This window comes from Lacerta agilis, chromosome 9, assembly GCF_009819535.1.
Source record: "Lacerta agilis isolate rLacAgi1 chromosome 9, rLacAgi1.pri, whole genome shotgun sequence".
Taxonomy (NCBI): Eukaryota; Metazoa; Chordata; class Lepidosauria; order Squamata; family Lacertidae; genus Lacerta; species Lacerta agilis.
This window is the reverse complement of record NC_046320.1, coordinates 21484652-21628830: the sequence shown is the minus strand read 5'-3', so window position 1 is coordinate 21628830 and position 144179 is coordinate 21484652. Positions and strand designations below refer to the sequence as shown.

At 43.0% G+C, this 144179-nt stretch overlaps 2 protein-coding genes across 3 annotated transcripts; both read left to right on the top strand.

Annotated features, from left to right (window-relative positions):
- Positions 1–8559: 8559 nt before the first annotated feature.
- LOC117053199 (ferritin heavy chain A-like) lies at positions 8560–16376 on the top strand. Its single transcript, XM_033160776.1, has 3 exons — positions 8560–8609; positions 8807–8872; positions 15884–16376. The coding sequence occupies exons 1-3, from the start codon at positions 8560–8562 to the stop codon at positions 16374–16376; spliced, it is 609 nt and encodes a 202-aa protein (XP_033016667.1).
- A 29199-nt stretch (positions 16377–45575) lies between these two features.
- On the top strand, positions 45576–122246 carry KIT (KIT proto-oncogene, receptor tyrosine kinase). Of its 2 annotated transcripts, XM_033160416.1 has the most exons (21): positions 45576–45836; positions 74173–74421; positions 82420–82698; positions 83209–83345; positions 86903–87062; positions 90835–91024; positions 92953–93068; positions 103857–103971; positions 109013–109203; positions 109383–109489; positions 109591–109717; positions 110934–111038; positions 111981–112091; positions 113795–113936; positions 114800–114888; positions 115212–115339; positions 116343–116465; positions 118737–118848; positions 118977–119076; positions 120464–120569; positions 121771–122246. In XM_033160416.1, the coding sequence occupies exons 1-21, from the start codon at positions 45773–45775 to the stop codon at positions 121894–121896; spliced, it is 2877 nt and encodes a 958-aa protein (XP_033016307.1). In that variant the 5' UTR covers positions 45576–45772; the 3' UTR covers positions 121897–122246. The 2 variants fall into 2 exon arrangements, with proteins under 2 accessions (XP_033016307.1, XP_033016308.1); XM_033160417.1 differs by lacking the exon at positions 74173–74421 and having other exon boundaries at positions 45577–45836.
- Positions 122247–144179: the final 21933 nt, after the last annotated feature.

The window sequence follows — 144179 nt, the reverse complement described above, 5'->3', positions numbered from 1 at the left end:
TTCCTGCTGATTAAAAACCATGGACATTGGTACAAACTCTTAAATGCATCTGAGAAACGGAGGGAGATATTTTTGAATGGAGTCCAGAATTTATAAACTGCACAGCCTCTTAATTCTTGACACTTGGAATTAAAAATTAAATAGCAAAAGTTTAAGCAAGCAAGCTCTTCTTGTTTAACTAAGGCTTTGCATCTTTTTTAAATTGGCTTTTCTCTCTAGCATTGTTGGAGACTCCATGTGCATTAGCTTATTTGCTTTACAGCTTGTGGCTTTAGTGGTTTAGGCCTGTATTATAAGATCATTGCCCTTTACAGGAAAGGGAAAGGTGTGGAATGAGAAAGATCAGTTTAATACAAATAATACCACCTAACAAAAGCCCCAACGATTTAGTGTTTGTGTGCAAAAAAAGACGAGGGCCTCACAATTTCAAAATACACACTAAACCATCTCAATAGCATTTTTTTTCTTCCCCGGAGAAGGCTAGATACGTGGTATCAATATTGATTTGTTGTGCTTATCTATAGTGTGCCTTTATGTAGCTGTCAGCAAACACTGAACTGCAGAAATTATACTTTTCATGTCAAGTTTCTGGTTTTAACTCGTCTCCAGCCCACAAACCACCCAATAAATTGACACAAGTCTATCCGACAAACCAATCACAGCTGCAAGGAAGAACAGGGCAGAATTAGCAACACTTGTCAAATAAAATAAATATTTATGGTCTCCCTGCCTCACGTCTCTTACCCACATGTTACTTGGCCCCGTGTGATGGAAATGTTTTTCTTGGAATGGATAAACTGCTAGAGGAACTTAGTGGGATGACATATATACACACAACACATCCTTTCAACACAGTTCCCACAGTCTACTCACAGAGGGGTCCTGTTGTGGCAATGGCTATTCATGTAGCAGGTCCAACTCTGGCCATACACAGAGGTTTCCTTGCACACGCCTGGGCAGGGCTTTTTATCAGCTGGAATTCAGTCCCGGCACCTCTCGGGCGGGCACCACTGCCATTACTGTATAAGAGAACGAGGGAGATGTTTATGGTGAGTTCCAGCACCTCTTTTTCTAGAAAAATAGCACTGGGATGGGGAACCTGATGCCCTTCAGATGTTGTTGGACTCCAACTCCCATCATCATCATAATTATTTATTGATTTATATACTGCCCTATACCCAGGGGTCTCAGGGCGGTTCACAGAATAAAATCAAGATATAAAACCACAAAATACATAATAAAAATGAAAACAACAACCCAATAGCCCCCAGCACTTTTTAAATGGGCATAGGATGTACATCAGATCAACCTAAGGCCTGGTTAAAAAGGAATGTTTTTACCTGGCGCCTAAAGGTGTATAATGAAGGAACCAGGCAAACTTCCCTTGGGGAGAGCATTTCACAGACGGGGAGCCACTGCAAAAAAAGGCCTGTTCTCATGTTGCCACCCTCCGGACCCATCGAGGAGGAGGCACACGAAGGAGGGCCTCAGAAGTTGATCTCAGGGTCCAGGTAGGTTCATATGGAAAGAGGCGGTCCTGGAGGTATCATGGTTCTCCACCCATTGGCCCTCCTGGCTTGGGCTGATGGGAAGTGGAGTCCATCATTATCACAGAGCCACAGGTTCCTCACTCCAGCTTTAGTATTTATTTTATTTTATTATGTATTTATTTATTAAATTTGTATAGCCCTGGTGGGAGCACATTGCAGATATTAATATATAGTCCGTGGCAAATCTGGCATTGTAAAATTTCTGTGGTGCCCCCTATTCCCTTGATGCCCTAAGCATGTGCTCATTCTGCTCCATGCAGTTAATCTAGCCCTGCCTAGAGGTGCCAGAGCAGAGGCTGGGCAGCCACCCATCAGCATGGTGATAGTTTCATCCCTATATGTGCCCATTCAGTCACCTCAATCTATGAAACTGGTTTTGGCTCTGTTACAGATGCCAAAGAATACTTGTTCACACTTGTAACATATCAGAATTTTTGTGTAGCAGCACCTAAACTTTGGAACTCCCTGCCTATTGACGTCAGGCAGGAGAATTTGCTGTCCTCTTTTTTTTTTTTTGGTGCCCACATTAAACACCACTGTTCATTTTAACCATCTCTTGAATGCTTTTATATACTTGTTCTTGACTGTTTCTCGCCTGAGAATTTTAATGTTTTATTTTATTTTATTTTTGAAACCACTTATGGGTGAAGAGGAGAACGCAAAATATGGTCTGAAGCTCAACATCAAAAAACTAAGATCATGGCCACTGGTCCCATCACCTCCTGGCAAACAGAAGAGGAAGAAATGGAGGCAGTGAGAGATTTTACTTTCTTGGGCTCCATGATCACTGCAGATGGTGACAGCAGTCACGAAATTAAAAGACGCCTGCTTCTTGGGAGGAAAGCAATGACAAACCTAGACAGCATCTTAAAAAGCAGAGACATCACCTTGCCGACAAAGGTCTGTATAGTTAAAGCTATGGTTTTCCCAGTAGTAATGTACGGAAGTGAGAGCTGGACCATAAAGAAGGTTGATCGCCGTAGAATTGATGCTTTTGAATTATGGTGCTGGAGGAGACTCTTGAGAGTCCCATGGACTGCAACAAGATCAAACCTATCCATTCTGAAAGAAATCAGCCCTGAGTGCTCACTGGAAGGACAGATCCTGAAGTTGAGGCTCCAATACTTTGGCCACCACTGAGAAGAGAAGACTCCCTGGAAAAGACCCTGATGTTGGGAAAGATGGGGGGAACAAGGAGAAGGGGGCGACAGAGGATGAGATGGTTGGACAGTGTTCTCGGAGCTACCAACATGAGTATGAGCAAACTGCGGGAGGCAGTGGAAGACAGAAGTGCCTGGTGTGCTCTGGTCCATGGGGTCACAAAGAGTCGGACACGACTGAACGACTGAACAACAACAACATGGGTGAAGTTTTTTTTTAATACCCTCAATCAGTGTATGCAATATGTGAAACAAAATACATAAATAAAATCCTATGGTGGGCAGCAGGTTAGACGAGGTGTCCTCTAAGGCCCTTTCCAACCTTATGATCCTATATTCTTGTGCTGCTCCATTCAAGAAGGCTTGCTCAGAAAAAAAATGTCACCAGAGGATTGTGCCTGATATAAATCAAGGTTTCCCTTAAGAACAACATGCCAGCGCAATCCTACAGAAATCTATCACAAATGATACTACTAATTCCAAGAATAAGATTAAATGAACATTAGTTGGGCCATTTCAAGCAGAAATAACCTCACCTGACCTTGGCATTCACCTTGTGAATGATCATCCCATGTGATTATGCCCAACTGCAGAGCAATCCACATTTTCATATAAGTTCCTCTGGGATGCCAGTTTGAATAATTAGACTTGACATTTCACTGACCAGCAAAAGAGAGGTATTTTATTTCCTAAAGGAAACCACAAGGATAACAATATCTTTATACCAATCTGTGCACTGCCATCAAAATCATCTAATTTGTTTTTTGGGGTTTTTTTATCATGCATTTGCAATGTCGTTTGGCCATCAGGCATATCCTTTTTCACTAATAATAATAATAATAATAATATTTATTATTTGTACCCCGCCCATCTGGCTGGATTTCCCCAGCCACTCTGGGCGGCTTCCAACAAAAATCAGATACAAAAATATTACAGGTATTTTTGCCTTCAGGTATTTTCTGAATGTCAGGTAGTTGTTTATCTCCTTGACCTGTGATGGGAGGGCGTTCCACAGGGCGGGCGCCACTACCGAGAAGGCCCTCTGCCTGGTTCCCTGTAGCTTTGCTTCTCGCAGTGAGGGAACCGCCAGAAGGCCCTCGGCACTGGATCTCAGTGTCCGGGCTGAATGATGGGGGTGGAGACGCTCCTTCAGGTATACAGGACCGAGGCTGTTTAGGGCTTTACTAAAGGTGAAGTACAAGGGAACCCTCAGAATTGGCATTTGCCTTTTAATACTTTTTTTTAAAAAAGTAAATAATAACATGCTGATTACGTAGATTCCTCCCCCATGTTTTTGGCCAGTATTTTATCCCTTGAAACATCTAAGTCTTAGATGCTAAGGTGCTCTCTCACTTTCCTTTCTTTGTTCATGGTTCAAATGTAACTGTGGAGTGGGGGCACCCGTTTTGAAACTGAAGAAAGGTAATTGCTGCTGTTCTGAAAGTTCATCTGCAACGTCCTGCAACCACACGTCGAGCTTTTAGCAGTAAGAGTTGACGAGAACTGATAAATGTGCAGAATATGTGAGTGGAAAGAATAAAAGTTATGATAGCCCCATGCTATTAGGATTCAGCCCATCATGAATGTGCACACATTGTAAAAATGAAGGCGGTGTATTTTTCGCGAATAAACCAAAAGCCCTAAGTAGAAGCAGCCTGCTCTGGAGATATTTGGATCCCTTTGGATCCAACCCAGGCAATGCGTGATGTCAGTTCAGACTTCCAAATAAAGTCAAATCCACTATCCAAGCCAATGAGCTGGGTTCTGAAACATTTTATAGCACTCTAGGTGTATATGCACTGAACAGTTCTAGAGGACGATGAATTGTGCCTTCTGATTCATCGCTCCACATAGGCAACATTTAATTCTGAAATTAAATGTTACACATGTCCAAACCAGGGGCAGACTGTGCAATAGGCGAATGAAGCCATTTGCTTCAGGCGATAGATCCAACCGCCACCGTTGGGCTGCTGTCAGACCCACCAAGGCTTTGCCTGGACCACAAACACAGCCCCGCCGTCCCTCACTGATGTGTCAGGCAGCAGTGCAGACATGACAGAGGGGGCAAGGTGGGGCCCCAGATCTGTAGGGGGGTCGTGGGGGCAAAGGCAGCGCTGGGGTGTTCTGCCTATAGTGGCAAAACATCTTGGGCCAGCCCTGGTCCAAATTATATGCATGCAAATTATTTATTTATTTATTTATTATACCCCGCCCACCTGGCCGGGCCTCCCCGGCCACTCTGGGCAGCTCCCAACAGAATATTAAATACACGATAAAACATCAAACATTTAAAACTTTCCTAAACAGGGCTGCCTTCAGATGTCTTCTAAAAGTCAGATAGTTGTTGGTTTCCTTGACATCTGATGGGAGGACGTTCCACAGGGTGGGCACCACTACCGAGAAGGCCCTCTGCCTGGTTCCCTGTAACTTCACTTCTCACAGTGAGGGAACTGCCAGAAGGCCCTCAGAGCTGGACCTCAGTATCTGGGCTGAATGATGAAGGTGGAGGCACTCCTTCAGGTACACTGGGCAGAGGCCGTTTAGGGCTTTAAAGGTCAGCACCAACACTTTGAATTGTGCTCGGAAAGGCACTGGTAAAGAGATGATAAGGCCAATGAACATGAGCCTGCTTCCTTGCCATCTGTGTTCAGTGAACACAGTTAAAATGCATATAGTTGTCTTCTCTGCTATGGATTAGGATGAGACATTAGGTTTCCTGGAACTTTCCTTCAATGCAGAACACTGATTGAATAAGAAATGGTTTCTTTGAGCGATAATATTGAACAGCGTAAGATCATTTTGCAACTGATGAAAGAGATGAAGTATAAGTTCTCACACGGAGGCATCTTCATTAGTGTCTTATATTCTGAAGCAATGTTTTGAAGTGCTGGAGTATTGAGCCCTGTTAATGCATTGTTACTTGTGAGTAGGGTTCAATACTCCTGTTGAAGGTGGAGCGGGGTTGTGCTTTCGGCCGCAACTCCTTCCTGCAACAGCCACATGTTGCTTTTGCGTTCAAGATAATTGAGAATTTGATACTGTGCCTATTGCAAGAATTTGGGCACTACAGTCTTTTGATTATTTACCTACTTGGAAATGTGTGGACCAGTTGTTTGTAAAAATATCCAAGCAGTGGACAAAATATCTAATTACATAACATAAATACATACATAACATGTACATTTAAAATATTAAAAATGCTAAACAATATGTATAATTCCTTCATATAACTGTATTAGCTGCAAACAAAACTATTAATAGTTCAGTTGACAAATCTCCTTTGCTTCAGCATGCAACATGTATTGGGCTGGTTCTAAGTAAATGGGTATTTTTAAAACATCTGCAGCTGCATATACACTATACCGTACATTTAAAGCACATCATCTCCATTCCAAAGAATCCTGAGAACTGTAGCTTGTTAAGGGTGCTGGGAATTGTAGCTCTGTGAGTGGCAAACTACAGTTGCCAGGATTCTTTGGGTGGGGTGTTCGTTAAATGTATGGTGTGCACACACATCCCCCCAAAAAGTGGGAAAGATGACAGTTGGAGCTGTACCATCTTAAGGCACCAAAACACAGCTGTCAGCAGACTCAGAAAGAACACTTATATTTGTTCTCCAAAACACAGCCAGCCATTATCAACAGAATTTGTAACAGTTGTAACATGTTGGTAATACCTAAAAAGGACATGAAAAACTAGGCGCACCCGACCATCTGCTGTGGTCATCATGACCAAAATCCTTTTATACAAACGGAGATTTGGACGTTCAACTGCATATTCTACCTGCTGACACAGATAAGTTATCTTAGATAACCGTAACATTTTATACATGCGTTTAATCTGCCCCTCTAGAATAATTCCCACAATATACTGAAACAAACAAGCAAGCCAACCAGCCAATAAAAGGCCAGCATTAATGCACTTGAATTCCTACAGCTTTCAGTTGTGTGATTCTAAGTTCCCACCGTGAAACCTGTGCATAAAAGCTTTGTCCCTCACCAGCAACCATGTTTGCTTCCTGAACTCATTGTTCTTCACATTTCTTTATTCTTGAAGTTGCTTATTTCCCCTGATCTTAGGGCATGGGTGTGTGATGTACAGTGTCTTGAAACTGGATTCCACTAAAGGCCCTTCTGCTGTGCAAGATGGCAGCTGTTTTCTTTCTTTCTTTTTTAAGAAAGAAAATCTTTGAATGAGCTTCTCAGTCTCTTCCAGCACGCAGCCATCAAACGGAAAGTTCTTAGCCTGTCTATATGAAAGGGTGCTTGTATATTGAGCGTTGTTGCCTGCAGTTCTGTCCTTCACAGATGGGCCACTGGGAAATTGGTGAAACTGCCCCTGGAAACCAAGAAAATAGGGGCATTTAGCCAGGAATTTTTGTTTTCTCTCAATACACACAGCTGTAACATCGCTAGGTTGTTACTTCCTTCAGAACCCATACACTTACTGTCTTTGTTGGCTTTTTAGACGCAGGCCTCATTCAAAGTACAATCCACCCTTTCTTTCTTTCTGCAAAAGCAAAAGAAACCTGCCATCAGTTTTTCATGGAAACTCTGAAGATGCTTTCAGAGAAGCTTTTTAATTAAAAGTATGAATTAAGCAGACATATGTTATTGTCTAATCTGACTGACTGTAAGGGCTCTTAACAATGTGTTGTTTTTCAAGTTTGGATACCTGAGCTCTTTTGAATTGGAAAAGCAAGAGGCTGAAGGTGCTGTAAACTTGTTGGGAACTTGTTGAGGGGTGTGGTAGAAGCTTCTACAGAACGACAAATCCCATTTGTTGTAATGTGACAATCAGACAGGCATACCTCTCACAAGGACATGAAGGGGGGGACGGGGCGCACACAGAGAATCTTCCACTCCTCACCAAAATGTCAAATGATGACTCCCAAAAATGACACTCAGAGGTGTCAACATGCCATTTCTTCTCCCGCGGACTGTCTCACCAGAGTGGTGCATGCTCTGGTTATCTCCCGCTTGGACTACTGCAATGCGCTCTACGTGGGGCTACCTTTGAAGGTGACCCGGCAACTGCAATTAATCCAGAATGCGGCAGCTAGACTGGTGACTGGGAGTGGCTGCCGGGACCACATAACACTGGTCCTGAGAGATCTACATTGGCTCCCAGTACGTTTCCGAGCACAATTCAAAGTGTTGGTGCTGACCTTTAAAGCCCTAAATGGCCTCGGTCCTGTATACCTGAAGGAGCATCTCCACCCCCATCATACAGCCCGGACACTGAGATCCAGCGCCGAGGGCCTTCTGGCGGTTCCCTCAATGCGAGAAGCAAAGCTACAGGGAACCAGGCAGAGGGCCTTCTCGGTAGTGGCACCCGCCCTGTGGAACACCCTCCCATCAGAGGTCAAGGGAATAAACAACTACCTGACATTCAGAAAATATCTGAAGGGAAGCTTTTAATGTGTGATATTTTAATGTATTTGATTTTTATTGGAAGCCGCCCAGAGTGGGGGAAATCCAGCCAGATGGGCGGGGTACAAATAATAATAATAATAATAATAATAATAATAATAATAATAATAATAATAATAATAATAATTGTTGTTGTTGTTGTTGTTGTTGTTGTTGTTGTTGTTGTTGTTGTTGTTGTTGTTGTTATGGCTGCTCTTTCACTGAAGCCAATGAGAAGATCAGGAGGAGGAAGTTTGCAAACTGCTAACCAAGCTTGGCTTGCAGCTGGTTCTGAATGCGGAAGACAGTATATGCAGATTGGCTTTTCTCCAACTGGTACCTTCCAGATGTTTTGGACCACAACTCCTATCAGCTTCAGCCAGGTTGGCCCAAGGTCAGGATGATGGGAATTATAGTCCAAAATATCCGGAAGGCAGCATGTCGGGGAAGACTGATATAAATCGTATTTTCTTCAAATGTACATTGTGGTGCGTCACTGGCCTGAATTTTCCTATACCAGTGCTTCCCAAACTTTTGAGACAGAAGGGTGGTTTCTTTTTTTGGGGGGGGGGTATTTGCTGCTTCATGTGACATTGTGACAATATAATGTAGCCAGCCTGGATATTATTTACCTTATTCTACTCAAGGACATGTGGAAGGAACCTTAGTTGTGGTTCCTTCTCAGGCACCAGGATGTTTTCAGCATCCAAGACATTGCTTTCCTTAAGTTGCTTTCCAGAGTTCTCCAAAGGTCAACACGCATGAAGACAATAAAACTGTCAATTAATTTGCAGCAAGCAGACTGAGTTATTTAAGGCAAGAGATTTTGTGCTGTTTGTCGAAGATAGCCACATGCTCAGACAGAATGATGTTGTATGCAACCAAAAATATTGTTCAAAAAGGGAATATTGTAAAATAGTATGAAGGGAAGTATATAAGAGATTAATGACTATCTTGCAGTTTTATTATTATGGGGCATTTTGGATTCTGCTATTGGATGCATGTAAACCTAACAGGAAGACACCTTGCAAGAACGCTGCAATCCTAATCCTAGTGATCTGGTAGTAAATCCCACTAAATTCAATAAGATTTCCGGCTGAGCAGACACTTTTAGGATTGTGCTGTTCTGATTTTCAGAGAAGGTGATGTACTGCTAGTGGAATCAGCTTTGGGCCAGGAATCGCTGCATTGGGATGTTGCCCAGACATGGCCCAAAGGGTTTGGTGGCTGCTAGGACAATTTCCCCTCTTGAGAGTCCCATGGACTGCAAAAAGATCAAACTTATCCATCCTTAAAGAAATCAGCCCTGAGTGCTCACTGGAAGGACAGATCCTGAAGTTGAGGCTCCAATACTTTGGCCACCTCATGTGAAGAGAAGACTCCATGGAAAAGACCCTGATGTTGGGAAAGATGGAGAGCACAAGGAGAAGGGGACGACAGAGGATGAGATGGTTGGACAGTGTTCTCGAAGCGACTAGCATGAGTTTGGCTAAACTGCGGGAGGCAGTGAAAGATAGGCATGCCTGGAGTGCTCTGGTCCATGGGGTCACGAAGAGTCAGACACGACTGAACAACTGAACAACAGCAACAAAGGACGATTTCCCAGAGTGCAAAAGAGACTACAGAGAAATGGGAAATTCACGCACAGATCTGCTTCAACTCAAAGCTTTTCTCTGGCTCACAAGGCCAGATTGCAGCAGTACCTAACTCTTTACTATCGTTCTTTGATTCTTCCCTACCTAAAACACTACCAGTTCTAAACAAGAGATGTACCATAGTGATGACAGGCCTTGCGCTGAACTGGGCAATAAACAAGAAGTCCTTGTTTGACAGGAAGCACTATTTCTATGCAGAGATATGCTGTGAATGGGAATTTGTCGTACATTCTGTGCATAGGGAAAAAACAGAATGAAATGGTAACCAGAAATGGGAAGACCAAGCAGATTTTCAAGGGATTGATAATGACTAAAGCACAATGTGAACTAAGAGAGTCACAGTTAAAAAAAACCAGTCCCTTTGCCGCAAAGTTACACAAACGCGCTGCATATAGAAAACTAGCATGTCAGAAATCTAGATTAGAACTTGGGCAGCCCAAAATGTTTTATCATGTGATGAGTTGTATGGTGAATTAGGCTGAAATCAGCTATATTAGCTGCCATTTGGTTATGCCATGTCATTAAATGTTGCAGGAAAAGTGCCTGAATATTGAGACAGTCATTTTTCGTAGAAATATTTATTCCACGCCAACCTCACTTGATGTGAAAGTTGAATCTTTGTCTTCTTTCATTTATTTGTGGGTTTAATATTTGATTTCATTATTTGATGTGTTTAAGAGGTGAATAATAATAATAATATGGGTTTTGCTGTTTTGTTTTTAATTATTTACTTGTTTTTATCCTGTATTTTATTCTGTGAACCACTCTGAGTTCTTACGACGAAGGGCAGTATAAAAATCTAATAAATAATAATAATTTTATTAGATGAGGTGTGTAGATCAGCAAGAATAGGCCCGTCATAAAGCAAAGCAAAGAGAAATCATTTGTTCTATTTATTCATAGTTAAAATTCAAATCAAAATCTTCACAATGTTGTATATATTTTATACATTAAGTTGCTGTGCATCTTTGCATGCAGGATTTGGGGAAAGCCAGTAAGCCTTGACAGACAGCACAATGAGCATTTAAGACAGATTGCTCTTCCCACATGAAGATTTGCTAAGGAGTCTTTTCAATGTGCTTAATCCTATTTACAACCCCTAATTGGAGTAATCTGTTTGTTAAAAACACCAAAGTCTTCAGTCTTCAGGCAGGCTCATCAGTTTCAGAGGAAATAAAAGCGCTATTTGTTTTTATCATCCATCAAACTCAATCCCAAAAGAACATCATAACGATGTCAATTCTAATGATGGTCTATTTCATCTTGAATTAGAATACAGTGGTACCTCTGGTTACGTACTTAATTCATTCCGGAGGTCCGTTCTTAACCTGAAATCGTTCTTAACCTGAAGCACCACTTTTGCTAATGGGGCCTCCCACTGCTGCCGCACCGCCGCTGCCCGATTTCTGTTCTCATCCTGAAGCAAAGTTCTTAACCTGAGGTACTATTTCTGGGTTAGCTGAGTCTGTAACCTGAAGGGTCTGTAACCTGAGGTATAAAACTAGCCTGTGCTTGGCAAAACTACAATGGCAGACTCTGTTAAGAGACCTTGTAAACACAACCTAGCAAAGTGATTTTGAATCCTTAGTCCCTTTCTTCAGCTGGGAAAAGAGCAGATTACACACTTCTCTTGATTTTCCAATTCAGTTTCAGTGCATGGAAAGCACACATAAAACTAGTGCTTTACAAAACACATATAATTTAAATATGGACCTTTTGTGCATGCTTTCAAAAAATCTGCATGAAACAGGATGGAACAGTATAGTACACACAGCTCTAGGATAGCTCAGATGGTAGAGCATGAGGCTTTTAATCTCAGGGTTGTGGGTTCAAGCCCCATGTTGGCCAAAAGATTCCTGCACTGCAGAAGGTTGGACTAGATCAGGGGTGGCCAACTCCCTAGAGACTGCAATCTGCTCACAGAATTAAAAACTGCCAGTGATCTACCCTCGGGGTTTTTTTTTGGGTGGGGGGGTTCAGGTCAAAGTTGTTGAGCTAGTTTTAGGGAGGAGGAAAGCCATGTTTTGGGGGGTTCAGGGCAAAGATGTTGAGCTTTTTTTAGGGGGAAACAATACCATGTTTTGGGGGGTTTGGGGCAAAGTTGTTGAGCTTTTTTTGGGGGGGAGGAAAGAGCTACTAGATTCTAGTGCTCCCTTCAAACTCTACAATTATATGATTCTATGACAGATCTATGACTGAGCACCACCAAGATTGAAATGGGACAGAATCAGCTGCTCAGTCCGTCCCTATCTACATTTCAACTGGGCCAAAGTATTTTTCGGCTGCTTCTATCTATTAGAGTAGTTTCAATGTGCAGAGCATACTTAGCAATATCCTCCTTAGCAAGTCAATTTTCTCCAGCATTTCCAGAAATGATTGATTAGCATAATAACATCTCCATCTGCATCATTCTGTATGATTAAAAAAGCACATTTTGAGTCTCTCTCTCCCTCCCTCCCTCTTTGAATAAGTATATACAGGAATATGTGAGCCCTAGGGTTCCTGTAGCATCCCTGGGGTTTATTCAAAAAAGTGTGTAGAGTTTCCATTAAATTGTAGGGATTAGGCCATTTCCTTCTGTTCCTTTAGGAACCACAACTCTAAGGATTCTAGGAATATCACCTATCCCCACTTCAGACAACAGAGGAGCTGAAGAGTTTTTCAATAAGGGATATGTCTTTAAAACTACATATGTATCCTGTTATCCCATGTTACCTTTGCAAAAATCCTGTAAAGTAAGGAAGGCTGAGAGATTTACCCAAGACTATCCAGTGACTTTCAGAAGACCTGCAAAAATTTGAACCCTCAACACCACCATGTTGGCCAATCTTTCAAACAAAGAACAGCCCCTTATACCAAAAGGGTCAAGTATTATGTCACTTCTATTCTCGCTAAGATTTCTGAAGCAAATGATATATATGAACAGAAATCTCTCTCTGAAATGGTTTCATCATGGTGACAATACTAATGGTTGAGTTTCTAAAAGCAAAAATGCTAGACTATATGAATCCCAGGGAAGAAAGGGAACCACACATTGAAGTGGAAACTGAACTTGAGGTTAAGCATGAGGTTTAAGTGCATTGTTGGAAAATCTATTGTTGAACTTAAGTGCCTTGAAACAGGCTCATTGTCTCTCGATGCGTCTTGCCTGTTGCCTGGGAGCTTTGGGGTGCACAATACGTTTTTCTCCTGCTAATTCTAGGATGAGTGAGTGAGAGAGAGGGATCTGGCAATTCTCTCCATCTCTGTGAGCTCCTAAAGTGGGGGTTTTATAATTAAAATTGCAACTGAACAGCCCAGAAGGGAATGAAGTGCTCGGGATACCCTCCAATTAAACTCCTCCTAAAACAGGACTCAGCTGGTGTTATGCTTCTTCCAGGCCAGAGGTGACTTCTTAGTAGCCTTGCTGGTAAATAAAGAATGAGGCTGTACAGCATGAGTCTGATGTGCTATGTAATTGGCTGTGCACAAGTCTGCTATGATATGTAAATGTTCTCCTGACTCAGTGCTGTTTTGTATAACGAAAGGAGAAATCCTTGTGTGTCCTATTGCAGGGATTGGGACTTATTAGTCTGTGACGGGTGTCTTCTAGGTAGACTGACACAGACCAGGGCAGGACAGGCGAGAATTGCATGTGGGGTTTTCTGCCACAGGACCATGTCTCTCCATATGAGTCTGCCTGGGCTTTGAGATCTTCTGGGGAGGCTTTTCTCTCCATCCTGCCACCTTCACAGGCACATTTGGTAAGGACACAAGAAAGGGCCTTTTCAGTGGCTGCTCCCAGTTTGTGGAACTCCCTTCCACAAGAGGCTGGGCTGGTCCCTTCTCTGTTTTCCTTTCACCGGCAGAAAAAAAATTTTTTTTGTTCCAACAGCCCTTTGGTCACTAATATCCATGGTTTCTGATAGTTTGATATGTTTATAGGATGAGATGATAGTAGGTCTAATAATAAGATGTTTAAAAGAAGTTGGAAGAAAAATTAGGAACCTCTTGTTGGAAGCTCATAGTGTTAATGGTTTTAGGAGACAAAGAATTACAGCATATCATTGCAGTAGCCGGACAGTGGTATAACTGGCTGTAGAATACCTCTTGCTTCTTGGGAAAGTGTGTTTTAAGGGAAATTAACTGACTCAGTTCATGTGGTTCCTTCTTCCTCTCCCCTCCTTCTCCCATGCTTATTCCTTCATATATTTCTTGTGGTTTTGAGTTGTTTTGTGAGGACATTTGAACCAGCAAACTATGGTTTGGGCTAATTTTTGATCCTGCTTCAAAGCATGGTTTCAATTTGCAGTTAGGAGGCAAAACACTTAATTTTTGCAGTTGAAGAATGAGATAATAATGCTTTAAATAAATAAATACTGTCGTTTGCCAGTTCAAACAATACAGCAAATGATGCTTAGAGGGGAACCAGTTCATGTGAGGGTAGGTGACTGGGGACAGTGGGAGGGAGCTGTGCTTTGCCATTCCATCTGAATTAGCCTTCATTGCAAATATGAACCATGCATCTACTTTTGCTGGCAAATAAGAGGTGATATCTAATTTAAGTCATACTTAGAGTGGACCTATTGAAACCAATGGACTTACTTAACGATGAACACTGGATATCGTTCATAGAATTTATATAATAAGCAGGAAGTTATTAGAATGTATAATACCAAAAGAGTAGGCGAAATTAGTGACGGGTGAAAAGTTCAGTTTCAATTGGCTCAGAATCAGCTTTGTCATCCCTCTGGCAAAAAGCTTGTTTATTCTGATCCAATCGGAATCAAAATTTGCTCTGTTGCAGGGTTGGCAGACTGTTCAGGATATGAACAGTGTAGGTTTAGGGGCTTAGTCTGGATGATGCCCCTTCCCCCTTCCTGTTCTTGGGGTGCTTTACCCAGCAAGGTTAGAAGCTGACAAGAGGAGTTCCTGGAACACCAATACAGTAATTGTGGGTGCCATGAAGCCTGATCCCTTCTCTATTTCCCTGTGAGTCACCAATCCCCTCCCATCTAAGCACCTCCAAATCCCTACCCACCTTCCTGCAAATCTCTAAGCCTCTTCCACCCATATGTTTACCTGACTGTGAGGAAAGTTGGAGGTCTATTTCTCTTCTCTGGCTTCTGGTCCCCAAAGCAATGTAACAGAGCACATCAGACACAACCCTCCCAGGGGTACAAATGCCTGCAGCGGTTGTGAAAAAATTAAATTTCCCAGTATTAATTTGTGCCGGAAGGAGAAAGACCAAAACAGAAGTAGCCAGGTGTCAGCGAGAGGGTAGTGGATTTCGAAGGGGAAGGAGTTGTGTTCTTATTTGGCTCCGATTAAAATCTAAGACAAAGAAGAACTGGGTGCACTTCATGCTTTTCATAATTATGACTAGAAGCAGATGAGCATAAAACAAATGTACTGGTGACAAGTAATAAAAATCCCTTTATCACAGATAGGAAACAAAGTGAGCAAGTTTGGGAAGCATAATAAATGAAGACAGAAGATCTAGAAAAGATAAATAATTTCATAAGAAGAAGCACATGCTAGCCTGAGGAATATTTTTCAGCACTGAAAAATAAATATACCCACACACATATATGCATACATATGGAGCAGAGGCTCCTACAGATGTTTAGCAAAATGGAAGAAAGGAGACTTGAGGCTTTTGAGATGTGGGTTTGCAGAAAAACATATAAACTTTATTAGATGTAAAGGAAAACTAATAAAGAAATATTGGACAGGACTGGAGAGGGATGAAAGCTGCTGCAAAATGTGAAGACGTGAGGTGATCAAATAGGATAAAGGCCTCCCACCAAGAAACAGGGTGAGGGGAGGATGCCATCTCACAGGGAAGTGGGCAAATCCAGCTGCAATCCACACTTGGACAGCCCCCACCTCCATGCCACAGTCACCTTACCTTCCTGCCTTCATTTACTAGACCCTGGCAATTTTCTTGGCTACATAGCACCCATTCTGGACAGAGTCAGCTGGTGTGCCAGAACTTTTATGCTGACTGCATAGTTGTCAACCTTTCCCTTTTTTGCGGGAAATTCCCTTATTATAGCATTGGGAAACAGCAGGGAGAGTTGACAGCTATGTATATAGCAGTGGGGAACAGCAGGGAGGGTTGACAGCTATGCGGACTGTGAAGCTACCTTGAACCAGCTAGTGAATTTGGAGCTATATGCTAGCTATTTTTATCTGTCCATGTTCTACCGCTTTGACCGTAATTATGTTGCCTTGTGTCACGTGGCCAAGTTCCTGAAGGAGCAGTCCCAAGAAAAGTGGGAGCATGCAGATAAGTTCCTGAAACACCAGAACAAGAGAGGAGGGCGCATCTTGCTGAAGGACCTCAAGAAGCCAGAGAAGGATGAGTGGGGCAACAGCCTGGATGCCCTGCAGAGTGCCCTGCAGGTGGAGAAAAAGGTGAGCCAGGCCTTGCTGGATCTGCACAAGCTCGCAACAGAGAAGGGAGACCATCATCTGTGTGACTTCCTGGAGTCTGAGTACCTGAAGGAAGAGGTGAAGGTCATCAAGCAGCTGGGAGACCACCTCACAAACCTGAGGCATCTGGGGCTGCCGCAGAATGGCATTGGGGAGTACCTGTTTGAAAAGCTCACTTTGTAGAAGGAGCAGCTGAAAGCTCTCATCACTTTAGAAAAAGAGTAAAATTTGGAGTCAAGTTTGTGTAGTGTATGTTCAAGAATAAGAAAGAAAGAAAGAAAGAAAGAAAGAAAGAAAGAAAGAAAGAACCCACCTGGGTAAAGAGGCCTTTAAATTGTTTGATTTGATATTTGCTTCTCGCCTTTCCAACAATAATGTCGACCGCAAGGTGGCTCACAATAACACCATTAAAAATTAACAAATATTACAGTCACTATAATCATATCAAAAACACAGCAGCATATAAGTAAGGCAGAAAACAGACAAATTCAGCCAGCGATATACAATTAGGGTTGCCACCTGTCCTGTATAATACAGGATTGTCCTGCATTTCAGTGTAAATTGATATGCCCTGTACTGATACAGTTTTGTCCTGTATTTCAGGTCTTCTCTCTCTCCTCTCTCTCTCTCCTGTCCCCCCACCCTGCCAAGTTGGGGGTCATCTCCAAATGCATGTGTTTGAAAGGGTGTGTGAAAGGTCATATATTTAAGTTCTGGGTAGCCAAGCACAGAGAGAGCCACAAATTCATGTAAATCAGTCAGATGGGTGGGGTACATATAATATTATTACGGTAGTTGTAGTATTGTGTGTGTGTGTTTGTGTGTGTGTGTGTGTGCGTGCGTGTGCGCGTGCGCGCGCATGGGGCCATCCTGTTAGGTTGCCATGGATTGTAATGGATTGCTTTGAAGTCACTTCTGCACCGGGGGGGGGGAATCTCCCACCAACTGCCCCGCCCCTCCCTGTCCAGTATTTTGCCAGAACAAGGTGGCAATGCTAGGTCCAACGGGGGGGGGGGTGGCCTTGGGAGAAGCCTAAGAGCCTAAGAGAGGCTCTGAGAGATGCATTTGGCCTCTGGGTCTATGGTTGCCCACCCCTCTTCCAGATGCTTTCAGGCCAGGCGCTGCAAGCTAACAGCAGATTGACACAGCTTCGGTTCACTATTAACTCATAATAAAGTTTCCAGTTGTATTTAAACTGATTTTACAAAGGCAACGGCAAAAATCCCCCTTAGCTAAATAATTATGTGTCATACTTCTTGATTTTTTTTTTTTTAATGTCATGGGGTTGGTTTTTGTTGGGTGTTTTTGAACCACAGGCAGATCAGAACCTTTCGGTGTAAGTTACCATGGCAAACCACTTGCTGTTATACTATTGAACTAGATAATGAATTAACCACAGCACCATCCATATCTCTTAAACTAAGAACAGACATTGTCTGCATTATATCGTTTACTGGCTGGCCACGTAATACAACTGTGATCGGCAAGAAAATACGTTATCTTGCGTTGATAGGACATTAATATCTATTTTTATGCCGTTTCTTCGACAGAGGCCCCCTTTCTTAACGATAAGAAATAATTATCTCCCTTGAAAGTAAGTCTTTGTGTTCATGTGGAGCACATACATGTGGTTTTTCAAACAGAGTTGCCCCGTATTGAATGGTGCTTGGTGCCCCAATGAGGCCAGGGAGAGGGATATATGGTTCGGTCACAAGGGGGCACTCGGAGTTTCCTGTATCTGTTCTGGTTTAAGACAAATTCAATGAAGTTATTGCCTCAAATCCCTGCAGGGTGTGTGTGAGTTGCATGGCTCTTGCCAACCATTTCTGCTTAGGTGTGAGGTAGGTTCCCAGACAATGGCTGTGTACACATCGTACATTACAAGCACATCCCTCAAAGAATCCCAAGAACTGTAGTTTACCCCTCACAGAGCTATAATTCCCAACACCCTTAGCAAAGGAAAAGGTGACGAAGCTCCACTACCTGCAACCGTTAACTGTATATTAGCTGCTCCAGACTCTGTCCTCCTCCTCCTCCTCTGTCCAGCAAGGTTTGGGCAGCAGCAGCAGCAGCTCCAAGGCAATTCAAGGCAGTGGCAGGACCCTGGTCTCCTGGAGGGAGGTTCAATTTTGCCTCTTTGGAACCCAGTTTTCATCATGACTATAATAAAGGTTGTTCTTGTCCTGTAAACAGAGCTTTAGTTTCCCAGTACGTTTCCAAGCACAATTCAAAGTGTTGGTGCTGACCTTTAAAGCCCTAAAAGGCCTCGGTCCTGTATACCTGAAGGAGCGTCTCCACCCCCATCGTTCAGCCCGGACACTGAGATCCAGCGCCGAGGGCCTTCTGGCGGTTCCCTCACTGCGAGAAGCAAAGCTACAGGGAACCTGTGGAACACCCTTCTATCATATGTCAAGGAAATAAGCAGCTATCCTATTTTTAAAAGACATCTGAAGGCAGTCCTTGTTTAGGGAAGTTTTTAATATTTAATGCTGTATTGTTTTAACACTCGATTGGGAGCCGCCCAGAGTGGCTGGGGAAACTCAGCCAGATGGGCGGGGTACAAATAATAAAAAATTATTATTATTATTATTATTATTATTATTATTATTATTATTATTATTATTATTATTATTATTATTTTACAGAAGTCAGCCAGGAGAGGATGTCTTCCCTCCCTTCCCCTCCATGAAGAGGAGGAGGAGGAGTTTGGATTTGACATCCCGCTTTATCACTACCCTAAGGAGTCTCAAAGCAGCTAACAATCTCCTTTCCCTTCCTCCCTCACAACAAACACTCTGTGAGGTGAGTGAGGCTGAGAGACTTCAGAGAAGTGTGACTAGCCCAGTTCACCAGATTACGAGTCCACTGCTCTTAACCACTACACCACCCTGGCTCTCTCATGGAAATAGCTTTGATTTCCTGCTAAAACCTAAAGGGCATGTACATGCAGAGGAGCAGAGGGCAATTGAAAAGTTGGAAACACTTTTAATATGCATGAGGGTCTTCTGTAGAAAAAGTGCAGGAGGCTCAGAGGGATGGTCCTCATCTGACTATCAGCATGCAAATTCGAGCAACTGCTCCTCAATTTACATTTGCGCATAGGAATAAATATATGTGAATCTTTTGCATACTCTCTTCTTTAATAACAAGTAAGTGACCACTCTAACCCTATGCTTACTTTGCTTTCAAGGAAAATGTCAGAGAGAAAGCTGGATTGATATATCCCCCCCCACATTCCCTAGGAGATGTTGGAGAGCTTTCCAATCCTCAGCAGACACTAGGACTGAGACACTGTTGTAAAGTAGGTGGTGTGGGTATGTGAAGTGGCAGGCATTAAAAATGAAAATAAGAAAACCATATCCCGGTCAACTCTTTATCGTTAAATGTGCTATTGTTCGGCTGCTCATCATGAGATATAATACAAGACTGGGAGACAGAACATTAACATGCCTTTGGCGACAAAATACCTGGGTCCAGACCTGGCCTATATAATTACAGTAAAGCAAGGCTAGACGTTTGCATGGAGACTTCACTGTAGCACAAATTGCAGAACAGTTTATCTAGTGGTGGTTCTAGGCTAAATTATTTCACAGCAAAGCAAATCTGTGTTTTGCAGAGTTGTAAGGTAAAAAGGGAGAAGGGGACGACAGAAGACGAGATGGTTGGACGGTGTTCTCAAGGCTACCAACATGACCCTGACCAAACTGTGGGAGGCAGTGAAAGACAGGTGTGCCTGGCATGCTCTGGTCCATGGGGTCACGAAGAGTCGGACACGACTGAATGACTGAACAACAACAAAGGTAAAAAGGTAAAGGACCCCTGGACGGTGACTATGGGGTTGTGGCACTCATCTCACTTTCAGACCAAGGGTGCCAGCGTTTGTCCACAGAGAGCTTCCCGGGTCATGTGGCCAGCATGACTAAACCACTTCCGGTGCAACGGAACACTGTGATGGAAACCAGAGTGCACGGAAATGCTGTTTACCTTGCACCCCCAGCGGTACCTATTTATCAACTTGCACTGGCGTGCTTTCGAACTGCTAGAGTTGGCAGGAGCCGGGACAGAGCAATGGGAGCTCACCCCATCACGGGGATTTGAACCACCGACCCTCTGATTGGCAAGCCCAAGAGGCTCAATGGTTTAGATCACAGCGCCACCCGCAGTTGTATGCTAATAGAAAAGATGGAAGGCCAGGGAACCTTCTCTCCAGTTTAACTTCTTAATGCACCCTCGTTTAAAAATAGTGGGGTGACTTGAAAGAGGATTTACTGAGTATCCAAGCTCAAAGAATTTGACTGCAGACTTACTCCAGTCACGTTAAAAGTGTTCAAATGGGTAGAATACTCTTTTTTTTGTAGGACATCCCAAAGGTATGTTGAGGGACACAGAGCCTGCATCTATATCTTGACTGTGTGTGTGACTTTTTGTCTTATGATTTTCCATCCTAATACTCTCATCCCATTCTAAATTTAAATAATTAGCCTCTTTCCCTCATGTTTAGTGTTTTTGAATCAGCTTCCTTTTATCCTTATAAAATGGTTGATGCCTCTGACTCCGGCACTGGAGACATAAAATTCGAAAGAGCATTTGAAAGACTCGGTGGGCATAAATGCTTCACTTTAATCCTCCCAGGCCCTTTGGCAACCAATAATGTCACAAGGGCAAGTGGACAATGAATGCTTTTAAACTTTCTCGTTTCCACCATCTGTTTAAGCGAAGTGAGAAGCTACAAGGCTGTCCATAAATATAAGTCAGACTCGTGCAAGGAAGTTTGTAAGCAAACTCTGTCTGTAACCACAACAGATGCTCTTAAAATACTTTAGGTTGCATCTAGACAAAGGTGCACATAGGTTCTGCAGAAATCAATCAGAACAGCTGGCCATGGTTAGCACTGTAGCCTTCACCTGAATCCAGCCCATTACTTTTTTAAAACAGCATTTCCTTTTAACTGGCCTTTGATCATAGAATCATAAAGGTAAAGGTAAAGGTACCCCTGACCATTAGGTCCAGTCGCAGATGACTCTGAGATTGTGGCACTCTTCTCGCTCTATAGGCCGAGGGAGCCGGCGTTTGTCCGCAGACAGCTTCCGGGTCATGTGGCCAGCATGACTAAGTCGCTCGCTTCTGGCAAACCAGAGCAACACACGGAAACGCCTTTTACCTTCCTGCCGGAGCGGTACCTATGTATCTACTTGCACTTAGACGTGCTTTTGAACTGCTAGGTGGGCAGGAGCTGGGACCGAACAACAGGAGCTCACCCCATTGCGGGGATTTGAACTGCTGACCTTCTGATTGGCAAGCCCTAGGCTCTGTGGTTTAACCCACAGCGCCACCCGCGTCCATGCGCCATCATAGAACTGTATAATTGGAAGGGACCCCAAGAATCATCTAGTCCAACCCCCTGCAATGCAGGAATGCTGTACTGCTGACACAGCCAGCCTTCTGGTTAACAGCCAGACACACTGACCCATTTGTTGACATGAATCTTGCCCCCATCCTGTCCTGACATCTCTTCCCCGCAGCAGAAACTAGGAATGTTACCTTTGTTAAGCAGTGAAGCGCAGCACTATAAATATTTGGAAAGTAATGCTGAAAAGGTGCTGGATATTGAAAATTGCTGTTAGTGGATTCAAATGCAAAAAGGTAACATTTGGGCATTTAGAAACTCTACAAGTGTGAGAACCAACCAAACACTGCAGTGTAGATTGCTGTTGAAGATTCTAGCCGCCTCCTTCCATGCATTCTCCTAACTCTATGTTCCATGCTCATTTTCCTATGTTTCTTTGTACTTCTGCAAAACTTGGAGCCTGTTGATACCTGCCATTTGTGAGTTGTGCCGTTTTGGTTACCTAAGCAACATCACCCAGGACCTGAACATCAGAAACCCATCTTACCAGAATAAGGCAAAGGAACCCAATTTTCTGAAACCCAGAAATTCACCCCAAATAGCCAAATAAATGGTTTTATTTAGTTCCAAAGATAATAAAGATGTTAATGGAGGAGAGAAGACCACCTGATTGGCAGATTGGGCAATATCATATATTAGAAAGGGCCAGACAGAAGCCCATCACACTCACAAGATAGTGTATGCAATTCACCAGGCACAGCAAGAACACATGTTGTTGTTCAGTCGTTCAGTCGTGTCTGACTCTTCGTGACCCCATGGAGCAGAGCACGCCAGGCACCCCTATCCTCCACTGCCTCCCGCAGTTTGGCCAAACTCATGCTAGTCGTTTCGAGAACACTGTCCAACCATCTCATCCTCTGTCGTCCCCTTCTCTTTGTGCCCTCCATCTTTCCCAACATCAGGGTCTTTTCCAGGGAGTCTTCTCTTCTCATGAGGTGGCCAAAGTACTGGAGCAAGAACACATAGTGCCAACTAATTGAAGATAATAAAAGGGAATGTAAATACTTTATTTAAAAGGTGAAAAACAGATGTATAATCGCCGCCTTGAGTGACAGAGGTATTTCTGGGACTCAGATTTATGCCTGTCACCACACCTCTTTCCAGACATATTTTCTGACATGTTGATGATGCTATTTGAAATGCATTATGGGAAACTTTCGGAACTTTTAAAAATAGATGGTTTGGGTCATGGGTAGGCAACCTAAGGCCTGTGGGCCGGATGCGGCCCAATCGCCTTCTCAATCCAGCCCACAGATGGTCCGGGAACCAGCGTGTTTTTACATGAGTACAATGTGTCATTTTATTTAAAATGCATCTCTGGGTTATATGTGGGGCCTGCCTGGTGTTTTCACATGAGTAGAATCAGGGGTGTAGCAAGGGGGGGGCTTAGGGGGCGGTCCGCCCCATGTTCCATAATGGAGGGGGTGACAAATTATCAAGGAACAATTACTGCCCTACTAAGGTGGTTCATAAAAAACTTTTTTAAAAAAATGCCTGCTCCAAAGGTCTTATCTTACTATACTAGGGCTTTTATATAGCTATATATGAAATTTCATGCATATCGGTTAATATCTTGACCCTCCTCCACCAAAATAGCTGTTTACTTGGCTGTTTTCATATGCCGTGAAGGCTGAAATTTCAGTTCAGTGGAGCACTTACGGTTCCCAACCCTAACCCTGTGGAAAGCCATCTAATTAGACTTTAATTTGATTTTGAGAGGTTTTTAGGAGGTAATTTAATTATTGTTTGATTTTATACCAATGTTATGTATCTGATGTTAGCCACCCTGAGCCCGACTTTGGCCGGGGAGGGTGGGATATAAATAAAAGTTTATTATTATTATTACTTGTTATTATTTCTTTGTAAGAAAATATGAAATAATGTAAAACAATTTTTGCAGGGGGGGGAATCAATGTGGGGGGTTGACAAGATATTTTCTGCACCGGGTACCACCTGACCTTCCTACGCCTCGGGGGGGGGGGTTGACAAAAAAATTTTTGCCCCTGGGTACCAGTTTACCTTGCTACGCCCCTGAGTAGAATGTGTGCTTTTATGTAAAATGCATCTCTGGGTTATTTGTGGGGCATAGGAATTCGTTCATTATCCCCTCCCCCCCAAAAAATAGTCCGGCCCACCACATGGTCTGAGGGATGGTGGACTGGCCCACGGCTGAAAAAGGTTGCTGACCCCTGTCTGGGTGCTTCTTCTTTGCTTTGCTTAGGAGTAGAAACTTTGTTGCAGCAAATAAAACATAGCCACTGTTTTGGTTTGTTAACTTTGCTCTCTCTCTCTCTCAAACCTGACTGGTTTCGAAGCTGCAGATCCTGACGAAGTTGGGAAACCTTTTAAGTAGGGTACCCCAAGTTTTGATACTTCCTTAACAGCATCATCCATCAGTCCCACGTTTTTGTACCTTGTACGGACAGAGGAGGTAGGACAGATAGGATACCTGAGGCACAAACAGCTCCTGTGGCATGAATCACTCCTTGTTCTACTCATAGCTGTCAAGTTTCGGATTTGAAAATCACTCTCAGCTTCTACCTGGGTGTGTGCATGTGGCAAGGAACGTGGGGTTAAGGGAGAAAGACATCTAGGAGGAGCTTTTATAGTTGGCTAGCAAGAGGTGCAGTGCAGTGATAATAAAATAAGACCTCCAAGCAGTAGCAGCTGGCTCCACTGCTCTTCAACCTCCCAAACACCACTTACCAAGAGGGGAGGGGGGCAAGGCAGTGGGGCTCAGCATGGTGTGGGTGCGGCATGGTCACAGCAGCGGGATCACTGGGCTGTCTCTGCCACAGTGCCCCTGCTGCAGTCAGCCACCCACTGACTTGCCTCTCAGTAAGCAGCAGCACCATGACAAAGCAACATAGCCCCACTGTCTGCTACAGCCGCCAAGTGACATGTGACACATAGCTTCTGGGCAAAGGGTCTTCTTGGTAGTGGCACCCTAAGTTATGGAAAGCCATCCATCCCCACGGAGGTTCTCCTGGCATCTTGGTAGCCTTTCACATGGAGACCTGTGAACATTTCAATCCACTCTTTGGCACTGAAAATCTTACGGCAAATCTGTCTGCTGGAATTTGAATGTTCTTTGTATTATTCTGTGATTTATTTATTTATTTATTTATTTAAAGTGGTATTTTAAAATTGTATTCCTATTGCTCGCAAGCAGTCCAGAGAAAATTGAGCAGCATGTACACGCTGAAAATAAATCTATAGACTAAAGGACAGCACTACCTCTCCAAGTTCCTTCCTGCTAACCTTTACATTTGTAATTAGCCATATATTATAGGACATACACTTTCCAATGGGGTCTCCTCTCGAGGACATGGATCCTTTTCATGACTGCCTCTGAAAACGTCTTACAACCCAGAAAAATGGAGGGTAGGAGGCAACATTGTATAAGACCAGAAGCTGTGCACATTTGGCTTATTTTCCCTATTTATTTCACTGATGAACTGACCTTCTTCACTTGGAAGAGACCAATATTGTCTGGATCGGAGATGATCAAGTTTTCCAGCTATTTAATCCCAGCCATGGGTGACTCTGCCAAATTTTAATCAAAGGACGCAAAAAGAAAAGTAACCTGTCAAGATGTAAGGCCAAGACATAGATTTGGATCCTAAGAACAGTTAACTGACGGAAGTACTCTCATCCCTACATCTGCCTATGATCCCTGAAAAAAGGTATTTATCTTAGTATCTAAGACATAGTACACATTTCCACATATTACTCTATGGATTTTCTACACACTTCCCCAGACCATAAAGACTAAGAGGTCAAGTTGTGTGGCAAAATGTATCTATGACCCTCCAAAACCAGTGTCTGGAGAACAGTGGGCACCCCTAGCCTAGACAGCAGCACTCATCTGCAGCATGTCCTGCCATTAATTGAAAACATAATGTTCTCTCAGCTGTGCCGATGTTTATTGTGAAGTGCTGTATAGCACGGCAGTTAAGCTAAACCCGCCTGTTCTGTAATTTTTAATATGCCTCTGTAATTAATAACTGCCAGCCTCTTATCTTGTGTTGCAGTTGAGAAACATTTTGATTATAACTAACAGCAAACTGAAAAATTGGTTGTTTTGCTTATATGCTGCTACAATACCGGTGACGGCAAAATATACAACCAGGAGACTAAGGGCCTGTCTAAAAACATATATGCCGTTGGAGAGTCCTACAGTTTAAACAAGCTAGCCAGTGAAAAATGGGAAGTAGTTTGGGAATCCGTTAATTTCAGGGAATAAGGAAAACAACAACAACAACAACAACAACAACAACAACAACAACAACAACAACAACAACAAACATTTTATTTGTACCCCACCCTCCCCTGCTGGAGCCGGGCTCAGGGCGGCTAACATCACAAAACTAACACAGTATACAAAGAGCAATAGTAGTATTTTTTTTAGAATTATACTAATACTATTTGGAATACTATTTACCGGTACTTGACTATTGTTACGGAAAAGGCCTACCAAATCCTGCTTTAGCTGCAGGTATTTCCAGTCTACACTCTTGAACAACACAGCCTCCCCTCCTTTATGCTTCTTGTGTTTCGCATTTCTCATTTGTTCTTCTCAGTTGTGAGTGTTAAGCCTGTTCCTCTGCTCATTTTCTCCACAGGGCAGCCTAAAGGTGGAGAAGGCAGAGTGTCTCCACCTGCAGCCGATCAGTCTTCAAGGACACAGAGGACAAGGTGCTGATATGAGAAGCCTTCTTAAAAAGAGTTCTCAGCAGCAGTCAGATGCTGGAAACAATGCTTGTCTTTCTGGCCTGACCTTGCATCTTCTTGTTCCTATTGACCTTTGATCACCAGATTCCCAGAGCTATGTGAATTGCTGTTCGCCTGACCCTACAGCTGGACCTGACTTTGGATACGGACTCTGCCTACAGGCAAGCACACCTGTTGGTTGGCTGGCCTCCCACTCATTGTTGCTCACCATGAGATGACAACAGGCAGGGCTTAGCACCAGCTTCTCCTGGAGGGAGGAACCAGTGCAAAGCTTCACTGGTGGTCTGGAGGGTGGTGGTGGTCTGGAAAGGATCCCACTCCCACCTTGCAGGAGAAACTCCTTGTGGAGTTTGTACCCCCATCATGGGGTAGCAGGTGCTGAGGTGCCTTGGGCTGCCCCTCAGAGGTCTTGACGTTGACCATCAGCGGTTAGGATTTCAACAGCAGACTTAGGCACACAGGTCACCTGATTACAGCATCCCGGCCTCCCCACGTATTGTATTTCTGTTTTAAGTACAGTGGTACCTCTGGTTACATACTTAATTCGTTCTGGAGGTCCATTCTTAACCTGAAACTGTTCTTAACCTGAAGCACCACGTTAGCTAATGGGACCTCCCGCTGCCGCTGTGCCGCCAGAGCACGATTTCTGTTCTTATCCTGAAGCAAAGTTCTTAACCTGAAGCGTTATTTCTGGGTTAGCGGAGTATGTAACCTGAAGCGTATGTAACCCGAGGTACCACTGTATAGTAATTAGTTCCATAATGATTTGGTATGGCAATTGTTTAGCTATCCATACAAATCAGCACATTTTCTGTCCTCTTTTTGGGGGGATGATATGCTAAGTGTCCATTCTACCTGCATATGCTTCAGGAATCAATGTATCCCATAGTTGGGGAGGGTGTAAACTATTATGTTGAGTTTCCCATTTGGAATACAAGGTTTTCACGAAGCTCGGCATGAATAGCAATTTTAACATACCCTCTTCAAGTAGCTGGTGCATATCACTGAAATGCAACAGACAAACACGACCTATTTATTTTGGAGCAGAATGCCACAGGCTGACATCTTAATAGAAACTGTGAGAAAGAACAGATTAAACAAAGATTGCCCGTTACTGGCCTTTATTCATCTGTTGACAGGATCTGGGTATATTTGCATAGCCGGTATTGCCAGCTACCAATATCCAGCAGGATCCTGTTGTCATTAAGCCCTACCTGACTTATGCAAATATTCTTTCATGCTAAATAATCTCAAGGCAGCCTTACCAACCGTACTATTGTTGTGTCTCTTGTGTCTTAAAACAAAAGCGCAACGTGTGATATAAAATTATCTGGAGAGGAAGAAATTTGCAATATTGTTCAACAGATGCATAATAAGGCCTGATTTGAAAGCGGGCTGTTTTTGTCAGTGTTAAAAAGTGTCTTTCCATTTTGACCATTCGGGGATAATTTCTACAAAATGGGACAAAAGTGTTGTCCTAGTGCACTCTGAATAAGCCTTGTTGCTTTCAGGACATCTGTATGTGCTCAAATCTTGGTTACAGAATAGTGTAAAATATTTTCCCTGTCATGCTAAGCCGAGAGCAGGTTCATATACCTGCTGTCTCTCTCCCTTTATAGTGAGGAACCACTTCAAAAAACACGACTAAGTTTCATATATTTGGGGTGTACTTTTTCCTCTTCAGAAAATATTTCTGCCTCCTTGTGTTTACTGCTTTTAACTTTAAGCAGATAAGCATCTGACGTAACCTTAATTATAAGCGTGCAATATTTATGTATGGAAATGTTATACTAAAATCTCAAGGGCAAAACAAGGATTGGTTAACTACTATTATAATATGCACAATATTATTAGAATAATTATGCAAAATAGCCACTGCTTTCTCCTTTTGTCAGCTGGAGAACAAAGGCTGTGAGAGAATGGCTTTCTCACTCAGGGTTAGCCAGTGAGGCTGCAGCTAAAATGGAGGCCAGACTCAGATATGTGGGTGGAAACCCAACAAATTAGACCATAACTGATTCTCATTGGTGTTGTGACAACTACACAACTGAGTTCTAATAGCAGCGATACCCAATCCAATAAAAATGTTTTGGAGCCCAAAATAATTTATTTCATGTCATCGCAGGTGCATCATCTCAGGGTGTGGTTTGAAGGCACGTGAGACCACCACCTTGCTGAAGCTAAGCAGGGCTGAGTCTGGTCAGTGTCTGCATGAGAGTCCTCTTGGAAACTGCACATTTGCCACTTTGGGTTCCATGATGGAAGGACACTGGCATATAAACGCAAGTAAACTAGTTTCCCACATGTATAATTTGAATGAAAAATATGCCTTGACTGTGAGACCTCTTCAGCTTCCTATCCAGCTTGCAAAGGATTTCATACCTGCACTTAAAGAATGTGAGAGAAATTCAGAGGCAGTTTCGAATCATATGTGGAACTATTTACTCCATTTTTTTATTTTACTGAGGAGGGGGCATCATAGAACCACGGAATTGTAGAGCTGGAGAAGGAACAATTTCACCATCTGTTTTAAAATTTATATTACTAACCAATAATGTATTTATTATTATTTTATTGATGATTACATTTATACCCCCACTTTTCCTCCAAAGAGCTGAAGGTGGTATGCACATTTTTCCTCACAACAACCCTAAGTAGCTAAGTAACCCTGAGAGATGACTGACCTAAGATCAATTCAGTGAGCTTCATAGTCCAGTGGGGATCTGAACCCTGGTCTCCTAGGTTCCTAGACCATCACCCTAACCACTACACCACAATTTTAGGGTGGGCAAATAGCTAAGGTGAGGCATAATCAGCTAGGCCTTGGCCCCATGTTTCTGGGAACCACTGAGGATCAGGCTTCCTTTTAGACAGAGCCAATGAAATGAACTGTGGGTAGGGAAACATTAACAGATGATTTCACATCAGACATATTTTTTTGCAATGTGTTACTAGCAAGGAACAGGGGAGGCACCACTGCTAGTCCCTGTAACATGTGAGTGCTCTTTCATGATTTTTATTTATTTATTAAACCTAGTGCAATATCACATTATAAAGGGTCAATATAAAGAACCTAGGGCCCTCCGGATTAGGACTGGGCGATATATTGATATATCGTCTAAAACCGGTTTGAGGTCCATATTGTGATATCGGTTTCATAAGTTTTGACTTAGCAATATGGTGTGAATCGTGTACTATGCAAAAAAATCACAATGTGGGAAAAACCATAAAGCCAGCCAATGTTCTTATCGATTCCTGCCACCCGTTATCTCTGTTGGCTCAGCTCTCCCTTGCCTCCTGCAGAGGGAGCAAGTCACAAGAGCAGGCACCAGCAAAAATCACGATTCAGGTCAGGAAAAACCGTGAAACCAGCCCGTCCTTATTTTGGACATTGTGATATATTTAGCTGGTGATATATTGCAATGTTGAAAACCAGCTGGAGGGCCACAGGATTCCCATCCCTGGCGTACAGATTCATACCAGTTATTTGTTTTGTTTAAGCTTGTCAGTCATGGTTAGCAGTCTGCGACAAACACTCTTGCATCACAGGGAGAAATCCTTCTCAGCTGCAAGACCCCCTCAACTGAAGTTTCTGGGGAATGCAGCACGGGCATCTGAGCGCTAGGATGCAGCCTACCCTGTGAATTTGAATTGTTGCATTTGCAACCCAACAAAGAGATCATTTAAAGAAAGGGCAAGCGTATGCTTTTCTCTGTCATAGGTTATATCTACATTTTACCAGGGTTGATTATGCCACTGAGAGCCAGCCTGACCATCTGTTCCTATGAGGCCTTTGATGAACTTTTAGTTCATATGCAAATGTCCATAATTCCCAAGTGTTTGCAATTATATAAATAGAGCCCTAAGGACACGTGTCATTTGTCAGGTCTCAGGATAACATGCGTTGCTGAAATACATTTTTCTTCACCCATATGCTTATATTGCCATTTTGCAGTCATTCAGTATTGCAGAAGGTAGCCTAAAGGCAGAAAAATAATGAGACTCACTCCCATATAATATGAGGTTGGCTTTAAATTCATTAGATTTCTCCCACCACTATCTTAATTTAAAACACACACACACAAATTTTGGGACTCAAGAATTATTTACAATTATGAGATTGAGAACTCGAGGAGGGTTGGACTGGTGATCCTGCAATTTATACCTTCATTCCGTTCAGTGACGTAATCCCTGAGAGAGTTCTTTGTTTCACGATGTACGGGTGATCTGCATTGTTAGCAAACTTGACATGACTTTGTAGGCTGGCAAAGTGGGTAGGTCTCAAGGTTCAAGACAGATCATCCAGGACTGCTGGCAAATCTTACATCACTATGGCTTGCTGAAAAAATAAGTTGGGATAAAACAAAAACAAAAAACCCTTCTGGGAGGGATCAGATATCAGATATGATTTCTTGTGCAAGCTTAATCTTCAATGCAAGTTCCACATTTTAATTCCAGAAAATGTTACATGCCACCACAATCCCAGAGCAGTGAGAGATTCCAGGCACTTAGCCAGGGTTTGCGTTTCCTTTGGAAATAAAACACAATGGAGACTGTGGTGTCTTTATGATATATGGTTTATTTACACATATATACAACCTGAGCCTGATGGAGGGGTTCAAAGCATTAAACGGCCATCACAGATCAGACACCACAGACACATCAAGGGCAACAGGTCACATCCGACTCTGAATTAGGGTCTGTATCTACTAGAATATTTTCCTAAGAAAATAAGAGGATCATGTTGCCATCAAGGCACTGGGCTAGTTTTGTTAGTAACCTTTCCCTAAATTTCAGTTTTCAATAAGAATTTCGAACTTTTTTTAAAAAAAGTTGTGATTTATGATGTTTGTAAACCACTTGGAGGTTTGGACTGGAATGGACTGTATCTAGTAAGCAACCGCTGCTTTAAAAGAAAGAAATAGGCATGCCTAAGATTCAGTCATATGATCCACTGCTGAGCATCCAAAGATAATGAAAATTAGGCTATGTCTCCTTGTCTAATGTGTTCTTTGGGAGGGAGTGTTGAGGGCACAACATGAAGTTATGATCCTTTTAAGTAATCATGTTTTTGTCATGCTTCATGCTTGGTCTATTCTGCTGGTATATCACTAAAAACACAAATTATTCTCTTCACATCTGTGGGCAGCAGAAGAGGTTCCATGTAAGAAGTGCCAAGCCTCTTGTGGGCCATGCCTCTTATTTAGAAATTAAGCCACATCACAGGACATAAGTTTTTGAATGTGTGTATTGATTACACCTTTGTCTCCAAACTAAACAACACACACACAGACACAATTTAAAAGGTGAGGAACATTTGCTTCTGGTTGCATGCAGTATTCATCCCGACAAAAAGCAAGTTAACTTTTCGTTATCCAAACCACTTTTTTTTCTATCTAAATCGGAAGAGCAAAGGATTTCAAGCAACAACAACACACAAAAAAGCAATCGTTTTGTTTGAGCCAGAGCATATTTGCAATGCATGGCTCAGCCCTGAAAATGTGAAGCAATAATCTGTGCTCTTGTGCAGAGTACATCACACATCACACCCATGAGTAATCATCAGTCCCTTGAGTGTGAGATTATGGAGAGTATCTTCCAAGGTTTGGAGAAGGATGTGGAGTCAGACAGGCATTAAGCCCAAACTTTTCCTTGTATAAACTCATTGACAAATTTACAAAAGAGCAAGTTTGTTGTGGTGATTGTTCTCGCCCTGCTCAGTGTTATTATAGTCCAGCTTTGGGGTCTGTATATCAGAATCTCATGCAAACACTACATAGGTGGTGGCACTGGAGATATGGGATGCTTCGTGAGTGTTATCTGAGCCTAGAACAAACTAGTTTAAGACCCATGAAACATCAGCTAACCTCACTCACTTAAGTGGCTTTGACATTTCCCTTTTACTGCTTCAAAGCTGGAAGATGTAAAGATCATCTGTGAGGTATGTCCTCCTCTGGGAGAACAGAATGCGAAGAATGGAGAGAGTATGAGATATATTAGAGTCTCAGATCTCTCTCCCCAAGTTCCCCTATTTTTGATGGACAGTCCCAGATTTACAGAAGCTGTTCCGGTTTCTGATTTGATCCCAGAATGTCCTGCTTTTCTTTAGGATTTCCCTATTTTCATCAGAGAAATGTTGGAAAGTATGGAGTAATGCGACCTGCGAGCCAAGGAAATAAGTATCCATACAACTTTTAGAAGATATCTGAAGACAGCCCTGCTTAGGGAAGTTTTTTTTAAAATGTTTAATGTTTTATTATATTTTTATATATGTTGGAAGCTGCCCAGAGTGGCTGGGGCAACCCAGTCAGATGGGCAGTGTATTATTATTAATAATAATGGAGTAGGATGTCCCTATTTTCATTGGAGAAATGTTGGAGGGTATGGAGTCTCCTCTAGTCAGAGAACAGCATCACTCTGGTCAGCTGCTATTTTAAAAAATAAATAAATAAATAAATAAATAAATAAATAAATAAATAAATAAATAAATGTCAGAGCTGTATGATGGTTCACCACTATCACTGATACTTGTTGGAAAGTTTAGTTAAAAGCTATTTTAAACTTGAAGCAATCTACAGCAACAATTTAATGGCCGTTGCAGATCCTGCATCTCTTTTATAAATGACATCATAAAGTGGCTCTTTACAATTATTTGTTGATTTTAATTGAGATGAAGGCTAAGGTTCTAACGGGCAACAATGAGAAATTATTAAAGGTGTAGAAGTAATGAAAAGCTTGCAGCCAAAATGCTTGTTAAAAACAACAGGGTAAAACTGATTTTTTTTTTTTTTTTTGCAAAATCTGTTTACTGCAACTAATAGCTGATCCCTCTGGAAGCAAGCTTGGATCCTACTGTATTGATTCACTTAAAGGATCTGAGCATCCCCCAGGCCAGATTTTTTTTAAAAAAAACAAACAAAACTGACAAAAATGTGGTCCTTAAATTGATCTCCCTTTTAGGTTACTGCCAGGCTTTCCAAAATGCATCAGTAGAAGAATTCACTAGTTAGATAATTTATGCCTAAACCTGCTTAATACCATTCTCCCCCCCCCAGGGCATGATTTACACATCTCCAATTTCAGATGTTTGTTGTCTTATTTATTTATATGCAACTTAATCTTTAGCACATTTTCTGTAAGATTTAGAACACAATGCGTGCTCTTTTAATTTGGGTTATTGTTTCGGTGACATTTATATTTACTTCCTTGCTGTCTTACGCCGATCAGTTTAAAATGGCCTCCAGCAATTTTGCTGTTTGTTTGTATGTATGTGTTGCCATTCCTCTGTGTGCCTTTCCTTCCAAGAACTTAGTTTTTTGGGGGGTAGTTCAGGGAAATAACTCATCCCTAGCATGTTAAGCTTATATGTCCAATAATAACATTTGTATAGCATTTTCGAGTGCTCAGCACACTTGATATATGTGTTATCTAGTTGCAGTTCTTACAACAACCCTGCAGGGCAGCAAGGAACCATAATTGTTCACTGTACTGTATATACTGTTGTGTTTGATATTACAGTGACTGAAATGTTTGTTGCTGTTTAAAGCTACTGCAATGTGAATATTAGCAGCCACTTTGAGCTCAAAATTTGCTGTTGGAAAAGTTTACTAATCTCCCCTTTTTTTAAAAAAAATCATATTTATTAAGTATTTTATACACAAAAATTAAACAATCTACAAACTACAAACACACAATAACAAATACAAATACACAAATACACAAAATAAACACATATATCTATCTACATCTTATCAAATGCTCCTTCCTCACATTGTAATGGGACTTCCTCCTATCTCCTCTTCCTGTGTCCCTTGTCTAATATTCTTTAGTAACTTCTAAACTTCTTAAATTTCTAAACTTTGTTTATACTTTCTAAACATATTATATATCTAAACATATGAATCCCTTTTTCAAACATAATTGCCTAATTATTTAATCTTATCTATTTCTCTTAAACTTACACATCATCTAACTTAACTTAATCACCTAACTTTTACTCTGTAGCCTATCTTTCCTTCTAGTTATATCTGACTTTCAATCATACAATGCTTTTTAAAGTACAACTTAAATTTGGTCCATTCTTCTTCCACTGCGTCGTCCCTCTGGTCACGGAGTTTCCCGGTCATTTCTGCAAGTTCCATATAATCCATCATTTTCATCTGCCATTCTTCTACTGATGGTAATTATTCTGTCTTCCAATTCTTAGCTATCAAAATTCTAGCTGCTGTTGTGGCATACAAAAATAAGGTTCTATCACTTTTACAAATGTATTGGCCTAGGATGCCCAGTAAAAAGGCTTCTGGTTTCTTTTTAAACGTGTTTTTCAACACTTTTTTCATTTCATTATATATCTTTTCCTAGAAGTCTTTTACCTTAGGGCATGTCCACCACATATGGAAGAAGGTTCCTTCTGTTTGTTTACATTTCCAGCATTTATTACTTTTTCCATGATACATTTTTGCCAATTTCACAGGGGTTAAATACCACCTATACATCATCTTCATGATATTCTCTCTTAATAGGCTGCATGCTCAAATTTTATACCTGATTTCCACAGTTTTTCCCAATCTTCCGGAAAAGTTTACTAATCTCTGTGGCTCAGGGGTCGCATAACTTCATACCTTCTAACATTTCTCTGATGAAAATTGGGACATCCTAAGGAAAATCAGGACATTCCAGGATCAAATCAGAAACTGGGACGGCTTGTATAAATCTGGAGCTGTTCATCGAAAATAGGGACACTTGGAGGCAAACTGCTGGAAGCCATTTTAAACTGATCAGTGTAAGATAGCAAGGAAGTAAATATAAATGTCACCGAAACATCTGTAAAGCTTGCTGGGATCAGTCTAAAAAGGAAGTGCTTCCTTGGTTGGCACAATGTGAAATCAAACCACATGGGCAAAGGAACTGTTCTCCTTTGCAGACTGATTCATGGCGATGCTTCATAGTGACATTGGATGATTGGCAAGTGGCTCACTAGCTTGATTCAGGTCCCCACCCCTGCTGTAAGAGAAGTCACTACTATTATCTCACTTACAGAAGAGTCGTGAGAAGAAACTGAGGCTGAGAGATGGTGGCTTGCTTAAGGCTGCCTAGTGACGCCATGGCAGTGTCAGGATTTGAACTGGGGACTTCATGATTCAAAGTTCTCTCTCTTAGCCGGGATGCTACATCAGCTCTCAGTCAGTTATGGGTTGTAAGTATGGGTGCCAAACCTAACTTTTACAATCTATTTCCTCCCAGAACAAGAAAAGACATTGCGGCTTGTGGCGACAGATGAGAAAAGACAAAACTCTTTGGTATTAAAGAACTCTCTATGTGACAATATGACTGAAATCTTCACAAGAGATCTAGATTTCCTCAGGCTGGTGGTGAAGGAAGAGAAGCCAACTCTGTCGACAAGCTCCTTCTTAGTCTTTAATTTCCTCAGTAGTCAGGATCACATGAACCCTCAAAAGGACTGGATCGGGGATGATTATGAAATCATTATTCATCATAACGGCTTACAGAAGAACGAAGCGGGAAAGGCACTGCAGACTGAAAGTTTTTTAAAAAGGAAAACAGCATTTACTCAGTGAACAAAGAAATGTCTACCACAGTGATCATAAGCAAATGAGCAATAATTCTCCTCTGTCTCCCAAATGCCTAATATTTACTTAGAATTAAAAATATATATATAAATACAGTCATGTATTCCTTTTGCTCGCAAAGAAGTGCTGCCCTGATGATGGTATTATTGTCTTTTGATGGATAAAAACTGGCCTGTGTCAAACTCAAGACAAGGAGAAATATGAAGCCCTGGTGGGTAGAAAGTTAAAAGAGCCCTTGGCAGGCATCTCGGAGTCAGAGTGAGCAGTTCAGGCACATTAAAGGGAGGGTTTATGGGACTAACAAGCCTTTTGCTTTTGTGTCTCCATTTGGAGCAGCAGTGTTTGTGTGTGGACATCAGCGACACTGCTGTTTTCCTGGTTGGGGCTGGGCTGGGGTAGGGCAGCTGTGAGGTCAGGGCACTATCACTTAGTTGTAGTTCTTGCAGCCCATCTCGTTGTTTGGGGATGCAGATCATTGTGGCTAACTACTCTGCCACAGCTACTGCCCCTAGACCAAAATGGTCCAACGAAACCTGGGAGACCAGGGTCCAAAGTGGCCATGAAGTTCACCATCAAGGTGGGATGCAACTAATGAAGTAAATAAATAGGGCCTCAGAAGAAGAACATAGCAAATCCATGACAGGATTTTTATTTTTTATCCCATGACTGCTCAGTTTGGTATTTACCAAAGAAAATTCAAATCAGACAAAGGAACATGTCCATTATAAAAAAATTAACAGAGCACAATTATGCAGGGTGGGGAACAGCACTGGGTTTTTTGTTGTTGTTTAGTCGTTTAGTCATGTCAGACTCTTTGTGACCCCATGGACCACAGCATACCAGGCACTCCTGTCTTCCACTGCCTCCCGCAGTTTGCTCAAACTCATGCTGGTAGCTTGGAGGACACTGTCCAACCATCTCGTCCTCTGTCATCCCCTTCTCCTTGTGCCCTCCATCTTTCCCAACATTGGGGTCTTTTCCAGGGAGTCTTCTCTTCTCATGAGGTGGCCAAAGTATTGGAGCCTCAGCTTCAGAATCTGTCCTTCCAGTGAGCACTCAGGGCTGATTTCCTTCAGAATGGATAGGTTTGATCTTCTTGCAGTCCATGGGACTCTCAAGAGTCTCCTCCAGCACCATAATTCAAAAGCATCAATTCTTCGGCGATAAGCCTTCTTTATGGTCCAGCTCTCACTTCCATACATCACTACTGGGAAAACCATATCTTTAACTATACTGTATGGACCTTTGTCAGCAAGGTGACTATACGGACCTTTATCGGGCTTTCTTAAAGAACCTAATTTCTTTAGACAGCTCAGATGGAAGAAAAAGGGAAATATCCAGTGTTGATGTGTTGTGAAAGCTCAGAGTGCTTTCAGAGCCCTTTCAAAGACTAAAGAAAAAGGCCACACCTGAAAGGACAGTAGGGTTTGTTTACCATTCCCAACAATTGTCAACAGCACCTCAGGGTTGATGGTATCAAGTAGCAGCTGGTGGGTCTTCTTATCTCTTCCAAGGGATCACAAGGCACAATAATGTCTGTGGAACATTACCTAAAACTCTGACATAGCAAGAGACAATGATGTTAGCATCCAAATTTGCATGGTACCTGAATGTCTTTTGGAATGGATTTTGTAAGACCGGACTGTAGGTGTTGCTAGGATTGTTTAAAATGCCTTAGTGTGATTTTAAACTATTGAGAGTCCAATAAAAGTCTTGTTCTGGTGTCAGAGTTTCACTCAGAACTTCACTCTCAGTTGAGTTGCTCTTTTTATCGTGATTGTGGCTGTTATTATAGCACTATCATTGACAAGGAAGGAAGGAAGGAAGGAAGGAAGGACTACCCCTACTTTATTGGGGAGGGGACAGAGAGAGTGTGACCTTGCTGGTCCTCCATGACCTCTCAGCCACTGTTGACACTATTTATTTACCATGGTGTCCTTATGGAGCAACTCAAAGGGATGGGACTCGGACATATTGTTTTGCAGTGGTTCTGCAGGGTCAACGCACCAGGAAGTAGTACAAGGATATTGTTCCCCAGTGTCATAGGTTTAGGGCTCTGGGGTGCCACAAATCTGGGAGTTTGGAGGTCCATGCAGCTCTATCTGTACATTTCATCATAATCAGAAGCGGCTCTGAAGGTGCTGAATTGGTATCTGGAAGCAGTGACCAACTGGATGGGGGACAATACACTGAAGCTGAATCCTGATAAGATGGAAGTGTTGTGGATGGGTGACTGGGATTAGGTGTATGGCCTGTTCTGGTGGGGGGTGGGGAGAGTTGCACTCCCCGTGAAAGAACAGGTTCATAACCTGGGAGTATTCCTCAATTCCAGTTTGTCACTAGAGTCTCAATTGGTTTCTATGACTAGGGACACTTCTGCCCAGCTTAGGCAGATTGACCAGCTATTACTGTTTCTGGATTAGGACAGCTTGTCCTCAGTTGTCCATGCTCTGGTGACCTCCCATCTAGACTCCCGTGATGTGCTGCCTTTGAAGATGGTCCGGAAGCTGCAGGTAGTGCAGAATGTTGTTGCTAGGCTGGTAAGCGAGACAGCCCTATGGGACCATTTGTGACCACTCCTCAAAGCACCGCACTGCCTGCTAGTGAGGTACTTGGTCCTATTCAATGTGTTAACTGTAGTATAAAAAGTCCTAAATTACTTGGGACCCAAGTACCTAAAAGTGTGCCAATTCCAGTATCAACCATCATAGAAGTGCAGAGTTGAAAGGGTTCACGAGGGTCATGTAGTCCAGCCCCCTGCAATGAAGGAATCTCTTGCCCAATGTGGGGCTTGAACCCATGACCCCGGGATTAAGAGTCTCATGCTCTACCAACTCAGCTAAAGCTAACAACATGCAGGTAAGGCCTTGTTGGTGGTTCTGCCACTGGGGACTCCCCAGTTGGTGTTGACCTGTGACAAGGCCTTCTCAGTGGCAGTTCTCCATTGGTGGAATACCCTCTCTGATGAGATGGAGCTGTCCCCCTTATTACTGACTTCTGAGAGGAATTTAATAATATTCCTCTTTACCCAGGCATTTATTGGCTATTTTAAAAAAACAAACACACACACACTTTTGCTCAAAGTAGACCCACTGAATTTAATGAACCTAACTTAGTCTTGTTCATGACTTTCAATGGGTCTAAGTTTGAGTAAGAATACCACCCACAATTCCCGGTGGCTGTTAAATCATTGGATGAGAGAATATGACTATTTTAAACTGTTTTAGAATATGTTTAAAGACATTTTTATTTATATGTTTGCTGCCCCACCCTCCTTTGGGAAGAAGGGCAGGATATAAGTGGAACAACAGCAGCAGCAGCAGCAGCTTGAGTGCTAATATTTGTCAGTGGGAAGAGAACAGGTGAATTTGAGGGAAGGTGAGTGTATCATGGGGTGTTTGTGCTCCTTGCCTCGAAAAAGATGTCTCACTTCTTCCTCCTTACCACTGAGTAGGGTAACTTAGTCAGCTCAGCCCATCAGCAAACTCATAGAATGAGTCCTCATAAAATCTAAGGATTGTTGATATATCTTCTTGTATGCTGTTTTAAAATTCCATTGGGGAATATAGTATATATGAAATACACAAGCTGAACATTTAATAACTCCACAGTCAGGAAATTAAAAAAGTAATGGTTCCCACTGCTGATCCATTGCCGCTGCACACCTGATATTTACAAGCGCATAAAATATGAAAATAGACTTAGCAGTTGCTGAAGGAAGTATACTTCTGAATTTCCTGAGTTGCGCGCATCATCTAGTCTCAGGCATAACTTCGCAGTAACTGATTTTTCAGAATGGCATCTTACCATTCTGCAATGTATTTGGTTACATAACCACACAGAATGTTATTTATTTTCAAAGGAGAGAAAAATCCACTGCTGCCCGGTTTGATTGGACACAGGAATCAGAGGCACACTTATTGAAAAGAAGTGCTTTTAAGCTGCTGCTCATGATAGCTTAAAATGCCATGCAACATGGATGTCACGCTACAAAAATAGTTATCTACTCTGAACCCTGAAATCATTAGCTTGAACTGCAAATCATTATAGCTAATTAGCAAAACCAAACAACGTTAAAATAAGTGAGCCATTTTGATATATGCAATAAGCGACTCTTTGATTACTAAAGCATCCTGTAACATTCTGGCTCCTTCTAGCACACCAGAGTCTTGTTGTGGAACAGTTGCATCTCCATCCAAAATGGATGTTATCATTACCCCAGACATTTTCATTAGATTACTGTATAGAACACAAATTATAGAATGCAGAATTTACCCAGAGTCAGTGACTTTTGAAAGCTAGACATCCATAATCCCAGACCAATTTTGTTACGGAATATATAAACTGGAGTTGTCAACCAACCAGTATTCTACTTATGTGATCTGACCAATGAAACTGTGTTTTGCAGTGGCATGTTGTATTTTGAAGGACAAGAGCTACAGCGACTGTTAGCAGCCTTGGATATCTCAGAGATGCAAAAAAGGTGGGGTAGAAATATTTTAAATAAGTAAGAGCAACAGAATCCTACACAGGCTTACTCAGTAAGCCCCATTGTGTCTTCCACTTTTATCAAGGGTATTTAAGAAACAGTAGGCTCATATTGTGAGTTGTACCTCATTAGACCTCTGCAGAAGAATCCCCTCAGGAGGGACTCTTAGAAAGAATGAGTCTCACACCCAGCTATCACAGGCCTGAGCTACACAACCAAGCAAGTTTCAGTGCCCTCTCCACCACTCACCTTTCTGGTTATAGTTACTTTATTTTGATGTTTTCCCTGTACACAATGGAAAAAAAAACTCAAGGAAAGAGATCTTACAACCTGATATCATACCCTCCAACATTCCTCCGGTGAAAATAGGGACATTTCTCACACCCGACAACTGACTCTCCTTGACACACACACACCCATACACCCCATTTTTGGCCTCCTACCCAGAGCATTTCCACTACCACAAACCAATGGGACACAGTACACACCCACACACACCCCACACACCCTCCACCGTCCTGAAAACACCCTTTCATTTCGATTTTACTTCATTTTATTCTTCGGTAGATTTAAAAAAAAGAGAAGCACACACCAATAAATAAATTTTAGAAAGGGGCAAGATTAGATGTGGGCACGCAAAGCATTAAAAAACAAGAATACCTTTGGTCCTCTTCCCCTTTCTTCTTGCCCAGGGCAGGCCTGTGCTCTGCCTGTCCCTCAGACCCACAAGCTGCCCGAGTGAGGAGGCTGGCAGTGGTGGAGAGGCAACCGAGAGGCAACTGAATGCTTCAGTGCAGCTGCCACTGCTGCTGCCGCCACTCAGAACAAACACTGACTCACCCTCTTCCCTAAGCTCGGTGGCAGCAGCACTGGCGGGGGAAATAGGGACATTCTGGGATCAAATCAGAAGCCAGGACAGCTTCCATAATTCGCGGACTGTTCCTGGAAAACAGGGGCACGTGGAGGGTGTGCAATATAAGCGTGTCTGTTTCCAGTTGTGCTTTCCACATCAATGAACCACTTAAGGCCTGGAAATCTGATTTGTCATGTGTGCCCTCCACAAAAATAAAGAATAAAAATCTGCAGTCCTTTAAACCAGGCATATTACAACTCACAGATGGGCCATCAGCCATATATTGACCTATAAGGGATAGACAACCTCACCCTTTTTCTTTGCATTCCCAACCAGGCAAGAAAAGGAGAAGGTTTGTTGATTTCCCCTGACTCCACTTTTTTCTTGGTTGGTCATAAGTGAGTTATGGCCTGCTCTAAAGAACTAAAATCATCAAAACACCATCTTTTGCATGGTGATTTGTGTGTGTTGTTTCTTGTTTTGCATCTGACTTGAAAATAGAATTAAGTGAAATGCATTTGTTAAAATCTTACAAAATGAACAGATCTGTGAAGAGATTATTTGTGTCATTGTGATGTGTGTACCACAGGCAACTGGATTCATGGAGGAACTTTGAATGATTTCCTTATTTCTGAACAGATTAAGTCATATCCATTCTGCAGAATCTAGGACAAATAAACACAAAATGTGGGATAGTCGTGACATTTATTTTATTTTTTTGTATTTTTTAATCCCCTTCTTCTCTTCCTCTAAAAAAAAGAACTATGATGAGATTGACCCTAATGTGAAATGAGTTTTGAAGTACTCTATCTGATGTAAATATATCAATATTTTACTTTGCAAAGAAGGATGGATCCACCAGACAAAAGAGAGTCCCTGTCAAAAAATGAAAACGAGCAAAGAAATGGCGAGACAGACAGTTTCTACATACAAGGCAAATCTTTCATCTGATGCTGCCAGACTATGTGGGATAAGGCTGTTAACCTTTGAAAAAAGATTTGCAGTTTGGGACAGCAACAAAACTAACATCTCACCACTGGCAATTTCTTTCAAGTACCTTGAAGAGGGAGGAAGAGAAACTCTCTTTTATCCTGATAGTGGCTGCATTGTTATGAACAGTAATATGTCTTTCTCTCAATCTTTGTATGAATTTTCTTCTGGCAAGTTGTTTTGAATTCTTCCATCGGTAAGCAATGTGCTACCTTTGGAATATTGTACTATGAATGAAGATAGGACTTTTGTATATGTCTTTGCTCTCTCATTGTTGACACTGCCTTTCGAGACCCATCTACAGTGGTACCTCGGGTTACAGATGCTTCAGGCTACAGACGCTTCAGGTTACAGACACTTCAGGTTACAGACTCTGCTAACCCAGAAATAGCACCTTGGGTTAAGAACTTTGCTTCAGGATGAGATTAGAAATTGCGTGGCGGCGGTGGCAGCGGGAGGCCCCATTAGCTAAAGTGGTACCTCAGGTTAAGAACAGTTTCAGGATAAGAACAGACCTCCAGAACGAATTAAGTTCTTAACCCGAGATACCACTGTACTCCTACCAATTCATAAAACTGAGAGCCAAGGGTGCTGTTTCTGGACAGGGTGTGTATGTTAATTCCTGCCTACCCATATTTTAGGCCCCATGAAATTATTTATCAGGGCCACCTATATCTCTGGACAAATGCCTGCTATAATAAAGCAGTGGTTTCAAACTTCTTTTCCTTGGTAAATGTTTTCTATATGGACATACCTGTTGAAGAATCTTTGTACATTTCAGAAGATCTGAGGTGTGTTCACTTCACAGCACATAGTTAAAGTACAGAACTCGCTCCCACAAAAGGCAGTGATGTCCTCCAACTTGAATAGCTTTAAAAGACAATTAGACAGGATGCTGGACTAGATGGACCATTGACCTGATCCAGGAGGGCTCCTCTTATGTTCCGATGTTTACATGGAGCATCAACTTGATATTGTGCCATTAGGCTTGCACTGAGAGTGTGCCCAAAAACGAGTTCACTTTGCAGTCAATATTAAGGAGGATCAGTAATATTGGCAGAGGACCAATTAGCATGTAATGCTAAACTAGAGTTTAGTGTTACGGATAATAATAATAATAATAATAATAATAATAATAATAATAATAATAATTTATTTGTACCCCACCCATCTGGCTGGGTTTCCCCAGCCACTCTGGGTGGCTTCCAACAAAGATTAAAAATACATTAAAACATCAGTCATTAAAAACTTCCCTAAACAGGGCTGCCTTCAGATGTCTTCTAAACGTCAGATAGTTGTTTATCTCTTTGACTGTGGGGATAGCCAGCAGATGGGACGACCAGTAATTCTGGAGTTCCTGCTCCCACTGCGCCGTGAAAAGGTCCGCTGGCTATGATCTGAAGGTTTCTGTTGTGAGTTCTGAAGGTTGCTAGAGTTTCTGAAGGTTTTCTGCAGGTGTCTGGAAGTTCCGAAGATTCCGGAGGTCTCCAGAGAAGAAGATAGACTAAACTAGGTAGCGGCCAAAACTTAGAAGGCCAAATAAAAGCTTTTTAAATAAAATGAAATAAATACTAAGAGACTGCAGTCAATGGTGAAGAAGCTCTCAACTGCTCTGTGCGGCTGGTTTTGGTTTCTCTCTGGCTTGTCACGCACCGATGTTCTCTCTGGCTTGTCTCGTGCGTTCTCCACACTCGCTACAGAGAGCGGAGGCTATTTATTGAAGACTCAAACATCGTCATAACAGTTACATTAACCAATCACAACCTTGTCTCTATGCTAGCTTTTGGGCGGGAAACTAACTACTGACCGTTGCATTGGCCAAATTGGCGCGCTTCGCCCAAACGCGGAGGGATCCATGCAGCAAAACTCCCTGCTGGATCCTTTGTCCTTCCTTCCTAAAGCGGAAGGACACCTAAAGTAAATCCAAACAAACAGGTGCAGTAGCACCTTTAAAAACATATTCCCACATATGACATCTGACGGGAGGGTGTTCCACAGAGCGGGCGCCACTACCGAAAAGCCCCTCTGCCTGGTTCCCTGTAACTTGGCTTCTTGCAGTGAGGGAACCGCCAGAAGGCCCTCGGAGCTGGACCTCAGTGTCCGGGCTGAATGATGGGGGTGGAGACGCTCCTTCAGGTGGTAAGCTTGCGAAAGTTTCCTTTCTCCTCCCCCAGCATGGTCTTGCGGAGACCATAAATTTCTGCTTCCATTTTAGCTTAATCACAGTTTAGTGTTACATCCTAACTCTAAAGTTATGGTTAATTGTAACTACAGTTTGTTTGAAAGAAGCCGTTTTCTTAAGCTATGGAAGGCCTCCGCTTCTCCACCTGGAAGGACACATTACCCATCCCTGCTTTCCTTGTTTGCTGCTTCTTTGGAAGTGATTGGAGCAATAGTAAGAACGAGCACAAGCCAAAGAGCATAAATTAGATCTGAATCTAAGCAGAACTGGAATGTGGCGCAGTGGTGTGAGAATAGTTAACCATGAGCCGGATTCACGTTACTCACATTAATTTCCTAAGGGGACACAACTTAGCGCTCACTTCGAAGCTGTCACACACACATACACACAAATGTCTTTATATCATATCACATACCAAACTCTGCATCCATTCGCTCATTTTGCCCTGATATGCCTATTTGGTGCATGCGTGAATTGTCTATTTGTCAGTAAAAATGTTATAATAGAAATGGTTCATAATGCACACCAGTTAGCCCAACTCAAGCCCTTTTAATGTCCACTGATTTCAGCAGGAGATCCCTGAGCCCCTAGTCAGCCCTTCCATTGCAATCAGTGCAACATAAACATGCTTAACTTGGGGCAGATCAAGACCTTTCCCCCTCTAGAGTTGCACAGCTTCATGTGTTCTGCACACCTGGGTGCTAAACAGAAGAGGGCTCATGTTTTGGCACAATATATCTCATAAAGAACAGCTGACTCCTTAACAGCAACTGTTATAAATAAATGTTTTCTTTGTAGAGTTCTGAAGGGAAGTCATGGTGGCTTTCATTGTTGGAGAACTACTTCTGCATTGCCTCTTTCCCCTTCCCATAAAACAACTACTGTACTACCTTCTTAATTAACACCACTCCCTTGGAGTCTCTGGGAGACTTGGGGGGGAGAGAGTGGTTTATTTATTTATTTTTCAATTTAAAAGGTAAAGGATTCCTCTGTGTACATTAGAACGCTTCCAGAAAAAAAGGAGAGGTAATTGGCTATGTCTGATAGGCTCCCTTCAGCCCTCAACATTGCAAGCCCCCGCCCCCCCCTCCAGCCCCTGGAGTTTGTCGCGGGAATATTGTCTGTCGGAGCCAGTGGGCTGCTGGAGAGAGAGAGAGAGACAGAGGCGTGGCCGTGGGAGGCGAGAGGCAGTGCGAGTCGGGCTCCCCGCGCGGAGCTGGCTTTGCTCGCGTCTTTCTCTGTGTGTCTTTACGCGCGCAGGGTATCCTTCTTCCGAAAGGTCAGCCTGGAGAGCGCCTCTGCGCTTGGAGGATCGGACGCCGGGCAGCGGCACCATGGAAGGCTCCCGAGCTTTCTGGGCGGTCGCTTTGCTGGCTCTTCTTCTGGGCGAATCAACAGGTGGGAAGCGAGCGGGTCGGATCCCTTAACGGCGGCGTTCCGGGAAGCCACCGGCGGCACCTGGCGCGCTGAGCACGGCAACCGAACGAGGGGCGCGCGCGGAGGGGCACAAACGGTGCCCGGGTGGGAGGCGCGTCCTTGGGTTTCGCGCCTCTCCCTCGAGATCCGTTTCGGGGATCGGGGAACACAGAATATACACACGCCTGAGGGACAGGCGGAAATTGGGGACGTGGGGGGCAGAAGGGATTGTTTGGCAACCAGCTTGGGTGGCTTCGCGAGTTTGGGTGAAACGGGTTCGGCCTCTTTTTTTCCCAGAGGAAGGGCAGTTAGAGCTCGAGGTCAGCTTCACCCGCTTCCCATTGGGAAGGGATCTCGAGCCGGGTTTAAGTTGTAGGCGGCCAGCGGGTCAGTATTTGCAGTCATGCCAATCACGGGGTGCGCCTTCCCTTAGGCTCCAGCGCTCCGATCCGCAGGCGCTTTAAGCGTCAGGAAAGGCGCAGCAGGTTTATTTTGCAAGCCGCGATACTTAAATGCGCAACTTTAAAGTTATGATCTTTTGAGGGGTGGGGGTGGTAACCAAACCAAACCAAAACAAAACAAAACGTTTCATTGATTGCGAAGGAACTTTTCCAAATAACGTGGTTAGTAGGATTCAAATGACCGCCCCACTGTATCGCATCAGTGAGTCCTGTCCTAAATTCTCTGCAGAAACGGGTGTCTTCTGCAAGAAGCACTCCCGTCCTAGAGGGAAAATCAAGTTATGTGGCAAAACCAACGGGGCAACGCAGTCACATCCTGTGCACCTTAGAGCAGAAGCAAGCCCATAGGACTTGGAATCATGCCAGTTTAAGTCCCATTGATTTCAGTGGGTCTACTCGGAGCATAACTACCCCTTGTAGAAAACTGTTGCTTTGAAAATGCAGGGTGTTGTTTTTTTTTAATTGCAAAAAAGCAAGTTGTAATTTCTACAAATCTTTTGATATTGAGAAATAACTTTTGTCGTGTTAGGAGAGCGCACCTTCCCGCCAGTTCTTGCAATAGTTTGTGTTGATTCCCCCTGCCACTTGGTTGTGTAGCCATTGCTTCAGAATCTTGCTCATCCCAACTCCCAAGCCATGTCTCAGCAGGTCATGTGTATCCACACAAGATTTGTCATGCCATGCCATTGCCGCTGCTGTTTTTTTTTAGTGTCAGACTACAACACGTGCTGAGAGCGGAACCTGCATATGGCATATAAAATGACAGGTTTCTTTGGGGAGCCAGCATACTGAGTCTTAAAGTGGCAGCTGCTGGCACATTGTTTTCCGGATCATTCCTTTTTCCCCAACCTCATAAGGTGATTTTGTCAGGTGATTCCCACCCTCTGCTGGAACCTGTCAGTGAGAGCCATTTGCTACATAGAAAGGACATATTATATAGTGAATATGCGTTTGTAAGCCTGCTACCGGTGGACGTACCTGTTGCTGGTATGTCAGGTGCATGTCAGAAGCCACTCAAAAGAGCCTTCATTGTATTCGCACAGCAGTGAAATCTAAGCAGAAATGTGTTGTTGAACCTTGCCAACCACTAATTCCTACCCAAAACTCAGCGCAGCTGAAATCTGCGAGCAAAATCAACTGAGATGTCCGGATGGCTCTGGACACCCACAGAACAAAGGTCCGTGGATTGCCACATGCATGGTGTATTCTGTTATGCAAACTGTGTGAAGTGCCTATCTCACACATAAAGAAACAACCCTTCATTCACTTTGCAGACCTGCTATTGTGATCTTTTAGGAGTGCTATTTACTGGAAATACGGAACATTGAAATGTGTTTTGGAGCAGGACGTTAGTCAACAACAACAACAACGAAAAGGAGTGCTGAGTTGATACTTTTGGGGGAAGAGGGAGTTTCTGTATAGAGTAGTGACAGATAGAAAGCTTGTCTAGGATTAGTAAGGATCTGGGTTAGGAACACCATGCAGAAGTCACAGTATTCCCTGGATATAATAGTGGAGGCATAATAGAGTGGTTTACAGTGCTGGTTGCACAGGAATAATTGGTTAAATGTTCTCAACTTGCTCTATGTCGGCTGCAGCTATGGACTTCCAGCATGTTGGTTTTGTTGCTCTTAAAATTCCTTTTTAACCCCCCCCCCCTTTTAAAACCATTTCACGAGGAGTCTGAGCTGCATCCTTCGCAGGTGCAATATTATAATTTGCCACTGAGAGGAGACTCCAGCAACCATATACTGTTCTCACTCTCGAATGCCTGCAAAATTGCCTATGCGGACAACTTTTTAAACTTCTGTGTTTTATTTTTTGTAAGCAAGTTGATGGGTTTTTCCATATCGTGTCTGTCATGGGGGGTGGGTGGAGAGTATGAATCTCTCTGCACGGGGCTGTTTTTGAGGTTAACTTATCTCCTAATCAGCACGGCATGCCTTTGCGGTTGAAATGAACGTTGCAAAGCGTACAGCGGTGAAATAATGCACGAGATTGAGGACTGTGTCCAGCACTTTTCTAGTGAAGGAGAAACCAAAGCTGTTTATATCTGTTCTTGGTTAATGTAAATGGGTTTGTTGGGTCTACATTTGCCTGTGCAACAGAGACATTCATGGTTATGTGGCCTAACGCAGCACATCTAATTCAGGGTTTCCCCAATGGCAAATTAAGGAGCCCAGCAATGTAATTTCGTTCCTTTGGTCCCAGTTGCAGTTCTGCGTTGACCTTGTCACAAAACCCTCTGCTCTGTTCTGTCAGTTTGTTGATATACTTGCATGGAGCCATCTAGGTAAAACATAGTTTGCATTGCAGTTTTAAAACCATTAACTTGGAGGTATAAGAACCAGCTCGCATGGCACCTTTGGTAACCTCAGATTCTTATGTGATTTGAAAACAGCTGCACCCATTTCTTATTAGGCACACCTGGTGACAAAAGACACCTGCCCAGTCTTTACCAAGCCACCACTCACCTGTCTCTTGCCAGTGGACTCCCATAAATGTGCACTTGGCTATTTGATGTAGCATTGACTGTGAGCACAAACAGCAGTTTATGAAGCAGAATCTGAATAGCTTGATTCCAAGAGCAACTACACACAGCAGGAGTAACGCAAATTGCTGCACAAGCCCAGCATTGTATTTACATTATTGCTGTTTACCACCTTGAGCGCCATTGACGAAACAGTGGGAGACAGCGTATCGTAATAAATAAAGGAACACACGCCACAATTTGTGCCGCAGAAGTGTTGGCAATGCTACGGTGGCGAAAGTTGACGCTGCCTTTCAAGAGCTTTGTGCTTGAATCAGTCTTTTAACCATGATAGCTTAACAATGTGAAGAGGCTACCTGATTAGCCCCACACCCTAGATATCTGCACACGTATTGGCCATGTCAACAGCTGGCATCTGATTGACATCAATGTGAAAGGAGGCATGCCTGTACAGAGATGTCTTTGTAGAGCTCTCCGAAAGAGGAGGAGAACTCTAGGCCACCAGAGATCATATCCTCATGTGCATGGACCAAACTGGCACCAATCATGCATCTAGGGCTAGTTGCCATTTTCTCAAAAGAACCTCCATGTGTTCTGTACACCTGAGTACCAAACAACTGAAGAGGGCTCATGTTTTTGCGCAATGCATCTTGTGAGTACTGGATGATGTGAACCGCCCAGCTGCAGTAAGCAAATAGATAGCCAAGAATTGGACATAGTGGTTGGTGGTAATGGAATCTAGAAGTAGGAGAGGGAATGGGCTTATCTATCTGGTATCTTGAAGGTCTTTGGACGCTGCACATTCAGCTACGTTTGTTCGTGATTGCAGTAAGAGGACTGTGGAGTTTAGCTGTTGTGGCTAATAGCCATTGATAAATTGCTTAGTGTCTGCTGTATTGTTGCAAAATGCTATAATTGAATTGCAATTGGCAGGTGGTATGGGGAGAACAGATTCTGATCTTTCAGAGGATGGTGCGGCAGCAACAGCTGGGTAATTAGAATCAAGACAAAGCCAGGGACACAAATCGGAGGAAGTTGAAACAATACTTAAGCCCTGTTGAAATCATTGGCTTAAATCCACACACTTTAGCATCTATGTGTCATTTATTTCTATTGGGCTTAGCACTATTCATTAAGGGTAGCTAATGTTGTTACCTTCTGATGCATGACATAGAAATGGTGACTTTTTGTGGTCCGCAAGATCTGATGGGGACCACATTGGCTACTGATGAACTTTAGAACTGAACTCTAGGTGAACTTTAGGCTTTTATAATAGTCAGATTGAGCAAAACTACTTGGAAACAACCTCTTAAAGACGTTGAGGTACCGGTACTGTACTGTATATGCTTTGTTTCAGGCTGATTTCAAGTTGTGCCATGTGAACACAGAAAAATCTTAATATTGGATCAGGTTGCACACTAATACCCGAGGTTGTGCATGTCTGCTACTGGAATATGTGAGGTATGTTAGTGACATATTTGCTCTTCTGCCCTGGCAAAGGGCATGTCACAGAAGAAGGTGTGGTTTGTTGTGAGCAGAGTTGATGGAATCAGTGTGATAGCGTGATCCAGGGAGTTATGTTAACGCGTACAAAAAGAAAGAAAGAATTGCTGGCATTCTTAACCCAGGAACAGGGAGCGATTGGCCCTGATTCCTTGCCTGAAACATTGGTTAGAATCACTGTTATCAGCTGGGTGTTGCTTGAGAAGGCATCAGTACATCTCTGAGAAGCTGAAACCTTAAGCCTGCATCATTACGTTCTGCTTACCTGGAGCAAGTAGCAGCTATCCCTTGACAAGAATACAGGTGGCTGCTGCACCTAATACAGTACATTCTGTCCCTGCAGCCACATGGGCAGGCTGCATAGTGCAGCAACATATTGTGCAAGTCTTGGCCCGGTTTACATGTTTACAGACCAGTACTATATATTTCTTGGTTGGAGGAGTGGGTCCCAGTCTCCATATACAACACATGTAGCTGTGTGTGTTCATGTGTGAAAGAGAAAGAGAAATCACACAAATTGGATTTCTGTGCACATAGCCTTCCATTTCGAATATCCATTTTGCACTGTGTGTGGGTGTTCAATGCTGTGGAGAGGAAGGGTGTACATCTGTGGCTCTGCCAGGCACACCTGCAGATTGCTGCACAGTCTTCCCAAAATGTGAGCCAGGCCTATGGCAGTACTGTGTGTGTGTCTGTGTGTAAAAGGGTCACTAGACAGCAGGTTTTTAAGGTGAAATGAGCTAGAAGCTGATCTAGGAGCCAGTGTGGTGTAGTGGTTAAGAGCGGTAGATGCGTAATCTGGTGAACTGGGTTTGCATCTCCGTTCCTCCACATGCAGCTGCTGGGTGACCTTGGGCTAGTCACACTTCTTTGAAGTCTCTCAGCCCCACTCACCTCACAGAGTGTTTGTTGTGGGGGAGGAAGGGAAAGGAGAATGTTAGCCACTTTGAGACTCCTTCGGTTAGTGATGAAGCGGGATATCAAATCCAAACTCTTCTTCCACTTAAATCCGTCATCTCAGCAGTGCCATCCCATTAACAAAGAGAAACAGTGAGCTGGAGTTCTCCTTCCACGTTCTGCCCACTGGGACCTAACAGCCAGCCCACTAAGGGGAGAATCCGAGCTGCCTCTCTGTCATGGTGATGACTACAAGAAGGAGGAGGATAAAAAGCAGGAACGGGCAAATGGAGCTAAACCAGGCAGACAACCCCCTAAACAAATACAAACCCTGCTGTAAGCTTTATTTCAAGCAGCAGGGTTGGTTCCACCAGCTTGCTCTTTCCACCTGTTGACCTCCATATTAATAGTGAAAGCCACATCCATTTTTAATGCATTCCTGAACATTCTACCTCAAAACATGGTCTCCGCTATTGACATCGATGGTTTATTTATTGCAAAGATCAAATACTAGGCGAGAGATAAGGCAACTGAGCTTTTCTTGGTCCCCCCCCCACCCCCACATGTGATGGGTGCCTCATGATTTCCCAGGAAAAACCTGGGAAAACAGGGTTGGCCTTACAGCTTCTTTGGAAGGTCAACACACCTCCTTAAGCGTTGGTGTGCAAAGGACAAGAGGTTGCTGGAGTGATTATTTCTGCCTCCTGTTTCTTTGTTTAACTATATTCGGGCATTGGGTGTTCTCTGGAGCCTCACAGAAGAGAACGTTTGTTTGTTTTTGCTCTGAGTGACACATTGGATTAATATATTAATATGGAGGAGAAGCATGAAGATACAGAAGGAGACACACTGCCCTAATGGATCTCTACCTAGGCAAACATAGCGCAGACATTTACATTAGGTTTAGTTTCTTTGTTTACTGTTCTGCTTCACTCTTTTCAATAGAGGGGAACTGGCACAATACCTAACTTTAACCTTCCTATGAAACTGAGCTATTAACACCTTCAACTCTTCAAATTTTTCATATTTTGCATCTTTGTGGCCTTGGTTGGGTGGGCTTCCAAACTTTCCATACAGTTTTTTTTCTCTCTTTTTCTTTTTACACCTTAACTGGAAGGTTGTGCACGGTGACCTTCCTTTCTCCCTCAAACCATGGAAATTTCAGACTCTTTGAATCCCCAGTTGGTCATGAATTTCACGGGCTGACCTTGATCAAGTCTCAGTCTCTCTGTTTAACATCCTGGCAGGGTGGCTGTGCTGATGAGGTTGGGAAAAACCCATGCATGCCACCTCTGAACCTTTTGAATGTAGCTGCCACCTTACTGTTTTGATTTCATCTGACCTGCTGCATGAGATGTGGTTGAGAATTGCAGATGAGGATTCACAACTAGAGACTTCTGTAGCACCTTAAAGACTGATTTTTAATACAGCATAAGATTTCATAGGCTATGACACTCTTCATCAGATGCATGCTGCATCTTGGAAAGTTGTCCAGTAATACGCAAGCGTATTATAGAAGTATTTATAGGAATATATATATTATATTATATTTATTATATTATAGAAATATAACATTTCTCAAGCTTGGCTATATAGAATCCTCTTGTCTCCATAATCTCATGTCTTGGGAACCACTTTATGGACATACTAACATGGGTCTACTGTTGAAGACAGTTCAGAAACATTAACAGGTACAAAAGCTTTGTGGAATGCTGCAACATGGTCTTAAAAGATCAGCACCTGCTTGTCTCTGGGCCAATTCAAATGGATAGATTTTCACTTTAAAGCCTTCTATAGCCTAATTCTTCCTAAATCCTTTTCCTGTGTATTTGCCCACATGCAGTGTTAGAAACTGGGATAGAAAAGCTAGGAGCCAAATGGCTTCTGGGACCTGAGTTGTGGGTGCCAAAACAGAATGGCTAGTTGTCATGGGGGGGCGAGGGCGGGGGTCAGCAACCCTTTTTATTATTTTGATACGCATGAATTAATACACAATTCACATAAGTGACACATTGTTAACACAACATTTTTGGCAGAAATTGTGAGTACAGTGGTACCTCAGGTTACAAACACCTTGGGTTACAAACACTTCGGGTTACAGACTCCGCTAACCCAGAAGTAGTACCTCGGGTTAAGAACTTCACCTCAGGGTGAGAACAGAAATCGCGCAACCTGGTACCTCAGGTTAAGAACGGTTTCAGGTTAAGAATGGACCTCCAGAAAGAATTAAGTTCATAACCAGAAGTACCACTGTACATGTTTAATTTGGTTTGTTTACAATAAAAACAATGGTATTATACTTCAGTTTTCAACACACTCTACTCTTTATTGTTAAACTCCTTCACATATTGTCCATCCTTAACATATACTTCGAGGCTTCAAAGCACATGTTGTTGTTGTTGTTTAGTCGTTTAGTCGTGTCCAACTCTTCGTGACCCCATGGACCAGAGCACACCAGGCGCTCCTGTCTTCCACTGCTTCCCGCAGTTTGGTCAGACTCATGTTGGTAGCGTCGAGAAAACTGTCCAACCACCTCGTCCTCTGTCATCCCCTTCTCCTTGTGCCCTCCATCTTTCCCAACATCAGGGTCTTTTCCAGGGAGTTTTTTCCAGGGAAAGCACATACATTTCAGTAATCCTCGAGTGTCAGCCAGGCGCAAGAAAAATGGCACCCAGACTTTTGGAGGTGCTCGCAAATGGAGAATCTTTAGGTGAGAAATGCACCTTGCACTCTGCTAATTTCGAACCCTGGCCACATGCATTGTACAAGGAGCCTCTCTTGCAAGCACCTCCATCATCTCAACTATGTGGACAGGATTGCAAGGTTTCTCACCGCAGCTGTGAATGTCCCTGTCTAGAGAGGTTTGCTTGGAACCCTCCCAGTTGACTTTTAGATGGCAAGTGATACTTTGAAAAAGATTTCAGAGAGATTTTAATCATATATATATGCTTTTCTTTTACCTCTTACTGCTTTTACCTCTTACTATTTATTTATTTTTTAAGTTGGGTATGGTATTTTGTTGTCGTTTATTATAAAGTTCCTTCCCTAAATCTGCTCCAGAAGGTTTTTTGGGGGCGTGGGATCGTCTCCAAAACAGATTTGCCGGAATAATGAATTATGTAAATAATTTAAGAAATGGATAAGACTTTTTTGGAAAATATGGTTGGACAATGTAAAGAAATTACTAAAGATGATGGACAATGAACGCAGGAAGGGCAGACATGAGGAAGTCTAGTAACAATGTTAAGGAAAGAAGCAGTTTTTAAGAAATAATTTTTTGTTTTTCATTTTCGTAGTTTGTATAAGTTTTTGTTTTTGTATTTGTAGTGTTTTGTAGTTGTTGTATTAGTTGATATTATAAGTTTTGTTGATGTTTTGAAAAGTTAATAAATATATTATAAAAAAGCAAACAAAACAGATTTGCCGGAAGGTGGGGGTACACAGGGAGAAGAGAAGTAGGGCAGGTTCCATGGTGTAGCCAAAAGTCCTTGCACTAGTGGAACTGGTTTTTAAAAAATATATCACCCAGTGTCTACACTGCAATTTATTTCCCCCCTATCCAATGCCATGCTGAGCCTTGATGATCTCCCAGATTTGATGACCTAGAATTATAGAATTTTACAGTTGCAAGAGTTTTTGGAAGTCATCCAATCCAACTTCCTGCTCAGGGCAGGAATCTTGCAGTTACAACACCCCTGATGGATAACTGTCCAACTTCTACTTCCAGGGAAGGAGAGCCAGCCCCTTTCCTGAGGCAGTCTGTTTCCTGGTAGTTCACGAAACATTATGGGGGGAAAGAAAACGCTGGTTCAGAGGATAAAATAATCCACACAGAGCAAAGAATGTCAAAATAACAGTGCAACTTAAGACTCCTTTATTCTCTCTTACCAACTCTTCTCACTGTATGATCATGGAAGGTGTTCTGAATTAGTCCTTTGTGGAATAGCATAGTGCAAACAGAAATATTGCAATATTTGGAACGCAGCATGGCAGGTGTTTTGGGTGGGGTAGAGATATTTGCATTATTGTGCTCTTCTTCCCTTACCTGTCCAGTAGTGTATTTCAAAATATCTAGAAACCAATGTCAGAGTTTTGATATGTCAGGAAAAAGCGAAGTAAGTATTTCAAGTTTGTAGGCACCAGCATCATATTTCTCTGCATCCAGACTGCCACCTGCCTGGGATTTTCCCAGTACTGTCACCGCCTTCCTCCTCCACTCTTCATTTTTGTCCACAAATGTTGACTTGGCTTACTAGTTCTCCCCTATTTTTTGGCTGGGTTCACTACTGCCAGCCCTAAGAGCCCTGGCATGCCTGGGTGAGAGGCAGAGATTGTAGAAGGTAAGATAAAGTGGGAAAGACTTCTGTTGTTCCTTGAGTGCTCCAAAATTCATTGCAAATGAGAGCCATGGGGAGGTGTGCTGCTGAGCAACCTTCTTACAAGAGGGCCAGCAGTTCATCTTATGAGCTGGTGGTTTGGTTTGTGGCTGCCTGCCTTCGTCCACAATAAAATCATGTACCTACGTGTGCCTGGTGTGAGTGTCTTATGTTTCTTCCAGGTGGATTTGCATATAGCCAAACCTACACGTGCAGGTTTTTGAAGGTTCTCCCTTTCCTGTTTTGCAGTAGGAGGATTCTCACAGGATCTGAAACTTGTGTGCGAGAGAGAAACCATGCAGGTGAATCATCTCCATGCCATTGAGACTGGAGGGCAAGGAGGCCAACACTAGGTGGAGTCAGAGGCAATGTAGTTGTGGGAACTATATGAATCGTCTTATATGCTAGACTGGCCGCATTGCATACTTTAGATGCAACGTGTCACATACTTGCCTAAAAAGGTTGGCCACCACTGTTTTACTACATTGTGAGACCCTTAGCAACTATGGATATATAAAATATACCAGTCTTAAACGCATCTGCTCAGAAGTGACCTCCATTGAATTGTCTTAGGCTGCAACCCTCAACACAGGTGCTTGGGAGCAAGTCCTTCCGAACTGAGTGTGGCTTTCTTAGTAGATCTGCATAGGATTGTACTGTTATCCTCATCTTAAGACCTCATGATAGGGAAGGAAGCCATCTGCATATCCCCTCTTATTCCTTCCACTGAAACCAAGTTTTTAGTATGTACAACTGAACTGAATATATACTCTCCCCCTGTTTGTACTTGATTCCTTTCTCTGTTACTTTCCATATGCCAGATTTGATTTTGTAAACCCTTTGGGGACAGCGACCTATCTTTTGGACATGACCGTTATAAATTATATAGCCTTACCCGGTGGTTTTCAACCAGTGTGCCGTGGCACCCTGGGGTGCCTTGAATGATATTCAGGGGTGCCATGGGCAACACTGGCCTCTGACATTCTTTCCTTCCCTTCCTTCTCTGATGCCACTTTCCACCTTTGCCTCCCAAAGGCTTGCACAGCTGTTGTTTGCAGCAGCCTTTGCTACAAGGTCCCCAGGTGAATGATACCTCTGGGACTGGCCAGGGGGTGCTTCCCAGGTCCCTGTGGGGCAGTGTGAGGAGGCACCTCGCTTTGGGCGCAGGGATGGGGGACAGCTCAGAGACCAGAGGTAGCGGCAGCTCCCAAGTAGAGAGGAGAGGAGTCTGAGGGGACACCCCACAAGGGAGGGTGTTTGAAAAAGGGTGAGGGGCTGCCAGCTCTGCAGGAAAGAGGTGACATAACTGGGCTCTTGAGGCCCACAGGGGTGCCGCAGAAAGAATGGAGTTGGTCAAGGAAGTCATGGACTCAAAAAGGTGGAAAACCTCTGGCCTTGTCAGTTAATTGAAAAATAAAATTCTATACACATAAAATAGCTGTGTTTAGAGTGCTTTAGTGGTATACTTTGAATTTTAAACTATTCAAAATATTGAAATAAACCTGGCATTTGATGAGACAAAAATAATCTGAGGAAATATGAGGAAATAGATAAAGTTGGAAAAAGAAGGGCTGAAAGGTCATCAGGATTTACACATGAGACATAAAGCTGAGGCTGTAATGCTATACCCAGCTAGCTAGGCATAAGCTCCATTAAATCCAGTGGGATTTACTTCTGAGTAGACATGTCTAGGATTGTGCTGTTAGGCTCCAATATCATGCCCACTTACAAAGGACCTAAGTCCCACTGAAATCAGCATTAACTTAATTCCCAGTAAACGTATATAGGATTGTGTTGTTCAAACTTTTTTCAAAGAGGGCCAAGATTTGATGACGTGAAGGGCCGTGGGGGCTGACCAAAGGGCCAACCACTTTTTTAGGATTGAAGTTGAGCTTTTCTAAGGATTTTACCCCAGGAAATAAACTGCCACAGGGGCTGGATTAAACTGACTGGTGGGCCAGATTACGTCCCCAAAACGGACTTTGGACATGCCTGATTTATGAGATGCATTTTATAAGCAGAGGCAATAGTAAGTCAAGGTGAAACCTCTATTCAGGTTATTTTCTTGTCCTCCTGTCATTTTCACTCCTCTAGAGAAGTGCCATCTCACGCAGTGTTTCCCTTTGCATTTGAGCACCGTTTTACAGATGTTGTTTGTCTTTTTAGTGTAGTACAAACATCTTCCAGGATTTTGACTCATTTCCTCAAGTCTCTCTTAGCTATTCTAAAAGGACAAGAGGAAATTAGCTCTAATATCCTGAAAACATTTTTTTTTTACTCTGTGTAGTACTCATTTTAGTGAAATCTCAGTTTGTTTCCAACTTTCCCCTCCACCTATTTTTCTTTCTTTTTTCCATCCAAGAGAGGGACATTCTACATTTATTCTGTTTCCCAAAACAAAATAAAATAAAAAATTCCTTCCAGTAGCACCTTAGAGAACAACTAAGTTTGTTCTTGGTATGAGCTTTCGTGTGCATGCACACTTCTTCAGAAGTGTTATTCCTACTGGACAAAAACCCCATTCAGAGTGTAAACTTCAGATTCATTCTCATACTCTATTATTCTGGCCTTCCTATTCTGAAAACTGAACTATCTAAACAACTGGAGTTTTCCTGTTTGAAGTATCTAAACAAAAGTCCCATTGTTTTGGCTTGTATTGTCCTTTAATGTGTTGGGGTCAAGCCACATCAAACTGTTTACTTGCCACTCACTTCCTTCAAGTAACTGGCAGTGCCTGCCACCATGGGCTGTTGTAAATTGGTTGACCCCTTTCTCTCCCCACTCTCCATTTCTTCATCCTTCACCTGGTTAAGGTTGTTTACCTTTATAGGAATCTACCTTAGACAGTCCAACCTTTGGTCCATATAGCTCAATATTGTTTAAACCACCCTCCCCCTACCTGGTGCACTTCCAAGTTGTTTTGGACTACAAATTTCCATCATCTCAGGCTGCTTGGGTTCTGATGCGAGTTGTAGTCCAGAACATGGAACTAGATCCACAAATGAAACTAATAATGACAATATCTGTAGGGCACCAGGTTGGTGGTTGTGGTTTTTAATCATTTTTATCAATTCCCCCCCCCCAAATTTTTTTTACCAAATCAGCCACATTAAAACAAATTTAATACAAATTTTCTAAAAATTGGTTTCCGGCACTCCGTTCTTGATGTGTCTGTTCTTGTTGCTGCATTATTTCCCTGGTTATTTCAAATTAGCATTTTGTTCCTTACAGTTAAACTTATAATAGCTTTTTGTTGTTTTATTATTCATAACCATCAGCTATCCGCTTGCTAATTCCTGCATGTACAATATTTTGACGTTTACAATATCTGCAAGTGAGGTTAATCAAGTAGGGCAAAAGGTTCAGGTTGGGAAGACTAGTCTATAACGGTTGGCAGAAGCCACACCTGGAGTTACCACAGATAGGGATGGAACTTGGAACTGTGGCGTCCAAAGTATGTACTTTGACAGTGTGCTACATCCCTTCCCTGCCTGATACTCTTCCCCGCTCCCCCGCTGGATAGTCTGGATGCGAGGGTGGTCCTCTATATGCAGCTGGGCTACAAATTCCATCATTCCTATCTATTGGCCGTGATAGCTGAGGCTGTTGGCAGTTGGGAGTCCTATAACATCTGGAGGGGTGTAGTAGAAAAGGCACTTGTGAGGGTTGCGTCACTACACCCTTCCTGTCATTCAAGTCACAAGACTGCCAGTATCCAAGATGCCACACCTCTCAGACTGCAATGTGCTGAAATAAACGACAAACTGAATGGGACTGGCTTTTGAGTAGGCATATATAGTTCCTGGCACCCGTCCTGTCTTCACCTCCAGGGGTGAAGTCAAACCGCTGGAGAATCACAGCACCTGTGTGCAAAGTAGTAACTCACAACTGCTGCCTCCAGAGTTGTTTTTTTTTAATGCGTTAGTACCAGGGCGCAAGCCTGGCCATTGTGTATGGAGGTCCTGGGCTGCCTAGACTATGGGTAGGCAAACTAAGGCTCGGGGGCTGGATCTGACCCAATCACCTTCTAAATCTGGCCCGCAGACGGTCTGGGAATCTGTGTGTTTTTATATGAGTAGAACGTGTCCTTTTATTTAAAATGCATCTCTGGGTTATTTGTGGGGCATAGGAATTTGTTCATCCCCCCCCCAAAAAATATAGTCCGGCCCACCACATGGTCTGAGGGACAGTGGACCGGCCCCCTGCTGAAAAAGATTGCTGACCCCTGGCCTAGACGACAAGACCTCACCCCCCCACACACCTTGGCCTTGCTGATGTGGTCCAAAGAAAAGCAATACGTTTGGCACTTGCTGGGCTGCAGAATTTGCCCAAAGATTGCATACCAGGCCATCTTAGAGACTCTACTCCATATTTGTGTAGGGCTTACTCCTTAGTCTTTTCATCTCCCAAAGATGTCCCACAAGGTATGTATAGAATTGGCCTTTTAATTATATCCCCCATCCTTTTGCATCTTACAGTAAAATTACACCTCTTGTTTTGTGCATGTTCAAAACTGTTAGCTGTTGTTTTATACTGTTTCAAATGTGTTGTGTGGTTAACAACAAGAACAACAACAAGAACAACAACAACAACAACAACATAATAATAATAATAATAATAATAATAATAATAATTTTTAATTTATATCCCGCCCATCTGTCAGCCACTTTGGGTGGCTTACAACATATATAACACAACAGAACATCAAACATTAAAAAACAAGATATCCTACACAAGCAATAAATCAATAAAAAAACAATAACAATAATAATAACAGTTTACAGTTAGACCCAAATTAAAGTAACCGCCAACCCCGACTAAACATTTAACCAACACTAACCCGACAAAAATGAAACACAGGAACCAAAATTAGAACTGTTTAAAACATTTTAGCCAGTTGCCCCAACCCAAGGGTTGTTCCAGCAATGTCCCAGTGGCCTCCCAGGAGCCTCTTTTAGCTGTTCAGGGTGAGTGAGGTCCTCACCCCATAGGCCAGGTGGAAATGGGCCTTGCGGCAGGGAGCAGGTCTCTCTTGCAGCGCTCAGGCAGCAGCCGTGGTTGGGGGTTTTATTATTGTTTTATTGGTTTTAACATTCTATGAACTGCCCCTGGAGAATGCAGATGGATAGGCTGTATGAAAGTATAACTAACGACTAATAATAAAAAATAACAGCCAATATTGTAACTTCTGACAACTCTGCTCATTTTGCCGGCAGCACTATTGTTGTGGTCTTTCTGCAAAGGTATGTATGCTTGTGTTTCCCTAATAGGAAGGAGGCTAACAATGGCACTTTGAAGTACACTGTCCAGTCTGTGTAAGTGTGCCTTGAAAACATATGAAGAGTTTGGATTTGATATCCTGCTTTTCCACTACCCAAAGGAGTCTCAAAGCAGCTAACATTCTCCTTTCCCTTCCTCCCCCACAACAAACACTCTGTGAGGTGAGTGGGGCTGAGAGACTTCAGAGAAGTGTGACTAGCCCAAGGTCACCCAGCAGCTGCATGTGGAGGAGCGGAGACGCGAACCCGGTTCACCAGATTACGAGTCTACCGCTCTTAACCACTACACCACACATGAGTCAACTGACTACGTATGTGAGAATGACCACCCCCCACAATAGTTTTTCATGGTGTGCAAAGAATACTCATGCAAGTCAGTCACATGACCTGTATAAAAATAATGTAGGACGGAATCGTACAGGTTAACAATGCAGGAGAAGGACATATGTAAACATCATCTTTGGCACCCTGATTGCAATCAGTGGGACTACTTCAGAGTAGATGTGTTTAAGATAGGAATGCCAGTCTTGGGAATGATTATGGCTTACATTTGTGGGGTTTCACAAAGGCAGGTTGTACAGTAGACCCAAAACAACACTCCCGTCTCCCCTCTTATGGTGAATCTTTGTAAACGAACCAATTATACAAAAATAGAAAAGAAGAAGATTCAAACTTCCTTTTTCTTCAGAGGCAGGTACAAAGAACATGTCGATCTGTCATTCATGGTAGTTTTACTAAAATGATTTTAATAACATAAAGTGATTATGAACAGTACTGATTATGTTCCGTTAGTAACATAATGAGTTGCACATTTCAAGCTCTGCATTTTACTTAATTAATCAGTGTTACTACTAAGCATCCGGGACCTGCAGAGTGGTGGTTGGACAAGTGTTTACGTCTTTTTTTCCTGTTTTCCTCTATCTGAACAATTCTTAGAGCTACCCGACACTGGGAAAATCCTATTAGACAAATCTCATAGTCACACCTGCAGCTGAGTTTGGGAGACTGGAACTGTGAATAATATATTCTTTTTTTAAAAAGAAAAAAAACTGACTTGATTGGAGAATGGCAAGCTCCCTGTGACTGTCGCTAAAGACTTCAGCTTTCTAAGAGTCTAACAGCTCCAAATCTGCTTCATTTTGTGGCTGGCAGCACCAGTGGGATGTTTGATTTTGGAAGCCTGACAAATGAGTTAACGCTATTTGGAAGGAGAGATAACAAAGGTATTCGGATGTGTTGTGCCTCTTGTTTCCTGTGAGTAGTAGACTTTGCTTGGCAGCGTTCACATACCGAGGACTGATGTCCCTCGCGGCATCAAGTGAGCTATTACAAACAAAGACTGGCTGGGAATAAAGAAGAACCAAAACTCATCGGTTCCGATATCTAATGAGCGCTAGAGTGTTTTTCTCCTCTCTCTCTCTCTCTTTTTTAAAAAAGGAAATAAAAAACTCGGATGAACGACAGCAGAAGCTGAATCATGTTGCTTTGATTTCCTGTACCGTGGATAAATGACTCAAGAGGAATTTGTTTGGGATAAGGAAGCTGGAATTGGGAAATTTGCTAGGGCATGTGGGCACAATTGGAATGTTGAAAGAATGCCTGAAAGCAAACACACCTTTGGGTTGCTTCCTGTCAGGGATTGCCCGGCTCCTCGTGAGGAGACGGCGAGGGGAGGTCCTACTCGGGAGGAGAGCCGGGGCAAAGGTATTCCTTGTGAAGAGCGAGGGGAGAGAGATCCTCCTCTTGACAGGAGGACTACTCAAGAGGAAGGGCTGGTTGGAGGTCCTGCTCAGGAGGAGGGCAGGGAAAGAAGTCTTCCCCGGGAGGAGGACTAGGAGAGCTGCTCTTCTCGAGAGGAGGGCTCTCTACATTACAGGGAACCCCAGCCGCTTCTGTCGGCGGACTCCTCCTCCTCCTCCTCTAGCCTTTCACCTGAGCTCTCTCCAAGGGAGGAGGAGCTGCAGAGGCTGGGAGACTCTGGGCAAAGACCCAGCACCGCCAGCCAGAGAGGATCTGAGGGAGAACTGCCACTTCCGGAGCCAGCACAGCATCGGGGGGTCAGGAGGCACCGCAGACATCGTTTTAGGGTGCCTTGACTTTGGTTTTGGGCGGGAAACCGGAGAGGGGCACTTCCGGATTCTGAGCGGTCATGTTTTGAACTAGCTCTACATTGTAAGATAGTAATGCACAATAAATAGTCTTAGCAACTGAAGGCTCTGTCGTTACTCATGAGCAACACTTGGGAAAACCCTGACACTTCCTTCCCATCCTAGCAGAGGAAATCTTTCACACACATACCGTAATTCACTTTTCCATGGTTCTGGGTAAAAGTCAAATCTAGTAGAATTTAAACAGGCCCTCTTACACAGGGATGGGGAGAGTCAGGCATTGGGGGGGGCAAATGTGCCCCCCACAGGCCTCAGACCACTCCCACCCTTCCTGCACCCCAACTCACAAGCCCTAATAATTATTGCTCCTTGAGAATGTGTTCTTGAACACTTGATAATGCCTCTCCATTGGCTGGATAAACAAGAGAGGAGGATATGTCAGTGTATGTCAAAAGTAGTCTCCTGTGCAAAGGTAACATTGGTATTATAGTTGCTTTGCCCATTTCTGCCTCTCTCGCCCCATGCTCAAAATCTCACCTACCTACCAGCCACCTACCTCGAGTGTCATTATGAGCCAACATTTAAAAATGTGTCAACGCAATTAGTAGAAATTATAAAAAGAGTGTTCGTGAGAAATGAGGAGACCCATGATATCCGTATGGAGTTGATGCCAGACATTGTGGGATTTGAATTTTTTTTTTTAAAAAAAAAAAACCCTAAAAACTAAAGGATAATTAAAGAAGGCAGGCATTTCCAAATGGTGATTCAGAATCCATGCATTTAATCACAGCAGTTTAGATGGTGGCTTGTCAGGCTACACAGGTGGTGTGTAGTTAACAAAACAAGCAGAGGGATTTTAAAGAAAAATACCTCTCCACATCAAGGGATTGTGATAAAATGATTAGTGGCTTTTCTTAGAGGCAACTTTGTTATATATAATTTTTTTTTAATTGCTTTTCTTTTCTCTTTAGACAAACATCTCATATCAATAACATACATATAACACATCTTTTGTGGTTTCCAGCAACTGATATTGAGAAGCAGACTGTGAAGGCAGAGCATAACCATCGTGGCTAGCCTTATCCTTCAGCTTTGTTGTCTAGACCCTAAATGGCCTCAGCCCAGTATACCTGAAGGAGCATCTCCACCCCATCATTCAGCACGGACACTGAGGTCCAGCACTGAGGGCCTTCTGGCAATTCCCTCACCACGAGACGTGAGGTTACAGGAAACCAGGCTGCAAAAAATAAAAAAGATCATAAAGTAATTAGAGGTTGTGTCCAACATTACTCCTACTGTGACTATTATGCAGTTGGAAACCCATTTTGGCAAGCCATTCTGTACTACAGATTGAAGGGTTCTTGGACTCCGGTGCCCACACAGACTCTAAAATGGCTACCTACTTCTGGACTTCCTAAATTTCTATGCAAGTATTAAAGACATAGGAGGCCCTTTTGAGGCCAGCCACTGTCAACTAGAGTTGAGATATAATATTAACTTTCTTTCACCCTCAGTTTAGTTGTGTAGATTATTTTAATCTGCATGTTTTATTCATTGTTGCATTTTTCTCAAAAATGAGATATATTGCAGAGGGAAAAACCCAGAGATAACAAAATAGCAACAGTAGAATAATTATGTAGTTATTGCTATTCCTCCCCTTTTTTGTAAAGGCTTTATCTAGGAGACGATCGGAATATCTTTAATGAAACTTCAATATCTTGATTAAATTGCTGCCAGCCCTTGAAATAATTAGCATGCATATTACCAAGAAAGCTGCACTTCAGTTGAATTTGGTGTTTTCTAAATGGCTGGTGATTCAAATGGTGTTATGGGGGAGGAAAGCTTTGCGGCTCTCCAGATTTCCTTTCCTTTTATTGATGCTACTTTCTTAAAGAAATCTAGAAAACAGCATCACACTCCTGTGTGGCACATTACAATAAACACTTCTTTCAAATAAAAAAAGTAAAGAGATAATGCGCTTTTTAGAAGTGCCTCCAAAGATAAGTTGAGGGTTGGAGTGGGAATGCAAAACCATTAAGCAAATTGTCCTGTAAAGGTTACAGTGAATGAAAAAGTAAGAACTCAACACATTTGAATGATGAATTTCCCATTAGTGTTAAGTTTTGATCTGTTTTAATTGTTGCAACTTAATTATTTTATATTTTGCATATTTAAATGTACAATGGTTGGGAGGGAAATTAAGAGGGGCAGCAGTTAGTGGATTAGCAGTTTTATTAATCTGGAACAAAACTGAGTACATTCCAGAAAGTAGCATTAATTTTGTAGGTTTATATAAAATAAAAAAATTCCACGTGTTCTCACGTACGTGTTCTTTGATTGAGCAAAATGCATTGGGGGGGGGGTCGTGCTGCAAAAAACCCCCACAATGCTCAGATAGAGATTGTCAGCAAGGCCAAAATGGGGCCTCTGAGAAACAAGAGAGATGCAAGTTTGGGAGAACCTGAGGTTTGCAGAAGTAGGTTTTTTTTGGTGGATGGGGACAAATGGGGAAATCCTCCCCACCCCCTGTCTGGGGTGGAAAAATCAAAAGAGGACTTAGCATACTCATTCAGGTCAGTTGGAGAGCGTAAAAACAAGTGTATATGTGTGGATGTGGGTACATTGAGCTTTTTAAAGTATCCTGTCTGGAAGGAACCCTGAACAGGAACATTCCTGCCAGAAGGTGAGGATCCACTGCAGCCTTTTGTTGCAGATCTAGCATGGATTGTCTAGTCAATAAATTTGGCACTGAAATCAATTTAACTCTCATTTTGATGCAAAGCTTCGTCTTTACTTCCAATTCATGAGCCCTAGCCAAATATAGATCTACTTTTGCGTTTCCTTTCACATCCTGTTACCTGTTGTTGCTTACGTATATCCATTTTCGACACGAATACCCTCAAGGCGACTTTCAAACTAATCATAATAAAAATAGTAAATTCAGTATCAAAACTAAACACCAGTAAAAACCGCAAAATAAAACCAGCAGACGAAGCAGCTAAAAGCAGTTTAAAACCAATAGTATTAAAAGCGCAAGCAAACCTATCGCAAACCACATTTTATTGAGCTGTGTCCAGTACAAGCCGTTGTCTATAATGAGCATCAAGTTGAGCGCGTCAAATTTTCTCACTTCACTATAAAGCTCCTCTCAGTAGGGGCAGATAGAAGAATCCTCAGCCGAATATAGCAGCCGCAATGTTCAAGTTAGGCCATGGGTGTGGGAAGGCTTGTTGAACCAATTCGGCATCCAGTTTTGTTATTCTATCGCTCGTCTAAATAACTGTCACAGTTCTACTACCTTTTCTATTCCTCCAGGTTTGCTATAGGGTTGGTTCCCCCCCCCCAACTATGCAGTATGTTGGATTGAAAGACATTTGAGTGCTTTGCATGCCTTTTCTGACCACACACACACACACATACACACACAGTATATACACACGACTGTGGAAGTCTTCTCTGTCTACAGCTGAGGACTTTTCTGGCGCAAGCGAAAAATGATCCTGGCTTGGCTCCAACAAGCCATCGCAGTTCTCACAACACAGGAACCTGCACACCACCTCAGCTGCAATTCGGTGGAGTCTGTTCTCCCATTCACCTGCCTCCTGTCCTTTTTATTCTGGGTGCTTTGTGTCCCTTACGTAGCAACATAGCCATACTCGCCCTCTTTTGGCCTGCCCCTTCGACCTCCTTGCTTTGTTGGCTGCATTAAAACTTCCTCATGGACCACATCTCATCCACCATGCCCTGTGAGAATGTTTTTTTCCATCATAGGAACACTAGAAACTGGCATAGGTCCATCTAACTCCGTATTGCCTGTCACGGCTCTCCATGGCTTCAGGCAGGGAACCCTTTCCAGACTTTCTTAGAATCATAGAGTTGGAAGAGACCACAAGGGCCATCCAGTCCAACCCCCTGCCAAGCAGGAAACACCATCAAAGCATTCCTGACAGATGGTTGTCAAGCCTCCGCTTAAAGACCTCCAAAGAAGGAGACTCCACCACACTCCTTGGCAGCAAATTCCACTGTCAAACAGCTCTTACTGTCAGGAAGTTCTTCCTAATGTTTAGGTGGAATCTTCTTTCTTGTAGTTTGAATCCATTGCCCCGTGTCCGCTTCTCTGGAGCAGCAGAAAACAACATTTCTCCCTCATCTATATGACATCCTTTTATATATTTGAACATATTTCTTGGTGATGCCATTTTTCCACTGAGTTACTCTCTTCCAACAAGAACCATCTCCTGCAAGAACCATCACCTTTATTTTATTTTATTTTATTTTACTTTAAAAAAAACAAACCCTCGATTCTCCCATCTACCCTCCTCGCCTTTTGCATTTTGGCTTGTTGCTTTTCAGAGTTTTAAAGATAAAAGGATTAATGTTAAAAGAGAGAAGGAGATTATCATTATCACATTATCTCCACAGATGGTGCAAACAACCCATTTGGTAAACAACAGAGTCCTTGTTAATCCTGTATCTTTATCTTCCCCCAGTTTTAAGACTTTCCAAAGAAACCACTATTGATCTGAAAACCGTTGGGATATTTAGCTCAGGAAGTGTAACTGAAGGATGATTGACCTGTTTTTTATTAAGCCTTGCTAGGCTATGGTGTCAATTGTGTTTAATTGTGGCAACAAAGTGCTTTGTTCCGCAGGGAGACCTTGCAGAGGTACATATCTGCCACTGTAAACAACGAGTAGGTATTGTGGTCATTGTTGTTTCACCCTGGTGTTGAGAATCCAAGTAGGAACAACAGGGACCTGAACTTTCTGTAGCCCCTCATTGACTCAGAATGAGAAATGCAGGTGATAATCACCTCTGATAACATTGTTCTTGGTTAGCCATGTGCAAAATGCACCACAGGTGTCAGTTGTGGAGCAGAGGATGACAGCGTCTAGTCACGGGGAGCTCAAAAGCTTGGCTGAAAGACATCCGTGTAACTGAGCTGCATCAGTGCTATTTTATATTGTAGGTGTGAGCAATGAAGCGAAGTACTTTTGTGGTATCCTACCCCTCCCCAATTTGGGGAAACTTAGGCTGGGTCTTGCCATGTCTCCCCATTGTAGGGCAGGGATGTAGGGGTGATTTGCCTTCCCACATGAAGCAGGCCAGCGGCCTTTGAGGAACTGTTGTGCTCCCTTTGCTTGTGAGGTAGTGGTGGGCCTGACAGAGCTGCTTGGCATGAAGGTGGGATACAGCCGTGAATTTTGAATTACCCAGCTTTAGGGTTTCATGATTGATGGAGGACTAATAGGAGACCCAACAAAAGGACTGGTTTTGCATCACAAGTCCATTGCCCCCAAAATTTGGCCACCTGCCCCACACCTGATACCATATATGCTGCCAGGTGTGCGGCAGGTAAAGTTGTGGCTGCAAAGGCGCAATCAGGAGTATTTAAGTGTGCAAACAGGGCTTGCATTGGGTGCCTTTTAAATTTGACACTATGCAAGCTCTGTTGAAAGTTAGGGTTGTCCTGCAAACTCCACTTCTTTTTTACCTGTCCTGACCACCTGTTAAAGTGGCCCACATGAGAGGGGGGAGGTCAGCATCCGCTCTACAGCAAGAAATCTCAATGTTTATTAAAAAGGTAATTTTGTTCCTGATCTCCAACGTGCTGCTTTTCAATAGTGAAGTGCTATTTAATACAGTAAGTGCTACTATCGCAGTTCTGAGGTATTGCAGCAGCCAAAGCTGCAATCCCACAGCAGGAGCTGGTACCACCGATGGTGGTTCTTCAGGATCGTTAACTCCCTGTTGTCTTAAGGATGCACATACCCATGGGGGCGAGGAGCTGATGTCACCAGTACCAGTTGGGGCAGTAAATGGCTCTTAAGATCATGGAATTATGTGATGAGGCCATCAGCAAACTAGTGTGGTGAGTGCCCTGATGACCATTACTTTTCTCATACAATCGTATTGTGTTCTCTTCCTTTTTGGTATTGGAAGATTGGTATTGGAAGATTGATAAGTGGAAGATTCCATGTGGTCTGTATGGCTACAGGCATTTACTGTATATGCACTCAAGTTCTGCTGGTTTCCGTACAGTTTTTAAGCCCCATGTGGGATTGCGGCCCTATTATTCCTCTTCACTGCACTATATTGCCATAGTGTAATAATTACACTGCATTTTCATTCGAAGATACCATTCCTCTGCCAAGGTTGCATATTGTCTATATCAGGCATGTCCAACAGGTAGATCGTGATCTACCGGTAGATCACTGGACGTCTGCGGTAGATTACTGGTAGATCATTGGCTCCCCCAAGGAAGCTGAAAAACTGTGGCTCCCATTAAAAAAAGCTCAACATTTTACCTACTCCCAGTAAAAACCCAACAACTTTGACCCAACCCCCCCAAAATGGGCCTTCCTCCTTCCTAAAAAAAAAAGCTCAACAACTTTAACCTGAACCCTAAAAAGGGGGGTAGATCACTGCCAGCTTTTAACTCTGAGCAGATCGCAGCCTCTTGGGAGTTGGCCACCCCTGGTCTATATTATAGCAGATATGCAATATGTTTATCAGTGGCCCCATGCTACATTTTCTAGTCTTCATCATATTGTGGGGTGTCCTTGCTTCTCTTAAGTCATCAGGAGGACTTTCTCCCTCTACCGGCATCTTTCTCTATAGGGCCAGTACTTGGTTTTGCATTTTGGGGGCTGTTGGAACAGGAGTATTGCGTGTGATCGGTCCTGCTGGGCTGGGGGTTAGAAATGTTTGGGTCCTTCTATGTCCAAGGCCAAGCTTATATTTGAGCTAGGGCCGGACTGCTTTCACCCTGTTTTGAACTTTGGCTCCCAAACTGGGCATAATCAACCCACCTCTAAAACAAGGTGGCCGATGAAGGGGGAAAGCAAAGTGATTCATCGGGGGGGTGTGTTTATTAAAGCGAAATGGCTTTTTACTTCTGCTTCTAACCCCAGGTTGAATGGCCACCCATTGAAAGTGCAGCCATTTGCCTGTAACATCAAAAGCAGTAGAGCTGACAGACATTTGTCAGGTCACTTGCATGACTTTGTTCAGCTTGGCGGGTCACACATTGTGTTCCAATCAACGCAAGTGTGATTTGTGCCATTTTGAAGGTCCGTAGTTCAGTGGTAGAGCGAGCACCTGTCTTTCATGTAGAGTAGACATTAGTGAGCTAGATGGACCACTGGTCTGACTCAGTATAAGGAAGCTTCCTATGTTCCCATGATGTGCGGTGTGTTTTTTCTTTTAATACCATAAAGTGGTTTTTGTTGCTGTCTCTTCTTGGGAATCATAAACGGGCACATGATTAACTGAAAATGATGCTCTCGGTCCTGTGACTTTGGATTCATTCTTGTCAGGGGGACGTATGCTAAGTACCTTGTTAGAGGTGTATGGTGGCTTAGAAGAGAAGATTCATTGTAAGCCAAACAGAAGCCTTTGAATGTATGACTTGGAAATTACATGGCTGTACAGAGTGAAAGAAAGCTATTGTTCCCTATGGATGCCAAAGCAGCAAATAAAAGGAACGCATGCATGGAAATAAAAGCAAATATGCATTTTATTTTGGGGGGGGGGCTCAAAATGTTTTAGTGTGTGCATGTGCTTCTGTTAAACTTTCTCCAAAGAATAAAAGAGCTTAAAATGAATATAGAAATACCGGTAATAAGAGTGTCACATACTTTCCCATCTTTTGTGTCACTATTATGTAAAGGTAAAGGACCATTAGGTCCAGTCGTGGACGACTCTAGGGTTGCGGCACTCATCTTGCTTTACTGGCCGAGGGAGCCGGCGTTTGTCCGCAGACAGTTTTTCCGTGTCATGTGGCCAGCATGACTAAGCCGCTTCTGGCGAAACCAGAGCAGCGCATGGAAATGCTGTTTACCTTCCCGCCGGAGCGGTACCTATTTATCTACTTGCACATTTTTGGTGTGCTTTTGAACTGCTAGGTGGGTAAGAGGAGGGGCCGAGCAACGGGGGCTCACCCCGTCGTGGGGCTTCGAACCGAATAACCTTCTGATCGGCAAGCCCTAGGCTCTGTGGTTTAACCCACAGTGCCACCCATGTCCCACAGCACACATGCACACACACACACACAAACACCCCCTAAAAAACTAACTTTAAAAATATTCTCTTGGTAACTCCATGAGGTGAGTTAGTTGTTGAGTGATGGGCCCAGGCTCAGCCAGTTCTGATTCATGCATTCATAGTGTTTCCATGTACAATGGAACCTTGGTTCTCGAACACCTTGGCACTCGAACATTTCGCCTTCCAAATGCCGAAAGCCCGGAAGTAAGTGTTCCGGTTTTTGGAACCCGAACGTCCGATGCGGTTTGTCGGCTACTGTTTATGGGGCACCTGGACCAGTCAGAATCCGTGTCTTGGTTTTCGAACGTTTCGGATGTTGAATAGACTTCCAGAACGGATTGCGTTTGAGAACCAAAGTTCCACTGTAGTTGTTGTTGAAGTTGCCTATGGAAAAGGCCGGACGCCTCTCTAAATATTAGGGAGAGATTGCAATACCAGGTGCTCCCCAAGATCTGGCATCGGTGTGGCAAGTTCATAACACACACGCCCCATTGTAGCTGTGGTAATGGAGCTATTCCACATGTGTTAATTGAGTGTATGAATAGGCTCCATGAACTTTATGACTCGGCAGAAATTTAAAACCTAATCCTAGCCAACATGCTACTCAATATACCACACTTAAGGTCAAAATATGTTGCGTGCTTAATTACAACCATGGAGATGGGGTTTTTTTTTGGGGGGGGGGTTGAAACACACAGGGAGAGGAGGGTTGGGTTGAGGACAGAAGAGGGAAGATGTCTTACCACCCCTGCATGCTGTTATTTTTGTCACAATCCCTCCCACCCCAAGCAACTGTAATTGATTTAAGAAGAAAAAAAGAGAGATAGCAGCATGCTACACATTAAGTGTAACATGTAGTTTGGCCCCCAGTCTTTGTTGATTGGGAGGGGTCTCTATTAATTGGGTTGATTAGATTCTGTAGAGAATCTGACCTTCTCTCTCTGCCTTATCATCTGCATTTAACTGCCTTTGGATTTCTCACTAGCTGGAGTGTTTATCTGACACCCTCTCAATCCATTGTACTTCTAAGAGCTGCTAAAGTTGCAGGTTAAATAAATTTGGTACTGCCCTATAATCCATGCAAACTTCATTTGCAGGCTGAGCCTATGGCATTGTCCCTAATGCTGAAAAAAATCAACTTTTTTTCAATTAATTAATTGAATTGTTCTTAACATTGGTATCAAATGAGCACGCTGTGAGCCAAATGCGGCTACACTGGTTTTTGTTTTTGTTTAACTTTTGTGGACAGCTACAATAATACATAAGCAAACGATAATACATAAGCTGTCAGATTTAAACTATCTCTTGAAAAGAAAAGAATTCCCATAGCTTCCCCTTCTAGGGAACATACACTGTTTGCGTGGCTTAACTGTGATAAGACATACACCGTAGCTGAACTCAGGTACTTGAACTTAGACCTCCCCAAGATGGCCAGAATTAATTTAACTCCCTTTGATTCAGAGCTGTAGCTTAGTAGGAGAGCGTATGCTTTGAATTAATAAGGTCCCAGATTCAATCGCCGACCTCTCTGGGTAGGGCAAGGAAAAAGAGCCACACGGCATCAGAGGGCATATCTTACAGATGTTCTCTTCCTGTGCAAATGCCAGAAGAGGAAGCTGGAAAGCTAGATTTCTTCCTCCTTTGTTAGCATGTAGGCATAATGCGGAGGCAAAACCTTGAGGGACACATACCACTCTTCCATATTCAAACAAAGAAAGACTGGATGAAAGAACAATAATTTGGATGTCTTTATAGATAAGTCCTCTTAATTGTAAATAAGACTTAATAAGAGGCCAGTTTTCCTTCATATTCACATCATACATTTAAAACACATTGCTGTCCCCCAAAGAATCCTGGGAATTCTGGTTTGTTAAAGGTGCTGAGTATTCTCACTCTTAGGTGTAAGGTACAGTTCCCAGGGTTATTTATGGGATGCCATGTTCTTTAAATATATAGTGCTGATGTGACTATATCTCTTAGAGCTCATTGTTGTTTGTGTCTCTGGATTTCTAACAACCTGGCCTTGAAGGAGGAGCTGGTGAAAAAAACCCAAGGTATACTAAAAGTCCTTCCTCACCTTCACAGTGAATGTAGGAAGGCACTTTCTAAAACTTTTCAGTGTATCTGAAGAAGTGTGCATGCACACGAAAGCTCATACCAAGAACAAACTTAGTTGGTCTCTTAAGGTGCTACTGGAAGGATTTTTTATTTTTTATTATTTTGTTTTTTCAGTGTAAGGGAGAGATTCTCATGATTTTATGGCAAGGGGGATACCGTCCAGATGTAGCAGCAGATGATAAGTTTCTTTTCAGTTTTTTAAACCAACAGCAGATTTTTCTGCAGCTTTAACTTCCGGCAAGATTGTTCAGCCGAGCAACATCCATCTTCATTAGGAAACAGAGGCCCAGTGGGAATAACAGTATATCATGATAAAACATCATTACCACGGAACTGAATGGAAAAGAAGATGGCTGCCCCCATGGGCAGCCCATGATGGTAGCCATCTTTTCCTTTCTCAGCATAATGTCCGGATAGGGTTGCCAGGTCTGCTTCCAAAAAATAGTGGACAGGGGGGGTGGGTTTAATTAAAATTACATTATATATTTTCTTACAAACATTTTAACACACATTAAAATACCATTTCATCATAAAGCTTTTGAATTAAAAATGTCCACTATTTTGTGGAAAAAAATAGTGAACATATTGTGAAAAAAGTGGACTGTCCACTCAAATAGTGGACACCTGGCAATCATATGTCCGGAGTAATGGTGCTATGTTGTGATGTAGCCTCAGGGCATCTGTTTGCTAATGAAGACTGATGCTGAAATTTTTGCCTTGTCTGAAAAGATTTAATCCCGCCCCAAAATCAGATACTTTCTTTCCACTCCTGATATATCGGGGACTGTCTTCATGGAGGCTTCATTGGTGCTTTTGATGTGATGTTTTCACACCCTTGCTGTGGGAGCACCCAAAAAACAGCCTGGTTTAGCAGCCAATAAATTTCAGTCAGCAGCCATGATGTAATACTCGAATCGTGTTTTGAAAAGAAGTTAAACTACAAATCAAACTGACGTAGGCTTGTGCAACATGATTTTAAAAAAAACACCAATGAAAGGAAATGTACGAAACACTAAACACTAAATTTTATTTTTGGCAGGTGGTACCAGACCTTCTATTATTCCGGCATTTTCCACTTTGGTTGTGAATAGTGGACAAGAGTTAAAGCTGTTGTGTAGTGACGATGGCCCTGTGACCTGGGATTTTCGGAGTTCGGACCCATCAGCAAAGCCCCTCAATGCAAAAAAGAAGGAGTTACACATAAGTAAAGCAGAAGCAAGCCACACAGGAACATATACATGTATAAACACAGAGAGATTGAACAACTCAATTTATGTTTTTGTTAAAGGTAAATATTATTGTTTGTTTTCCCCCTCCTCCTTACCTTAAAACTTGGTTTGTGCTTCCATTTATATTGATCACATTGGTGCTTTTGAGGTGATGTTTTCACATCCTAAGAAACCAGTGTATCGGATGAAAACGACCCTTCAAATACCTGCTGCACCGCAAGGTTGTCTGAACAAACGCTTAGGTGTGTACCAGTTAAACTATCACTGAAACATAGGTGTAGGCTACTTGCTATGCATCATTCTTGGACTTGGCAGTCTTGATCTAAGACCTCATCACCCTCAAACAACTGCTCCCAAGAAGCATCCCAGAGATGGATGTGGCATTAAACATTTGCTTGTCTTTCTGGGAACTTAGGGCCATGTCAAAGGGCATATTGAAACGAGCCTTTTAGGCTGAAGTCCTAAACACGCTTTTTAGGGAGCATGTCCCATTGAACACGGCGGGATTTCTGAGCAAATGTGCTTGGGATTGTGGTGCATGTATACTAATTCAGGGCATCTGCCTATCACAGGCTTCCCCCCTCCTATGAAGCATGGGCATTCCTCCCCTCCACACAAAAAATTAATCCTCCCACATTTTTACATTTAAAAATGCAGACTTTTTTTGCTCTTGAGGCCTGCAAATAGACATGCTCAATAGATAGACAATTTGAATTGTTATGCTTCCTGGCAACCAGATGGGTGGCTGGATCTATGCCAGCAGGGAAAACATGAGCTCAGATACTGGTTTGGAGCAGCTGGATCAGTTTTAGTTCCATCCTGCTCCACAGTTTCGTTTATGCTTGTTTGCTTACGACATTTGTATGCTGCCCTATAACATAAAGTTCTCTGGATGACTGACAGTAAATAAGTAATGAAACAATGAAAATGCAAAATAAGTCCAGAAAAATCAAAAGGTTTCACAGCAAAGCAAAAACTCACCACACCTGCTAAGTTAAAACACAGATTTAAAAACAGAGAGGAACAGATAACATGAGGTGAATCAAAAAGTCTTCACCTGATGTCTGAAAGACTAAAGATAGTGACTGGCCCTGGGAAGGCTGTTCCACAATCAGGGTGCCACCACTAAAAAGCCTTCTCCCTGGTAGTTATCCAACTCTCTTCATTCAGCTCAAATGCTGAGATCTGGGCCTCAAAAGAGGATTGTACGGTTTAGGTAGGTACATATGTTCATAGGTACATAGTTGTGGAAAAGAAGAGTAGACGTAGTTCAACTAACCATGTAACCACCTGTATCAGGACTGGACAGTGAAGAGCCACCTAGAGGCCAAGCTGTGGTCCTCAGGATGTTTCTGAACTGAAATTTCCAGCAGCCTCAGTCAGCATGGCTAATAGAAAGGAATGGTGGGTGTCATTGTCTAGCAACATCTGGAGGGCCACAGCTTAGCCATCCCTGAGCTGTAGGATCAGAGAACTTACTTGTAGCATCACCTACCACAAGTAAATTATTTGATCCTGCAGTTTGGGGCCAGAGTCCTTTGCATCTCTCTTTGTTATTCATTCCTGATCATGTGGCTACATAACAGCACTATTTCTGCTGTGTCTCCTCTCTTTCAGGATAATCAGGCACAGTTTTTTTCTCATTGTCATCTGATGAGAAACCCCATAGTGTCTATGAAGAAGTATCTGCTCTGCAGACTTCCTTAAGTGAGCCACTTTAGGGATTTCTGTACACTTTGTTGACTAGACGTCAAAAGGAGCTGACTCCATTGACAAACATTGCAATGGAGGTAACGCCAAGTGGTACTGGAGTTCATATCGGCAGTGAAAAACCTGTGATGGTTGATTCACACATGCATATGATCCAGTAAGGTTGTAGCCATCAAGTGCTGAAGATGTACATCTGAACAAACACTGAGGTCCAGGTGAAAACTGCTGAACCAATGAACCCTGTCCAATGGTTTTGACCTCTGTATGTATAGGGTTTAAACCAGGGGTCCCCAAACTAAGGTCCGGGGGCCGGATATGGCCCAATCGCCTTCTAAATCCGGCCTACAGACGGTCCGGGAATCAGCATGTTTTTACATGAGTAGAATGTGTACTTTTATTTAAAATGCATCTCTGGTTTATTTGTGGGGCCTGCCTGGTGTTTTTACATGAGTAGAAGGTGTGCTTTTGTTTAATATGCATCTCTGGGTTATTTGTGGGACATAGGAATTCGTTCATATTTCCCCCCCCAAAAAAAAATATAGTTTGGCCCCCCACAAGGTCTGAGGGACAGTGGACCGGCCACCTGCTGAAAAAGTTTGCTGACCCCTGGTTTAAACCAAGGATCAACGCTGAAACTTGTTTTGAAGGATAAAACTCAGTATATATGATAGTCCTCAGAGGCACATCTGAGCAGCATGCTTTCCCCTTATTACTGAGTAGCCCAAGGCTGTTGCCACAGAGCTGAAACTGGAAGCAGGACTGAACTTCCAGTAAAACTTGAGGTCCAGTAACACTATTTTGAAACAGGTGGGTAGCCGTGTTGGTCTGCCATAGTCGAAACAAAATAGAAAATTCTTTCCAGTAGCACCTTAGAGACCAACTGAGTTTGTTCTTGGTATGAGCTTTCGTGTGCATGCTAAAGCTCATACCAAGAACAAACTCAGTTGGTCTCTAAGGTGCTACTGGAAAGAATTTTCTATTTTGTTTTGACTATTTTGAAAAATTGGTTTGGGGATTTGTTCTGGGCCAGAAGGCTCCAGAAAGATCCCTTTGAGACACAATTGTTCCTGTTGTTGATGTTCAGGCTGTGACTTTTTCCCTGAGCAGTTTGGAAAGAGGCCATGTAAAGCCCAAACATCTTTTGAATATCATGAAATAAGGGGAGCTGAGGATCTGGAGTATGGGTTTCTAGTGAGTTGTGGGCAGCTGTTCTGTGGTCCTTTATCTTACTAGAGAGATTTATGGAAGCACCGCCAAAAGCAAAGTGCATGTTTTCCCTAATTTTTATAATCTGCTGCTGGTAACACTCAAGGACTGGTTCACACATGTGTACAGATCACTAAATTTTTCATTAATTGATTTTCCGATAATCCTGAAGGGCAGTTGAATGTGTGAACTTACTTCATGGGAAAACTTTGCTTCTGTGATGTGAGATGGTTTGAAACATCTGATTAGTGGTATTAGAACTGTGATACTACATTCATATACAGGTATGTAAGACAGGAAGTGATGAACAGAAATACGTGTGAACCAAGAAGCATTTTTAGTAGTGCATTTCTGGTACCGCTTCCCACCACTGTCTGCAAGACTTTTCTGTGGTGCTTGGTTGTGTGTGCTCAGTTGAACAGAGAAATTCCTCTTCATCTATTGGTTGATGTCTTTGAATTACTTTTGGCCTTCAATTTGTTGATTTCTTCTGCTCTGTGAAGTTGCGCATAAAGAAAATGTATCCATGCTTGCTGTCCATCTGTCACTGAGAGTTTATTTTCTTTGCAAAATGTTCTGTTTGTTATGGGAGTATGGAGTGTCTGTCCTATTTTATTACATTTATATCCCATATTTATTCCATTGCGGAACCCAAATTGGCCTTTGGTTCCCATTAAGCCTCTCACCTAAGCTCTGACCAGACTTAAGACCTGCTTAGCTTCAGCCAAGGTGGTTAAGTGTAGAGTGGCTGCTTCCTCCCTGGGACAGATCATATGGGAAATTCTTCTGTTGGTGCTACATCTCTCTCACTGATATGTCCTGAAATATGTTGTTGTTGTTGTTGTTCAGTCGTTCAGTTGTGTCCCGACTCTTTGTGAGCCCATGGACCAGAGCACGCCAGGCACGCCTATCCTTCACTGCCTCCCGCAGTTTGGCCAAACTCATGTTAGTAGCTTCGAGAACACTGTCCAACCATCTCATCCTCTGTCGTCCCCTTCTCCTTGTGCCCTCCATCTTTCCCAACATCAGGGTCTTTTCCAGGGAGTCTTCTCTTCTCATGAGGTGGCCAAAGTACTGGAGCCTCAACTTCAGGATCTGTCCTTCTAGTGAGCACTCAGGGCCAATTTCCTTGAGAATGGATAGGTTTGATCTTCTTGCAGTCCATGGGACTCTCAAGAGTCTCCTCCAGCACCATAAATCAAAAGCATCAATTCTTCGGCGATCAGCCTTCTTGATGGTCCAGCTCTCACTTCCGTACATTACTACTGGGAAAACCATAGCTTTAACTATACGGACCTTTGTCGGCAAGGTGATGTCTTTGCTTTTTAAGATGCTGTCTAGGTTTGTCATTGCTTTTCTCCCAAGAAGCAGGCGTCTTCTAATTTCGTGACTGCTGTCACCATCGGCAGTGATCATGGAACCCAAGAAAGTGAAATCTCTCACTGCCTCCATTTCTTCCCCTTCTATTTGCCAGGAGGTGATGGGACCAGTGGCCATGATCTTAGTTTTTTTGATGTTGAGCTTCAGACCATATTTTGTGCTTTCCTCTTTCACCCTCATTAAAAGGTTCTTCAATTCCTCCTCACTTTCTGCCATCAAGGTTGTATCATCAGCATATCTGAGGTTGTTGATATTTTTTCCGGCAATCTTAATTCTGGTTTGGGATTCATCCAGCCCAGCGTTTCGCATGATGAATTCTGCATATAAGTTAAATAAGCAGGGAGACAATATACAGCCTTGTCGTACTCCTTTCCCAATTTTGAACCAATCAGTTGTTCCATATCCAGTTCTAACTGTAGCTTCTTGTCCCACATAGAGATTTCTCAGGAGGCAAATGAGGTGATCCGGCACTCCCATTTCTTTAAGAACTTGCCATAGTTTGCTGTGGTCAACACAGTCAAATGCTTTTGCGTAGTCAATGAAGCAGAAGTAGATGTTTTTCTGGAACTCTCTAGCTTTCTCCATAATCCAGCGCATGTTTGCAATTTGGTCTCCTGAAATATACTCGGAGTCAAGTGTGAATTTCATGCTCTTTATTCAGCTCATAGTAGCAAGGAATGAATCTTTCCCCAAAACGTCTGCAATATATAAATTATTTACACAATGTGCCCCACGTGATTGGCTAATCAGGTTGCGGATTCACTTCTACCTGGAGCTGGATTGGGTGGCTCTTGCGGACCAATCAGACTGCTGCATTCTGAATCCTATTGTTCTAGGATTCAGCTCAGTACATAACATGTCCCATGTGTTTTCATCATGCATATGCTACCAGTGTGATGCAGGTTCCACCCACAGATGGGAAATCAATAGCCACCCCCACATTAGTAACATGGAATCAAACTTTTCTCAGTGTTTTACCTCAAAAGTACTCCCAAATGAACACAGAATGCTTCCTGCATTAGGTGGCTTCCCCGTTTTATGTAGGGGCGGTTCTGCACATGCATATAGATGAATCATAAAGCCTTTGATGGGAACAACAAATCCTGCCCTTGCAAGCGCTGTATGCCAGTCAGAGTGGACTCAAGTCTGTGGATTGGGGAGGGGGAGTATGTCTGTTAAGGTGTTTTGAGGATTGCAGTAGATGGAATAAGCCTTTGCTACCAGTTAAAATAATTTCTATTAAGGTTCTATTCTGTTATGGAGGGATCTCCTAACACTTTCCGTAGGAATTTCTGTTTGTGAATGAGATGGAAAAAGCTATTCATGGTAATGTACTGAAAGTGTGAATTTTACTGTGTGGGCTCCATTTCATACCGAAATCTAAATAAACAAAAGGAAATTGTACTATGAAAGGAATTCTGACATTCTGTGATCTTATTTCCCCCATTAGGGCTTGCTAACACACAGTAGCACGAGCTGGAAAGCATAACTAAAGTAATTCCATTCATTTAATTTGCTCTGTTCTCCTGGAAACTTAAAAATACCTCACCAGTTTCCAGAAGGAGACGATTTTAGTATTTCCTTTGGCCTCACAGTTTGCCAATAGTGAGCAACAACTAAGTCTGTTTCTGGCTAAAAACCCAATCTATCTATAGACATAATTCAAGATCCCTTGTCATAATCACAGAGTTATAAGACTTTAATTTTGCGGAAGTTCTTTTTGGATGCTTTTTGGAGGTTTCTCTCATTTCCCCCAAATCTATCTGGTCTTAAAGTTAGCCTTTTGAAGCTATTAGGACAAATTGAGCCAATTACAGTCAGCTTCTAATTATAGGACCAGGCCTGTGTGGGTACCACATGTGACAGTAAGGGGCCCACTGTAACAGAGAACTGATTAGCCAATGTCATCAAGATGTAAGACAGGGAGAGAGATCAGAGACCTATGAGATGTTTACAAGAGTAAAGAGGAAAGGTTGAAGTGGGTAGTAATATACCCCCCTTTTACTGGGGCCAGTGTTCAGGGATGATGGGCATTGTTGTCCAACAGCATCTGGGGACCCAAGGTTGGGAAAGGCTAATAAAGGAGCTGGACCATAAAGAAGGCTGATCGCCGAAGAATTGATGCTTTTGAATTATGGTGCTGGAGGAGACTCTTGAGAGTCCCATGGACTGCAAGAAGATCAAACCTATCAATTCTTAAAGAAATCAGCCCCGAGTGCTCACTAGAAGGACAGATCCTGAAGTTGAGGCTCCAGTACTTTGGCCACCTCATGAGAAGAGAAGACTCCCTAGAAAAGACCCTGATGTTGGGAAAGATGGAGGGCACAAGGAGAAGGGGACGACAGAGGACGAGATGGTTGGACGGTGTTCTCGAAGCTACTAACATGAGTTTGGCCAAACTGCGGGAGGCAGTGAAGGATAGGCGTGCCTGGCATGCTCTGGTCCATGGGGTCACGAAGAGTCGGACACGACTGAACGACTGAACAACAACAACAAAAATAAAGGAGAAATGTTCATGGAGGCCCAGAACCCACTCAGCTGACAATCCATTAGTTAACATCCTCATAATTTTCATTCTGTTATTTTCAAGTCATAAATGTCTGAAGTACACTTGTAGGTGAATTTATAATGTTTTGGGGACAGTCCCAGCAAAAATTAATTCCCAGAGGAGTTTTTTTTCTTGTTTTTCAATTATCCAAGAAAGCATCGCAACGATGATTAAAAATGGATAAGGATTCTTTAGTACAGAATTCTTTAATTGCCTAAATTTCTGGAAAAGGACATTTCAGTAGTTCCAAAAAAAAAATAATCAGGCTATGTGACTGCCTGAGTCTGTAGCTCCGATTGTAAAAGGGCTAAGTCCACATTTTCACAAACAAGTAGAATTACAGGGGACCACAAGACAATAGAATCCAACCCTAGCACAAGACTATTCACTCAGTATATTCATCAATACTCGAATGTTCAGGTGAAATCCATATACCTCCTGTGTATCAGATGATGGGAGCAAACAACACTGGGTGGCTATTGCTTTTGTGCTCTGCGTGTGAACTTCCCATTGGCACCTGGCAGGCTATTGTTCGCTTGAAACTGAATACTCCTAGCCTAAATCAAGGTGCACAACAAGCAGAAAAAATGCCTTGCTCAAAAAGGTCGGCTCCAGATTTGATCAGTGTGGTAGCCAACATTAGTCACTGGGTACAGTAGAAACTTCCTTTCTGCTGTGATCAGACAAGCCCCCTCCCTACTGAACTTCAGGTACCATTTGAATACTGTTTAAAGTTCCAGCAAGCATTTTAAGTAAGCTTTTCCGATGTTACCTATTCTGTTTATTTTTTGACCTCATTGTACACCACTTAGAAACCTCAGTATTAAGCAGTGTATTTATTTATTTATAGAAATATTTATATACCCCCGTGTATCAAAGATACATCACAGCAGTTTGCAACAATTTAAAAACAAACAACCATAAAACCTAACAATAAAATCATAAGCAGCATAAATTGTTGGAGGGGGCGAAATACTTGTGTGAAGATTTGTGTATTACTGTGTTTTTAATATTTTGTTGGGAGCCGCCCAGAGTGGCTGGGGAAACCCAGTCAGATGGTAGCATATAAATTATAGAAGAAGAAGAAGAGGAGGAGGAGAAGGGTAGTTGTTGTTGTCATCATCATTATTTTATATATATATATATATATATATATATATATATATATATATATATATAGTCTTCAGGGAAAATGTTTTCGTTTTCATTTCAGATCCAGCGGTCCTGTTCTTTCATGAGTCTGTCACATATGCGATGGAAGATAGTGATGCTCTCATTCAATGTCCAGTGACAGATCCAGACATTTCAAATTTCACTTTGAAAAGATGTCCCGGGAAACCTCTGCCTGAGAATATGGTGTTAGTTCCTGATCTTCAGAAAGGAATTACCATAAAAAATGTACAGAGATCATTTTCTGGTTGTTACCGGTGTGTGGCATATCAAAATGGAGAGGAGAAGGTGTCACAGATTATTACACTCGTCGTGAGGGCAGGTAAGACATACATTCCTCTGTGCTGGAATTTCTAGTAAAGCCATATTGATGACTTCTATTATTGTGTACAAAATTCTTCCTGCAGCTCAGGCGGCCATTATAGTCGGTATACCTTTATATAAGATGGCATGTTAACAAGGGTAAAATAATTAGATAATTATTTCTTTCAGATGGTACGCTCAGCTTCCATCAGTGGATGGAAGGGCTTTTGGGTTGCAACCTTATAAAATGGCCGTGGAATGAGTTTCCTGATTATGCTTCAGTCTTTGCAGATTAAATATTGTGTATGCTTATCTGTGCATGCTATATAGTGCCAATAAATGTTTTCATACTTTAGCTAAGAGATGTACTTGGCATGAAAGAACAATTCAAATACATTACAGAAATTTAAAATACCTCTAGGAGGTCTTAATACTTTATTGGGAGGTTAATAACTTTTGATTCCCCCCCCCTCTCTCTTGGAGACACTGCATGTAATGAAAAACAATGCACATCTAAATTGTTTTCCAGTTCACAAATCCCTTCCAGCCATCTCCTTATCCAAAACCAACCAACTTCTCAAAGAAGGTGAAGAATTTGAAGTTACATGCACAATCAAGGATGTAGATAGCACTCTGCAAGCTAATTGGATTTTTCAAGGCAGCGCGGTGAGTTCATTATACCCCATCAGTCTTAACTAATGTACTTGAAAGAACAATCTTAAAAACACACCACAGGATCGCATGGGGGGGGTGCGTTCTTCATTAGTTATGACAAAACAGTATTCCTGAGAAGTTTCGTTACCCAGAGCAGTAGCCTTGACAAGTCTCAAATAAGATTCTTCAGCGGAAGCCCAGCCTTTCAGTGGATTTTTACCCTTTCTGCCATACTTGGCATGACAATAACCTACGCGGAATTGCATGATCTGTCTCTTTCCTTCTGACTGACAGCAGCTACTGGACGCTACTCACAAAAATTCTCATCTGCTTCTTAGGATTTATTTAAAGTAGGAAGTCGATTCTCTCCCAGTAGGTACCATAGGCCCTCTTGCAACTTCAGATTCCATTCTTGCTTCACCCTTCTTCTTCCCAGCTTTTGTGCCTTCTGGCTATCCTTGCGTTTCCATATTTCTATCCCTGCTGTCATTCATTCTTTTTGTTTTATTATTATCTAGACAAAAGACCCAGTTTTGATATATGCCCATGTCTCCGAGTGCATTTGAAGTCACAAGTGCAGAACTGCTAAAAAACAAAAAACAAAAACCCAACACCCTGCCAGGCCTCACAGGGACTTCCATTTTCAAGGGGTAAATACATGTTACATGCTAATACATGAAAGGAACCTAACACAAGCACATTTTGTTAAGGTAAAGCAGGCTAGATTCTGAAGCTCCTTTGCTTTTTAAAATTACTGCATTGGGAACGTCTTAAATGCGTTTGTATGCTAGTTAGCATCCCAGGAACCATTTTATAGAGGGAAAACTATTCAGCGGCTGCCTAGGAAGCAGGCTTCAAGGGCAGGTCTGAATCATGTAGCCAGTCAGTAAGGCAAAGAGGAAGGAGAGTTCAGGGAGAGGAAGCTCAAAGGCTTTAGGAATCGAGGCAGTGGTTGAGAAAGCTCCAAACTCATATTCACAGGTTGCTGCAGGTTCCGTGAGGCTGGTAGTGCTCCTGTGAATTGCTGGCATAGGTGAGAAGCTGATCCAGTAGTTATCTCCTATCAGGGCCCTGTTAGTCATGAGCAAGAACCAGTTCCCAGGAGTGGAACCCAGCAAAGTTCAAATGCAGAGAGTTCCCCAGCCCAAGAACATTTTGAAGTCAAGCAAAGACTGCAGGCTGCTGTTGGATGTGGTCATGACTTTACCAAAGAGCAACAACGCAGAAAAGTAGGCCAGGCTTTAATTTGAGAAAGCCAGACACATGAGAGGAGCCTGAATATCTAAAGCAGCACTACTACCGCATGAAAGGCCTGGGTGTCGAGTCACAATGCTTCTGAAGTTCACAGTTCTTTGGCAAGGGATCACAGATCTCAGTGATTCATAATCGGAATCTCAGCCACCAGAGCTCCTCAATCCTCAATCCACACACACACACACAAACACACACAAATTCATTCACTCCCCTGGGACCCACTTGTCTGTAGCCATTCCTTTTCTCATGCTGCTACAGTTACCTGACTGTTACCTGTGGTTGGTGGTTGTGTTTATTTCTATTCTGTTTTTTAAATTTCCATACCGCCCTTCACCTAAAGACCGGGGGGGGGGAGGGGTTTACAATATAAAAACCATGAAAATACATAATGTTTTTTTTTTTTTTTTTTTTTAAAAAAAACCAACAACAATTCCCCCTTCGTAGTAGAAGAGCTGGTAGGTACATCTCTTCATCCCTGGCCTGTGTAACAAAGACCCAAATACCAGGGGAGAGTAGAGCTACCTATAGTTCTAAGCAGCGTCCATCTAAGAATATATGGTGGGATTGAGGCTAATGGGGATTCATAGCAGGAATTCCAACCCCATAATGCTCCTGATAACAATTATTGGGTGTGTCTAATGAAGGTCGAAAGAAACTCTTTGGGGCTTAAAAATTACTGACGTCTGTTTTCTGATTTTAAGGGGATGTTGCTTTGTTAACTGAGCCCAATTCCAATTTCAGCTTGGTCATTCTGAGCAACAAGTAGGCCAGACAGTAAAATAAGCAGGGCAGAAATCCAAGGGATTTAGTCCCAGTGCTGCTAGGCCCCTTACCTATGTGGAATTGATTTTTAATTTTATTTTGGGTAACACCCACTCTGCTCTGAATCACTGGTAGTAGCATATCTTGTAATTTAAGCATGCATGGAAAACTTCTTAGAAGGTCACGTCTAACCTTGCTGAGTACAATCCCACGGTTAATTGTCAACTGTTAATGGCAGTGATTAGAATATATAATCAGTGATTCATATGTAACCAGAAAAGGACTAGGGCAGCACTGTAATGCTAGATAAATCGCACAGCCTTGGGGGGTGGGGGGAATATGTCCTGGGTAATCTGTCCCTGGAGCCCATACTCAGCAGAGCTGCTGACTCTTAAGTGCTTATCTGTTGGCAAATCGCAACTCACCCACTCCAAGGGTGAATCGAGCCTCAGCAGCATGCGGTCAAATATGGGACCTGCAGATGGGAGATCTGGGACAGTTCCAAGAGCATTATAAATTTTTCATACAAAAGCTTGTTTTCGTATGTACTCAGATTCATACTCTTTAGTTTTGTTTGTTCATTCTATTTCCCCGCCCCACATTTGCATGAATTAAAAGCTACTGAAATATTTGGGAAGGGTTGATGCTTTCAGCCCTATTTTTAAGAAATAGTGTTAGAGGAGTCAAGTCTGCTAAATTTGGATTGAGAGATGAAAGAGTATTGGCATTTAGCTGTGGGCTGGTAACACGGATTCCCTGCTAAATGTGGTTAGGAAATTAGGAGCCGGTCTCAAAAATGGATGCTCCCTCCCTTTGCCACAACATGCATACTCTGCTCCCATGGTGAGTTCATTGGTGCCCAGTTCTAACCCTGGTTACTGCTCAACCAGTGGCCGGTGGACCAGAATTATATGACAAAAAAATTCAATTGTTGGAGATCCAGGTTTCCCTGATGTGGGATTTTGCCAAGCCAAGACTGAAATCCCTCCAGTGCTACCTCAGTGGTGAAAGAGCCACTGTAATGTCTCTGGACCACATGGGAGGAGACATTGATACGGCAACTTACCAAAGCAGTGTTTCTGGGAACTGGGGTTATGTCATCTCAGTGCTGAGAAAGAGCGGTGTTGTAGGCTCCGCCCCTACCGCATGACCCATGTTCCCCCAGTGTATTGAAGCAGCATTGCAAAAAGACAGGATTTTGTAATGCCTTTCAAGCTGCTGAGGTAAGACTGGGAAGAGTCTACAGAGTCTCCTAATTAGAAGGCAGACAACCAAGAATGTAGGAGTGGATCTGAAGAAAGGAAATAAGAAAAGGGTGGGGGGTGGGGGAAGTGAGTTCAGCTTTTTTAAAAAGAGAGCTTTGAGAACGTAGTTGTTTTGTAGGGAGAGGTTCCAGTGACAGGTTTGTCATGATGGCTTATTATTCTGGTTTTAAGTTATGAATATTAATATGGCAAAGTTATAATTACATCTATTTTTAATTTATCTAGGAAAGATGCTGTGTACACTGTATCTTAGATGTTAATTTTTTTTTTCCTCCCCCTTGCCGACAGACTGTTACAGGGAAAAGCAGGAATACGGGCGCTTATGGATATGAAAAGAAATTAAAGCTGAACATCAGTTCAGTGGGAGTTAATGATTCTGGAGCATTTGTGTGCCAAGGAAGAAACACTTTTGGAACAATCAATTCCACTATAACCTTGAAAGTACTAGGTAAATAGTAATACTGCAGATATATTAGATGTCCGTGCCATGGGGATAACATAACATACAGGCTGAGATGGTTGGAAATATATTATATTTATATTATATTATATTATATTATATTATATTATATTATATTATATTATATTATATTATATTATATTATATTATATTATATTATATTATATTATATTATATTATATTATATTATATTCCACTAGCATGTGGAAACAGGAAGTCCTGCTCCTGGTCAACAAAAGAGAACACCCTTGGGTTTCCATATGTGGTTACCACCCCTTTAAGAAGCCACTAGGATGTCCTTTGTGTGTACACCCAGCTGGCACAATACAAATAATGTGATGGCATGGTTGATTGTATAGACCCTTCTCACAGGATCAGCACCTTCATGGCAGAAGGATGCTAATCCACAGGAAAGGCCCATTCAGTTGACCCTGCCTGCATGACTCACATGCATCCATGCATGTGCACCCCTTCATTGCGGGACTGCAGACCTATGTGAGCTGTTTTTGTTTATCTTGCCATTGCAACCTGGTTCCCTGACCTCATAAGAGTCTTATGGGGAGTGCACCTGTTCTGCAGGATGCAAAGTGTGAACTGGGCCTAAGACACAACTTGTGAGTGTAGGAAGTGTTTCTGCCCTTCAGCAAGAGTACTGCTGCTTTCAAAGGAGAAACTAGCCACACAGACCCTTAAAAGGTAAAGGGACCCTTGACCATTAGGCCCAGTCATGTCTGACTCTGGGGTTGCAGCACTCATCTCGTGTTACTGGCCGAGGGAGCTGGCATACAGCTTCCGGGTCACGTGGCCAGCATGACAAAGCCGCTTCTGGCGAACCAGAGCAGCGCACGGAAACGCCGTTTACCTTCCCACCGGAGCGGTACCTATTTATCTACTTGCACTTTGACGTGCTTTTGAACTGCTAGGTTGGCAGGAGCAATGGGAGCTCACCCCGTCGCGGGGATTCAAACCATGACCTTCTGATCAGCAAGCCCTAGGCTCTGTGGTTTAACCCACAGCGCCACGCTTAAAAAAGGTAAAGGGACCCCTGACCATCAGGTCCAGTCGTGTCCGACTCTGGGGTTGCGGCGCTCATCTCGCTCTATAGGCCGAGGGAGCCGGCGTTTGTCCGCAGACAGCTTCCGGGTCATGTGGCCAGCATGACAAAGCCGCTTCTGGCTAACCAGAGCAGCGCACGGAAACGCCGTTTACCTTCCCGCTGGAGCAGTCCCTATTTATCTACTTGCACTTTGACGTGCTTTCGAACTGCTAGGTGGGCAGGAGCTAGGACCGAACAACAGGAGCTCACCCCGTCGCAGGGATTCGAGGTACCCTAATTAAGAACTGGGACATTCACAAGCATATTATGCATGTGCATTGTAGGAATGCAGCACCCTCAGTCATTGTACAGTCTGATTTCTCCTAAGTCATAGCCTCTATGCTATTTTTAAGCTTCGGTAGTTTTGGGCCCCATGCCTACCTATGCAGGTTAATAAGAAGCATTATACGAAAGTGACTCAATGGTTGGGGCAGAGCTGCTATACTTGCTTGCCAGCAGATGGGTCCCTGTTGCTCACCAGGGGTGGACAGGGAGGTTGGTGCAGTGCAAATGCATTAGTGGAACCAATTTGGTGCTCCTGCCAGTGCATGTGCACCACACCAGCTTTCCCACCACTTCTCTTGTCTCTCTCCCAGTAGGCAACAGTGACCCACCTACCGGTAAGCTAGCATAGCTACTGTTGGTGTTACATGCTACAACAGCCTGCACTCCACAAACCAGGTATTCTTATTTTTCCACATCTCCTTGAAGTCAGAGGGATTGTTTCTGGAAATTGTGGATTTCATCCATTATCTTTTTATTCATCTTTTCCCTGACCTTTACTTTATCTTTTGGTTAGTCAACCTCGGCCAGTTTGTCAGTCAGTCCTCAGTCAACATGAAAAACATCTGGCCTTACGCCATCTCTGTGCTGTAAATGGGTTTGGCACTGCAGAGTACCATTACAGAATGGGGGATTGATTGATTGCATTTATAAATATCCTCTCCACCAAAGGCAACACACAATAAAATAGTTATGTACCAACATTTGCATATTATGTACTTAGGCTGAAATTCTGTACACGCTTATCTGAGAGTACATCCCATTGAACTCAATGTGACTTTTTGTCTGAAAGGGTTTTCGCAAAGAGTATACAGCGGCAGGACTTGGTAGCAATTTTTGAAAGGCTCACCTGGTAAAATGGGCACTGCAGCCGAGATGATCCAATTTCTATACATTAGCAGATTTTTTTTTTACTTTACAAATGGAAAGCGCAGGAAACAAGTTCTCGTCTGGTAATTGACCATATGAGAGAGAAGCTGCTCCCCAAAGTGTGCTGGAGTGTGCCCAAAAAGTACATTTTAGCATGAAAGGTTTGATTTCCAGAGCCCACTAAAAAGCCTGATCCATTGTCTCTCATGAACTCCAGATGAGTTCTGCCAACCAGCCACCAAAGGTGCTTACATTGCCCTGTTTATTAACATACTTTCCTGAAAAGCAGCCCAGAGTGTGGGATTGCAGTGACATGTAGTACTTTTTAAATATTAAAATTACCATAAGTGCTAAACTGATTAGGAGCATATTCATGTACTGTAATTAGCAGGAGTATTCTGAACATGTCTTTATCCGTAATTGGCGAAAAGGGTGGGTACCCCCCCCTCTCCTCCTCCAGCACCACCACTCCGCTTCGTAGAGCTTTTAATTTTACACACGAAACGAATGAAACCTAGCTGTTACATTGCAGCATCTCTTGATTCTGTGGATATTCCACTGGACCAAATTCATTATCAGCTGCAAATACTTGTGTGGGCACTGTCCCAGAAATAGGATGGGAACACGGCACACCTGGGCAAAAAGAGATTTATTGATTGCTGGATGCAATGCAAGTTGCTGGTTCTCGCTTATAAAGTCCTATGTGGCCCAAGAGCATCTTATTTTATTTAAAGCATTTATATACCGCTTTACATTTTCTGGAAAAAAAAAAATCAAAGCAGATCATAACATCAAATTAGAAGACACCAAATAGACTATTTCAGAATATCAGCATAAAGCGTGGTGAATGAAACTCAGATACTGAGTACAATAAAATTCCATATTTAAAGCAGCATAATAAACAGGAAACATAAAAATATATGGAAAAATAAAATACAAATGTAGAATTAAAGTTTGGCATATAAAGCAACATTAATGGCAAAAACAAGATAACTTTCTGTTTATTTGTACTATTGCACAGCTTATTTTACTTATGACTCTTTCATGTTAGTGTTGTAGATGTGTTTATTGTATACTGTTTTATATTTACGTTGGTTGTAGTCTTACAACATTTTGTGCTGTGGGCTGGCTTGAGGTCTTGTATATTTTTCAAGGAGGCAGGATATAAATTAAATCAAATAAATGCATAAGTAAATAAATAACGTCCCGTGGACATTCATGTCCCACTCAGTGGCTACATCTAGGCCTGTCATGCAAAATTCCTGAACAGAAGTTCAGGATCCCTTTGTGAAGCATAGAGGTATTGTTCACCTCACTCAGTAAAATGTCATTGACGCTCAGTCTTGCATTTAGCTGATAAGACCTGCTTTTCTACAGGTTGCAATTTCTAACATACTTGTCAGTAAAGTTTGCTTATTCTCTGCTGACCTTGGTTTAATTATACGCGGTTTTAAAGAAACCCAGGTTATTATTTTTATTATTACTTTTATCTTTCCGTATGACAACCACCAGGTAAAGGATATATCAATTTATCAACTTCGGCAAACACAACAGTAAATGTAAATGATGGAGAAAATCTGGATTTAATCGTGGTGTATGAGGCGTATCCAAAGCCAGAAGAAGAAGTATGGATGTACATGAACGAAACCTTGCAAAATTCATCCGATCATTATGTGCGGGTCACAAACATAGACAAAAACAGGTAATGTTATACATTGCAAAGAAGCATGCTTTGACAAAGCTGCTGGGATCTGCCCCTTTTCTAGGGAGGGAAGAGCACCCTAAATCATTCTGACAATTCCCAGCCGCCTTTCGATGTGATGTACAGGAAGGTATGTTTAGGGGATTTCCTACTTAACTTACTGACCGATGACCACTAAACCTAATGATCAAACCCAGCGCCTAGGCTTGTTTGCTGGACTTCTACTGCTTCCTCAGCCTGCTAGACCCTCTTCCTCCGTTGGTCTTTACCATGGCAGGCAGCTGTTGCAGCAGCAGGAAAGCCAGTCAAGTCACCGTGCTGTTGCTGCCGCCATGTCTATCCCTCCACAATGCTTCTGGGGCCCCTGCATAGCATTTCTCTGGACCAATGTCACATCAGGACCACAGAGGCAATGTGTGTGTGGAGTTGGTTTAAAAGGGTCCCAGCCACGACCACTTAGGCTCTGGTGCTCAGTGGCGGGTAAGTTTCCCTTGCCTTGCCTTGAGACAACTGCAGGGCCTGGATTGCTGCAGGTGGCCTTTGGGGTCAGTGGTGGGCCCTCAGGGCTTGGACAGTTAGCAACTGTGCCAACCTCTGATGTTGGACAGAGTAAGTGAGCTGTCATACAGCCATTATGGCCTGAATATTCCAAGCATGAGCTCTCTTCCAGAGTTGGGGAGACACAGCCTTCTGCTTAAGGACACACTCTGATAACTCCCATCAGGCATAAGGTGTACCTACCAGAGCTGAGAGAGAAAATAAGTGATTTGCCATAGCCAGGTTGATGGGCCTACATTTACCTCAGGAAAAGCCTGAAATGATGATGAAGATGCTGCCCTGGCCTCCTTTGGGAGGAAGCATGGGATATAAATTTAATTAAATCAATCAATCAGTAAATTAGAGGGCAAGGTTTCTGAAGCAAATAGTAACAAATAGCAAATAAATCCCAACACAGCAGTGCCTAGCTTTGCTAAGTAGCTGGTGGGTGTTACTAGACTGGGTGTTTCTGTGCCACCTTGGATCCGAGGAGTGCTTATGGTATGATCCTACGTAAGTTTGAAGGGACGCGGGTGACGCTGTGGTCTAAACCACTGAGGCTCTTGGGCCTGGCAATCGGAAAGTTGGTGGTTCGAATCCCCACAACGGGGTGAGCTCCCGTTGTTCTGTCCCAGCTCCTGCCAACCTAGCAATTTGAAAGAATAGCAGTGCGAGTAGATAAATAGGTACTGCTGTGGTGGGAAGGTAAAAGGCGTTTCCGTGCGGTCTGGCACTCGTCACGGTGCACCAGAAGCTGTTCAGGCATGCTGGCCACATAATCCGGAAAGCTGTCTGTGGACAAACGCTGGCTCCCTCGGCCTGATAAACGGGATGAGCACCACACCCCATAGTCACCTTTGACTGGACTTGACTGTCCAGGAGTCCTTTACCTTTACATAAGTTTATTTTGAAGTAAGTATTACTGTGTTCAGTGAGGCTTGCTCCCAGGTAAATGCACTTTGGATATCTTTCTTAGTGTCATCTTAGCTACCCATCATCTTTGGGAAAAGTTAGCTTGAGAAACAACAGCTGTTGATATAGAGTGGCTTTTTGAAGATGAGCTCCATCTTGAATAGGATGAGAAATAGCCAGGCAGTATGAAACAGGCTGGCACTGAGATTTGCACATGCATCTGTACCAGAGTGCAGAAGTGATGGTTTTCTGATTCAGGAGCCTTCAGGCAGCCTTCTGTTGCCTTTGGCAGCATAGCAAAGTGTGGTTGTCCAAAAGGAACAAGCAGACTGGAATGGTGGTCCTTGGTAGTTTTAAGATGCCATGTGTAAGCACAACCTGTTTGGTTTTAAAAAAATGTCTCAGGATAGCTACTGGCCTTTCTGTTTGCGCTGTGAGTAATATGAGTAATAAAACTAAATTGCTTCCTCCTCCTGTAGGTATTCCAGTGAGCTTCACCTTACTCGACTGAAGGGAACAGAAGGAGGCGTATACACATTTTTTGTGTCCAACTCAGATGCCAACTCCTCTATAGCATTTAATGTCTATGTGAACAGTAAGTAGAAAAGAGCAGTCTGCAATATTTCTTTATCACAGTTCACTGCGTTTAACGAAACACATTGTACATGCAAGGCATCACAGTGATTAATGGGCACCTTGTAAAACATGGCTTTGCAAATTGGGAGCTAGCCCGAGGTGTGAACGCTCTTTCCTTTCTCTCATCTCAAGAACAATCCCTCCTCTTTTTCCCTTCTTGGCATTAAACATGATTTTAGTTTTCCATGCCGGCAGTGTTCTCTCCAAACTCTGGTTTTCGATTCTCCTCTCTCTCCACTTCATTACATTAACCATTGTTTAGCTAGACATGGCTAATCATGTTCTTTCATAGTGATGGTTTGCAGACCATGGTTTCAAACTGTGGTTTTAGGGATACCATAGGGAAGGGAAAACAGAAAAGACTGTGCATTGTTTCTTAAGACTGTTTTCTGGTTTGCAAACTACTGAGTAAATCTTGACTAGCCCTATAAATGTAAAAAAAGGTTCAACATTCATAAATATATACTGCTGCATAGGATACCTCAAATTGGGTAGCTAATGTGGTGCCTTCTAGATGTTGCTAGACTACAATTCTAGCCATCCCTAACCATTGGACATGCTGGCAGGGGCTGAAGGGAGCTGTATTCCAACAGCTTCTGGAAGGGGGTCAAGTTAGGTATCCCTGCCTTGAATCAACTGTATATCTCATTCTTTTTCAAGGGACACGTTTTCTTGAGCTTAGACTAAATACTTTATAAGCTATAAGGCCTAATTCATAAAACATTATCCGCCCCCTACATATTTGGCAGAAATGTCATGGACTACTACTAGGTTACTTAAAGCAAACAACCAGCTAACCTAGTTCTGCTGTCAGAATAAGATACTTAATGCTAGCAAATATGCCAATCTCTGTATATGCAATATAACTCTATAAACATTTGAAGCACATTCCCCTCTCAAAGAATTCTGGGCACTGTAGTTTGTCAAGGGTTGCTGGGAATTGTAACTCTGTGAGGGCTAAACTACAGTGCCCAGAATTCTTCGAGATAAATGTGTGAATCATAGAATCATAGAGTTGGAAGGGACCACAAGGGCCATCCAGTCCAACCCCCTGCCAAGCAGGAAACACCATCAAAGCATTCCTGACAGATGGCTGTCAAGCCTCTGCTTAAAGACCTCCAAAGAAGGAGACTCCACCACACTCCTTGGTAGCAAATTCCACTGCCAAACAGCTCTCACTGCCAGGAAGTTCTTCCTAATGTTTAGGTGGAATCTTCTTTCTTGTAGTTTGAATCCATTGCCCTGTGTCCGCTTCTCTGGAGCAGCAGAAAACAACCTTTCACCCTCCTCTATATGACATCCTTTTATATATTTGAACATGGCTATCATCTCTTCTCCAGGCTAAACATACCCAGCTCTGTGAGTTTAACAGATATAGTGTGTAGGCAGATTAAAAGTCTCAGAAATGGTATGGTGGCTCAGTGTTCAACTAAATTCAGGTGGTAGCCGTGTTGGTCTGTGATGCAGTCAAAATAAATAAAAAAATTGTCCATTAGCACGTTAGAGACCAACTAAGTTTATTCTGGGTATAAGCTTTCGTGTGTATGCACACTTCTTCAGATACACTGAAACAGAAGTCACCAAGAGTAGACCCATTGAAATGAATGGACCTAACTTGGTCAGGTTTCCTTAATTTCAGCGGGTCTGTTCAGAGTACAGCTTAGCTGAATACCACCCCACTGTCTGTTCTCAGCCGGCAAGTCTAAAAGGTTTTTGTAGCTTGCAGCTGTCTCTCTCCCCTGTGCAGCTGCCTTGCTTCTTCTGACTGACAGGGTTTTAGAATCAACGTGTAAATTAAGGAAGGATTACTCGGTGCACTTGTATCATAGCCAGTTTCAGAGTGCACACAGCCCGTATTCACATATTTAGTGTTCATTATCACCTTTGTATCCCAGGCTTCAACCAAGGACTGGATTATACCATTTTAACTTCAGTCTTGTGGGGGAGGTTAGTGGTTCTCAAACTCCACCCCCCCCCCCAGCCACACTTTTAGAATAAAAAATTGCTCTCACCATGCCATTTTTTAAAAAATATTGAAATACTTTTGGGGGGGAGGGGGGAGAGAAACAACTACCGTGTTTCCCCGAAAATAAAACGCTGTCTTATATTTATTTTTCCTCAAGAAGACACACTAAGGCTTATTTTCAGGGGATTTCTTATTTTTTATTATGTCAGTTGCTGCCCGTCTTCTTAACCGCTCCATGTCGGTACGCTGCATAGCCACGCCTATCACTATGGCTTATTTTCGGGGTATGGTTTATATCACGCAAACGCTTAGAAATCCTGCTACGGCTTATTTTATGGGTATGTCTTATTTTTCGGGGAAACAGGGTAGCAGTGTTTGATTTATAACAACATGGAACGCAACTGCTGTATGACACGGTCATGGGACATCCAGAAAGTATGAAACAATGCAGATATATAAGAGCATGAATCATTCCAAAAATATAATGATAAACAAGCTTTTAACACATGTACCTTAAGTATATATGTAAGATCAAGTGAGAGGCGTGAGCTTGCTTTTACTAGGTAATCTCATTTACAGGTGAAACTCGAAAAATTAGAATATCGTGGAAAAGTCCATTTATGTAAGCAATTGTTTTCATTAGCTACTGGAGTTTAATATATGAGCTAGACTCATGACATGTAAAGCGAGATATGTCAAGCCTTTGTTTGTTGTAATTGTGATGATTATGGCGTACACCCAATGAAAACCCCAAAGTTGAAATTGTTAATTTCGGGTTTTCATCAGCTGTACGCCATAATCATCACAATTATAACAAATAAAGGCTTGACATAGCTCGCTTTGCATGTCATGAGTCTATCTCATATATTAGTTTCACCTTTTAAGTTGAATTACTGAAAGAAATGAACCGTTCCACGATATTCTAATTTTTCGAGTTTCACCTGTATATTAGGTGTAATTTGAGACAAACAAACCTTCATCTTCTCATGAGCTCAAAGAAGCCTTTCTGTTTTCTGATCTTTCATATTGAATCTTCCTGCCACATCTGCCCTCCTTTCCTGCCACGCCATTGTGGTGTGCCACAGCCTTTGAGAACCACTGGTCTAAGACATAGCGAGTACCCCAACATTATTAGAAGTCTACATGGGTGACCAGATTTTTGAAACACAATAAAAAATAAATAAATTCCTTCCAGTAGCACCTTAGAGACCAACCAAGTTTGTTCTTGGTATGAGCTTTCGTGTGCATGCACGCTTCTTCAGATACACTGAAACAGAAGTCACCAGACCCTTATATATAGTGAGAGAGTGAGGAGGGGTATTACTCAGAAGGGTGGTGGGAATGGGTGATTGGCTGATGGGTGTGGAAAACCTGTTGATGACTGCTAACGACTGCAATTAGTCCTAAAGGAAAAAGCAAGGGGTGAGATGGCTAAAGATAGCTTTGTCATGTATAATGAGATAAGAATCCAATGTCTTTGTTCAGACCAGGTCTCTCCGTGGTTTTGAGTGTGGTAATGAGTTGCAATTCAGCAACTTCTCTTTCCAGTCTATTTCTGAAATTCCTTTCTATTAAGACAGCTACTTTGAGATCTTGTATAGAATGTCCTGGGAGATTGAAGATTTTTGAATATTACTGCTAGCCCAAGTCCTAGAATCTCCTCCTCTTCTTGCTTTTCTTCCTCTGCTGATGACATCATCAAGTATAGCGAAAGGAATGTAATGAAACATTGATCCAGACATGGAGCAGTGCTAGCAAGTGTGGTCAGAGATACCCTCCCATAAGGTTGCATTTTTCAACTTTCAACTTCCAAAAATGGCGGGGGCTAAAAAGTTGTAACATGACTGGGGAATTCAAAATATATTTTGGTTAAATTAATACAATTTAGTTTTGCTTGGTAAGTAAAATGTGTGTAAAATTGCATAGAAATCATTAAAAATGCTTGCCAAGTACTTACAGATTTTTTATACCATTGTAATTTTTATTATTTAGCATTAGGTGACATTTTCAGAAGGTAAAATTATTTGTTTTCCCAAAAGCAGTTTATGTGCTTCTTCATCAAACGTACACTTACCAAACTAAATGTTGTCCAGTCACAAAAATAAAAGCAAATTTGAATTCCTCACACTCAAAAACATATTTTTAAGACCCCTCGCTGAAGAAATGTGCAAAAATTAAGTTTCACCCTCTAAAATGACACTCCCTACTCCCACAGTCTCATTCTGGGAGCTTTAAATTTTTTAAAAAAAATTAACAGGGACTGGCTTGATTCACTCCACTGTTTTTAATTATCCGCAATATCAGGAAAAAACAACAACGAGGCTAATGGCTACGTATTGCTCCCTGCTTCAGCTGCAACAAATTAATTATTGAACATTTCATTAAGCTGTTTTGCATACTTCCATCCTCTTGTCAATAATCAGCCATAAAGCGCTTTAAATCTCTAATTTCATTAGTTTATTAAGTGTTATTAAGCTACCAGCAAGGCAGATTCCAAGCACGGTTGAAGAGAGCTTAAAGAAGTTACTTTCCTACTTTTGCATCTCTGTAGTCGTCACTTCAGCACCATTGAGTCAATTTGCGTTACTTTTATTGCCAGTTTCCTTCTCCCTCCTAATTACTAGAGGCAAATAAATATTGAAGATTGCACAGTGGCGATATGAACGTTCTCACCATCGCACTCTGGAGAGGAATTTGTCACCCACAGGCCCAGAGCTATGCACTGCGGGGCTGACAACTTCGGTGTGTACATTGGATAGAAAGACTGGGTGTGCCATTGCCACTCCAGTTTATTAAGTGGTATTTAGCTACCAGCAACAGAGAGACGCACATTAGTTGGTGTAGAAGGTTGCACCAGAAGCTTCTGCTGTTCTGTGTGGTGTAGTGGTTAAGAGCAGCAGACTCGTAATCTGGGGAACCGGGTTCGCGTCCCCGCTCCTCCACATGCAGCTGCTGGGTGACCTTGGGCTAGTCACACTTCTCTGAAGTCTCTCAGCCCCACTCACCTCACAGAGTGTTTGTTGTGGGGGAGGAAGGGAAAGGAGAATGTTAGCAGCTTTGAGACTCCTTCGGGTAGTGATAAAGCGGAATATCAAATCCAAACTCTTCCTCTTCTTCTTCCTCATGTGACAGCTAGGAGCAACCAGTGGAGAGGGTGGGTGGAGTGGACCTGGCCTCCTGGCAGGGCCATCCCCACTGCAGAGCATTTCAGGGTGGTGGTAAGGTACAGACGATGCAGCCAAGCCAATCCAGTGCTCCCGTCAGTGCAACCTTGCCAGCCCCCTTGCACCCACACCATTTCACTATGTGGCAGTGATGTCACTGCTAGGAGACCAGGTTTGTGGTGCTGCCCCTCTGGCAAATACCTACTCTATCTGCCCAACATGGAAATGTTCAAGCAGGGTTACACCTTGATGCTGGACCCACTGGACATGAAGTTGCATGTCTTGTTTAGCAGATGCCATCTTGGGATAGAGTCATTATATATGTCTCTCTCCAGCCAGCCTTCTTTTGCCCATGCTCAGTATCCATCCACGCACACCTTGGGTGACAGTATGGGATTTTTTATTATTTTTATTTTTTGGTCTGCCAGCTATGTTGGCACTGGAGGAATTAAGTTTTTTTGCTTCTTCTTGTTAACCCAGCTTAGACTTTCGGCAGCATTGGTATGGGATGCTGATTAATTAGATCAGAGGGACAACATTTTTTTTGCAATGGGTACAATTGCTAGCAGCAACATTATCCTGCTTATCAATAAATAAGAGATGCTAATATTATTTTACTTGCTTAGGGGTATTAACAGAACCAAACAGTTCCTATGCTTAAAATATTTATTTACCCAAAGCGGTTGACAAAGGATTAAAATGGCTTTTATGGCTCGGCAAGTGGGTGCAAAACTATGAAAGATTAAAACAATTAGCTGGTTTTGTTTAATAAAGTTGTAGACCTGGTTTAACCCACTGACGAGTGTCTGGTCCCCTTTTGCCGTTTGTGCTTGCATCACGAATAGAAGCCGTGGCCGAACCTTTTATGTAGCTCAGAAATGAGCAGAGGCAGAAACAGTTCACCCCAGCGTCCTCTGAGTCAACACAAAAGCAACTGGATATACTGGCAAAAGTCTTTTGAGCTTGGTTGGGCTTGGAAACTGATTTCAGGGGCATATAAAAGCCCACCTCAAAGGAGAGGTGACTTTTACAATTGCAGCCGAACTCGTTTCACCAAATCCTGGACTCATTTCATCCTCCAGTTTGTTTACATACCCAGGAACGAATCAAGGGACTGAAAATGAATTGAGTAATCTTAATCATCTCTTTCACCCCAGCACCAACAAATCTGAAGGGGTGGCTGTTCAATAAGTAATTTTAACGAGGCATTTAAAAATGTATTCTAAACTTTGGAAGACTTTTCATCCTGAAAATACACCCAGTTCTGTAATTATTTGAAATCCATATTTGCTGCCAAAAGCCCAATGAATAAACAGTTGAAACTGTTTCCTGGGAATATATTTGCAGAACTCCCATTAACTTTGGTGACAGTTCCACAAACAGGAGAGCCAAACAGAACTTGGCCCTCAGTCCTTATGCAGATAGGTACATTCATTATGTATCAAGTAATGGCTGCAGCTGCTTTTGGGTAGAATGGTATCTGAAAGTGGACTGTGTTGCAGCCAGTGACTTGTTCAGTCATACCTGGATCCTGGTGGTAGGAGTGGAGGACAGAAAGCTAATTTTAAAACAGGCACACACCGCGTGTGGGAAGCACAGCAGACCTCAACATAGTAGTTAAACATGCAGTTCTGGCAGCCTCCTTCAATCCATATATATTCTGTCTTAATTGGCTGGCGCCTCAGATGTCTGTGTGCATGTTATCTTACCAAGGCTAGTTGCAAATGAAAAAGAAGTAGTGAAGGGAGTACCTAGGTTTTGAGTTCGTTTAGCCCCATAGATGAAAACAGGTCTCGCGTCAGTTTCGATCCAAGTACCCTGGCATAACTCAATCAAGGAGTCACAGCAAACTGGATGAGATGCTGTGCATGCAATTAGCAAATCAAATTCAAACTTTATTTGCGTAGCCGACTGGCCATAGCATCTAAAAGACAAACACCAACAAAAATACAACAAATATGGTTACCAATAAAACCTTATAACCTATTAAAACTCAAGGTAATAGCTCCTTGGACTTAACATAAATAGTAAAATGATAATAATAATAATAATGATAATAATAAAATCCTATGCTGGGAAACCGGATGACTACACTGTTGTCATTCAGATAGCAGCTCTCAATCTCATTGCTCTCTCGATAAATCTGGCAACCTTCTCTGTTACCGAGCTGTTCTGGTCGGCTAGAAGTGAAAACAATTTGGCTTCACAAGAGCGGCCCAGGATGGCAGATAGGAGTGGCGTGATGGTCTCATCCCTCAGGTCTTTATATAGGGGGCAGGACAAGAGTACGTATTCCAGTGGCTTTTTAAAAGGTAACTAGGAGGGTGGGTAGCATGACCCAGATTGGGATCCCGGGGGAGAGGGCGGCTTTAATCTGTTGCAATCTCAGGGGTGAGGAGCAAAATATACGTTAGGGGGCTTAGTTTGGTCAGAATCGAGTATACACTTCCAGAGTTAACAATAAATACATTACTTCTGGTAAATAAGCCAGGGCCGTTAAAATTTGTGTCCCAGGCTTTTTAGATTCATCTGCCTATGCCCTATCTGAAACCAAAGGGGTGCATTGGTTGCCAGATGTGAATTCCCCCCTCCCCAAGTTCTCCTACCCCACTAAGGTTAGTATCTACCAAATGTCCTCTGCTGCAGAATGCAGGAATCACTTGGGTACGGGGTTGAGTAGGCAAAGAGGCAACCTTTTAGGTATCCTGGACCCAAGCTGCCTAGGGCTTGGTACACCAGTGCATCCTGAATTTAGCCCAGTAGCTCATTGGCATTTAGGAGGCACTGGCTGAAGTTCCCAAACTGTTGTCAAGGGCAGTTACAGGTAGGTAGCCGTGTTGGTCTGCCATAGTCGAAACAAAATAAAAAATTAAAAAAAATCCTTCCAGTAGCACCTTAGAGACCAACTAAGTTTGTTCTTGGTATGAGCTTTCGTGTGCATGCACACTTCTTCAGATACACTGAAACAGAAGTCACCAGACCCTTATATATAGTGAGAGGGTGGGGAGGGCAGGCAGTTTTAGATGTCGCTCTGTAAACTTCTGTTCCCAACCCAGCATAAGATCAGGCTGCAAAATCCAGTTAACAGTCAAGTATCTGAGGCATGAGGGGGGCTGTGAGGAACAGTATTCATGAATGCAATTGCTTGGGAGTTAAATAAATAAGGGAGCTTTTCTCTTGCCTGAAGCTGTCCATGTCCCCCCCTCCCTCTGACCAGGATGTGCATGACCGGCGAGTTCAGCACTCGGTTGAGTCATGTTGCGAATCCAGCCTGGCGCTTTTGCAAAAGGGTTGTTTGGTTTGCTATTTTGACTGAAGTGCTGCATGCAAATACAGAGGGGAAGAAGGATTTTCAGTTCCCGTAACATATTCCATGGGTGGCCGGGGGGGGGGGGGATGCAAAGGAAAAGTGAATACTGTACACACAGAAGCTACAGTAAGGCCCCTCCATGCATAATCTCAAGACATATAAATCATCCAAGTGTTTAGAAGTTATACACCTGGTAAGGAGCTGACCTGTTGCGACTCGACTATAGTTTTAAAAATACGTTGGTGAATTTGTAACCTCCATGGAAGCAAGAACACTTCCCCTGAGTGTGTGCTTGGCATGCATTGGCTCAGACAGTGGCTTATGGATGAATTCATGGCTGAGAGTTGTGCTGGAGATCTCCTGGCCCATAGCATATGCCATTAGTCTGCTACAGCGTTTGAGCAGGCTGCTGTGCTCCCCTCAATCCTTCAAGCGCTTCTGCTGCCTCCTCCTCCTTTCTCTGTCCATAAGACTTCATTAACCTTCCTTCAGCTGAGCAGTGGATTGCAGTGGGTTCTCTCAGGCACAGGCAGTGGTTCCCCCCCCCCCACACTGAGGATGGGACTATGTTGAAGGGCCTTCTCCCTTTGGAATGGACAGAAACAAAGAGTCCCAGTCGCTTGCCCAGTGAAGATGTTCCAACAGGGCCCAGGGAGAATCTCACTGCTACCTTAACCTTCCCTCTGGCGCCAGTAAGATTTTCAGCTTTTGAGAGGGAAAAGGAGGCAGTAACAAAGGGTCCTCTGGGCTTTTGCAAGCGTTTCTCCCAAAGTCGGAAGTCTTTCTTTTGTGCTTGAGGATTTGGAGTGAGTGTGACTGTCAAAATTGCATTGGCCTCAGTTGCTGCTAGAGCTGTCCAGGTCCTCCATTAAGTAAATCCTTACAGGATGTTATGGAAAAGTTTTGTCAGAAGTCTTTTCCTTGGTTTACCTGTTCTTTGGATGCCTTTTCAAAGACAGCTAGAACAAATGTCTGTAAATCCTATTTATTGCTGCTGTCTTCCCCATGGGCTCTGATAATAATCTTTTAAAAGCAGCAGTGCTGCGATTTCTTAAATGTAATAAAAGAAAGTGTCATGTCTTGGAAAAGGAAGCAGAAGGCCACAAACCTTAATTGGTGGAGAAACCTACGTTAGGTATGTGACAGCGTAGCAAGCCCGTAATCTTCATTTCACTTCATGGGGATGCCTCTTTGTAAAAAGCAGTTGAGCAGTTGCCCTGAAATCTCTTTAAGATACCTTAGCTCTACTCATGCTAAATACTGGACATAGTAGTCTCAAGCAGTGTTTTTCAACCTTTTTTGGGCAAAGGCACACTTGTTTCATGAAAAAAATCACGAGGCACACCACCATTAGAAAATGTTAAAAAATTTAACTCTGTGCCTATATTGACTATACATAAAGGCATTTTCCCACGGCACACCAGGCAACATCTCGCGGCACACTAGTGTGCCGCGGAACAGTGGTTGAAAAACACTGGTCTCAAGCATCAGCCTTTTCCCCAACACTAGGAAAGAAAAAAGAGGTCAACTTGAGACCAATATGAACCTGTGGGAAGACTATACAGTTGTATCTCGGAAGTCGAACGGAATCCGTTCAACTTCCAATGCACGGCTTCTGATTGGCTGCAGTAAGCTCCTGCAGCCAATCGGAACTCGCGGAAGCTGCGTCAGACATTCAGGTTCCAAAGAACGTTTCCAAACTGGAACACCCACTTCCAGGTTTGTGGCGTTTGGGAGCCAAAATGTTTGGGTTGCAAGGCGTTCCACTTCTGAGGTACGACTGCATAGGTTTATGAATATCAATAGTATTTTTTCTTCTTCCTATTTTAAATTCTTTACGTTCTTGTGTAGATTGACTTGGTTGTTTCTTCTCTCTCTTGCTCTTTTTGCAAGATTTATTTGTAACGTATTGGAGGGGGGGAGAGATTTTGCAGAGAAGCAGCACCCATGGTCTCAGGACACGAAGTGGCCATAGAACATCTAGTTCTGTCCTTCAAGTGCTGTTAGCTAGCGAGACTTGCTGGGGTAAACTCTGCAAAATGCTTTGATGCCTGGGGGAAATGATGAGCGTTTCCAAAGATGGATATTATGTTTCTTTCTGCACGCCCAACACATTTTTTACTCAGAAGTAGCACTGTGTTCAGTAGGGCTTACTTGTAGGCAAAGCATTCATCGCTGCCTTGGGGGCAGATGCTTAATTTATTGGCACACATTTCCAACATATTTCTAGTATTTGGGCCAAAGTATGAATGCACACTCATAAGCAGATCTAAGGAATGACTATATATCTGTCCGTTTTATTTTCAGCCAAACCGGAAATTGTTGCTTCGGACAGGCTTAGCAATGGCATGCTTCACTGTGTGGCCGCTGGGTACCCTGCCCCGAAAATAGACTGGTATTTCTGCACAGCAGCTGAGCAAAGGTGAGTGAGCCGAATAATTTCCAGCATGTGTTTTGTCTTTGGGTTAGATCTTCAGCGCAATAAATTAATACGCTCAGAAACAAATGTTCAGATGAGTGGCGTGTTCATATTGGTAGAAGGGCGATGGCAATACAAATGATAGTATTTTTCTAATACAGTGGTGCCCCGCTAAACGAATGCTTCGCTAGACGAAAAACTCACTAGATGAAAGGCATTCGCTAGCGGAAGGCTGTCTCGCAAGACGAATTTTTGAATGGGCTTGCCTCACAAGACGAAAAAATTTCCGTTTTGTTGTTGTTGTTGTTTTTTGGTCAAACTGCTCTTCCCCCGTTGGTGCTTCGCAAGACGAAATTTTCACTATACGACAGCACTCGCAGAGCGAATTAATTTCGTCTTGCGAGGCACCACTGTAAAACGAAATAAAGAAATGCTGTGCCTGTACGTCATTGTGCCCTGCAGCTCTGAATCGGCCACTGGAGAGTCGTTTGAAAAGTGAGGAATGGGTTTGATGGTTTGGTTTCCCAACCTTGTCTGCCCCCAGTGCCTAACAAAGGCTGTCAGCCAGTTGTGTTACCACAAAGGTGTCATTGAAATTCTACTCGGTATTGATCCAGGGTAGATTCCAATGTATAGTTAGCAGAGTAACAACTTGAACACATTGCGGGATTCCCAAAAAAATAGACCAGAGGCAATTACATTTTATCCAGCAGAGCTTTACTGCTACTGAAGGCAAATGAGCATAATGGTCACAAATCCAATACATTCAGGACTGGCACTGTCCATAAGAAATCCAGTTGCGGCAGACTTAACTTAAACTTACAATAACTTATAATAAGTCTAAACCTTAAGACTAAGCATGCTATGTACAGAACACCACACCAGAAGGAAAAGAGATAAGAAAGTGAAACCCAGGTTCCGTCTGGCCTTACTTTTATAGTCAGCATGACCTTGACAGAGGTAAGAGAACCAATTTAAGCCAGCTCTACTCAGCTTCTCTGAAAGAATAACCCAATCATCGTGAACCTGCTGCTTGTTTCTTTCACACACAGAAGCTTCCAATAGCCTCTTGAAATAGGAAAGCTCTCTGCACATCAGATCAATACTTTCTGCACTAAAAAATGCAAACTGACAAAAATTCCCTTTCTCCATAGGGCTGTTCAGGTGGAAACATATGTAGGAACTATTCGGATGAACCTTCCTACACACATCCTCAGGGAACACGAAAAGTGAGCAAAACCATGCCTGCTAACCCACCCCTGCTAGCAGAAGCCAGCCATGCCCTTCCAGTAGTCGCGCATAGAGCTATACACAAATACAACTCTTTGCAATTTTTTAAAAATAATATAATTTATATTGAATTTCCTTTTTTTTTATTTACAAATTGACTTCAAATGGAACAGTTACATCATTTCATGTATTGACTTCCCACCTATGCCTCCATTGAGAGCCAGTGTGGTGTAGTGGTTAAGAGCGGTAGACTCGTAATCTGGGGAAACGGGTTCGCGTCCCCGCTCCTCCACATTCAGCTGCTGGGTGACCTTGGGCTAGTCACACTTCTCTGAAGTCTCTCAGCCCCACTCACCTCACAGAGTGTTTGTTGTGGGGAAGGAAGGGAAAGGAGAATGTTATCCGCTTTGAGACTCCTTCGGGTAGTGATAAAGCGGGGTATCAAATCCAAACTCTTCTTCTTCTTCTCCACGGTGTTTTTGTTCAAAACCTTTTCTACCGCACTGTCTTTCAAACTCTTTATCTATTACAGAAATCTGTCTAATACAATTACTTTATCATTTTTCTCCCACTGCTCTCTTTCTCGAATCTTGATCTTTTGACTGTATTTTTTCAGTATTTTTTTTCAAATGCTCCACAAAAGCCCTCCATTCTTCTATAAAAAGTTAATCGTTTCGATCTCTTGATATTGCTGTCAGCTTTGCCTTTTCAGCGTAGTCCATTATTTTTTAAAGCCATTCCCCCTTCGTTGGAACCTTCTCTTCTTTCCATTTCTGTGCTTATAACATTCTAGCTTCTGTTGTCAAGTACCTAAAAGATTTGGTCATTTTCTTCGGAATGTCCATCCCTATTATCCCTGTGAGAAAAGCTTCGGGTCTTTGGGGGAATAAAGCCCATTTAAACATCATCTTCATTTCATTATATATCGTTTCCCAGAAGCCTTTAGCTTTTTTTTTTTACATGTCCACCACAACTCTTTGCAATTGGGAGCAGTTCTCAAAGATAAGCCCTGGACATGCATAGCTGTACACATTTAGGTCCCTTTCACGGCACCTATGGCCCTTGAGAAGCATGGCACATGGCTTTGTCAGGAGCAGGGCTAACAGGTCTGGTTCCTCCATGCATATTTGTGGGAAGGTTCATTGGAATAGGACCCATGTTTCCTTTGCCCATCGGTTGGCAACTGAGGGACCAGTTAGCATCTCTCAGAGAGCTGGCTTAGGCTAGGAGGACTCCGCTTTCTAACACACTCACTATCCTAAGTAGCCTTACTTATGGCGGGACTTTTCTGTGGTTTGCTGCTTCCTCTTTTCTTGAAGGAGTCACTATAATTTATGACTAAACATTTAAGGGCCAAACATGGACTTCAGAGGACTTACACCCACTTGCAGCTGGGCCGTTCTTGGCCCTAATGATTTAACCCCGTAGAATGACAATTACAGAATAGCTCCTGTGTATGGCTATTATCTTTTGGATTTATCATGTAATAACACAATTTTCCAGGACACAGGGTAATTAGATTTTCATTTACACACAGTAGATTATAGGGTAAATGTGTCTTGTAAGCTTGTGGGGGGAAGAGAATTAACTACAAAGGTAATTACCAAGTTTCTAAGAAGATTGTATGTACTTTCAGTGCAGGTAGAGGATTTGCAAACAAGATTATAAAGCACTTGCTTATTTTGACAGCGTTCTAAAGACTTTCTTGCTAGCAGATAATGTGTTTCCTATATGAATCATTTTTCACAAGTTATTATTTCCTAAGTTTACTTTTGAGGTATGCATTTTTCATCCACAGCAACCGGCAACGTATCTCAACTCTGTATATATGCTCCATCCTAAAAAGGATTTTAAATTGTGACATTGTAGTAGATAATGATAAAAGAGCATTCTGCTGGCTAAAAACCACTTTTAGGATGGCCTTAGTTTTCTCTGTATCAGAAGCAGAGGTTCCAGCAGAGAGCCTTCAGGCCCAGCCCAAGACATTTTGCTGCCTACAGCAAGGGGAAAAAACAGCTGCCCAATTCCAATCCATATATAAAGAAGCTGACTGGACAGTCAGTCAATTTTTATTGTATATAGCTAGAGGCCTTTGCAATGGACGACAGAGAAGAAAAGGAAACTTTCATCTTAAATCATACACATAACCTGTAGCAGTTTGCAACATAAAAAGAAATTTACAACATTAAGACTTGATATTGGAGTGCATTCACATAGCTGGAACAGAGCTTCTTGGCTGCCAGTGCAAATCTGGCTACCTGGTGTGTAATATATAAATGTTCATCTGCTAGGAGTTCAACAGTCACTTTTTGTATGGATTGACCTGGAAGCCAATTAAGAATTGGCGATATAAATTTTCCAGGTTGTATACAGGGGGCACATCAGCAGGTAGTGTGTTTGATGTCCTCTACCTGATTGCATCCATGTATACTTTTGTGAAACATATGGGGAATTACCCCAATATCTCCCCTCTAAATATGCCGAGGGCATCTGTTGGAATCTTAGTTCTACAAAGGCCCTGCGTAGTTGTGGGAAGGCCAGAGTCTCAAGGTCCTTGAGTGATTGGTCTTAATTTGCTCAGAGAGGAGATTTCCTAGAGAATGGTGCCTGCTGCCATCTTGGCTGAAAGTGCAACATGGCACAAAGGGGAAAAAAATAGCCACTGGGAATGCACCACCATTTATGCTACTTTGAAATCTGACATTAAATATATTACCCTTTGGATTATTGTAACGTTTTTAATGAATTGTCATAACAGGCTGTGAGCATTTTGTTGACACACTTTTATATGTATCCTGTTATATGTATTCTGAAAATTAATGAGAAGAGAAATGGGATAAGACCTTGAAATCTAAAGTCATACCTTGTGGAAGATACAAAGTAGGCTTTTAAGCAGATTTACATAGTTTTGGGCCTGTTGTGTTCGAGAAATATGTATATATTTTACATTAGATGCTACACATGCAATTCAGGCCTCATGTAGGTGGGGGAGACAGACAAAAAAATAGAGGAAAACATTTTTTTTGAGAAAGGTTTTGTTTCACCTTTTTGGAAACGCTGGGGAGTATGAGATATTTGCTGCCAAGGAGTGGAATTTGCTGCCAAGGAGTGTGGTGGAGTCTCCTTCTTTGGAGGTCTTTAAGCAGAGGCTTGACAGCCATCTGTCAGGAATGCTTTGATGGTGTTTCCTGCTTGGCAGGGGGTTGGACTGGATGGCCCTTGTAGTCTCTTCCAACTCTATGATTCTATGATTCTATTCTATGATTCTATGATTCTATATTTTCCCTCTTAGAATGGGCAAAGCTTTTTAAGATGAGGTTTTGCTCACTCAAAATGTATAGTACATGGGAATTCCCTGGGTGCCAAAAAAGATTATTTATGTATGCCACCACAGTGGCCCGTGTTTCATTAGTCCAAAAATGGAAAACGAGCAAGGTCCCAACTAAAGAAGAATGGCAACTTAAATTGATGAAATATGTGCAGCTTGCAGGCCTAATATATAGAATAAGGGAACAAGAAGGACATGTGTTTAAAGAAGATTGGAAAATGTTTATTGAATATTTGGGGGGGGGATTGTGTTCACTTGAAAACGTTGGCGGCATTAAGATAAATTCAACAGTGCAAACAAGTTTTGTTCGATGTAATAATGGAATATTGAATGGTTTAGTTTATGTAAAATATGCAGGGATTTATGATATAAGCACGATGCATTTATTCACCTAAAGGGTGCTGCCATTTTCCTGGCATCAACATTCTGGATATTTTCTGTCTGTGTCCACCCAGTTGGCTCACCCAGGTGAATTGTTTCTTCCAGGTGTTCAGATTCACCAAACATTTCACCAGTAGATGTGAAGACCAATTATAAAGATTCGCCTTTCCCTCCTTTTGGGAAGATAGTTGTTGAAAGCACCGTGGATGCCAGCATGTTCAAGAATGGCACTGTTGCATGTGAGGCATCCAACGACATTGCCAGGAGCGCTGCCTTTTTCAACTTTGCCATTAAAGGTAACTGGCGGCCCAAGTGATATTTGAAACGGCATACTGTATTTATGCTGTAATCTCCCTGAGACGGAGAACACACCTTTTGGCTCATACCATAAAGCGCTGTGTTCCTTGATGAGTCAGGGGCCAGGTTTCTTAATGCAAAAATTTAAGCTAGGCTTCTTTTGTGTGTTTCATTCCAGAACAAATAAGCACCCACACCCTTTTCACTCCTTTGTTAATTGGCTTTGGAGTAGCGGCAGGACTGATGTGCATCACAGTCATCATTCTTGTGTACAAATATCTGCAGGTAAGAATCACGCAAGTGGCTATACCACCCACGATCTTATTGTTTCCCTTTAGCTACGTTCACGGTTTTATGCACTCAACGTGGTTGTATCTCTCTTCCAGAAACCAAAATATGAGGTTCAGTGGAAAGTGGTTGATGAAATAAATGGAAACAACTACGTTTACATAGATCCCACACAGCTTCCTTATGACGACAAATGGGAGTTTCCGAGAAACCGGCTAAGTTTTGGTTAGTTTACATTTATTTGACCGATGGAATTATGTGTCAGCAGAATGGCACTGTTCCTGGAAGGGGGTGGGAAATGTAGGACCAATACTCCTTTTTAAAGAAGTCCTTTAAGGAGCTTGTGTCCTCTTCAGAGCAAGGTTAGACAAGTTACCTTCTTTGCACATAACCATGGCTTGCCAAGGACAAACAAGTGTGTGATGACTTGGAAGGGAAATCACAGTCACTTCACTTCTCCCCTTGTCTTGCTGCTCCTGCACTACCTAAAGCTTAACTATGGTTTGGCTTAGTGTTGTGTGAGAACCTGGGCTAATAGCATGTCTCCTGCAGACGAACTACAAGTAGTAAACCAAGAGCAAATCTTGGCTACAACTCATGGGTTGCTGGGAGCAAGACAAACCAAAAGCCCAGGTTTGGATGTAACACAAACCAAATCATGGCTTAGCTCTGGGCAGCATGGCAGCAGCAGGACCGAGGGAATATATATTTTTTTTTACTCCAGGTATTTGTACATTAAGACATAGTTTGGCTTGTTGTTATGTGCGAACCAGGCCAATATAAAACCAGTCAAGAGTTCTCCCTAGCCCACAGACTTGTCCCCCACTTGACTTGCATTGTGTTACACTGCGGCCTGTCACAAGCTGAGGAAAATGGTTGGGAACTTTCCTGGAGGAAAAGGTCCACATTAACTGTGCCATGTTCTAAATTAACTCTGCTTCCGTAATTTGTTGCTCTGCTTACAATCCCATCCAAAGTACGTCACACATACAACTAAACCCCAGCATGCATTTTAGATGCCTGTACTTGTTACTGGTTTTTGTTTTTTTTACCTGTAACTGTTGTCAAATAGCAAAGACATAAGAGACAGGTGAGATGGAGTCAAAGAGGGAAAGGTTAAGTCAGATGTGCGGAACAAAGGGGAGTTGAGGGAAAATAAGGAACTGTGACTTTGGGCCCCAAAATATTAACAGTAGTGTTGGACTTTGAGTAACAAATTTGCTGCCCCCCATCCTCTCCCCAGATTCATGAAATAATGGAATTGACAGCCACTCGATGGGACATTATTTATGGATCTTACAATGGCCTATCCCTGATTTAAATTTCTTTTTTTAAAAAAATAGGAATTGGATCAGGTGTTTTTTAATTGCATTGCTAATCTGTCTGGTAGCAACTCAATGTTTGGTCGTTGTTTTTTAAACCCTCTCTGAAAATCCTTTAGGCAAGACTCTTGGAGCTGGAGCTTTTGGGAAAGTCGTTGAAGCCACTGCTTATGGTCTCTTCAAACCTGATGGAGCAATGAGAGTAGCTGTAAAGATGCTCAAACGTAAGTTCCCAACACCTTCATTGCAAGTTTTACTTATTTAAAAATATCTCTCTTGCCCTGTCATCCCAAGGGTTCCCAAAGCGACATACACACCAAAAGATGAAGACCATACCTCATCGCTACAACCATCTTAAAACACATTGCCTTCAGCACCAAATTCCTGCATAAATTGCCAGCTTCAAATATCTGAAGAGCTGCCATGCAGGAAATATTAGGACATTAGTTCTCTGTTGTTCCAGAGGACAGAACTAGAATGGGTGGGTGGAAATTGCAGGAAAGTGGATCTCAGCTAAACGTTAGGAGGCGCTTCCTAACAGCACGAGCTGTTTGAGAGTGGAACACGGGCTGCCTTCGGAGGTGGTGGGTTCTCCTTTGTCAGAGGCATTAAGCAGAGGCTGGGCAGGCATATGTCAGGGATGCTGCAGCTGCATCCTGCATTGTAGATACTTGATTGAATGCTGGGTTGGTCTAGATGACCTGGAATCCCTTCTGATTCTGTGATTATAACTGGTACGAGTGTGAGCCTGGAAGCGCCTCCTTGGGAAGGAAATTCCATAATGAATCTTCAGGAACGCTCCCCCCCCCAATACACACCAATAGCCATTTTCCTAACTTCAGGAGGGAGTTTGAGGTGGGGTTGCCATCCAAGGATCTCCAAAATATGGAGCACATTGTGCGACCGTAAGAATGTATCCCATGTGTCAGAACAGTGTGAAACATCAGATGAAAGAGAGGTTTTCCCCCTAGTTATTGTACCCCTTACAAGTAAATGTTCCCAAGATCAGAAACCAGTGTGGCAAGCCTAGTTTTAAGCAGAGCCTTCTTGGAAGACCTGAAAGCACGTCGGGCCAGGAAGCAACCTGGAACGCCTCGTGGCATGTTCCTTTGCGACTCTCTCCTCCCTGTTTAAATTCACTGAATTTCTCATCTTTCTCTCTCCAGCCAGCGCCCATTTCACCGAGAAGGAAGCCCTGATGTCCGAGCTGAAAGTCCTGAGTTACCTTGGCAACCACATTAACATTGTCAATCTACTCGGAGCCTGTACAGTTGGAGGTACAGTTTTCAACCTGTCACTCAGTTTGGGGAGGCTTGAGGGGAAAGCTAGTAATGTTCACACAGAGAGAGGCGTCCTATTCCGTCATTCAGGCATCTTGTGTGTCGGCAAACAAGTGAGGAGAAGTGGGGAGCGGTCTGTGCTGCCAAGCCCCATATGGCAGTTCACAGCTGTCCATGAATTGAGGGAGAAGCTGTGAAGCAGGGAGTCTCCTCTACCCATGGATGGTCCTCACAGGACCAAATCAGTGCTCCAAATTACACTGGGAGCCTCCCTGCTTCAGGGCATCAGTGTTAAACTTTAAACCAGTGGTTCCCAGCTGGTGGGTTGTGATCCCCAGGGGGTCTGTGTAACCCACCCAGGGGGTCCGTGGCACCGTTCACATAACAAAATCTTAACATAGAGATATCAAAATTTTCAAAAGTAAGGGGGTCCATGGCTTGGCTTTTGAAAAACAGGAGGTCCACAGGACTTAGCTAATTGGGAACTGCTGCTCTAAACTGTGTACAGGTGACACGTTGGAGGGAGCTTGGTGGAGCAGCCCATCCCTGCTAGTCCTCATGTGCTTGCTTACTCTGAAGGAGATCAAACGCTCCATTCTACACACAAGAGGAGGAGGCATCTGCAGGCTCAGGGGGACCCCAAGGTTTGCAGAAGTACACAAAACCTACCGAAGGAAAAAGCCACAAGAGGGCAGAAAGCAACGGGCAGTTTGATGACTGAGCACACTTAGTGGCCACCGGATGTCCATTGTGGGTGGGGGGGGGGGGAAGGGAACAGAGTGTCCTGAAAGAAGGCAAGGTTGGCTGGGATACTGAAAAGGAGAACTCACAGCCCCAAGAGAAGGCTTGTGCTCTTGTCATAATACCTCACCCAGCATAAACGAGTGTAGTTATTGCTATTATGGAAAATAGTTCCGGTTCTCTGTGAGTGGAGAGGGAACTATCCAGAACAAGTAGCACTGATAAAGAACCCTATATTTGAAATCTCAGGCATCCTGTACTTGAAATGATTTAGAGGCAGCCAGGCATTCGGAAAAACACATCTTTGATATAAAACCTTTAGAACCCCAGACGATTTGATTCTGCCCTTAAATTTCTCTTTTAATCATTTGAAAAGTCTGGAGCTTCTAGCTTTCTGTCTTAGTAGAGAGTTCTGTCTGAATGGTTCTCTCTTCCTCCCCACAATTACGTTGAAGACTGTAATATTTTATATCATTTCCAAAACATTACTATAAGAGCGAGAAGTCTACTGTAAACACGAGTGAATCAAAAGGATTAATGTTAGAAGCTTACATTTGGAACAGATAACTTCCTTCAGGAAGAGCTCCGGAATGAAACAGATGTGTCTGGTTTGCACCATTATCACAGGACTTACTTAATTTTGTGTATGTGTGTGTGTGTGTGTGTGTTTCTTAACACTGCAGCCCTATTGATGTGTGAAAATAATTAATTGGGAATGACATCGTCTTAATTGGAAATAAGGCTCAGTGCCTGAATAGAGAATCCGCTGATGTAATTTCACCCTGACTTTTCAAGCTGAAACACTACTCTATAGTGTGATCTGAAATGGCCCGTTTTTGTACATGTAGCCAAATAATCGAGGGGCTTTTGTTTGTTTGTTTGTTTGTTTCTGTTTTTAAATATGCCTGAGCCAGAATGGAAAATTCACACACTGCTTTTGACTTCCTCTGCATCTGCAGGTCCTACTCTGGTCATCACAGAATACTGCTGCTATGGTGACCTTTTGAATTTTCTGAGAAGGAAACGTGACTCTTTTATTTGCCCAAAGCATGAAGAAACAGCTGTCTACAAGAACCTTCTCTATCAAAAAGAACACATGTAGTAAGGATGTGGTGCCAATATTTGTGGTAATCGCCAGGAAATCACAGTGCACCTTTTGTGCGCTTGTGCATTTGGGAGGGGAGTTGTTTTGTTGCTTTTCACAGCTTTCTACTCATTTTGTGTGGAGGGGGGGTTGGGGGGAGCTTTTATTTATCACATTTCTTCCATTTCATGCTTCCGCTGAGGAATTCAGGATGGTGTACATAGAGGCTGTCCCTATTTTACAATCACAACTACCTTGTGAGGTAGTCTGGGCTAAAAGATAAGGAACCTGCCCAGGACTACTCAGTTAAGCTTAGAAGCTTTAAAGGATTTTGAATCCTGGACTTCATGATTCAAGTCTAGCACTCCCATTCTGGCTATCTTTTAAGAGAGCACTCAGATTATTCCTCGCAAACTTTTGACTGAGTCTCCACGTTTCCTATGGATTAGATCAGTGTTCCCCAAACTTGGGTCTCCAGCTGTTTTTGGACTACAACTCCCATCATCGCTAGCAACCAAGACCAGTGGTCAGGGATGATGGGAATGGTATGGGATTAGGAACCACGCAGCCAATGAATATTTGTTTCCGTTGGACTTCCCTTCCCGTTGTCTTGCAGCCTGGCAAAGTTCTGTGCTGTGCAGCTACAGGGGGGACCAAATGCAGATTTGTCAGTCAACAATCTAGAATGCTAGACTGTGAGACAGTTGATAATACGGATTGAATAATTCTCTCTCAAATAAAAAAAATGATATGTTCATTCAGGTCATCTTCTCTACAAAGCTGAAAACCTTAGTCACTCCTCATCATACAAACCAGTGACCCAAGCCAACAGATTCCCCATATATTATGCAACCTCATAGTTCTTCTGTTTTCCACATAGTGATGCCACTGATGAATACATGGACATGAAACCAGGAGTTTCTCAGGTCATCCATGCCAAAGCCACTAAAAGGAGTCCAGGAAGGCCAGGTAAGCTGTCAAGCAGGGTTGGAACAGAAAGAAGGAAAGTTCCTTTTTTAAAATGGCCCACACCTATCAGAACATGTCCATTAAAAAAAAAAAACTAGCCCTAATTCAGTGTATTAGAACTTTAATAATCTACACTAAAACTGAAAATGATTTTGCAGTTTTCCATTGGGTGGGCACATTCAGAATCGCTTCATGTTTCAACAGCAGCTTAGGGGTATTTCTGTGTTAATTAAGTGCCGTGCTCTGTTAAATAGAAACTCCGCTATCTTCCCAAATGTCCATAATTAATCCATTTATGTATTGTCCCTACTTGTGTTGCGTAGGATCGTTTGCTAATCAGGATGTCACCATCGCCATCTTAGAAGATGACGAACTGGCTCTGGATATTGAAGACTTGCTAAGTTTTTCTTATCAGGTGGCAAAAGGGATGAGCTTTCTTTCCTCCAAAAATGTGAGTGGGGAAGTTGGAAAATAATAATTCATTCACCTAGAGGAGCACTAAATTGAGCATCTTTTTCACCGCTGAGTAATTTTGAAAGGATGGGAAACCAGCTGTTGTCGGGTGGGGTGCATTTACCTCCTGCTCTTGATGTTTTTACACCCCTGCTCATGCCACCTTGGGAGTGCAAAATAACAATTCTCCCCCAGCAGGTACACCTCCCATGGGGAAATAAGAGGTTGTGGAATATGGGCAGGGAATCAGCTATGCTCTTCAGCCTAGAGAACCAGACCCTTTCCAATCATGTCACTTGGGGAAAGGAGGATATATGATGATATTGTGACCTGGGATTGGCCTTTGGCTTCCAGGTTATTGGCCAAGAAGAGTCTGACTCTGTAGATTAACAGAGCTGGCCTTCAGTACTATGACCATCAGTCAGAGGAAGTGTTTTAAATTGGGGCAATACTATGGGCACCTGTAAATACTGCCTTTTTATATACTTTTTAAAAAAGCGCTTCATCTAACTTTTATCTGCTTCATACTAAATGTTTGTACTAAACAACACCATAACAACTCGAGCCACAACTCAATTGTAAATCAGAACATTCCAGTTCTGAAGACGTTACTTGAAAGCATATTCCTCCAAGTGACTGTGCCATGAACAACATTCTGAGTTGGCAGAATCAAGAGAACTAGGGAAGGGAAGCTGTCCTCCCCTTTGTGGAATCAAATGGAAATAGAAACGGACACAAAGTAAAGCAAGGCCAGCTTACTAACTGTAGGATGTTACTGTAGCTACCTTGGTACAATCCAGTCTTTATCCAATAGGATCCTGGTTCTCTTATCCTCAAAAAGTCATTTGGCTATAGCCACAGGACTCCGACCAGTAAATTAAGACCAAGGTGCCCAAATATAGTAGAAGTTCAGTTCTGCACAGTTGTATTGGTGGTGTGCAATGCAAAACAATCATATTTGGTATATAGTTTGTATTCATTCATTCATTCAATCCATTCAGTGCATTCACAGAGACCTGGCAGCAAGAAACATATTGCTTACTCATGGGCGGATTACGAAAATATGTGACTTTGGCCTTGCAAGAGATATCAGGAACGACTCAAATTATGTGGTCAAAGGAAATGTAAGTATGTTTGGATGCAATCTGCACCTCTGTGAAGTGTGTCGTGGAACTGCATTTGATTCTTAGTGGTTGGAGTTCACGCCTGTAAGCGTCTGTGTGCCAAATAGCCTTTGCCTAGGGGGCCAACATAGAATAGGAATGGAGAGATGGACAGTGGAAACAAATTGTGCTGATTTTCGGAACAGAAGGTATGGAGGAGGTCCCTTCTGTCATAGGTACGCTTGTTGCAAATGGGCCTCCCCTCAGATAAACTTCCTCTCAACTAAATCTCTTCATTAAACCTGTAATCTCTTCCTGTGTGCCATGTGTGCAGTTGAAACCATCTCCTGAGATAAGGAGAATCTGACTCATCTGAGGCTCAGGCAAAGAATATTGCATTCCTTCCTTCAAGTTTTACCATCACTCATTTTTTCCCTTGAAAAATTCAATGTGATATGCAGGCACGAGCTGTGATGACAGAATACGTGCAGCACAGGCAAGCAAACAAGAGTATGAAAGCCCCTTAATAGCATCTAAATGTGCAAAGAAACTTAAGTGAGGACCAGGTTTAATTTTGAAGCCTCAGACTAATTATCTGCATCTAGGATTTTTAACATACAGGGCAACAGCTTGCAAGTGGGGCAGTAAGTAATTGCATTCCATTTGCCTAGATTAAGGGGTTTCCGTGTCCTGAGTTGCCTGATGTTTCATAGTGTGAAAGAGACGAATTGGCTGCAGCTGTTAGGAACTAAGGATGTTCCATAATTGTTTCTGGCATAATATCAAAGCTGATGCTAGGGGAACTCCAATCACCCCGAATAGCGACAGCAGCTAGCACCTACCTCAGCCTCCAGCAAAAAAACCTATTCGATCATCCTTCGGTGATCAAAGATATGGTGGCTTTAGGATTATTGCTCTAATTCAAGGCTACCACTTCATCTAATTACACTAAACAGTAACACTAATTGGTTTCCTGAACCCAAACAATGAATTGTGGTTGTACCATACAGTGGCAGCCATTTGATGAAATGTGATCCTTTGAAGTGCAGTGATTTTAACCTAAGATTGCTCTCTAATGCCCAAAACCAACTTAAAAGGGGTTTCATTAGAGAAAAGGAACTGCTTTGTGATGAGAAAACTAGAAACGTGTAATCATTTAGGAATTATATAGGCTACAGCAACATTAAGAATTAGACCGACTTCCAAAGTGCTGTTTTAATCAAGCCCATTGGAGAATCCATTGGGACGTCTGACTTACTATCTTTTAACAGGAAGATCCCAGCTATATCACAAAATGTTTTGAAAAGTCCCTTCAGTTTCAAAAAATGGGGTGCCTGGGGCCCTGCTGTTCAAGATACATATCTAAAACCCACTTGAATCCATAAAAATAGTAATACAGCTCTTGGGATACTGGCCTTAGGTTGTTTCTATTTTATAATATTTTTTTCATTGTATTTATAAGCAGTTTCAAACGGTTCAAACTACTTTGAACAAATAAAAACAACAACGTACATTGTAGCATAGCCGTGGGATACTATAAAACAGCAATTGGATAAATAGGATCATCATCATGGCTAAGTGTGTTGTGACTCTTTTTTAATCGATACGTTGTGCTCTCTAGATGTTGTTGACAACAACTCCTATCATCTCTCACCGGTGGCCAGGCTGACTGAGGCTGATGGGGGGGGGAGTCCTAGACATCTTTAAGGCACCACTGCTATAGGCAATACTGAGTATGTTTGGTTGCCATGATTGCTTGATTTGTCTTTCCTTTAGCTGCCTTTCAATGCAAAAGGTGTAGAAGTTTGGCTACATTTTTGTAGAAGCAGGCCAGGGATTTTCCTCCAGGTGGGTTCTAAGCATTTCAGAATATAAGAGCAGAACAGGAGATGGTGTGGAAGACTCTCACTTCCATCTTTGTTACCTGGATTAAGCTCCTAAAGGGTTTTGAAATGAACCCTTTCCAGTGCCTTGGTGGCAATGTCTTATGGCAATGAATGCCCATCTCTATAGCCGCTATTTCTGATAGGAATGACTTTTTCAATGAGCTGTACAATCCTATCGCTGGCTGCTGGCGGGGTTAATGGAGCAATGCCGCCACGTCTGCAGCCCAGCCGGCTGGAGCAGAAGTTGAAGGAGCAAGCAAATCCCTGAACCACTCTGGAGGTAGCACAGCGACTGGACCCAAATCAGGCCTGATGTAGTCTTACGATGGCAGTGGGGTTGGCTCAGCCCCTGCCAGCCCACTGTTTATGCACTCATTTTTCATTTTCCCTTCCTTTCTCTGTGAAGGCACGACTTCCTGTGAAATGGATGGCACCTGAAAGCATTTTTGAATGTGTGTACACGTTTGAGAGTGATGTCTGGTCTTACGGAATCCTGCTTTGGGAACTGTTCTCTCTAGGTAAGACGCATATGACTATCAACTCTTGTAGTTTATACAGAGCTGCAACAATTACTTCTTGGATCTTTTGTTTCTCATATTTAACCAAACCTGATATGATATATTAACAGACAGCTCTGTGTTAACAGGAAGCAGTCCCTATCCTGGAATGCCTGTGGATTCCAAGTTCTATAAAAGGATTAAGGAAGGATACAGAATGTTTACTCCAGAATTTGCACCTGCTGAAATGTGAGAGGCCAAATTTATAACATCGTTGAAGTGGAAAATGTCAAACTTGTACATTTAAGCGTCTTGATTTAAGCAGTGTACTTGTGTTCTCCTGCTCAAAGTTGCAGTCATGAAATAAACTGCAATTGTATACTGAATATTTACCAAATCCCCTATCACTGCCTTAACTGCTGGTCCTAGGTTCATTTGCTTGGAAGTTTGCCCCAGTGAAATTGGTACGATTGATGTCCCAGATACATGCGTGTAAGATTGGGATATTAGTTTGCATGATGGTCTGTACTCAAATTTCTTTAAAAGTAGAAAAACAAAATCTAGCCGCAATATGACCCAAAGCATGCACCCAGAAAATCTGGATTTGGCGGTGCGAGTAAATGAAGCACATGATCTGTGAATTTTGATCTGGGTAGCCCAAGCAGTGGTCCAGCTCTCTAGGGCCACATGTTCTAGCATTAAAGTGATGGTACCTTCCCAAATTTGTTTATTTTGAACAATTTCACTTAGATTTTGGAGAGGTGAAATGACATAGGCTGGACTCCTTCTCACTACACTGCAGCCTCTAGAAGTCCTGCCCAGATGACACCCCACATGACCTTTTGAAATTTTGGAAGCCATTGCTGATGGACTTCCAAACCTGTCTTGGAACTTGCAACCAGTGCAACATGATCACAGAAGCATTAGATCTATACAACTGACGAATTAAGCAAACGATGATGATAATCGGAGAAAACAAAATCGTGGAATTTTGTATCCCAAAGTTGGCTAGTTTCAGTTTGATTTTCTCGTCGTAGCTGATGGGATGTTGTTGATAGCCAGCAGGCTGTGACTGTCAGATGACCTTGACACCAGGGTCTTCAAGATTTGATGTTCCCATAAGTATTTCCCACCGACAGTGTGCTAGACCATGGATATAGATCTAGATGGGTAGCGTCTCTGCTCAGAAGCAAAGAGCATGAATGGAGAGGATGCACTAAATAAAGAATGAGGATTGGAAAAAAGGGCTAGGGCTCCTTGATAGCAGAAAAGTGAGGTGTCTATGACAGATAGGTTTTGAAAGAAGTTGAGATGTTCCATAGAATGTCCTTTGATGACAAAGGCTCAACTCACAGCACCTGCATGGTTGAATGTAATCTGGGGGCTTCTCAAATATATGGCAAGGCAAGATTGGCACTGAGGACTTAGCACCAGGTTGTTGTTGTCTTTTTATGATTCCACACACAATCACTGTATTTTTTTAAATCTTTCTACTTATTAGTGGTTTGCTTTAAAAAACTGTGCCGTAAAATAGTATGCATTTGGATCCCGTATTGCTCATCATTTCTCTACATGTTACTTAACAATTTACCGACTGCTGAAATCTCGGCTGATAAATTTCTGACCGCATTTGCAGGTATGAGATAATGAAGAGCTGCTGGGATGCTGACCCCGTGAAGAGGCCGACTTTTAAGCAAATTGTACAATTGATTGAGCAGCAGATTTCAGATACCACAAACCATGTAAGCTCTGAGCCTTTTAATCTGCCTTCTCGATGGAGATGGGTGCTGAGTGCCCTTGTTTAATGTCGTTACGTGCCGTAAATGCCCCCCCCCCAAAAAAAATTTCCCTCTGCATTAAATGTTAGGGAAAGCTTTTAATGTGTGATATTTTAATGTATTTGATTTTTGTTGGAAGCCGCCCAGAGTGGCTGGGGAAATCCAGCCAGATGGGCAGGGTACAAATAACTATTATTATTATTATTATTATTATTATTATTATTATTATTATTTCTCAGTTGCTCGGAAGAGTATAAATGAAAAGAAGTTGTCACCAAATACCATTCCTGTTTTGATGCAGGAATGGCACTCAGCAGATTTTGGCTCAAAATTTGAAGCCGTGTTGTCATATTGGCTAGTTGCAGAAATTCCAGAGTAGAGGGGAAGTACACAGCCAGACAACTGATCAGCAAATTGCCCAAAAAATCAGGGACAGCAAGTGGGATAAAATTGGAAGGGAACAGCCACAGTTCCTTAATGAGAATTGGGGTTTGTTGGGTGGGAACCCCAGAGCAGTGCTCTCTGGCATGGAAGCACTTCCAAGGTACTTTTAAACTTGAGAGATCAAATAATCTAGACTGTAGTGAGAAGCCTACGAATGTTGCCATCTAATGATGTTCACTGTGCTTTTTTTTTACTAAATCCAAAGCTTACTTTTTTTTAAGAAACAGAACAAATTTGAAAGCCATTTTTGGTTTGTATCAGGGGTGGGGAACCTCAGGTCTAGGGACAAAATGCATCCCTGGTTCTGATCCAGTTTTCATGTGCGGCTGGAAGGTGTCCTTTAATTTCAGTAATGCCTCTAGCTTTGAATCATAGAATTGTACAGTCGGAAGGGGTCCCGAGGGTCATCTAGTCCAACCCCCAGCCATGCTTGTCTGGATGGGGAGATGTGCCACGTAGAAACCCCCTGACACTTTCGCAGAAGGAGTGAAACGATAATTGAAATCCCGGCAAGATGCTTGGAAGTTCCTGCACAGGTGCAAATAAATAAAATAATAAAGTAAGTTAAGGGATACCTCTACAATTGTAAATGGGAGCAAAAACCAATAACAAACAATTGATTGTGACACAAGCTTTTGTAATCGCGATCCATGGGGCAGGTAGTTACTTCGTTGTCATTGCAGTCGTTCAATACTGATTGCGTTCTTCTTTCTTTCTCCAGATTTACTCAAATGTTACAAGTGGCATTTGCACTCAAGGAAATGCTCCAGATCACTCGGTGAGGATAAATTCGGTAGGCAGCAGCGCTTCATCGACTCAGCCCTTGCTCACACATGAAGTTGCTTGACAGGAGACTCGTCCAGCCTTGATGAAGAAACTACTGTTGTTGTTTTCGAAATGACTACTGGTTGTTCGCAGTGTATTCCCTACTACGCTGAGGGTAGTAGGAACATTGCAGTGATATTCTTGCTCTGTTTCTCCCCACCCCCCCTCTCTTTTTGAAAATCACATGCTGTTAAAAACAAAAGTAGGTTACCCATCACAGTCAACAATGTTGTCACACTGTTTGCTAGAATCTGTGTATAGTTGCTATGTTAAATGCGTTTGTAGTGTAGAACCAGATTTGGGAGTGGGAAAACAACCTGTTTAAAATCTTTGGTATGGATTAGAGATGTATCTATCTGTGTATATTTATATATATATATATATAATGCCAGATGTCAAGAGCTCTGATTCTAGAAAATAGGTGTTTATGTTTGGAAATGAATAAATGCAGATACCTGAATCGATTTCCATTACTTTCCCAACCCCAGAAATATTAGAAATGCAAGCAAAAAGCAAAACATATAACATTCCAAATCCTGGAGTAAAATAGACCACTTGACCAGAAGGGAATGGAAAGACCCTGAATATTGTAGCACCTCAGTTTGAGCACCTGAGATGTTGGGCCACCTCTTAGGACAAGGGTGGGGAACCTGTGGCCCTCCAAGATTTCCAGTTCCTATGATCATAGCCAATGGCAGAAAAGAGTCTAGCAACATCGGAGTGGCAGTTTTCACCTGTTCTGCCCCCCTCTTGATGCTTCTGTAACTTCCATTCCGGGTAGAAGATACGTTGGGGAACGGGTTGGGGGTGGGGCGGAGAGAGAAGATTATGTTCATGCTTCATTTTTGAATGCATATGTTCACATTTGTGTACATGTACCTATATTTTGTAACCTGTGAGTGGCTGCCCCGTGGTTGGTTTTAATTATTTTTCATAGCTTCATCTACTTTGGAAGGTCAGTCTCGCCATCCATTTCTCACGGCATGTACCAGGAAGAAGAAAATTCTCTGCTGGGTGGCTGTTTCCAAGTTATCAAAATAATTGTGTCCCCGTTGACTACTGCTGCTAAGTCTGGTGAAGAAATATGTCTTATTTGCATTTCACAACATACAGTTGTACTCTGTAAAGCTCTTGTAGTCTGACCAGAGACCCTAGGCAAGGTGTTAATGGTATGAACTAGGTACCTTCTGAAGAAAGCTGCTCATTTTTCACAGCTTTTATTACCATCAACATGATTATTGTTTGTAAAAGTCCCTTCTTATTCTTCCCCAAGTATCTCCTGGTTGCATTTTTTTTTTTTACACAACCGTGAAAGTTTTCTGTAGAGGCCCACATAACCACATCCTGGGGAAGGGCTTATCCTTCTGTAACATTATGTACTGCAGGGATGGCAACACTTGATAAATAACTTGCTTGAGGTTTGTGGATTTTCATGTTAGAGCTAAGCGGAATATAGCAGGCAGGTAGATTTAGGAATGGCATATCGATATTGCTACTGTTTTTTCAGAATACATCCTTATTGTCCTAGACCATAAAAAGATGCTTAAACATTCTAGACCCTTTGTTCCCCCCCCAAAAAAGATCCAGTTTTCCATAAAGCAGCGAAAATCTGGAAGAAGGCATGTAGGTAATAGACCAATTTTGAAATAGCTATTTATTTATAGTGCACCAGCATTTCGGCACCCTGTTATTTCAGCACTCCTTTGTTTTGTTAGAAGTAGCTATTCACCCAAATGCAAGATAATTAAAAATAATAATACACTGCTTGATTCCTCAAATTACACTTTTGCTGTATGGTCTGGTCTACAGCTACATTTTCCTCCGGATCACTTGGGGCTCTATTTACAGATGTTTGCTAGCCAGTCTTCACAGTAGACACTTGCACTGGAGTTATTTACGCTGTTGCACCTTTCCAAAGTTTGGGGGAAGAAGGGCTCAGTCCAAAATCCACATATGCAGGGGTTTCCCATTCTCTTCTGTGAAGGGAAACTCTCCCGAAATGCGCCGGGTGTTCTCATTGCACATGCAGGTCATCTTCCTGTTCTGAGAATGGGGGAGCCTTGGCTTTTATTCTGCACCTGACCCCAACTTCTAAGGATATTTCCAACACCTTTTTGGCTTCCATAGCTGTCGGAAGGCATAATAATTTTCCACACCGCGGTACTTCATTGGCACTTAGATGGAAGACTTTATTCCTTTAATGTTCTCAAAAGTTATATTTTTATATATAATTTTTTTTTTGAAAAATTAGTTTTGCAGCAGCTTGATATTTTCAGGTTTGTAGCAATAATGTCTCCTCAACTCCTTTAGGTTCTTGAAAAATATTTTTATATGAATATATATATATATATATGCAAAGCAGCTGTATGTATAAATACGTGGATGTTTGAAAAGTTGTATTGTTAAAAGAGTTTAAATAAAAGTGTAAATAATATACATTCATTCATAGCCGTGCTGTGATATACTTTGCTAGTTCCATCGTTCCCCTGTGCTTAATCAACCTGCTTTTTTATGGTCTATTTGAGCTTACTGGCAACCTATATTGGAGGTCTGCAATGTGAAAGAGAGTAGGGAAAGGCTCAGTAGTATGGTTGATCAACTGAAAAATGTGTGAAGGACCGAAAAGCCATATTTAATTGCGCACATGTGCTACTGCAACAAACGTGCACCAGTTATGGAGATGGATTATATGAAAGCCAACTCAAAACCTTGTGGTTTTGAATTAAATGCATTCACCAGCACCCCAGGGAGCAGTGTAGTTGATCGATCTTACTATAAAGGAACTAGAATGGATAGGCCCGGTACCAGAAGTACCTATATACTCGAGTATAAGTCGACCCAAATATAAGCCGAGGCATCTAATTTCCCTACAAAAACCTGGGAAAGCTTATTGACTCAAGTATAAGCCGGTTCACCTTTGCCGCTGTGGTGGTAGAGGAGGAATGAGCAGCCCGAAAGCAGCCCTTCGGGCTGCTCCTTCCTCTTCCTCCTTGGCTGCTGTGGAGCTCACCCTGTCGCAGGGTTTCGAACCGCCATTCTTCTGATCAGCAAGCCCTAGGGCTCTGTGGTTTAACCCATAGCGCAATGTTCCCTTGTGTTATACAGAGAAGGCTGGGATCCTGTCCTGTTTAAGCAGGAGCCAGGGAAAGTGAGCACCTGTGGGGTTTTAATACTTCCTTAACTGATAGGCTTTGTGCCTTCTGGGGTCTAAAGTTTGCATTTATGTGAGCAGTTCAGGAATGGAACAAGCTGCCTGGGGAGAATAAATAACCGGCGTTCTTGTACGCTTCTTAAGGAATGGTTGACTGGGGTGAGCGGGCGGCGGCAGCGGCACAAGCGGAGAGAAAGTGCTTCTTTCTCGCCGCCCCCACCACCCGCCTCACTTGAGTATAAGCCGAGGGCAGATTTTTCAGCACAAAAAAAATGTGCTGAAAAACTAGGCTTATACTCAAGTATATAAGGTATTTACTTAGAACAAGAGGGGAAACCCCTCACTCACTGGCCTGTAGGTTTTCCACATCACCAATCCGCTAACCCAGGGGTCAGCAAACTAAGGCCCGGGGGTCGGATGCGGCCCCCAGGCTCGTAAATCCGGACCGTGGACCCTGCCACCCGCTCAGTCAGTCCCTGTGCACTGTGGACGCCTCACTTCTGGGCGGGCAGCGATGCTGACACGGCTTCGGATTGGCTGCAGGAAGCTCCTGCAGCCTATCCAAAGCTGCAGTCAGCGCCTGGGAGCTCCGCAGGGACGGGCCGATGGAGCGGCTGCTGCTCGTCAACAACGCTGGTGAGCGGGCGCCGCCAAGATGCGCTCCTGAGCGCGTGCAGAGCGTTCCCCCTCCAGTTCAAGGCAGCAGTGGGACCGGCTTGCAGGGTATTTATCCTTTTCAAAATATAGTCCGGCCCCCCACAAGGTCTGTGGGACAGTGGACCGGCCCTCTGATGAAAATGTTTGCTGACCCCTGCGCTAACCTGAAAGTTGACTGTAGGCCCATTTAAGCCAGACAGCATAATGCAAAACTAGGAGATGTCTAAAGGAACGACAGAGTTGTTACGTGAGTTAGGCGTCGGTGCCAGTTGGCAATTATAAGTAATGAAGTTCCTTTATGACCTTTTCTACCCTTGTCGTCCCTCCGCTCAAAGTTTCTTGGGGGATTCTGCATCCATGTGATTGGTGCCTTTTCCCGACTTCCATCCTTTTTCTGTTTCAGATCCTATTTGGAAGTTGACTTGGACCTCAGATTCAGGAGAGCCAGTCTTCAGAGTGGAGGCTTCATATTCATGACGAATATAAGCTATGGGGACCAAGTAAAAACGGGGACAGGGCTTGCACACCTTTTAACAGTTAGGAACAGTCTTCCCCATTTTGACATGCACACAAACAATGTTTTGGACTTCCAATTTCCATTAGCTCTAGCATGCGTAGCCAGTGGTCAGGGAAGATGGGAGTTGTAGTCAAACATCTGGATAGCGTCAGATTGGTGAATACTGGCTGTGTAGAAGAGGTAATTTCAGCAGGAGTAGTTTGCCATGAATTCCTTCTTCTGCACTACTTTTAGATGTGCCAGGAGTCCTATATGCCAGCTTGCATTTGCTGGATGCGAACAGTCATGTACCATATTTCTCCATCCCTTACAGATGTTCCACATTGGGAATGCCTGTAACTAGCCTTCCAATTTCCCTTCTCTCAATTTGCCATCATTTTTAATATTTGGGAGCCTAATGTGTTTGACTTTAAATTAAAGAATCACAAGCATAACGGCAACCCCTATTAAATAAGGAAAATTGCTCTCAAAATGGTTTATAGATTGTGAAAGGAGAGTAACTTTCATATCTGTTTTGAGGTTGAAAAACGCAGTGGCTCAGAAAGCATCTCAGGGTAATGATACGGCTTAACTAGGACTCCATTCTGAGTTTTAAAAACGCAGTTTTGCAAATGAAGACATTGAAAATCCCGAGTCAAAAAGCTGCAATCGTGCTAAATCAGATGACTCAATAATATCCCATCATTGGTGACTGTTATATGCAATTAATTATTACCATTAACACTTACTTAATAGTATTCTGCTAGAACTAGGTCAAGCCACTTACAAAATATGTCAGCTATATATCTACTTGCGGGTGAAAAGGGGAAATACTAAGACATCCGGGCTTGAAAACACAGTGATGGAGGAGACAGAAGGCATGAAAATTAGATTAGTAGCTATGAGACGGGCAAAACAGGGCTGGGAAGAGAATCATCTACCCAAACAATACACATGATTACTCCTACATCTTACCATTTGTTTGATTTCTTTTTTTTCCTTTTTTGCTGCACGTGGGTTTTTACTTAATCCAAACTTCGACATATAATAGGATTTGGAGGTCTCTAGCACAAACATATGGTCATCTTTAACATCAGTTTATCTCCAACACTCTCTTCGTGTATATAGCAAATAATATTTTTTGTTTTCTCCCTGACCCAGTGCATTTTTCCATTTGACAATATTGCGTGAAGATACTGAACCTAATTCATTGGATTCACTATGTGGGCTTAACACAATGATCTTTTCTTTCAAGTTTCTTGCTGCTAAATTATAAGCACTTATTTGTTTTTTCTTTTCAAAACAACAGTTAAGGCAGGGCTGGTTTGGATGCTAGGCTAAATCAATGTTTAGCATTCCAATGATGAACCTAACCTCTTGCCAAACCCATATACTACTCCTCTTTCTCCAGTCTGACTGGAGGAATTCAGAATCTTTCTCTTCCATCTGTGGTGAAATGAACTTTGTTGTGCCTCAAAACCCAGACGTATTGCTGTTAGTCTTAACTGATTGGTGGTATATTTATAAAGTCATCTTGCTTTTCGCTAACCATAGTTAACGTTAACCACAGTTTAGGATTTGAATGACACACTAAACTGCTGTTATTCTAAAACGTAAGTGGAAGCTTCCAATCACCTCCTTGCAGCAGCACTAAAGGAGAGCAAGGGGAGTGCTTAAGCCCAGTGGAGGCGGGACACGTTCTTGTAACACTAAACAATGGTTTGGTGTAACAACAGAACTGGGTGATTTAAAAAGAAATAAATACTCCACTCTAGAAGCAGATTTGTGCTCTTATAGAAACGCATTATTGGGACAGAATGCTATTTACTGTGAACTTCAGCTATTCAAGAACTACAGGGATTTCCTGGATACAATTTTATGCCAGACATTCTTCAGAAATCATTGCACAATTTTATAAATTCTGTGACACTGGCTTGCTGTGTATAAAATTGTGTTTGGCTTTAACACATGTGAAAGTCAGAAATGCTGTAAGCACATGGCTGTCTGCCACCCTTCCTGTTCTACATATGTGATTTGCCATGGTCGTGGAGAGCCAAGAAACAGTATCGGGATTTTTCAAATTTTGTGCTACTGGTAAGTAGAAGCGCACAATAAGGCAAACACATCATCTGGAGGTAATTAATTTTGCCTACCGCCTCTCCTGTATTGAATTTTTAGACTGCAAATTCCTCACAGCAAGGATCTCTCCATCTTGCTGTACACACCACACACACAAGTACACGTGCACACACAAAATACAATCCTACACATTTTTTAAAAAGTCATTGGAGAACCAAGCAGGTAGCAGATGTGCAGTTTTTAGCTGCAACGCTGTTCACGGACTCTTTGTTCCCCCTTGCTACTGCTTCATGCACTACATCTAAAGATGGTGGAGCATTTGAACAGTGGTTGCTTTGAAAGGCTTGTTAGAATAGGGTTACCAGATGTCCTCGGTTTCCGGGGACAGTCCCCGAATTTGCAGATCTGTCCCTGGACAAATTCCATCCCCAGAATGTCCCCAGAATTGCAAATCTGTCCCCGGGAAATGTGGCAGCGGCAGCCTCAGCAGCCCGGAGCCAGCCTGGTAGCGCAGTTGGCTCTGGCTGGCTTCAGGAGCTGCTTGCTGCTGTGATGCCCACCATTTTTCCTCACTGGAAGTCCCCATATGATGTGTCTTGTGCGCAACACATCATATGGGAGCGAGCAACTCCTGAAGCCAGCCAGAGCCAACTGCTCTACTAGCCTGGCTCCGGGCTGCTGCCGCCACTGCCAAAGAGAAACTAGGGACGTCCAGCGGTACAGATCACCTGCCCCCTTCCCCCTTTGTTTTGGTTGATCTGGGGAGACTCAGGAGTCACGGGCAGGCGGCCATTGCCCAGTTTTTTTAAAAAAACTGCGCATTTATGTTTCACAGGGTGTGAAAGAAGGGCTTTGCACCTTTATACAATATGCATTTGTGCTTTGGCCCAGGGTCTTTTGCCTCACCATCCCCGCTACTGACTCCCTGTTACTACTCAGCTTCAAAAAAAAGTGTCCCCGGATTCATTGAAAAAAATCTGGTAACCATGTTAGAAGAATACCAGACCACCATCATATGGCTCGGCCCCTGCTTGCATTGCTTAGAGGAAAAAGAACAGACATCAGCAAGTGACAGAAAATGAGCAAGTTGTTTTGAGAGATAAAAGTGCCACAGTTATAACCGATGCACATGACTATCATATGCATTGTGAGGCCACATCATTGCTGTAAGGGCTCGGAAAGTGAGGTAAAATAAGCAATTGTTGCATATGCAGTTTGGAGGAATATTAAGGGCTGATCCTGATACTGTACTAGCGTTATTCAAAAATCCTTGTGATTTTCCTCTCAGTGTTCCTACCCTGGAAAATATTGAGGCAGACCATTGCCTCTTCTGAATGATGATTATGATTTTATCATTGTCTGCTATTTGTGAACCTTTCCTCGTGAGTTATCCTCCATTTTATGCCTTCACTTTAGCTCTAGCTCACCTGAATGCAAATTCTGTTAATCTTCCTATGGTACGTTGGGAGAAAGAGAGAGCTGTGGATCTATCATTATCATTATCATTATTATTATTATTATTATCATCTATATACCGCCCTATACCCAGGGGGGTCTCAGGGTGGTTCGCAGAATAAAATCAAGATATAAAACCACAAAATACATAATCAATGGCATAGCTGCACCCACACCACCTCTCCTCTGTCTCTTCTCCAATGCCAGAGCTCCATCATCAGAGAGGAATTGGCTGCAGTCCTTTTGGCAGTCTCATGGGAGAAATAGCCAACACTGGATTCACCCTTCAAGAGGGAAATCCAACCGATTCCATGACCCCTGATATGGTCTCCCATTGGACCAGTGTACTGCAGCCTGAAACTCCTATCTCTCAACGCTCCAGCCACAAGTATTGTCTCAACTTTGCTCATTTAAGGAAGAGGTGGAGTTAATCACAGGCAGGTACAGTGATACCTCATGTTACGTACCATCTCCCTTATGAATGCTGCGGGTTATGCACTCTGCTAACCCGGAAGTACAGTGGTACCTCGTGTTACGTACTTAATCCATTCCTGAGGTCCGTTCATTACAGGAAATCTACTTCCAGGTTAGCAGAGTGCGTAACCCGCAGCATTCATAAGGGGGATGGTACGTAACACGAGGTACCACTGTAGATGCCCCTTGTTGCAACCTTTGCCCCGGGATACAAGCAGAAGTCGTGCTCTGGCAGCACGGCAGCAGCGGGAGGCACCATTAGAGAAAGCGCGCTTCATGTTACGAGCGGTTGCCTGTTACGAACGGACCTCCGGAACGGATTAAGTACATAACACGAGGTACCACTGTATAGGGCAATGCAACTGGTTTGCCCGCACTGGGCACAGAGCTGAGGAGATCAGAACAGGATTTTGGCATCGCACAGGGTGCAGCTGAAATCCGACAGACCAAAGTCCACCCCTGGGGATAATCTTGCTGTGGTGATATAGCCTATTCTGGGGATGGGAGAAGAGACAGGTTTGCTTTATATATCTGGTGAGATAGGCACCTGAGCACTGGAGAGGAGGAAGACACAGCCCCAGGAAAAAAAAATGAAAAACCAGGGCACTTTAAACTCACAAAATGGAACTGGCAGAGCCTTGAGTATTGCACGTTGCAATGATGTCATAGGCAGCACCTCTTCGTTTTTCTTCCTGTGTGGTCTCAGAAACTCTTGCAATGCAGTTGTGGACTTGGCCATGCCATTCATTTCTTAGGCCTCTAAGCCACCAACTGCAGAAATAAGGAAATGCTCTGGCTCCAGCACAAGTTTGGGTGGGAAGCCAACCAGGAGGAGAATCCACAGGAGCCCTGTTTGGGTATTCAGTCTCCCTCATGGGTAAGCAAACACCCAGGGATGGGCAGATCTGCAGATTTTGGTTTCTGCCAGTTACCTCATTTTTCCAGGCTAAAATTCAGTTCTCCACATTTCTGCAGCAACTGGCGCACTTTCACCCTCATGAAAATGGGCCACCATTTTAGTGCAAATTTCTCCCAGAGTACAAGCTTTTGCAGGCAGTTTCGACTAGCAGATTTTTGCAATCAATTCTCCCTGTTCTAATGCACTTTCGTGTGCTATTTTAAGTAATGCACACACACTTTTCTCTCAGCATATGCATTTTTTGTACTCATTTTGTTTGTACTCATTGGAGAACCGCATTGCAAAATTCAAGGAAGTGTACATTTTGAAGGATAGCTGTGTTTTGGTTTGTGCATTGCTCCGAGAAGCATGAATTAGATAGATTCTCATTAAAATGCAAACCAAATTGAATTTCTTCTCCATCTCTATAAACACATGAGTGGGAGGAAGAGTCCCACAGATAAGGACCCCTCCTCACCCTATCTGATGCATCGCCTGAATACCATTTACAACCCTCCATGAGTTTGAGGGTAAAGCTCTGAAGTGGGGAGCTTCCTCAACTTAGTGGAAACTCCTTGCACAATGCAGAACTGTGCACACTCAAGACTCTAATTTGCATGGAAAGCTTTGACAAAGAGAGGGTGCTCTCCAATTCCAGCCTTCATTTGTGGAGGCTTGTAAACCTGACCAGAGGTCCAACCAGAAGTCTCTCAATATTTCTTTTTTTAACGTTCCATGGCCTATTCAGGTTTCTTAAATTCTGTCAGTGGAGAAGGCACAGTGCTGCACACACCTCCCCTTCCACATCTGACCTCCTCACCTTGTGTGGGAAGTTTCCAAAGGGGTAGTTGTAAGCACATGCAGCTGAACATGGTTACAAACTCCCCAGGGCTAGAAAATCCAGATTGCCAACTGAAGGAAGGACTGTAGGCACATTCAGCTCACATGGGGACATGGCAGTAGGTTCGGCATGTGCCAGTGTGGTGTGGTTAAGAGTGGTAGACTCGTAATCTGGTGAACCATGTTCGCGTCTCCGGTCCTCCACATGTAGCTTCTGGGTGACCTTGGGCTAGTCACACTTCTTTGAAGTCTCTCAGCCCCACTCACCTCACAGAGTGTTTGTTGTTGGGGAGGAAGAGAAAGGAGAATGTTAGCCGCTTTGAGACTCCTTTGGGTAGTGATAAAGCAGGATATCAAATCCAAACTCCTCCTCCTCCTTCTCCTCTTCTTCTAATTCTTCTTCTTCTTCTTCTTCTTCTTCTTCTTCTTCTTCTTCTTCTTCTTCTTCTTCTTCTCTCCCCCCTCCACAGTTAGCATTTAAACATGTATGTACAGAACTATAGCATTTGGAGTTTATGGGTTTTCACGTATGCATTATTCAGCCAGAAGGGTTTAACCAGGTCAGCAGTGGCCAATGTTGTGTCTTCCCGATGTCGTTTGACATGTGGAACAAGCCTTACGAGGGACGGTCGAAGGAGCTGGGTATGTTTAGCCTGAAAAAAAAGGAGACTGAGACGAGATATGATCGTCATCGTCGTTCAGTCGTGTCCGACTCTTCGTGACCCCATTGACCAGAGCACGCCAGGCACCCCTATCCTCCACTGCCTCCCGCAGTTTGGCCAAACTCATGCCATTCACTTCGAGAACACTGTCCAACCATCTCATCCTCTGTCGTCCCCTTCTCCTTGTGCCCTCCATCTTTCCATCTTTCCTAACATCGGGGTCTTTTCCAGGGAGTCTTCTCTTCTCATGAGGTGGCCAAAGTATGAGATAGCCATCTTCAAATATCTCAATGGCTGTCACATGGAAGAGGGAAGAAGCTTGTTTCCTCCTGCTCGGGAGGGTAGGACTCGAACCAATGGCTTCAAGTTACAAGAAAGGTGATTCTGACTAAACATCAGGAAGAACTTTCTGACAGTAAGAGCTGTTTGACAGTGGGACAGCCTCCCTTGGGAAGTTGTGGACCCTTGGAGGTTTTTAAGCAGAGGTTGGATGGTCATCTGTCATGGATGCTTTAGCTGAGATTCCTGCATTGCAGGGGGTTGAACTAGATGTCCCTTGTGTCCCTTTCAACTCTACAATTCTATGGTTTTATGATTTTATGCCCTCCCGATGTTGTTGGGCATGCCTCACAATTGGCCCTGCTGGCTGTGCCTGGTAGATGTTGGTCTCTCACCTCACATGGAGATCATCACACTGGCTGCCTCTAAACTAGGCCATGCAAATAACCCAATCCTACAAAATGATTATAGCTGCTTTTCCTCCATTCAGCCTCTTCCCTTGTCAAACTTGATCTGCTCGTCTCCCACCATCTTGTTCCAAAGAAGCAGTTAGCTGAGCTTTTAAATCAGAAGGAGAAAAAAGGGGCTTCTTTGTTTCCTTCATGATCAAAAACAGCCTTTTATTGGCTTTGCTTCGATTGTACCACAAATCGCCCTCAGCGAGAAAGCCTTGAGAATTTAAAAGACGCATGAGCAATTAAATATGAGTTTTGGATACAAAGTGGCAGGCAACAGTAAACACAGTCACGAGGGGCAAATGAATACAGGTTCCTAGGCAAATTTTCCCTGGAGCATCCTTATTTTATTTAGAAGCTTCTAGCTAGCTTAGACAATTAGACACTTTTACTGACAGAGATGGATTTTCTTAAACCTAACTGGACCCACGGCCATCTCAGATAGTCACTTCTTGTTGATGCTTCTAGACTTCTCAGTGCTCACCCCTCCATAGTTACCAGAAAATTCGGCCTATCTCACACAGCTTATGTTGTTTGCCCATCTATCCTTAAACTAAGAGACTTTTAAGACTTCCTGTCCAATCCTCCCAATACTTCTGGAATCCCCTTTCCCTTGCTTTAGCAGACTCTGGCAGAGGTCTTCACAAAGCTCTTCCCACATCAGTTGATCTGCTGAGGAACACTTGCATATCTGCCACAGGAGCTGGGAGCCAGCGTGGTGTAGTGGTTAAGAGTGGTAGACTCATAATCTGGTGAACCCGGTTCGCATCTCCGCTCCTCCACATGCAGCTGCTGGGTGACCTTGGGCTAGTCACACTTCTCTGAAGTCTCTCAGCCTCACTCACCACACAGAGTGTTTGTTGTGGGGGAGGAAGGGAAAGGAGATTGTTAGCCGCTTTGGGACTCCTTAAGGGGAGTGAAAGGCGGGGTATCAAGTCCAAACTCTTCTTCTTCTTCTTCTTCTTCTTCTTCTTCTTCTTCTTCTTCTTCTTCTTCTCAGATGGTAGAGCAATGTGACTCAATCTCAGGTCATGGGTTCAAGCCCCATGTTGGGCAAAAGATTCTTGGGTTGCAAGGGGCTGGACTAGATGGTCCCTGTGGTCCCTTCAAACTCTATGATTCTATGAACTTTCCCCTGAACACAGTAGGCGAACTCGGGGGTAGGGGTTCAATTGTATGTACTACTCAGCTAATGTGGGGCACCTCTTTCGCCAGTCAGCCATCTAATGACATATCAAGTAAGAACGTATTGTTGTGCACCACCCCCATTGCTGATCAGTGCAAGATTCCAGGAGTTCAAAACATGTGCTTTCTTTTGGAAATGAGGCACAGTGGAGACCGTGGTGTCTTTATGATATATGGTTTATTTACTTAAAATAAATATGATGAGCCTATGCTGGAGGGGTTCGCAGCATTAACACCTCCAAGAGGGTCTTGCTTCTCCCATAGCCGCAGGCTTGGGTTCCAGCAGAAATCAGCCACGGCACTGTCTTTCTCTCTGCCTTTCCATCCTGTGGCTTTTCTTCCAGCTTCTGGCTCAAATAACAGCAAACTCTCCTCTAAAACTCAGGCTTTGTTCTGTTAACTATCCAAGAGTTGAAGAAGGGATCCCACCCATTTGCCATCTGGCACAGAGCGCCCCTTTCCATGTTTGTCACCCAGGTAATTACCTTATCAGGAAAATAACCTGGCATATTAGATTTTAACTCTTGCTCAATCCAGGGATTTAGAGGGGTCTGGCACCCACAATCTCATAACAGTATTTTAGATTGCTGGGAAAGAGTGGCAGTGAGCAAGTTGTCTTTCAAGGGAGCCTGCCCACCCTTCTTCAGCTTCTGAGAAACTTGGAATTCTAACTCTGTGAGGGGTAAACTACAGATTCTTTGGGGTGGTTGCTTTCAATGTATGTTATATACTCAGAGGGCTACGTTCTGATGTGCTTGTACTAACCTTATGCAAAGGTTAGATTACACCTGGTCTTTTCCTTTATTGAGTGTTTGCTGTGATTTGCTCATGGGAAAGTTATGACAATGAACAGTCACCCTGCATTCATCTTGATTTGCTTGCTTTGTTTCCTGTTAATCACTTGCTCATTCCACACTTTCCATGCATTTCCTTGTCACTTTCCTAACCGGAAAAAGTCTGCTTCTTCTTTTTTGAAGTGGATTTGTTTTGCAAGGAGGACAGGGTGCTTTAATCACTTGGAGCTGTGCAAGCTTAAATTTCTCAGTATGCACTTGAATCCCTCATGCACAATTGTGACAATTTGGAGATGCTCTGAGTCTCCCCTCTCACTATGACAACGTTACCAAGTGGTAAGTTAACTCTGGACATTCTACAGATAAAGCAACCAATGAGAGTCTCTCGGTATTTATTACTGTGGTGTGCATGCCCTCCATAATTAACAGCCCATACTGCACTTTACATGACCAAACACTACAGGCAGTAATAATGCAGACGTTGGTCTGTGTATATATGAGGCCTTTGTCTTCAGCTAACACCACAGCAAGCCTACTAACAAGAATTCTGATTGTCCTGATATATAAAACCTCCACGGAGTTCACGATTCATTGGAGTCATCACATGCCTTTCGTTTTCTGTCCAACACTTGCTTCTGAGTCAATATTTTGTTCCCCTCTGTGTGCTTATTGATATTCTTTTTTCCCCTTTTAATATTTGTTCTGTCATTTTATTAGGCAGTGAAGCCAACTTTAACAGGTGAGTGGAAAATAATTATCTGGAAGATTTTTATTTTTTTTGTCTCTCTTTTCTGAAACCACCATTCTAATTGCTTTTTTTTGGGGGGGGGGGTAATTTTTGTACTAATGTGCTTCTCACCATTCTTGCTCAATCAATTAATTCCATTAGCTGGCATTCCAATTCTATGAGCTGCTGGACCAGCAAATAGTTGTTTAGGGAGGAAGACAAAAACTGCTGTGTCGCGGCAACTTGGAAGATTGGGGTGTTGCACTGGAGCCATTAACCTGTGTTTGGCCGGCCTCTGTTGGAAACACAAGACAGAGATAGACTTGTGGTGCAAACCAGCTGTGTGCAAGTCTTATGTGCCCGCATAGCCGATTCAGGAGGTTGTACGAATGAAGAAGCCACCATCAACAACAGATCCACAATGGCTGCATCAAACAAATGTCTTGTATGACTCAGGCTTGGCTCTATAGAGAAGAGAGAAACCAGTGAAAGCTGGTCTATTAGGGCAAATGGGGCGCTGCCCCACCAATTTCAGCCAGCCCCCTCCTGGCTTATAACCAGTCCAGGGTTTGCCACTGCCTGTCAGCTTCCTCCATCTTAGTCTCAGTGTTGCCCTTGTAGGGCTCAGCAGGAAGGAGGATGGGGATGAAGTTAGTACTAGTTGTCCCTGCCTGTCGTTTCCTCTGGCTCCACTTACTGCCGGCCTCCTTGCCTTCTGCCCTACCTTTCCTAACAGGTGCCAGCCACCACCAAGAGAAACTGGGAATGAATTATACGCAGGCATGTCCAACAGGTAGATCGTGACCTACCGGCAGATCACTGGACGTCTGCGGTAGATCACTGGTAGATCATTGGCTCCCCCCAAAGAAGCTGAACAACTGTGGCTCCCCTTAAAAAGCCCAACATTTTACCTCCTCCCTGAAAAAACTCAACAACTTTGACCTGAACCCCCCAAAAGGGGGTAGATCACTGCCAGTTTTTAACTCTCTGAGTAGATTGCAGTCTCTTGGGAGTTGGCCCCCCCGAATTATAGCAACCATAACCAGGTTGGGGGGTTTTTCAGCTAGAACTTGCCGGAACTCTGTTCCGGCACCTCTCAGGCGGTCGTCATTGCCATTCTAAGAGAATGAGGGAGGTGTTCATGGTGAGTTCCAGCACCTCTTTTTCTAGAAAAACAGCATTGACCATATTTAGGTGTCATCATGTGTGAGATTGCTGTCATGTGAAGGAGACAATAGCGACCACACTCTCTGGCCCCATCACCTCCTTCATGACTGCTTTGGTAGCCATTGGCAGGGAATGTTCTGACATGGAAAGTTCTGCCCTGGGCTCCTTCAGGAGGAAAGTGGGATAGAAAATGAATGGATGATGCAGGATTCTACATAGTGCAATGAGGCAACATATGTACAGCTGCTTCTGGCTTTTCCTCTAGCATGTGGAGGGCAGTAGTAGTGCATTACCCCACCATGACAAAACAGCAGTGTGTGTGTGGATTTTGTCCAAACTGTTAAGTTTATATGCCACCTTACTTTAAATACATCTGAGTGGGGAGGGATCTGCATGAACCAGTAGCCCTAAAAAAAGAAGAAGTTCCAGACAGCCATCCTTTCTCAACCACCTATTCCAGAAACGCTTGTTTCCCTTCAGTTGTGATACATTAATTCTTGTTTTTGACATTATCTTTAGCCTGACCATAATTCATTGCTTGTTTTTCTGCTTCACACCTTCACGTGGCCAGAGCAAGTTCCTTTTTAGCAACAGGCTTAGAACTATCCTTCATGAAACCAAATTGACCACTTCCTGGACCCAGCATTTTCCCTTTACGCCACAAAAGCTCATTTCTGACTTTAATTACTACAGGGCTTTGATGTATTCTTAATTCTTCTTCTAAGCTTCTGCCTTTTAAATGCTTCATCCAATGTTCGCTTGAAGGATCAGGAGGTTTCCACAACCAAACAGCCTTTGTGTATACAAACTGGTATTAATGACCTCACCTTCCCTATTCCCTTTCCTCAGTGATCAGAAGTGACCACAACTCAACTAGGTGCCAGGCAGACTTGACCCAATTTAGTGTTCAAAATGGTGAGGAAGCAGAAGTGAGGCATGAGATGGCCACATGTCATACTTTGCAGAAGATACTCCTCTAGCCCAAGTCCAGTTTAAAGATAAAGAACCATCAAAGTTGATGGGAGGGGCCATCATAAAATCCTCACATACTGACTTATAAGTTCAGGTGCAAATTTAGAAATATAATTTAAATATAAATACATCTCACCATGGTGGGGAAGACTATGATCTGGGGACCTGTGTGCCTGCTCATTCTGTTCTCCAGGTGCTAACAGTTGATGGGAAGCTTCAAGGTTCCTGCTCTCCTTTCTTTTCTTTTTCTTTTTAAATCTTTAAATCAGACCTTTAACAGGATGGCCTTCAAAACAGGAATCCTTTGAAGACAGAGCTGGTCTCTGACAGCCTTTTAAACAGTTTTTTCCTCTGTTAAAGGGACTCCCTGGTCCTGAATGAGGTAGCTGTGCCCCTGAAGGACCAGGTGCGCAGCCTGGGAGTCATTTTGGACTCACAGCTGTCCATGGAGGCGCAGGTTAATTCTGTGTCCAGGGCAGCTGTCCACCAGCTCCATCTGGTACGCAGGCTGAGACCCTACCTGCCCGTGGACTGTCTCACCAGAGTGGTGCATGCTCTAGTTATCTCCCGCTTGGACTACTGCAATGCGCTCTACGTGGGGCTACCTTTGAAGGTGACCCGGAAACTGCAATTAATCCAGAATGCGGCAGCTAGACTGGTGACCGGGAGTGGCCGCCAGGACCATATAACACCGGTCCGAAGAGATCTGCATTGGCTCTCAGTACGTTTCCAAGCACAATTCAAAGTGTTGGTGCTGACCTTTAAAGCCTCAAACGGCCTTGGCCCAGTATACCTGAAGGAGCGTCTCCACCCCCATCGTTCAGCCCAGAAACTGAGATCCAGAGCTGAGGGCCTTCTGGTGGTTCCCTCATTGTGAGAAGTGAGGTTACAGGGAACCTGACAGAGGGCCATCTCAGTAGTAGCGCCCACCCTGTGGAACACCCTCCCATCAGATGTCAAAGAGATAAACAACTACCTGACATTTAGAAGACATTTGAAGGCAGCCCTGCTTAGGGATGTTTTTTAATATTTAATGCTGTATTGTTGTTAACACTCGATTGGGAGCCGCCCAGAGTGGCTGGGGAAACTCAGCCAGATGGGCGGGGTATTAATAATAATAATAATAATAATAATAATAATAATAAGAAGGATCTGCTTTGGAGGAAACAGACAACTGGGTTGCAATCCAAAATGGGAGTTACCAAATAAACATACCCCTAGCATGTTTGAACTCCCTGCCCAACACATATGTATTCAAGTACAGCGATAAAGCCTGTCAGAGTTAAGGAATTTAAAATCCCATTGGTTTCATGGTAGAGTTAAGCATGCAGTTGATCCTCCTTAGCTGAAATGGGTGGGATTTACTGCAGTCTTGTGCATGTGCATGTTTACTCAGAAAGAAGTTTCAGTGAGTTCCTTCCATTGAAATGCATACATAAATATGGTCCTAAGAGGCGAGGGTAAAAAGCAGGAGTGGGAAGAAATGAGGTGCTTTATGATTTATGGGATTTTTATTTTATTTTTTTGTTCTACATTACTCTGTGATTATTAAGTAGAGGAAATTGTTCTCTTCATCCATAAATGTTACATAGATTTTCTCCAAGTGATATAAGACCATTTATGCTGTGATTATTTTTAAAGTCAAATTAGGTGCTTGGAAAGGTTGAAAGTAATTCTAGTTCAATTTAGTGCTGCTTTCTGGACCATTACAAATAGATGAGCATCTGCTTTTTTTTTTTTACACCCCCCCCCCTCCACCCCACTTCCCAGCCCTTCAGACACACCAAATTATACAAAATGCAGTCACCATGTAGAAATCAAACGTCTCAGAAATGATTCTTTTGGCTACATAATCAAGCAAGCAATTATTGCATTATCTTCAAATTATGGTTATACATTATTAATATGTATTCAGTGGGGAGGGGGCATGTTTCTGTAAAAGCATCTTTTCTGGCATGTGTGATAGCCCAGCCTCAAAGGTGAAGGCACATGAGGGAGAAATGCTGCCATATTCAGTTTTAAAATTCCATTGGATTTGTTGGGAAGGGAGGGAGGGAGGTGACAACAGATCTGGATTGATCATGCCCACGCCTTTCCCAATCAACCGTTTTATCATGCTACAGCTGCGTGGCAACTGCAGAGGGTCCAAGAGAGTATTTTCCAGAGCACTGTTCGCTGCCACCTTCAATATACACCTTTAGGTGCCAGGCAGAAATGTTCCTCTTCCACCATGCTTTTGAGTAACATCCTATATCCTTTTAAATATGTGTGTGAGAAAGGGTGTTATTGTTCTGTTCTGTTCTTGTTTTTATTAGGTATTTTGTGTTTTTATCTTGTATTTTTTATGCTGTGAACTGCCCTGGGATCTGCAGGTGAAGGGCTGTATACAAATTTAATAAGAAAGAAAGAAAGAAAGAAAGAAAGAAAGAAAGAAAGAAAGAAAGAAAGAAAGAACAAGCCTCCCCAACAATACAGCACACCAGCACCTAACTTGACAGGATTTTATTGTTGGGGAAATGCAGTTCTCTGGACCATGCTAGTACATTGGTGTGTCTATGCTATGCTCATCCTGGTCTTTTGGATGCTAACAGAGTCACCCTTCTCTGGTAACCTGGGTTTCTAATGACTCAAGGTGTTTATGAATGAGCAGGAGTAAAGGTTCCCCACTGTCCATTAAATCATATTGCACGAACAGTGTTTTTACCACATTGTTGTTGTTTAGTCATTTAGTCGTGTCCAGCTCTTTGCGACTCCATGGACAAGAGCACGCCAGGCACTCCTGTCTTCCACTGCCTCCTGCAGTTTGGTCAGACTCATGTTAGTAGCTTCGAGAACACTGTCCAACCATCTCGTCCTCTGTCGTCCCCTTCTCCTTGTGCCCTCCATCTTTCCCAACATCAGGGTCTTTTCCAGGTTAATCTTCTCTTCTCATGAGGTGGCCAAAGTATTGGAGCCTCAGCTTCAGGATCTGTCCTTCCAGTGAGCACTCAGGGCTGATTTCCTTCAGAATGGATAGGTTTGATCTTCTTGCAGTCCATGGGACTCTCAAGAGTCTCCTCCAGCACCATAATTCAAAAGCATCAATTATTTGGAGATCATCCTTTTTTTTTTTTACAACATACTGTTAAGCAAACAAAGTCATGGAATAACTGTTATTCTACTGAGCATAGCAGGAGCTTTGCTGATGATTTAATGCAAAAGAGGCCCTCACTAGGAGGAAAACATTTTTCTTTTAGTCGCCCATGATGATGATGCTTGAAGCATCTTGCACATGAATGCTACCTTTGATAGACTACACACACACACACACACACACACACTCAAAGTCTTCTTGTTGAACTTGAAATGTCATGTTACTTGACCAATATAAAGAGGGTCATTCATTGAATAATGTGGTGTTTTTTTTAAGAGTTTCTTTTGTAACCTACATATATGCATATATGAATGTCAAACTGTCACCCCAAACAGAATGACATTCATATATGGATATATGTAGGTTACAAAAGAAACTCTAAAAGAGGCCCTCACTAGGAGGAAAGCATTTTTCTTTTAGTGGCCCACGATGCCGATGCTTGAAGCACCTTGCACATGAATGCTACCTTTGATAGACTATCACTCTTCACGTTGATCTTGAAATGTCAAGTGTAATTCTTTATCTCCTTGACATCTGGAGGGAGGGCGTTCCACAGAGAGGGCACCACTATGGAGAAGGCCCTCTGCATGTTTCCTCCCACCAGCCCAAGTAGCCAGCCCAGTTACAGCCCCAAATCAATTCAGGGTGGGCAGTGGCGGAGGAAGCCTCTTTGTCACTCGGGGCGGCAGAGCGGAGGCACCCCCCTGGGGGAGGGGCGTCACGATGTGTGCGTCGTGCATGACGCATGTCGGATGCACTGCGCATGCCTGGAATTTCCGGGCATGCATAATGCATTCGGGCCGGCGCTGCTGCTCCCGCGGCAAGCGAGCGGCGGCATGTGGGGCTGCCCCGGCCGTGCTGCTTTACGGACAGCGCAGCCCCACAAGCCGGTGAGTGAGCGGCGGCTCGTGGGGCTGCTCCGTCCGTCTGTAAAGAAGCACGGACAGGGTGGCGGGCGGCGGGGGAGGGGTGGGAGGGGCCGGGGAGTGTCACCCCCTCCCCTGGAACCCGGGGCGGCCCGCCCCCTATGCCCCACCCTTCCTACGCCACTGAGGGTGGGGTGAAATTTTCTATTTTTAAGCCTAATTGAACATACGGTCAGGACAGGAATAGGAAAGGAAGGAGAGCATGTTTCTGCTTCTGCCACCTCCTGCGCACTGCAGAGAAGAGAAGGCTCCAGCCCTGCTGGCTGCTGCTTTACCAGAGAGTTACCTGCAGCCAGCAGGACTGAACCCTCTGCTAAGCAGTTGGTGAGCGGAGGATTCCATTCTGCTAGCATCTGCTTTCCCAGACCCTTGCAGTCCTGCTCTGTTTGATAGCATATGTGTGTTCCCTTGCTGAGAACAGGCACGTGCAGCCAAAATGCAGTGTGGCTTCACAAAACAGCCAATATGCTGCATGGCTGCAAACAGCCAATATGAATTTCTCCTTTTAACTGTACCTACTGATGTTTTTAATTTTATGCTTTATGGATATCTATGGACTGGTTTATATTCTGTTTTGCGTGTTGTAAGCCACACTTATCAAAGAGTGGATTGTAAACATTTAAATTAAATAATTTAAGTCCACAGCAAGTCTGGTTGACTTCTGTACATCAAATGGGGAGATGGAGATGTCATCTTGATCTTTGCCTCAGGCAGCAAAATGTCCTGGTCTGGCCTTTATCCTATGCTCCACCTATCTGTCCAATCTCCTTGCACCGCCCCCAACCTCCATTATTTCAACTACCTGCTGGTGCTTTCCCCCTACCTGGCAAGATGAGACTTGTCTCCAAAAAAAACCAGCCACGAAAGCATCCCTCTGCCTGTCTGTTGCTGGGCTGTATATTGCCGCAAATCACCGGTTTCTGATCTCTGAGAAGCGGCTGCTTTGAAGACTTCAAAGACTTCAAAGGCAAATGGACTTTGCCATGCTGCTTGACTTTGAAGTCCTGCATTCGAGATGCAAGTGGTTTCGTAATAAATTAGGAGCCTTGATTTTCCTTCTCTCTTAGGGAACTGAAGATCCTGCCTGGTTGGTTCGTCGATGAATCCTAAATGGGCTTTCCTTAACAAAAAGAGATCTTATCTGCTCCGTGTGAGTAGCAGATAATGTAATTTGTGCACATTATCTGAGTAGCTGGTGAAGTAATTTGTATTTACTATATATATTAGGAGTGGTAAGACTTCTGTCTTATGAGATATATTTTGTTTTGGGGTTTTTATTATTATTATTAGATCCCTGAGATCCACCAACTGGAGCCAAATGTTTGAACAGGGGGTAGGAAGTGGCAGCACGTGGATTGGATGCCAGCTTCTGTTCCATTTCTCCTGCAAGACTCGCACACGCTGGCCAGCTTCTGTTTTGACTTGAAATGTTCATTTTCCACTTCTCAGAAGTATGTAAGGCAAGAAGGGGGCCCGCAATGGTGCCCACCTGAGAGGAGCCAGACCAGCTCCAGCACACTCCAGCAGAATAAAAAGCACTGGTTATACAAATAATAGCTAATATTCCACTAACCAAACTCATGAATGAACCACATGATGTAGTTGAGGACATCTTAATTAAAATACCATCTTCCCCAGTCACATGAACTGATCCCACGGTTGTATGATCACATGGCACGAGAACCAACATAGAATCATAGAATCATAGAGTTGGAAGAGACCACAAGGGCCATCCAATCCAACCCCCTGCCAAGCAGGAAACACCATCAAAGCATTCCTGACAGATGGCTGTCAAGCCTCTGCTTAAAGACCTCCAAAGAAGGAGACTCCACCACACTCTTTGGCAGCAAATTCCACTGTCAAACAGCTCTTACTGTCAGGAAGGTCTTCCTAATGTTTAGGTGGAATCTTCTTTCTTGTAGTTTGAATTCATTGCTCCATGTTCGCTTCTCTGG

Bases quoted from the DNA above. Each gene is read 5' to 3' on its own strand.
- LOC117053199 (XM_033160776.1), top strand. From the start codon at position 8,560: ATGTCGGGGAAGACTGATATAAATCGTATTTTCTTCAAATGTACATTG. The intron at 8,610-8,806 runs GTGCGTCACTGG...GTTCCTTCTCAG, and splicing joins TTCTTCAAATGTACATTGTG to GCACCAGGATGTTTTCAGCA. The intron at 8,873-15,883 runs GTCAACACGCAT...GAGGGTTGACAG, and splicing joins CTTTCCAGAGTTCTCCAAAG to CTATGCGGACTGTGAAGCTA.
- KIT (XM_033160416.1), top strand. From the start codon at position 45,773: ATGGAAGGCTCCCGAGCTTTCTGGGCGGTCGCTTTGCTGGCTCTTCTT. The intron at 111,039-111,980 runs GTAAGTTCCCAA...TTCTCTCTCCAG, and splicing joins AGCTGTAAAGATGCTCAAAC to CCAGCGCCCATTTCACCGAG. The intron at 113,937-114,799 runs GTAAGGATGTGG...TTTTCCACATAG, and splicing joins TATCAAAAAGAACACATGTA to TGATGCCACTGATGAATACA.